Here is a 139907-nt window from a genome sequence, read left to right as displayed (position 1 = left end):
TTTTTTCTGAATTGGACCTCATCACTTTTAATTGTGGACATTTGATCTAGGGCCATGCGAATAATTCTATCGTGACTCAAAAAGAACACCATTTTTGTATCCCCTAAACATTAGGAGGTTCTTGGATGTGCCACTTTGCCACCCTCCACAAGTTTCAGGGAAATTGGTTGTAAATATATATTTGCATAATCATATGAAAAACAACCAACAATCAATGGTGATGAAAACAATAACTCTCATTTCCTGATGCTGTTGCTCTTCGTGGAGGGAATTATAGCCCACAAATGTAAAAGGGGTGCTAGCCACTGATAGTTAAGTGATTTACAAAGTGGACTACTGTGTAAGGAATGTTGGTTCGATCTCCACAGCCTACGTTGCTGCCAGATGAAAATGTCTTGAAACCATCATTTTGTATGGATCAGAAACCAGGAGGACCACCGATGACATCATCAATAGACTGAAAAGCTTCATCAAGTTCACAACATTGGAAACGCACCAAATAAGAAAACATTGGCGATTCAGCTGATGGGGAGAAAGTGGAGCTAGTTTTGGCAATTTTGTGGCCTGGCATGCCTCAGCGCATTTAGAAGTGGGATGTCTGCACTGGCGTGGGCGTCATCACGCTCGACTTAAATCCTGTCCAATCGAAACAGCTTCTTTCATTCCCTTTAAAAGCAGCGCAATAGTCTCACATGGAGACATACATATATATATGTGGAAGAGGACGCAGCGATCCGTGCACGACTGGAGCGTTTAAAATTAGCGGGTATCACAATACTGTGTTGTTGCTGCACTCTGCTGGCTGTTTTCCCTTTTCTTGCGGTCTCCTTGGCGCGTGCCGGTGGGCGGAGTCTCCTGCGTCACACCTGCTGGCAATCATCATCGGTAGGGCATTTAGACGCGGGACGCACGGAAGATGAAAAGTTATTGTTTGTTGCTTGCTTGTTACCATTGCCACATCTACCTTGTAGTGAATAATTTTTTTCTTTTCATGTCAACATTATGTCACGTCACTTTTCCTGATTATGTTGTAGTATATTTACGCTTGTGCACTTCTTGTTCAATAAAATATGTAAAACTCACTGTACTTGTTTTGAGTTGCATTGGTATACAACACGAGCATTTGTACATACAACTGAGAGCGGGTACCTTTTATTAAATAGAGAATGAGCTGGTGAAAACTGCTGGCGATTTTAATATGTCCGCAGACCTCATATCTATACCCACCGACAATTTCGAGTCTTCAATTAACCTACTGTTTAATGCATGTAGGCGGAAGCTGGAGTGCCCAGAGAAAATCCATACAACTGTGCTGCTCATGATGAAAACAAACCAAAAAAATACATATGGAATGGTATGGATCAGACGTGAGGCGCTGGCAACTGTCTACTTTTTCCATGTTTTGTGTTACCCTAAGCAAGACTCAGTGATACAATCTATCCGAGATTGGAAATGTAATGGTAATTAATACACATTTTTACATATTAATAGACTTCAATTCAGTAAGGTTTCCATGTGACTTGCATGTCAGCGTTGCAGACACCCACACATGGTTTTCTGGCATAAATATGAATTTGGTTGTTCTGAATCTTTGCTTTAGTCATGTCTCTTAAGTATATCAAATTGATGATTCAAGGTGGAGAGCCATGTCAAAAACAGTGTCAGGTACTACACCTCCTAGTATGTCGTCTCCTGGGAGATGTCAGCTTCGTTCTCTGCTCCTCAGCCTTCATTTTCATAGAGAAATAATTCCTTTGACATGCAGAACATGGATGTTATCAGGTGTGACATGTGGAACTTTATAAACTAAAGAACCAATAATAGTCACTCACACATCTCCTTGCAGAAGCATGTTGAGAATAAACAAAATGGCATCTATTTTGGAATACTGGTGTTTCACCAGTACTCCAAAAAAAAAAAAAAATTACCACATTTAGCGGGAAAACAAAGGTAGCATTGTACTTGTACGTATGTAATCTAAACATTAACACCCTTGCACTTTGAACGGTCATGTTGTGTATGCGTTTTCAGAAGCAGTTGTACATGGGTCAAGTGCCAAGGGTACAATAGCATTGTTAGTAGCACGTTCATTTTTGTAATTCTACGAGTGGGGTGGACATTACAAAGTAAAAGCTGACATTGACTGCAAACATTTTCTAAACTTGTTTGATCTCTACTGATTGATTAATTGATCACATATGTTTAATAAAACTGAATAAAAATTGGCCACAAACTCTTAGAGCAGCACCCCAAAAAAAATATTATTTGTGATAAAATAACCTATAAAACACCCATAATAAATTCATGCAGACACCTACTGTATTGCATGACTTCCCTTTAGTGGCAGTTTGGTCTTTTCCTGCAATTAATGGGCTAAAGAAGTGACTCACTCTGGCCCGTGCCTGAAAATCAATCCATAAAAAGCCCAATAGTTGTCAAAACTTGAACAGTAGTTGTACAGGAAGGATTGGAATGGAAATGGGAATTAGCATCATTTTGCGACGCTAATTATAAACCTTCAAACGACTATTCTCTAACACACAGAGCAGCATCACATCCAACAAGAGAATTAAATGTCATGTATTCATACACGGCGGCACGGTGACCGACTGGTCAGAGCGTCAGCCTCACAGTTTGCATGTTCTCCCCGTGCCTGCGTGGGTTTTCTCCGGGCACTCCGGTTTCCTCCCACATCCCAAAAACATGCATTGATTGGAGACTCTAAATTGCCCGTAGGCGTGACTGTGAGTGCGAATGGTTGTTTGTTCCTATGTGCCCTGTGATTGGCTGGCAACCAGTTCAGGGTGTACCCCGCCTCCTGCCCGATGACAGCTGGGATAGGCTCCAGCACGCCCGCGACCCGCGTGAGGAGAAGCGGCTCAGAAAATGGATGGATGGATGTATTCATACACCAAAATGTTCAACCAAATCATAAAGCACATTACTCACTTGCATTTATTGGGTGGGTCTCCATCCATCCATCCATTTTCTGAGCCGCTTCTCCTCACGCGGGTCGCGGGGGTGCTGGAGCCTATCCCAGCTGTCATCGGGCAGGAGGCGGGGTACACCCTGAACTGGTTGCCAGCCAATCGCAGGGCACATAGAAACAAACAACCATTCGCACTCACAGTCACGCCTACGGGCAATTTAGCGTCTCCAATGAATGCATGTTTTTTGGGATGTGGGAGGAAACCGGAGTGCCCGGAGAAAACCCACGCAGGCACGGGGAGAACATGCAAACTCCACACAGGCGGGGACGGGGATTGAACCCCGCACCTCAGAACTGTGAGGCTGACGCTCTAACCAGTCGGCCACCGTGCCGCCTGGGTGAGTCTCATTTTTCTTAATTACGTTCCTAGATCCTAGCTTCTCTTCAAAGGATCTTGTCTTGTGTGAAGCATATAGAAAAACAATTTATTTATTGTTGTTTTTGCTAAATTGTTTACCATTCTTACTTTGTCATAATGGGATACAGACTGTAGAAAAACATCACTACAAATGTAAAACAGTTTTCTGAATGTGCGAAACTTGAATGTAGTGGTACATTAAATGTGTTAGCATTTCTCATTTAATAATAGATGAAATAAAGATTGTAAATCATCTTGCAAACATGATAAATGGGCATTCTTGTTGGGCATTTTTTCATTTTATTCAGATTTTTTCTAAAATGTGGAAGCCTTTTTTTTTTGTAAATCAAAAAACTTTCCATTTATATCTAATGAGACTCTCGTACTTGGAAATAAAAAAAACAAAAGAGTGCTGGCACAGTCTTTTACTGCGAAGGCTTGAAAATTTTGAAAAAAAAAAACCCGGCTTGCTCGCATTCAAATCTGCAAGAGCCAGAGAGGCATACACTCTTCTAATAAGACTCTCCAGATGTATGAGGTGCTGCACTCAACCAAGGACCCACTTGAAATGTTATTTTTTTTGGTCATATTTTGATATCTGTTGCATATTGCAGTCGGCAATAAGGGCGCTTCCATATTACCTGGAAGATAATGGGCTGCATCGCAATCATAATCCAATTGACAAGCCAGGCTAACAGCCTAAACATCTGTAATTGTAATTTGCGGTGCATTCTCATTTTCAGCATGAGCTGCCTTTTCACTGAGCTCCCATCCACGGGTGGTGTTGAGAGTGTCATTAGATGATAGGAATTTTAAAGTGAAGTTGATGACATCCGTCACTCATGTTTCACACTACAGTTAAATGGATTAGTGCCACAGACAGAAAAAGACTGCATGGATGGAGATTGCGAGCGTTACATACTGTAGATGATGTGGCTCATATCGGCTATAGCATTAGACGTATGACTCTCGCATTAGTAGACTGCATGATTATGTCTTCATTATCTCCATTTCAGTTTCTCGTTTCTTCCACCACCTGCCGTAATTACATTCTTTGAAATTTGTGCTGTGAATAAAGTAATCAAATTAACCAAAATAAGTTTGATCAGATTATTGTTCAAGAGGCCCGCGCCAAAGACAGAAGGTTTGAATTTATTTCAGTTTCCAGCTCCCCGTCAGAAATCTCTGGTTGGATGAATATGCGTGCAATTTTCTTTATACGCCAGAATAATACAATCAAACTCAAAACGTGCTGTAATATTTAGGAGTGTTAACCTTGATGTTGCAAGCAAGTTACTGTGGCAGAAATCAAGAAAGTGCAGTCCCCCGCTAAATTTCATGCAAGTTGAGTCCAGTCATTACTTGGGTTAAGCAAGTAACAAGTCAAGTCATACATTCTTGTTCAGTCACAACATATAGTAGAGACTTATGTGCTGTGTTAATAATTGTTTTGCATTTTGTTACATCGTCTAATTGAAAATGATTTGTTTTATTTGACATTTATTGAACCGATCGCTTATCCTGGTTAGGGTCGCGGGGCGCTGGAGCCTATCCCAGCTGACTTCGGGCTCCAGGCGGACTACACCCTGAACTGGTCGCCAGTCAGTCGCAGGGCACATATAGACACGGACAACCATTCGCACTCACATTCACACCGTCACTGAGTGGGAACTGAACCCACTTCACCGTCAGTGACCTGATGCAACCAATTACCTTCAAAAGTCACATAAATGAGTGAATGAAGGTCAGCTGTGTGCAGTGTTGCCACAGTTACCTTGAAAAAGTAACTTAGTTACTTCACTGATTACTTGAGCTTAAAAGTAATTTAGTGACTTTACTGATTACTTGATTTTGAAAGGAACTCAATTAGAAAAAAAGTTACTCTGAAGTAGTGACTGTATTTCCAATTTTATGCCAATCCCTCGTCAGCGTGCATTGTGTTTGCGCCGCTGGCTGCTTGGGTACACGTGAGTTGATTATGTGCGGAAAACGTGCAACACGTCACGTGACGTCAGACGGCTCTGTTGATCAATATTTCGCTTTCTTTCGATATTGTAGTCAGTCGTTGTGTGCATTTTTAGTTATGGACAGTTAAGAATAAAGTGTGTTTTGTCTGTTTTATTAGTCATTACTAAAACGAAGGCTGAACATTGGTCTACACTTTTGACATGCACCGTGACTGAATCAAGTGTCCTGGTTATTGACTTGTCTCATGTTCCAAAGCACTGTAGTTTGTTAAGGAAAAATATCTGTTGCCTGAGCATCAATAGCATGTTGTGCAAAAGCATGTTAAACTTTGGTTAGCGTGAACAAAAAAGTAACTATTGGCAGCTAAAGCAAAGCAACTGTTATCTGACAAAGTTGTTGAAAAGTACAGATCAAGGTTGGGTTAAAAATTCCCCAAAAAGTTTGATGATCCTGGAAGCACAATCAAATCCATCATAGCAACATGGCTGCGATTGGCTGGCGACCAGTTCAGGGTGTGCCCCGCCTTTCGCCCACAGATAGCTGGCATAGATAAATGGATGAATGAATAATCACATGGAAATAATATGACACCACAACAAACCTGCAACGAGAGGACTGTCCTCGTGTGTGTTTGAGCTGAGCGCTAAAGAGTTGGTTGATTGATCACCTCCTTCTTGTCATGGTCTGTCCCTCCAGTTCCGTTGTTGGAGTTTGGGTGGCGCTTTGTATTAACGTTCTCCTGTGGTACACGGGCTCTCTGACCAACACGTAAGCTATGCCAGTCCTCACAACACTTCTGCCACATCCTTACGCTCACTCAGGGCGCTAGTTCCGTTTGCCTCCAGTTGAATTCTGAATACTTGCGGGTGAATGAGGGTGCGATGACGCCGCGCAAAAGGATATTTTCGGTCTTTCAGAGTAGCTGAAGGACGAGCTCGCTGCTCGGGACGAGCCCTCCTCACTCGGGGATCTCATTTCGTTTTCCATTCACCTTGACAACCAGTTACGGGAAAGAGCACGGGAGAGCGGGATTAGATGGCATCAAATTATTTCCACCGTGGGCACTGCACAGTCAGCACCTCACCCGTCTTCTGCACCTCCGACTGCCTCGGCGTCACCCCCTACTGCACCAGATGAGCCTATGCAACTCGGTAGCACAAGACTAGACCCCCAGGAACGTCAGCGCCGTTTCACCCAGCGTCTGTGTATTTATTGCAGCAAATCAGGCCACTTCATTGCCACATGCCGTTTGCGACCAAAAGGCCAGGGTCACCACACCGTGGTGAGCCAAACCACCATTTTCCCAGTATGACCCTTCCGGCTTGCATTCTCGGTTCCATTCACAACACACGCATACTTGCCCTTATAGATTCTGGTGCAGACGACAACTTCGTTCACGAAGGATTGGCACATCAGCTCCAACTCCCTCTCCAACCACGCCCTCGCCTGAATAAAGTCACAGCCCTGGATGGCCGAGTCATCTCCCCTGTCACCCGCCAAACAGTTCCATTTACCCCTGTTTATCTCTGAAAATCACCTCTTTTTGTCATCCCTTGCCGAAACACCACTAGTCTTTGGAATTCCCTGGCTCGAGAAGCATAACCCCTCCGTTGACTGGACTCACTGGACACCCCATCCTACGACACCCCAACCCCTCCCTCCAGTTCGTGGTGGAGGTTGATGCCTCAGACACTGGGGCAGGGGCCGTTCTCTCGCAGGGGGAGCCCTCTTCCCAAAAACCTAACCCCTGTGCTTTCTTTTCCCATCGCCCACTCTTCCACCACGCCACCAAGCCATCCACCTGCTCACGCCACCGCCTGCCGCACATTCCCTGTCTCGACAACCCGCCAGTAGACCTCAAGGATCCACCTCCATAACCTTTCACCACAAACCTCTCAGCCTCCGCTTACTTCTGGGTCCAGTGAAACTCGAATCGTCACATTTGTCATCCTTTCAACATCGAGGCATAGCTACAATATCTTTTTATATAAGCCACGTTTTTGCTGTACTTATCTTTCAATAACAATCAGGTTTTTAAAGGTCTCAAACCAGTCTCCGTATTACTTTATTTTCTCAAATAACCAACATGAAGCTTAGTTAATGCTTGACCAGCCATCGGTGAACTAAATTGTGAGGTTAGCGTAGCATACCTCTCTTTGTAGGTTTTATCATGATGGATGAAGTTAGATCTTATAGTTGTTGCGTCGCTTTTCTTTGGTTTGGAAACATTGCATGGTAGCATTCTCTTTTTCAGTTAATCAAACACATAAACCTTGAATCATACTGTAATACATTTCTGAGCTTCCTCCACAATGCTTGCTTCATGAGGTGATACCATGGGGTGGCGTTAAACTAAACCAAAAATATGGAGGTGTTTACTATTTTTCAGATGATCGCCATATACAGTATTTGTGTGTCTGTGCGCACGTGTGTGCGTGTGTGTTGGATCAGATTGCAGACTAATAACCTGTAACTTTTACTTTAAAATTCAACATGCTGAATTTTGGTGTCCATCTCCTGTTACACAGCATTGTAAAATATGAAAAACCACTTCTCCTGGCAATGATACTACACTTCATCAATGAGGCATCCTTTATTGTGAACACATTTTCAACACACACACATTTTAATGAAGTGGCCTCATGCGCACATTTACCACCAGACACTTGTGTCACCCAGCACACCCAGGCATCCTGGAGTGGCCTCTGTCAGCCGTGACTGACAGGATGACAAGAGTACGCTGCTTAAACTGGTGGCTCACAGCTGGGTACCTCCAAAACCACACCTGGGCTCCACCAACTGCCAGTTCTCACCAAGCCAAGTGAGGATGAAACAGGCAGATGAGCAGCACTAAGATAGTGAAGCATTGCTCAAGAGAGATCGTTTGAAGGAGGATGCCGAAAATGAATACGTGACAAACAGCTCAAGACAGTTGAAACGAAAGGGACAAATGAGAGGCGGCCACAAACATGAAGATGGAAATAGCACTCAAGTGAAAAGTTGGTTTGAAGAGGGAATTTAATCAGGAGCCACAGAGCTTCTTGATCTACGTAGATTGTTGGATTAGAGGCATTTTCCCAAAAATGTAGTCTGTAAACAGTTTTGTCTCGTTCCCTCAGATTGCTGTAAAGGAAGAGCTTCCACAAGGCAAAAAAATGATCAGTTGCTGGCGATTCCACTCTCCATGAAGCCAAGTTAGTGTTATTAGTCATCACATTCACCATTTCATTAAGGGCTGTTTACACAGGACTGTTATTAAATAAAAATGGATTAAAAACTGATGTTTCAAAGGCCTGTTGCTGTATAAACATTTGAAAGATGCATCTTTTCTCAAATGGAGAACGTGTGCACGCACACTTAATGATGTCACATTCATTTATGAATGTTTTCCTTAAGACAACGAGGTGCACATACCGGTACATTGTGACCAGCAGAGACACATATTCCCATAATTTAAAGGATCCAATTTTGTTTTTATGTTTTATCATCTTTGATGTCTTTTTATCGGGTTTGCAAGAGCACTTTGGGTCTCACCGTGAAGCAGAATTCATTGGATTGTTTGTGTCACGTGGTGAAGAAAAAGAGAGAAAGATATTTTGATATATAAGCGGGCCCCATGCAGTCACTTGAATGTAACTGGCTCGTTCATCTCTCGCACGCATTTCGGTGACAGTGACCGCGGTTCCATTCAATATGATAAATATTGTTAAGCAACACATGTATGCTTGTATATACTGTATTTGGATGGCTTGGCGGAAGCCGCACAGCAGGGTTGTGGCTCCAAACCCGGAAATGTCATTCCAGCAGTGTGTGAAACCTTATTTTACCAAAGCCATCATCCACGAAATGGGCATGAACACAGCACAATTCTGGTTCTGAAATGATTAGAAATTACTCGAAAAATAAATTGAAGCCAATTATTCCTCAAACTCGTCTGAGCTGCATTGTCGCCAGATGAGTGGCCATGTAGCAACTACAAAGCGGGCAGGTACTTGAAGATATCTGATCCGGTTGTTTTGTAAGCCATATGCCATTTATCGTCTATTGCATTCAATTGACAAACTGCATAATGTCCAACATCATCAGGGTCACAGACTCGTTTTGACCCTTGTTATGCATAAAACAGTAGGAAAGAAAATCTACTTTTGGTGGCCGGGGACTTTAATTCATTCATTCATTTCTTACTGCTTGTTCTAACCCTAACCCTGGTCCAAATACATTTAATAAGAACCAATGTGTAAAAAGTTAGTATGAGGACAAGAGAAAACATTTGCGCAAACTGACCATCAATCAACTAAAAAAAAAAAAAACAGTTGTCATTAATTCTGTGTGAGCAGAAATTTGTTGACAGGTATTGAACACAGTCACCTTGTCGAGACTAAAAGTTGGCTCCAGTGTAAGTTTTGGGTGACTTGGGTGACCATCAGCAGCTGCGTGTGCGCTGATGTGATGAGCTCTGACCCTCCGGCATGCACAGAAAACACAGGCCACAGATGCTGCGAATCTGACCACCTCACCTCACCTCATCTCAAACACACACTCTCTCTCTCCCTCACTCTCTCTCTCTCTCTCCCTGTCGTTGCCCCCCAGCTGCGAGTCGAGCCACACAGATACAGTTCACTGAAGCAAGGAGCAAACTCGCACCTGCGCTTGACCTGGCTGAGAGTACTGCACGCGCACACACACACACACACACACACACACGCGCACACACGCACACACCACATTCCCTGAAATGACCTTCATCTATTTATTTGTTCCCTTTCCATTTCTTTTTCTTTCAGCCCACTGCAACTTGTCTATCTCTCAGCAGTATATTAGAAATGCAATTCCCAGTTCTAAAAAAATGCTTCTTCTCAGGGATATGGACTTGGAAGAATACTGTATGAACTTGTGTGAAAACGTAGGGGTATATTTGGAATCAAGTTATGTACAATCTGCATCAGGGGTATTCTCTACCTTTTGCTACTTTGACAAATGAAAAACAGCTGTGAGACAATCATGTTTCGTGTGATAGGTGTATTTAATTCCTTTTAAATTTATTTTACGACTTACGAGTAAATTTCACACAGGTCACATGTATAAGTAAATGTACAATTAAATCTGCCAACAAAGATGTGCTCAAGTGTGAGCTTAGGTCACAGAAGGTTGCACATCTGTGGCTTGTCGAGATTTTTGCGACAGAGGGGAAGTGGTTAAATCTTTACTGGCTGTAAAATGACAGCTTTGTTTTGAATAACTTGACAGCACCAATCATGTCACAATGCAGTGAATATTTGCCCAACAATTTAGAAAGCATCTTTGCATATTAAGTAGCTACTCAGCTATTGACAACAGGTTGCTATCCTTTGTGTTCATCGTCGAAACTTTTCTGTCTCGTCCCGTTCAGGGTCGCAGGGAGTTGAAGCCTATCCCAGCTGACTTTGGGCAGACTACAATCTGGACTAGCGGCCAGTTAATCGCAGGACACATGTAGAGACAGACAACCGTTCACACTGTCACCGTGAGGGAACTGAACCCATGCTGCCTGCACCTAAGTCAGCTAAGTGTGCCATTACAGCATCAGTGACCAAATGGATGTCCTTCAAGCAAAATAGAGCTGTCATAGTTTACATGGAGGAAAAAAAAAAAAAAAGTGAAATTGTAAGCTTACAAAGCAACTTTGTCTTCCCAGTTTTTGATGGTAGCTGTTTTAGATCCAATTTTGGCTTGGGTTTTACGGACACATGGCCTACCTGATTCCACCCCTCTCTATACTGTATATCCGGCTATACTGAGCTTCATGGCACCAGTTATTCCCAGGTGGGTTAGGTGGGCTCCGATCCAGGCCTGACCCTGTTTAGCTTCTGAGATCTGAAAAGATCAGGCATTCTCAGAGTAGTATAGCTGCTTGTAAGTTTATAGACAGTGATAGCAATACATTTGATGGGATAATGCCATAACATATCGCTTATCAGAAATGGACAATATTGATTTCATAAAAAGCAGGAAAAAATCACGATATTGTAGGTTTTTTTGGAGGAAAAGGACATTCACTATTTCCATTTCCCTAGTGATTTGTAGTTTACTCTTTTATTTGTTGAACTGATTTGGTTTGAACATGCCTGCCTTTTTCCAATGTCTGTCAACTTATTCCAAGAAGGATTCGTGAAGCACTCCATACCTCAGGCTAAGAGTCCTGGACTGGGAGATATCAGTTTTGTCATGCATCAAAGTCTACACTCTACAGCGTCCACTCGGTTTCCACTGATGTCATCCCAATGCCTGTAAACCGGATAGAGTGGAGATTAAAGTGGCGCCAACAACCATGGTGTCCCTACATCTGCTGCTTCTTCCCTGTGTGTTTTTTTTTTACTCATTAAGGACCAAATGGTCTGGCCACTGTTGCAATCTTAGTCAGTGATGCAAAGAATACAGTCAACTGAGGCGATCCTACTGGGCACCCCCCATAGTGCGCACTTCCTGTGAGCAGCAGGCACTGAAACTGCAATCCAACACCAACATCAGTGAACCAAAAACACAATAATAAAAACACTCGTATCTGGAAAAAAACCAAAAAACATTTTGTATTAAAAAGCTCATTTAGCATTTTATCAGGAAAATATGGGGCTAAACACAGCAACAATTGAATCGATGCAGTGGAGGCCTTACTGCTCCTAGCTACTTTTTACTCTCCTCACTTCGTGGCCCCTCTCTTCCCCCGTTTAAGTCAGTTGCCTCTCACAGCAATCCACAAGGTATTTGAGGTCCGAATACTGTCAGAGGGATGTTTATATTCTGCGTGTAAACGATGAAGTGCAACGCAACCAACATATGTGAAACCTCAAGAGAGGCTTCCTGACTGGTCCACCATTGAAATACAGTAGATCATTCAAGGTTCCCATGGTAACAGATATACTTCATTATTATTGCATTATTATACACCTTATTAAAATCCAGTTTACCACCAATTCAAACCTTTATTTTTACATTGGTCTTTCAAAAGACATTCTTGCGTCTTCGATGTACTGTATTATATAAATTGTCATGGTTCCACACCACAACTAATGGTCTGCATTTTTTTTTTAGCTGCCATGCTTTTGGATGAGTGTGATTAATATTTCAACCATTTCCAGCAAATGAAAAAAATCACAGTGTTGCCAGCAGTTCAGCACTTACTTCTTAGTTTCTTTGAGGAAAATGTCTCATCCACAGTTTCCTACAAAACATTTCCATTTGTGAGACTGCAGTAGAAGCTGCATGCTAGGTAGATGCTATTTATACCATGCATTCATAAGAAAGATAGCACTTTTCTGTGAAAGGCAGGCTTCTTGTCTCAGGCAGGAAACTGCAAGGCACTTCTGCATAGTAAAATGGTTTTGATAATGGCATCGGGGGAGTCCAACTGAACTTTGGAGTGTAACGGGGGAGTAAAACAGTCGCTTGAAAAGAGATGATAAAGGAGGATGAATCTGATCATAAAACAAAACAAAACAAAAAAAACTAGCTGTTAAAAGTGTCTTCATTAGGTGTCACATGGGAGAGAGGATTGGGAAGTCTAGAGTCTTTGTTCTATATTAAATGTAGCTTTATATAGTTATCCAATTAATTATTTAAATATACCACAACAATTTGGTTTTGAACAAATAATATTTCTGAGTAACATTTTTTATTTTTTTTGTTTTTATCATCACTTGGGAATGGCAAGGGGGTGGGATCAGCTCCCCGGCCCCTCACCTCCACGGCAGCTTCTGAGTCGTTCGGTGGGCTGTCCGGTAGGGTTCTGGTGCGTCTGCGGCGAGAGGCAGATAGCAGCCGAGCCAAGTGCGCCCTGTCTGTCTTTACGTGAAACCGGTCCGTGGCACAAAAAGGTTGGGAATGCGGCTGAAAGTAGACAAGTAAGGACAGGTGTAACGAACAAGGTGAGGAGTTACAAGAGGTAACTGGGAGCGGCGTAAGTGAACATGTGTGCAGGCAGAACTTCCACATGGAAAAAAACAACCTTCTCCCTTACATCGTAGAAATTCGGTTGAGGGAAAACTAGTTTCATGTTTTTGGGTGATGATGGAAAACAGTTACCATCCATTCTCCTAATAAAAGAGGGGCAAAGTAGCTGGCTCATTAATCGACCCATCACAGTGCAATATGAACCGCTCAGTGACAATTTCATAGGAATATTTCATGGAAACAAGGAATTCAAGCAACAACCTTCCAAGATCTAGTTGACCACAAAACCTAGCTAGGTCATCCTGTCAAAATAAAAATGTATATTGCCCTACCCTAACTAGGATGACCACACACCTTACAATTTACCGCAGGGGTAACTTTTGGCCAATTCTATACAGTCTGTATAGCGACTAGAACGGATTCAATGCCTAACTCTGTTTGAACCCTGTTTAATGAATGAATGATCAAGTGTCTTAAAATTGCTCTGTCATTTTTACTCGGGTTCCTTCACCCCTGGCTATGAGGAGATGAAACGAGGATCATATCCTGCACCAGATAATAATAATAGTCACCTGAATTAATTCTGCGCTTTTTCTTATTTGATCTGACAATGACTGAAGCCTAGAGCAGAGCAAGACACACAATTAGTCATCATTAATTATGTTTGTCTCTACTATAGACTATAATCTAGCTTCTTGTCTTGTCTATTTGCATCTTATTTTCTTGCTTTAAAATCATACCGGGATCTTATATTGCAATTTGTTTATTCAATACTCCCATTTTAAAATTCTCTTCGCTAGTGGTTCTGTTGGCGCAAAATGACAACAGATTAAATGGACATTAGCAGTAACGGAATACAATGACATTCTCACCCGCTGATACAGATGGTCTAGGCCAGAATTATTTTTCTGTTTTCTAAAAGTTCTTTTTTTTCCTTCTTTCTGGTCTCTGGAGAGAGACAAGGAAGACTGAGTATTAGACTTTTTTCTCGTGCGCCAAGGACAGTTTAGACAGGTGTTGGTAATTTCGTAGACCACTGAGACACTGTGGGAGTGTTTACGGCCGACTTCATTCGCCTCCAATCAATGCGGCTCCTCTCATTCCCTTTAAATGCAGTAAAATGACAATCCCGATAGAGACATTTCTGTGCGAAAGAGGATGCGTGATTGTAGTGCTCCGCGCTGTCTCCCTGTGCCCTGATCATCCATCCATCCATCCATCCATTTTCTGAGCCGCTTCTCCTCACTAGGGTCGCGGGCGTGCTGGAGCCTATCCCAGCTGTCACAAAATCACAGTTAGACCAGCGGTCTACCTTGTGCCAAGATTTAGATGTGGTCAGAGCATGCGTAAAGCCTGTTACAAACATAATCTCAAATTTTAAGATTATTTGTTGTCTGTTACAGAAAATAAAATATCTGGCATTTAACAGTTTTGGTCGTATTGTGTGTGGTGTGCTGCGATAATCTCAACAAATAACACTGGACACATAAAGATTTTGCTCCACCACCTATCTCGAAATCTCCCGTGAGCACACGAGATCTCACAAAACCGAAGAATAGAAACACTTCCCAAAATGCACTGATGTTTCCCGAGTGTTCCCGAAGGTTGCCGGAGTTGACAGCCTTGTAAAATGGTGTTGTCCTAAAAAAAAAAAAAAAACTTGCTTTGGAAAATACTTCTGTCTGTCTTCTGTCTTTGGAATCCACTTTTATACAAAAAAACAACATTGGGTAAAAATATTTTTGCATTTATTCACAATATTTTCCTTTTGTGAGTCAGGGAGCTTCTTGATTGGCTATGTTCTGTTCCTTTCCACAATTCCCCGTGTCACGACTCGGGAGAAGTCGGCTTTCCCTACACACTTGAAGAGTTGTAGTCCTAAATATTGTACACGGGCACGGTGGCCAACTGGTTAGAGAGTCAGCCTCACAGTTCTGAGGACCGGGTTTCAATCCCCAGCCCCGCCTGTGTGGAGTTTGCATGTTCTCCCCGTGCCTGCATGGGTTTTCTCCAGGGCCTCCGGTTTCCTCCCACATCCCAAAAACATGCATTCATTGGAGACCCTAAATTGCCCGTAGGTGTGAATGTGAGTGCAAATGGTTGTTTGTTTGTATGTGCCCTGCGATTGGCTGGCAACCAGTTCAGGGTGGTTCCTGCCCGATGATAGCTGGGATAGGCTCCAGCACGCCCACGACCCTAGTGAGGAGAAGCGGCTCAGAAAATGGATGGATATTGTACACATTCATTTTTTACCTGTTTCGGACTCTAAAATCAGGACAAATCCACTCTTAACACACATCAGACCTCAGGCTAAATCTTATAAAACAAAATTGTCTGGCGCTTGATATGCTTGGTTGGGAAGGGGCAAAATCGGCACGAAAACAGGCCGATTGTCGTGAAGTGTGTCATGGGCCTAAATTTTGATTGACGTTCTGCCACCCAATTGTCATTCCACCTGGCGCATCTCCAAGGACACACTCTCACCGCACCGGAATGCCCGGCTTAGCAGAGACCGGTCTGTCAAATTCACAAACGCAGAGCGAGCCTTGCGCCTCCACGAAAATGAGAATCCGTCGGCATTTGCGCTGTGCCACAGATGTGATTTTTTTGGATGGAAATAGAATCCAGTCAAACAATCAACCCAGGAGGACAGGACGAGTAAAAAAAAAAAGAAAAAAAAAGATGACTGAAAAACTTTGTAGGGGTCTAATTTGGTGGCATTTTGATAAAGCCATGGAAACATGAAATCAGAATCACAATCCTCTTTATTGCCAAGTTTGTCAAGGAATTTGTCTCCGGCAGTTGTAGCAGCTCCAGTACAACAGTGGACAGCCATTTTGCCCAAAAATACTTTTGAGACATAAAAACATAAAAACACACTACGGAGGGTCACTTAGCAATAAAAGGTTACCGGTAATGTGGCAATGCTTATGTAATTACAGTTGTGAAAATGATGCAGGGTCCTCTAGCAATTTAATGGCAGGAGGGAATAAGCTGTTGGAATGTCTGCTTTTTTTAGTTTGCGTTGACATGCCCAAAACATGAATGTTAGGTAAATTGAAGACGAAATAAATTGTGTGAATGTGATTGACGTTGCAACTGACTGTTGCACCCTGCCTCTCGTCCAAAGTGAACTGCGATAGGGTCCAGCTCAGCCATGAACCTGCAGGGACATCCACTTTCAATCAGTCACCAACAGCCTCCACTGATTATGCATTCTGTTTGACTGACATTCTATGCGCCACAATATTTTATGGAAACTGTTGAAATGTTGTTTTTTGATCATGCAAAAACAACAACAACAACAATGCCACTGAAAATGTCCAGTGTGGAGGTGGCAAACTTGGACATGGCTGTTTTTGATATTTGTCAGCTCTATGAGTGCCCTCAGCTATGTGTACCTGCTCTCCCCACTGTGTGCTTCAGAAAGAATTAACAGAAAAGAGTAACTGGAGTAAGGACTGTGCTTAGTACAACCATCTGGTGCACAGCATCAGGTCCTGGACCGTGCTCTACCACTTGGATTGCCACTTGAAAACATATGCCTTTTTATGGGCCTGTGCGGTGCTGTCTGGTCTAAGCCAACCTGACACCTGATATTCCCGACGACACCTGTGATGTAAGGACACAGTGGAAAATTAGCTTGGACGGTGTGAATGTCCCATTTTTTCATGAGGGAAAGTGCATCATGTTTGCACACAAAAGAAGCCCTGTTGCTCAACAAAAACTCAAAACTATCCCCTTAATGTAATGCCTAGTGTAACACAATTGTGTATGCTTATTCATTGAAATGATGGGCTCTGACTGAACTGGAGGTCTCTGAGGAAAGAAGCTCTTTAAGGTCTTTCAAAGGGGAATGGCTTGACTATTTCCCTGGTGTTGAGAGCGGTAGTTAAAAAAACATGTCTGAACAATTAACTGGTGACATAACATGTCAAGTGTCTGGTTCAAAGCTGTTGATCCGTTCAAACAACTCAAACTGGGTTTACAAGACCCAGGGACTTGCAAAGTTCCAACATGACACACTAATGTCTTTAAACGGCATGTGTTGCAACATTTTAGTGCACGAGCACTCGCTGAATGATCTCACAAGCTGATTTCTCTGAGGAGAGAAGAGAGCCAATTTGTTTGCCCAGGAGGATGAACTGCAGCCCACACTGGATGTTGGCCTTTACTCTTTGATGTGAGAGAGCCAATCCAGTTGTCAGTTTCAGTCTGGGAGTCTACTGATGATGCAACAAGGATAACTATTGATGATTCATTAATCAAGCTGGTATTCCATTATGACATTACTCCATTGTAGCTCTTTGTAGCTTTGATATGCCAAAATTAGACAGTTTCTACAAGCCACTGGGAAGTCGAATCTTCAATATTATTGTTGCTTATTTTTAAAAATGACCTATGTTTTAGAATGGGATACTCTTCATTATATGATCTACACAAGATGAATTGAAGATGTTTATGTCATTTGTATTTCAAAAACCCTCAATAAATAAATAGTGTAAATAGATCTCTTTTTTTCTCTGTCTTCGGTCTAAAAAACTGTAACTGTAACTGTAACTGTAACAGTTGAAATACACAGCCAGCTGGCCGTACGTTTACCACAACGTTGTTTGAAGCAAATTATGCTCATATGTTATCCTTTGGGCTAAAAGGGGACATATGGAAAATTGACTTTTTATTTGCTCGTATGCTGATACTGTAGTTGGGTCTCTGGAGTGCCTTTGGAACTGTTGATGAGGTCTATTCGTTGTCCATCCTTAAATTATTTGGTACGGAGAGTTTGGTGGATAAATATTAAGTCATGGTTGCCCCATCGGTTGCCAATAATTACAGGCTGCCTGGCTTCCTGTGAGTTTTGAGAGTTTAGATTGCAGGAGCTCCTGGGATGGTGAGGAATCCTAATAAAGGAAAGGGACATTTGCAAATGAAAAGTTTAGTATAAAATAAGGGGCCATAAAGAAGAAAGGAATTTGAAGGTTATTTCAGGTTCGGGTGGGTAGACTCTTTTCATCCTTGAGTGAAGGCTAGTAAAATTGACAACCATAAGGATTTACTAGTTGAATATTTACTGTGTAAAAGTATATTGAATATCATGTTAGATAGAAAGACATGTACCGTTCTTGCACAGGAACAGACATTTTATTTGTTATTTAGAGTTATTCAAAGAGCTTCTATGTTTTGTTTTGAAATTTCAAAAAGTCACCTTCTACAAAACCCGGCTTGAAGGTCTCTTCTTCAATTTCTTCAAATCAAAACTTAAATATCCTAATCATCCCATCATTTATGTTTCTCCATCCACCAGCCTAAAATAGTTCTTTTTTTTTATACTCCAATCAGTTACTAGAATTGTATCTCAACAGTTTAAATCGTCTTTTTTTTCTGCTTACATACAGATCCTTTGTGAATGAGACCCAGTTGTTACATTTGCCGCCATGGTGGTGTAGTGACAGTAATAATACAAATGTACTAAACAACCCTCTGCATGCAGTCTTATGGTAAATAAAATATAGTGGATTACTTTAAGCTTTTCAAATCCTATGTTTCTGGGTAGATTTATCTGACGTAAACTAATTCCAACTCGACTTCACATGAATACTCGTCTGGGGATACTCTCAGGCACAAGGCATGTGACCAACATTAGAATGGACTTAACAAAGCCTGTGTTAAATCCCTGTGTACCTACCCACAGGCACCTTTAGACAACAACACGATTAGCTCATAAGACAAATATGCTGACTGCTTGGATAGAGGTTGACTCACATACCTGCAGAGTGAAACATGTATGTTAATAGCATCATTTATGCAGCCGCAGGCAAGTGTGATGGACTCGCGACTTCCTGCTCATTAGGGATGCATATCGTCGTATGTGCATGTTCAGTACATACTGCATGCACACCGTAGATCATTCATTTGTGAAAGTGCAACTGTGTGTGCTTAGGCAACAGCAGCACATATACCAGTATGTACAGTATAACTACACCCAGAGCAGTGACGGGTGGTACAGTATATATAGTACAGTATATACAATATATACATAAAGTACGGATAGTATGTGTATATAACATACACAAATACTATATACTATATATCATATCAAGATGCTGATTAGACAGCATGATTATTGGCCACGATAACAGGCTTTATTGTGAGGGTCTGGTTGGTCAGAAAACCAGTCAGTACCTGGTGTGACCACCATTTGCCTCACGCAGTGCAACACATCTCCTTCGCATAGAGTTGATCAGGTTGCTGATTGTGGCCTGTGGAATGTTGGTCCACTCCTCTTCAATGGCTGGATACTGGCGGGAACTGGAACACGCTGTCGTATACATCGATCCAGAGCATCCCAAACAGGCTGAATGGCTGAGTATGTTGGCCATGCAACAACTGGGATGTTTTCAGCTTCGCGGAATTGTGTACGGATCCTTGCAACATGAGGCCGTGCATTATCATGCTGCAACATGAGGTGATGGTCGTGGATGAACGGCACGACAATTGGCCTCAGGATCTCGTCACGGTATCTCTGTGCAGTGAAAATGCCATCAATAAAATGCACATGTGTTCGTTGCCCATGACATACGCCTCCCCATACCATAACCCCACCACCACGGCTCATTCAATCCACAACATTGACATCAGCAAACCGCTCACCCACACGACACCGCACACGCTGTCTGCCATTTGCCCTGAACAGTGAAAACCAGGATTCATCCATGAAGAGAACACGTCTGCAACGTGTCAGACGCCATCGAATGTGAGCTTTCGCCGACTCAAGTCGGTTACGACGACAAACTGTAGTCAGTTCAAGACCCCGATGAGGACGACGAGCATTCAGATCAGCTTCCTTGAGATGGTTTCTGACAGTTTGTGCAGAAATTCTTTGGTTGTTCAAACCCAATGTTGGAGCAGCTGTCCGGGGGGCTGCTCTCAGACGATCTTTGAGGTGAACATGCTCGATGTGGAGGTCCTGGGCTGGTGAGGTTACACGCGGTCTGGGGATGCACACACACACACACACACACACACACACACACACCCTGTCTGACCCTGTCTGACACATTTACAAGGCTATCACAGTGTTTATAATAAGCACACAAACTACACGGCAAAACAAATAAATAACACTGCAAAAAATGACAGTCAACGCAATCATCAGGCGGGGTCCTGAACGGGCTTCAAACCCTTGCCTCGGCTTCAGAATAAAGTGGCTCTCACCGCTAGTCCAAAGGCCCGCGCTGACAATTTGCTGGCCAGCGCGACTATTAAATCATTCAACTTAATAACACGTGCAACACCAAAAAAAAAAAATGTCTGTTTTACTGGCAACCAATGTTAGCAAATTTACCTTCAAAGTTGCAGAGCTACATTGAAAATTAAGGACGAACTGAATACAATAAATACATGAAATATATTTGAAGATATGTACTGAAAGCATGTGCAAAGACCGAGAACAATATAGTCCTGTATTGTGTAGATATGCATAGCTTCTAATTCTTTTTCATCATCAATGTTGGCCTGATTTTTGGGTGCTGCTATAAACCAGCCCCCTGACGAGAACAGGCTGGGACTTATTCTTTCTAGCATGTGGCCCTCCCCCATTATATAAACACCAAGCACCCCGATTGCATGCGGTGGCCATTTGGCAGAATTGCCACTTCCTCATTCATTTTACTCTGACCCATTAATACCAGTATAGCGTGCAACTGGCCATCAAACTGTACCCACAACTCCAAAATATATCTTCCCTAATGTGTAATGTGTTTTGTGTTATTTGAGCTACAGTGTCTCTGCCATCTGGCGAACTGGACGGGATTTGCTGCCCTGTGGCCCCTTGACAGCCCGAGAGTGGTTAGAGTAGCCGCCGGAGGTCTGGGACAACGGCATTAGGGCTGTCAGCCTCACAGTTTTTGGCCAAACGTCACGTAGTGAGTAGGAGGAAGGAAAAAACTCATCCAGGGGGACCAGTGCAGGTTGCGCGGCTGTGGCCGCTTATGGTGCACCCTTCGACGACCACAGAAGCGCTTTGTCCGGCTGAATTTCAAAGGAGGGAAAATTGTCCTTGCAGCGCTACTTATGGTCATTACACCAGCTCAGAGGCTGCTTCTCGTGTACAATGATAGACTTTGTCGTGTGAGAAGGCACGTCTTTGATTGACAGCTGAACGTTCCTGGGAGGCGGGGCTTTATGAGCATTCAGCAACATGCCCAAAGCATCTGCATCTGTCCCAGTTCTTGACCATTTTGAAGCCTGACTTTCATCCATCCATCCATCCATCCATCCATCCATCCATCCATTCTCTGAGCCGCTTATCCCCACAAGGGTCGCGGGAATGCTGGAGCCTATCCCAGCTATCTTCGGGCAGGAGGCAGGGTACACCCTGAACTGGTTGCCAGCCAATCGCAGGGCACACATAAACAAACAATCATTCGCACTCACATTCACACCTACGGGCAATTTAGAGTCTTCAGCCTGACTTTCATATACTTTGCGATTTTTATTTTATTCATTCAATTCATTGTCCAACTTGTTAACAAAGACTGTTTTCTGAGACGTGTCAAATTTACAAGATATGTTTTTGGGACTGTTAAGTTAAATTGTAAAACTTCAAACAAAGAAATAGTAACTCCAAGTGTCAGCGAATGAACGTTGGTTGACTTAACCGGAAGTGGACTTGTTTTTAACTGTCAGTTCTTGCTGTCCAAAACACCCCAGTTCCAGGTTTTATTTTAAAACAGTTCCACGTAAATGGCCCATCAGATGGAAAAAAAAAAAAAAAAACACTTTCCTGACCTCAGGAACCCAATAGCTTGGCCATTGCCGTCTCCCTTATTCATGAAATATACAACTGTTGACATTAAACAGTCTGACCTCAAACAATGCTTAACACTCAGGGAAGAGGAGTTGATATTTGCTATAATATTTGAGTCCTAAAAGCCTTTGTTTTTCTTCCTAAATAATTCATGATTTCATGTGGCTTTTTTTCCTTTTCTTTGCTTGGGTTTTCACAGCAGCCTATCACTGATCAGTCCTATAATATTTCTACTTCATTTAAACACCATGCTATCATTATTTTGCATAATTGTTGGAAAGAAATGAGAGAATGATATTTTTTATTACGCTGCCAGCAGAGACAGGGTCATAGTAATCATTGTAATAGAATAGTGGGTAAATGAATATGCTCAAATGGAAATCATTTACATATTTCTATCATTTATTGCTTATTTCACTATTGCTACAGAGTTTTGATGATGTCACATCAAAACTGGTAATTTCTATCATAACATACATTACTGGTCGCAGGAGAAGACAAGCATCAAAAGCAGACATTGAAGTTTGAATAAACTAGAACAGTAGAAACAAAATGTCAAAAGGGTTTTGACTCTGAATTTTGGACCCCAAAGCAGACAAACAAGGTAGAGCAATTATATAATTTATTAAGCCAACGAAGCACAATAACATAAGAAGCAAAACTATATCAGGCGTATCGGGACATATATATTTCAAAGCTTTTTACTTCGAAGGTATCGCCCTGCATTTAAACGGGCTTTACCAGCCTTCTCTGCCCATTGATGACAACCTTGATCTTGGGAAAGAGAAAGAATAAAATGACCATCATCTAGTAGGGAGAAAGTTCCAGCACGATATTTTTTCGGACTGTCGAATGCTCAGATGAAGCATCCACGAGTTACTGCATCTTTTCACAACTCTTGGCTATTCTCGTGCGCTAGTGATGGGCACGGCAGTTCTTTTGAGTGTACTGAATCATTCAGATCATTAAAAAGATTCGTTCACCGAATCGTTCAGTTTCACAAAATCATTCAAGTGCTTCCTCATTCATTTCATGAACCATCCCTGAGTTTCACATTCACTCAACACATTCAAAGGACTATGCGTTGTTGTTGTCATGTATTGTAAACTAGGAAAGGTGGGGAGATTATAAAAAAAAAAAACAACAACAACAAAAAACTTCGACGAAATGACCTTCGACCTTCCGCATCCCCTGACGTCCAACTAGGCTCTCGCCAGCCAACGTGACTTTTTTGCATTCCACCGCGGTGGACAGCATCGCTGACACCAGCACCCGCCAGTCGGGCTTACAGGTCACTCACCTTACTGTTATTGTCATCTGATTCATCGGAAGCGGCGCTGCCTGACGCTGACTGCTCATTGGTCATTCGCCAAAGATTCAGAAGTGAGTGACAGAATGCTTCAGCAGTTCCATTTCCGCTCCCAGCCGACTCGCTTGCCTGACGGCGGCGGGTGGCGGCCGAGATAAAAGAAAGAATCATTTCATGAACTGATTCAGTTCAGTTCGTTCACGGTAAAGATCCGTTCTTCTGAACGAAACATTTGCGAACGAAACAACACTATCGTGCACTGAATGAAGCCAAAGAATATCTTTCTTGATCCAGTCCTGGATCTTTTCTGACAAATCTCCTCTGAATGAAAAACAACAATGACAAAGGGTCGATGTAAATGAATATTATGATACAAAAACAAACAAACTCAAACAGGTGGATGGAGGCACATCGAAAGGAAGATGTCAGCAAAAGCAATATACGACCTGTAATCTATACTACACAAGAAAAGAAACATTTAAACAGATAAGACCTAACAGAAGAACTTTTTGTACATTCTTCAACAGACAAAAAAACAATAAACACAACCAGCCAGATACAAGAAATACAAAGAACAAGAAACGAGTGACAAGCCAAAACAACGGGAGAGATGAAGGTGGAAAGCAATGCGATAATCTTAGTCCTTCCACTTTTGCTGCGCCTATAACCCCAGCGAACTGTCATTGTCAGCAGATGCGTCGCAGGACTCAACAAGGAGACTGAAACAAAACAAAAAAGCAGAACACACTGGCAGAGAAACAGCAATAAGACACAAGACTTCAATTTCAGATAAAAGCAACAAACATTAGCAATAAAAGAAAATCACATGGGAAATTACTCATCAGAAGCATTTACATTAAATGTTATATTAAATAGATTTGAGTGTTTTGTTCCATGGTTATAATACTTAAAATATGTGATAGAAGAACATATGGAGTTGATCCCATCTTTGCAGCTTACTGTCTTTGATTGTTCTGAGCATGTCTGTGAAAAAAGATGGCCATTGTTCCAGAACAACATTTGCGAGGTGAGAGACCACTGATTTAAAGGTCCAAAATTTGGGATTTTTAAATTCAGAAATTAGCTCTTTTTTTTATTTAAAGGGGCACCAGATTCATGAGAATTTCAGTACTTAATTTACTGCAGCTACTATATGCTATATGCAGCTACTATATGCTATCAACCTAATACAGTCAACCCCACAATTTCAAGAATTAAAAATAATAAAAGATAATAACAACATAAATTTCATAACACACACACACACGGCGGTATGGTGGACGACTGGTTAGCACATCTGCCTCACAGTTCTGAGGACCGGGATTTAATTCCCGGCCTCACCTATGTGAGTTTGTATGTTCTCCCCGTGCCTGTGTCGGTTTTCTCCGCGTACTCCGGTTTCCTCCCAGATCCCAAACGGTAGGTTAATTGAACACTCTAAATTGCCCGTAGGTGTGAATGTGAGTGCGAATGGTTGTTTGTTTATATGTGCCCTGCGATTGGCTGGCGACCAGTTCAGGGTGTACCCCGCCTCCCGCCGGAAGATAGCTGGGATAGGCTCCAGCACGCCCGCAACCGAAGTGAAGATAAGCGGTACAGAAAATGGATGGCTGGATAATATATATGTAAATATATATATATATATATATATATATATATACTTCTTTTCCTTTCGGCTTGTCCCTTAAGGGGTCACCACAGCGCGCCATCCTTTTCCATGTAAGCCTATCTCCTGCATCCTCCTCTGGAACACCAACTTCCCTCATGTCTTCCTTCACGACATCCATCAACCTTCATTTTGGTCTTCCTTTAGCTCTCTTGCCTGGCAGCTCCATCCTCATCATTCTTCTACCAATATACTCACTATTTCTCCTCTGGACGTGTCCAAACCATCGAAGTCTGCTCTCTCGAACTTTGCCTCCAAGACATCGAACCTTGGCTGTGCCTCTGATGAGCTCATTTCTAATTTTATCCAACCTGGTCACTCCGAGAGCGAACCTCAACATCTTCATTTCCGCCACCTCCAGCTCTGCTTCCTGTTGTCTCTTCAGTACCACTCTCTCAAATCTGTACATGGTTGGCCTCAGCACTGTTTTATGAACTTTGCCCTTCATCCTAGCAGAGACTCTTCTGTCACATAACACACCTGGCATCTTCCTCCACCCTTTCCAACCCGCTTGGACGGACCCGTTTCTTCACATCCTGACCACACTCACCATTGCTCTGGATGGTTGACCCCAAGTATTTAAAGTCCTCCACCCTTGCTATCTCTTCTCCCTGTAGCTTCACTCTTCCCCCACCACCCCTTTCATTCATGTACATATATTCTGTCTTACTTCGGCTAATCTTCATTCCTCTGCTTTCCAGTGCATGCCTCCATCTTTCTAACTGTTCCTCCACCTGCTCCCTGCTTTCACTGCAGATCACAATGTCATCTGCAAACATCATGGTCCACAGGGATCCCAGTCTCAGGAAGGGGCTCAGGGCTGAACCCTGATGCAGTCCCATCTCCACCTTAAATTCGTCTGTCACACCTACAACACACCTCACCACTGTTCTGCTGCCCTCGTACATGTCCTGTATTATTTTAACATACTTCTCTGCCACTCCAGACATCCGCATGCAGTACCACAGTTCCTCTCTGGGTACTCTGTCATAGGCTTTCTCTAGATCTACAAAGTCACAATATACCTCCTTCTGACCTTCTCTGTACTTTTCCATCAACATCCTCAAGGCAAATAATGCATTTGTGGTACTCTTTCGAGGCATGAAACCATACTGTTGCTTGCAAATACTCACTTCTGTCCTGAGTCGAGCCTCTACTACTATTTCCATAACTTCATTGTGTGGCTCATCAACTTTATTCCTCTATAGTTCCCACAGCTCTGCACATCACCCTTGTTCTTAAAAATGGGCACCAGCACACCTTTCCTCCATTCCTCAGGCATCTTCTCACGCGCTAGAATTCTATTGAATCAGCTGGTCAAAAAACTCCCCAGCCACATTTCCGAGATGCTTCCATACCTCCACAGGAATGTCATCAGGACTGACTGCCTTTCCATTTTTCATCCTCTTTAATGCCTTTCTAACTTCCCCCTTACTAATCATTGCCACTTCCTGTTCCACCACACTTGCCTCTTCTACTCGCCCTTCTCGCTCATTTTCTTCATTCATCAACTCCTCAAAGTATTCTTTCCATCTATCCAGCACACTACTGGCAACAGTCAACATATTTCCATCTCTATCCTTAATCACCCTAACTTGCTGCACATCCTTCCCATCTCTATCCCTCTGTCTGGCCAACCTGTACAGATCCTTTTCTCCTTCTTTAGTATCCAACCTGGCATACATGTCATCATATAGCTCTTGTTTGGCCTTTGCCACCTCTACCTTTGCCCTATGTCGCATCTCAATGTATTCCTTTCGCCTCTGGTCAGTCCTCTCAGTGTCCCACTTCTTCTTAGCTAACCTTTTTCCTTGTATGATTTCCTGTACTGTGAGGTTCCACCACTAAGTCTCTTCTCTCCTTTCCTGCCAGAAGATACACCAAGTACGCTCCTGCTTGCCTCTCTGATCACCTTGGCTGCAGTGCTCCAGTCTCCTGGAAGCTCCTGTCTCACCTCTTCCCGAAAAGCTGCACAACACTTGTCCTATCTTCCTCCCCACCACCAGAGTCATCTTACACACCTCCATCCTATGCTGTCTAGCCACACTCTCCCCTACCACTACCTTACAGTCAGTAACCTCCTTCAGATTACATCGTCTGCACAATATGTAATCCACCTGTGTGCTATATATATATATATATATATATTCATTCATCTTCCGTTCCGCTTAACCTTACTAGGGTCGCGGGTGTGCTGGAGCCTATCTCAGCTATCTTCGGGCGAGAGGCGGGGTACACCCTGAACTGTTCGCCAGTCAATCGCAGAAAGAGTCTGGGGTTGTGTGAATGTAGTTTAAAAGTTGGGTTTTGTCTTTACCATTTACAGGAAACAATAGAGATTTTCAAGAAATGGGTTTTAGCAATTGTGAAAAACTGTAATAGATGAGAGAGATGAGGGTCTCCTTATGAGGGCACTGGTATCTAGAGTTGGCGATGGCAGCCTGCATGACATCACTCACTACAAGCTGAGCTTGAAAGTATAAACAAGCAACTGCAGTCCATTGGCAGGCAACACACATAGAGAAAGATAGGTTCAAAATATTTCGGCCCATCGAGTCATCGCTTGCTTCACACTGAACATAGAGTAATACTGTTGTATGAAAAATAATATGAAAAGAGAGCAAGACACATAAAGTAAACAAAACAACCTCACATGGGAAAAACACAATTGCAAACTGTAAAACTATATCGCAAATATCCATCCATCCATCCATTTTCTGAGCCGCTTCTCCTCACTAGGGTCGCGGGCGTGCTGGAGCCTATCCCAGCTGTCATCGGGCAGGAGGCGGGGTACACCCTGAACTGGTTGCCAGCCAATCGCAGGGCACATAGAAACTAACAACCATTCGCACTCACAGTCATGCCTACGGGCAATTTAGAGTCTCCAATTAATGCATGTTTTTGGGATGTGGGAGGAAACCGGAGTGCCCGGAGAAAACCCACGCAGGCACGGGGAGAACATGCAAACTCCACACAGGCGGGGACGGGGATTGAACCCCGCACCTCAGAACTGTGAGGCTGACGCTCTAACCAGTCGGCCACCGTGCCGCCTATATCGCAAATATAAACAACAAAATGTATAATTTTTCTTTTATGAAGCCAGAGTGTAGAGAACTCTCGATGCACTTCTCATGTAGCTGCAGTAAAATAATAGGCAGGGTAAAGGGTTCAGCACGCTAAGGCTAAGTCATATTAATATCATTTGTACACATCCAGAGAATTTAAATGTCCTGTAAAACGCGAGCTCAGGCCTTCACAGCCTTGAAAAGTCAATGCATGCATGAAAAAAATCTATAAAATAAGCACTACATAGAATGAATTATCTTCAATACAACACCAATCCCACACTGCAAATACAAGATATTTAATGTTCAAACTGAGAAACTTTATTGTTTTTATCAAATAATCATTAACGTGGAATTTAATGGCTGCCACACATTTAAAAAAAGCTGGGACAGGTGGCAAAAAAGACTGAGAAAGTTGAGGAATGCTCATCAAACACCTGTTTGGAACATCCCACAGATGAACAGGTTAATTGGGAACAGGTGGGTGCCATGATTTGGTATATGGGATCTTCCCTGAATTGCTCAGTCATTCACAAGCAAAGATGGGGCGAGGTTCACCTCTTTGTGAACAAGTGCATGAGAAAATAGTGCAGCAGTTTAAGGACAATGTTCCTCAACGTACAATTGCAAGGAATTTCGGGATTTCATCATCTACGGTCCATAATATCATCAAAACGTTCAGAGAATCTGGAGAAATCACTGCATGTAAGCGGCAAAGCCGAAAACCAACATTGAATGCCCGTGACCTTCGATCCCTCAGGCGGCACTGCATCAAAAACAGACATCAACGTGTAAAATGATATCACCACATGGGCTCAGGAACACTTCAGAAAACCAATGTCAGTAAATACAGTTCGGCGCTACATCCGTAAGTGCAACTTGAAACTCTACTATGCAACGCAAAAGCCATTTATCAACAACACCCAGAAACGCCGCAGGCTTCTCTGGGCCCGAGTTCATCGAAGATGGACTGATGCAAAGTGGAAAAGTGTTCTGGGGTCCGACGACTCCAAATTTCAAATTGTTTTTGGAAATTGTGGACGTCGTGTCCTCCGGGCCAAAGAGGAAAAGAACCACCCGGACTGATATGGACGCAAAGTTCAAAAGCCAGCATCTGTGATGGTATGGGGCTGTGTTAGTTCCAATGGCATGGGTAACTTACACATCTGTGAAGGCACCATTAATGCTGAAAGGTACATACAGGTTTTGGAGAAACATATGCTGCCATCCGAGCAACATGTTTTTCATGGACGCCCCTACTTATTTCAGCAAGACAATGCCAAACCACATTCTGCACGTGTTACAACAGCGTGGCTTTGTAGTAAAAGAGTGCGGGTACAAGACTGGCCTGCCTGCAGTCCAGACCTGTCTCCCATTGAAAATGTGTGGTGCATTATGAAGCGTAAAATATGACAACGGAGACCAGCTGAAGCTGTACATCAAGCAAGAATGGGAAAGAATTCATCCTACAAAGCTTCAACAATTAGTGTCCTCAGTTCCCAAACGTTTATTGAATGTTGTTCAAAGAAAAGATGATGTAACACAGTGGTAAACATGACCCTGTCCCAGCTTTTTTGGAACGTGTTGCAGCCATAAAATTTAAAGTTAATGATTATTTGCTAAAAACAATAAAGTTCATCAGTTTCAACATTCAATATCTTGTCTTTGTAGTGTATTCAATTAAATATAGGTCGAACATGATTTGCAAATCATGGTATTCTGTTTTTATTTATGTTTAACACAACGTCCCGACTCCATTGGAATTAGGGTTGTAAAGGTTACAAGGTTGGATAGTGGATACACAAACTTGCTCATACAAGTGTGTCATTTCAATTCACTGCCATTGACGGCTTTAGAAGTCAAATATCCATGTTAACTGGGAAGGCTGGCAGTGAATGAGTTAAGTAGCCACCCAGCTCTTGACCTTTACCTGACACACAGCAAAATTTGGATTTGTTGATTATTTTATTGTGTGTTATTGATTGATATATATTGTGAAAATTGCTGGTTTAAAAATGCCATTATTACACAATATATATATATATATATCCTACCATCAGGAATGTATGATGCTATTATCTTTGACATAAAAATAAGAAAAAGACAAAAAAAATCCTTGCGAAGTATAATCAAAGTGTTTCTGGTGCGTACATTATGTTTCACAGTATTTAATGATTCTGCCAGTTGCATTTCCAAAAATCATTAGTGGTATTATTTTCTTGCAGTGCTATTGAATATTAGTCGTGAGTATGCGTAACCATGTTCTCTATCAGTCCTTGAACAGTCTGTTGTCTCTCGTCACGCCACCAGCTGAGACACATATCCGCTGCCAGGATTAATTCCCAGTTTTATTACACGCTCAGTGTTTGTGTGTGTGGTGTGTGTGTCTGTGTTTATCATTAGGAGGTCTTCGTTCCAGTTGAGATCTTTGTTGTTGGGCCCAGAGGAGATCGTATGATGTGTTTGTGTGAAATTGAAGACTGAAATAATCATACAGTTTCTGTTTTGTTGTTGTTGTAGGATCAATAGTCTTATTTTAGAAGGTGTCTTATCTTAAGTCTAGTTTTGATGTTAAACGACACATATTTTGCTGTTTCTGTTTTTCCCCCCCACAATTTAAAACATTTCTTAAAATGTTTATTAACTTTTCTTGCAAAAATCAAGTAGTCTCAGGGAATGTCCGCCTCATGCAAGTGAGCCAGGCCTCATCGGGCCCCACGTAAAATAATCCTGGGCCATTGGAGAATCGAGCTTTCATTCGATTGACCACCAGTAGGCTGGATCGTGTGACCGTCACCTCACTCGACAGCGAGTGTTCGTGGTGGTGGGCTGCTGGCTTTTACCAGACTTTTGTGTGGGAAAACAAGCGAGTGCTGTTAGCTTAAAAAAAAAAGCTTTCATTGAAAAATGACCTCTTGTTACTTATTATTTTCGGTTTGTGAACAGTCTTGGTATGGACGAACGAAAGGATCTATCGCTCTGCTCCGCATGACGATCATTGACTCTGTGCATAACGCTTGACTTTAAGGTGAAAACTAGTTCTCCGCGGCGTTAGGCGGAAATCTGGTCAAGGCGGAAGCTCTGCCTCAACATCCTCAATCATTCAAGGACATATCTAATAGCATTTGTGATTGACATGGTAAAAAAAAAAAAACGTCCGGAAATCATTTTATTTTCATCAAAAAATGATATTTATAGTATGTATGTTATTGAACTGTAGTGTCTCTTTAATTTAAAAAAAAACACTGGTTAATGTTAGCGTCATCATGTCAAAATAGCTTTCTATGGACGCATTCGCTCAGTGTTCAGCCACATTATGAATGAAGGCTGAAGGAGGTGTGCTATTGTCGCAAAACTTTTTTTTAAAACAAGTAATCAAATGGCTAAACGGTCAGAATGCCACCCAAGAAAAAAAAAGAGAAACTGGTGACGATGGTGTTAGGACGCACTTTTCATAGAGGAGCAGAGAGGTCTGTGCATTGTTTGACTGTGCGTCACACAATGCAACTAAGGTAGGCACCGTATCTTAGTTGTATTTTTTTGTTTTTTCTCTTTATTAGACTGACAAAAATGAGAAAGTGCTTGCTGGTGATAGCGTGAGCGAGTCAATAATAATGAAAAAAAAAAATTCAAAAGAAATGTGCAGCAAATTGCCCGAAAGATCAATTTATCTTTTAAATGACAATGTAACGTCCAACTTTCTAATTGTTTTTCTGAGCATGAAAAGAAAAGTTCCTTAATCTGTTTATTGTGCCACAATCAACCAATGAATAAGGAAAGAAACAGACAAAAAGAAAACCCCCTGAATAAGAATTTCTCCGTTATTATGGAAAAAGGGTCTCCTTCATTGAGTAGCTATAATCCTCCTTCTCTTTCCCCACCTTAGCAATAAACTGTTATCATTAGGATTTTGTGTTTTATTTCTTTATAATAGTGTATTATCACTTATTTCTATATTGTAGTATATTTATTTTTCACCACACACTGATCACAAAAGTTATTTAATTTTGGGGTTGGAACGGATTAATTGCATTTCCATTCATTTCAGTGGGAAAAATTATCTCGCTTTCAGAACGATTTGGGTTACAAATGGGGTCACGGAACGAATTAAGTTCATAGCCTGAAGTTCCACTGTATTTAGAAATACAATAACAAATATTTTATGACTTCATTTTTATTTAATTTCTTGGTGATTAGTGGGGCATCACCCAAGCACCCTCTATTGGCCATCTGCCAAAACTTATGAAGGCAGAAACATTTGGGTTTGAGGATATGATGATATGATACATTGGGCTTGTAAAGGTTTCCAGTGCCACTGTAATTGCCACTGATGTCGAATACTTCTCAAATAACGTATTAAGGCAAAACACCATAAACACAAAATCATTGTGTGAGTATTTGCAATAAAAAAAATTATAAAAATAAAAATACTGGGCAGCAGTAGCACATACCTGGGAATTGCTGGCATCCTGACTACTTAAAGGTCAGAGGACAAAGATGTTCAAAATTTTCTTGATAACTCTATAACCACTTTACAAACCACGTCAGCCATTTCAAATTGATTATATAGCAGACATACAGCAATTAAAACGATAAATATGATGCAGAATCTGCCTTCTGCTTTTTGCATCCAGCGCCTGTACAGGAACATTAGCCAAAAATCCTGTTCGTTTGGCGTTGTGTTCTAGTTCCATGCTGTTGTTCCCATCCTTGTATATTTGTTGTCGTATGATTTAGCGAGCGGCACGGTGGACGACTGGTTAGAGCGTCTGCCTCACAGTTCTGGCAGTTCTGAGGACCAGGGTTCAATCCCAGCACGCATTTCAAACTCTGTGCTGATCACTTCGAATCGCCGTGTTTTGAGAAAGACTTAGCAGAAAGCATTGGATACAGAAGCAGAGGCTCAAACTAGCTGCAGTGCCAAGTATTTTTCCTACGGCCATCGGGACCTCAACCGCCAGCAACAGAACTAAATCTCGCAGCCGCCACGGTGCAGCAGCGAAGCGATGCAGATAATACTGAGGATTTCCTTGTATATACCTACGACTCTATTATGGTTATTATGCACTGGGAAGCAGTACAAAAAATAAAAATAAAATACCCACACACTAGTTTTCTGTACTGATGTCTGTACTTTTGCCTATATGACAAGCCAACAGACACGGCAAAGACTTTGTGTTATAACGCTACTCGAGCGAGGGGCCTACAATATCTAGGAATACTGCATACTATGTAAAAGCTTGTGCCGTGTCACTGAAACATATATAAATAATTAATACGTATCGTCCTGCTACAAAATATTGGCACTCCTGGGGTGCCATTATTTCTACCCATGGCTGTATAAAAAGACATGCTTTCGACATGCCGTCACATCGACCCAATGGCCACTCTTTTTCTGTTGTACAGCTTCTACTCGTAGTCGTCACTGTCAGGTTTCCGACCTCCCGATCGGCTCAAACATGTACGGTTTAACGATGTCAAGTTCACTTGGGTGCTCCTGTATGTTGAAATCTTCCTCCTCCTCCTCATACTCCAAAACGTTGCTCGCCATTGCGTCTAGTGTGTAGCGCGCTGTGTTTGGCAATTGTAACGTTACTTCTGGTAGCCCTTGCAGTGGATAGAGTAACCACACCCCGGTGTCTTGAGCTTCGGGTATGTTCGGGGAGTGCTCAATATGCGTAATAAAAACCTAATTTTGAGCTAAACTATAGTTGACAACTTGCTCGAAGTTACATCCATGTATAACATAGCATATAAACATTGCAAATATGAATTTTTAATTTACCCCATAAAATCTTTGTCATCTGACCTTTAAATTCCCATTTGTGGGAATGTGCTTTTTTTCATTTGTCACTTGTTTTAATGCTGTAGATTTGATTGTTTTTATGCTCCAATGTTTTTTAATGTACTGTGCCTGTTTTTGCCTTGCTGTAAACTGAATTTTAGAAATCTGGCAATAAAGACTAATATAAGGAGAGCTTATGGTTGTATTAAAATCAAAGTATGCACAATCAGACATATACAACAAGAAGAGATTACTTGAGTCTGAGTAATTGTGGTCTTTCCACTTTTGACCATATGTCGATGCTTCACAATGATTACTTTTCAAAAGGAGCATTTTATTCGCTTTGACTCACTCTGACATGCTCTTCTCTTTCCCACTGAACTTAATCTGCAGTTATTCTAGCAAATAACAGGAGAAACATTAATCAATTCCAAGGTTTATTTGAGAGAACCCTATGTCCTGCTGCTTGCTTATAGAAGGTAACTTTATCCTTCTGTTTACATTTTCTCTTCTTTTCAGACGAGTGAATTGCTGCTCCGTATTGATTCTATCTTTGCAGCTTCCACAGTTACCCATCAACCAAGCGATGACATCATGTGGAAGACCCCAACTTGTCATCTTAATATCTACTGATTGTTTGCAAAATAACCCTTCCTCTCTTATTCTTCAGTTTGGTAAATACATGGAGTGACTTTCTCAAAGAATATTGCTTTAGCAAAAGTCAAAAGAACTCACTCGTTCTGCTGGCTGGCCTTCAATATCTACTGTACACACTTTTTTCCTGCTATGAGGATCTCTTGTAAGGTAGAATGACTTGACATGACATGCTGCATTCTACATTTGCAGTTTAGGATTTGCTGTAAAGACACAGCCACAGACCGTACTTGAGTATTAGCATTTACATTTTAGGACTATACTTATTCTTAGTTGTTGAGATAATCTAAGAGTTGTGTTAACTGTTACTGTCTACATGCCTCTGCACCACGGTCAGAAAAATGCAGAGGACATGCAAATGATTGTTTCAGGCTGAAGTTAATTGTCTGTAAACATGATTTATCCTGAGAGTACAGGCAGCAAGCTGACACAGGACCTGACTGGGGTTGGTGGCTTTTTTATTTCTTGATTGATTGATTTATTTTGGGAGGCTTATTAAGGGGCACATTTTCTTTTAAGTTTCCAGAAAAGAAATTTACCCAAGGTTTTTTTTTTTTTTAAGTATACAAAGTTAGACTCTTTCCATGCTAATCACTGAGAATGAATAAGAATTAACAGAAAATCTGGGCTAATTTATACAGAAACAATGTTTTATCCTAAGCAGACATGCATAAAGACTAATACAAAGTTATCCTTACAAACATACTCCTATAGATCATTGATATTGCTCTAAATCTACTGTCTCAGTTGCATTCATATTTTTACTAGCAGTTAATTCACATCGTTTAACAATTATAGTAATAAGTGAATTGTAATTGTATCTTATTGACAGACGTAATTGATAGACTATGTAATTAACAAAATGATGGCGGCCCTTGCATCCAACACGGCCATTCCTCCAGATTCACAGTCAGTATGGTTACAACTGATGTGTCTGCAGAAAGAGAAAAAAAAAACGGGGGTGATTCATCCTCTTTAAAGCCCCCGGCTTATGCGTAAGGTCGTGTCCCTCTCCTCCGCTCTAAACAGAGCTGAGTGTTAAGGTTGAGTAAACTAATAGACTCTTTTGAAATCAGGGTGAGCCTTAGCTTTTGGTTCAATCACCAGGATATAAAATGTTACCAGTGTCCTCTCATGGAGCTAACGAGAGGCAGGCCACAACCCTTGACCTCCGCATTCAAAAGGTCGCCACGCTCATGTGAAATTAAGGGCTATTAAGAGAAAAGTTCCTACTAATGAGGACCCCTGTTTGGAGGTCTGTGGAGAACACGGCCAGTGGAATGTGGACTCCTCGTGTGCGCCGGGGGGGAAGTTAGCACAGCTTTGCTCTCATGACACGAGATAAGGTGACAGTGCATTACATCTGTACGATTTCACAAGCATGGAGGGGGAGAGAGTTCATGTGGTATAATTTGACAAACTACACGCAGCAGTTGGCCGTGTGACAAACAATTCTAATTTATTTTACTATTTTCTTTTTTTTTTTTTATGAATTCAACCACTTTTAGGGACTTTTGTTTATTTTAACACTTTTTGGATACTTCGTTTAGTACACCTGCAAAACTGGCATCCAGTACAAGAGTTGTACTCAAGATATTCCATTTACAAAGACAATAAAGCAAAATGTTGCCTATTTTGTGCTTTTGTTGCAGTGGACCAGCGTGGCGGTCAATGTCGAGAGTTCCCGAATTTGAATCTCAGTACAGGCTCTCCTGTGTGGCTTTTGCACGTTGCCCCCATGCTTGCATGGGTTTTCGCCAGATACCCAGACTTCATCCCACATTCCAAAAACATGCATGTTAGGTTAAGTGAAAACTCTCAATTGTCTATAGGTGTGAATGTGAATAGTTGTTTGTCTGTATGTACCCATCAACAGAAAAGTTGGGAAAGTTAATTTTCTACCTTCAAAGTTTGCTTCACCATTCCAAAAATGAACTAGCTCAGTTCATAGTTCATAATTAAAAATTTTGAACTAAGTTCACCATATCAAAAATGAACTAGTTCATAGTTCTTTTTTTCCAATATGTTACTGACAGGTCTGACAGGTTGACTGGTTTGCACATCTGCCTCACAGTTCTGAGAACCCGGGTTCAAATCCGGTCTCGCCTGTGTGGAGTTGGCATGTTCTCCCCGTGCCTGCGTAGGTTTTCTCCAGGTACTCAGGTTTCCTCCCACATCCCAAAAACATGCATGGTAGGTTAATTGAAGACTCTAAATTGGCCGTAGGTGTGAAGATAAGGGCTATGGAAAATGAATGAATGAATGAATGCATGTTTCTTGCTTTAGTAATAATGGTATTCATGATTGTTGCTGACAGGCTATTACCCTCAAAATACTGGTATTTAATTTCCCCATTGTTGCCACCCATTCAGTCCATACTTGTAGCCAGCTGCAGCTTTCACCCTACAATCTCAAAAACATGAGGAAAAACTTTTTGCTCGACTAGTCTTTTTTTATATATATAAATGAAGGACTTTTTGTCACGATTGGATAGAGGCTGGCAAGGCTGGACCCAAGAGCAGGCGGAGGCAGAAACGTTGTGATGAACAGTTTATTGAAAGGGCAATGGGATTGGTCCTTGAGGTGTGCGGGTGGGTGGTGGAAGCAGGGACATGCGGCAGGGGGTGACCAGAACAGGCGGCGGGATTTGACGGCGTGGCGGCAGGAATCCACTTGACGAGGAGCACAGGGAGGAAAAACACTGAGGACAAGGAGAAACACGGGGGTCAGAGCGATGGCAAGGAATTAGGTCGCTTACTTGAGACAGGTGAGCCACGGTACCACTGGAAAGCTGCAACACTCTGGCAAGGTTTTCTGCGATCAGGCAGGTTTAAATGCAGGTGGTAACGAGGGCTGATTGCTGATAGGTGCGCGGCCGAGGAAGGTGCTGGAAAGAGAGAGGGGGAGGGGAGAGAGAGGGCGTAAAGCGCCACCCAGTCTCCAACAATAGAACTGCAGGGCAACTCATGATACTTTTGTCCTTAGTGTGCAAATAAAAACATGCAACACAGTATGACAGGAATGATGGTGAGAGGACACTGGTAACTATATTGACAAAATATTTCTTATCTAGTCTTAAATTACAAAACAAAATCAATTCCATATTATGACAGTGTGATTGTACAGTGTTTTATCTAAAGCATTCGGATACATATAATAATTTTCCTAACAAAAAGCAGATTCTCTTTCATTTACAGAGTGTCCCTGAATCCACCTCACACACGTAAACATTGATAAATGGCAGCCGCACTGAATCGGTTGACAAATGCAAGCGTTTATTCCCCGTCATAGAGACAGGTTGGAACAGACAGTTCATCTAAGAGAGAGGTTTAGTCCTGGAGGTCCCTAACAAAACCTGGCACTCTTAAATGAAAATGAACGTTCGTTTGAAAACCATTCAGAGACACCAGAATGAGCGCGTTCTCAATAATGTTCATCAGGCAGAAATGAATTAAGTTTAGTTCCCGTTCGCCCAAAATATTAACTAGTTCATGAACTTTCGTTCATTGACTGTGGTCGGGTACAACACTGCCCATCAAATGGCTGGCGACCAGTCCAGGGTGTACACTGTCCTCGCACATATTCAGCTGCTGTTAGCTTCCTGATCACCTGCAACCCAAATGAATATAAGCAGTATAAAAAATTCATGGATGGATTGATAGTTTGTAGTGTTAGTGAACTACACTGCATCATGCTGTTATGTTTTACATTTTAGTTGCAATCTCATCAAATTCAAATGTGCAAGGATATCATACGTTCAGACCAAACTACATACCATACATACCAATAATAATAAAAAAGGCTCGTTTATATGTTATGTATGCGTGTGTATTTTGTCATCAATGCAACAGTGGACAGCGCTGTTTCCGACAATGTGTGCTTTTGATCTAATTCGTTCCATCTGCATGTGGCCACTGTTTTGCCTTGATGTGAACTAACAAGATTCCGTGTATCACCAAGAATACTTGACTCCAAATTCGTATGCTATGATATCACATGCCTCATGTATCGAATCTGTAATATTTGCTTCCCTGAGCTCCAGATACAAAGTGATATTGACCTTGAGTCTTGTTTTTTTTTTTTTTTTGCAAACTCACCCTGCACATAAAGAGGTAATGGTTGTTAAAGTGACTGACAGTCTGTTTCCATCATGTGTCTTTTTATTAAGTCAGAAATAACGGTGATATTTGTCTTGGGATATTCTGACAGCTTACATAAAAGCACATATAACTCAATCAAAATAAAACGGGGGTACAATATTGCCTATTTACATATGACCCATAAAATCATTCAGGCTAAACTTTCATTAACGTCAGTCCAAATTAGTCCCGCCTTTATGTCTTTGAAAGTAACAAACACTACCAGTTTATTCCGCGTACAAAAACACGACAGTATACCAGCAATTTATGACTTGATTTTATTTCCTTCCACACGACCAACTACAAACTACTACAATTGTAGATTGTATCAGTCACACTGTGTCTCTTAAAATAGAGGAAATAAAGGAGTAGACTGACACAGCTGGCGTAGCCTTCAAGGAGACGAGTAAGCAAGGAAGCAAGGAAGCAATGCGAGAGTGAAACCCATAAAGATGAATACGTCTCTAAAAGTCTATATAGTCACTCAAAATCTCAGCATACAACATTGTCATAGTTGATTTATGAGTTCATTTACTACCTTTAGGAATATAATATGAATTTAAAATGACCTGTAAATTTTACAAAATATAAAGTATAAATGTATTTTTTTTAATTTAATTGATTGGATTTTCCAAAATGTTATGAAACAATTTTGATCAATCATGAGTGAAATATATTTACCCAGACCTGCAAATTTGGCAAAAATTGTTTGCTGTTCAAATTATTCATTGGCTCAGTATTAAAAACGACATAGCTGCTAGACAATGGAGTCTCTACACAGTGAAAGGCATGACAAGATAAATAATTGTATTTATTTTAAGTCTGGCTTTTATCTTGTTTAGGAATAGAATGTTTTCCCTGGAACTGATTATTTATATTTTCATTGCGTTCATCCATACGACGAATATTTTCGAAATCCCAAGAAATTGAAAGGTCAACAACATCCCGGAATGGTTTGGGTAGAACCTTAGGAATAACTTTATGGACCATTGGATAAAGTTAACAACATGTTGTCCCTATTCAAAGCAAACAGACAGCTGTGATTTATGTTCATAGTCACTTCAGGTCTATTGACTGATGGCGGCAAGGCATAAAGGCTCTCATCCTTCAACCACCAGACAAGTCAACATTTACACTGCCCAATTTTTACTTTTGTCCAGTTCTTAGAGAAGAGGGCAAAATGCTTTAGTTATTGTTTTAACCATTCTGGGGTCAAAGGAGTTCCAGACCTTTGCATGCCCTTCTTCCAAGGGAACATGTTTGATCAACAAATTAAAACATTATATGATAGTTAAGTATTGCTTTTCCAATATTTATTTCCATATTAAATTCACATTGCTGATAAACGCACAATCTGCACGAAAGCAAGAAGAAATTACAGCTTCTCATCCTACATGAATAATAATATTATGTTCAAATGAGCTTAGGTGTGGTTTTTATAACAACAGGGATGTGTGGATGCTCACTAAAAATTCTTACACAACTCGTCATCCATAACAATAATAAAAAAAAAACTGGCTTAAACAGTATGTGAAAAAATTTGTAGGAAGTTACAAATAAAAGGGAATTTGACAGTTGGCTGTACACTATCTGCTGCGATTGCCTCATAATGGATAGACAGGCATTAGAGTAAACAGTTGAGGGCGTGAGTTGTGTAGAGGGGCCGGTCAGACAGGCTGATTTATGGCCTGTGTGATAAATCACCTCCTATTTTTGGGAGGAGGCCACCATTGGATCCTCCAGTCTGAGGAACATCTGTGGATTCAGCTGTGACCTTCATGACCTGCAGGCAGGGCTGCCTGTTGAATACTCTTCCTCCCACGTCATTCATCTCCTAGCTATCCTTCTTTGGCATCTATCTCTTGCTGTTCAATCTCGTATTCCTTAAGTTGTCGTTCTCTCACATTTCCTTCTCATTGAGCTTTTATTTTCTCTCCTCTTTCTCTCTCAAATTTCACCCAAACTTTTTTTTTTTTCTACTGGCTCTCTGCGCCCTATCTTCTTGCAGCACTCAATCTTATCTCTCTGGTCATTCTTTTTCCTATTATTCCTTTTCCTGTCACCTTCCCTCTCATCTTCCTCTTAAGCTCTCACATCCTTTCCATACTTCTCTTCAGCATAATAAGACACTGAAGATCAATGCCCTTCATAAAATTATATTTGGATGTCAATAGAGCTGTGCAAGGACAATGGTTTTGGGTAAAGTCAAACTCCCAACACACAATGTACTGTTTTTTTGTTTTGTTTGCTGTTTAAAGTAGCCCATGTTGTCTACATTAATGAAAATATAATCTGTCCAAGGGGAGTGTGTCAGTGAATTACTGGCATTCCTATTTTGTTGCACCACCCACAACATACAGTATATTTGGTCTGCAGGTTGTTGCTGCAGAGATCACACCTTGCTAACAGTACTGGACATTTTATGAAAAATATATCTTGGTTTTATGCATTACTGTGTACATTAGTTCTTACAAAACTGTATTTAATTTAGGGAAATAAATAAATAAATGTAAATGTAAATAATATACATTTTGTGTAATAATGGCATTTTTAAAACAGTAATTTGCACAATATATATCAATCAATAACACACAAAATAATGCACAAATCCAAATTTTGCTGTGTGTCAGGTAAATACCAAGGCTGCTTAACTCATTCACTGACAGCCTTCCCAGTTAACATGGATATTTGACTTCTAAAGCCGTCAATGGCAGTGAATTGAAATGACACACTTGTATGAGGAAGTTTGTGTATCCACGATACAAACTTGTAACCTTGATGTACCGCAGACATTTTATTTAAGATGATTCATTCTATGTATTGCATATTTGATCAATTTTGTTCTTGGATGCGTTGACGTTTCAAGGCTGTGAAGGCCTCAACTCGCGTTTTACAGGACATTTAAAGTCTCTGGATGTGAAGAAATTATATTAATATGACTTAGCCTTAGTCTGCTGAACACTTTACCCTGCCTATTAATTTACTGCAGTTACATGAGAAGTGCATCGAGAGTTCTCTGCACTCTGGTTTCATAAAAAGCTCTTTTACATCATCTGAAAGAAAAATTATAGATTTTGTTGTTTATATTTGCGATAGAGTTTTAGTGTTTGTATTTGCGTTTTCCCCATGTGAACTTGTTTTATTGTTTTGTTTACTTTCTTTATCTTGATCTCTTTTCATATTATTTTTCATACAACAGTATTACTGTATGTTCAGTGTGATGCAAGAGATGACTAGATGGGACGGAAAATTTTGAACCTATCTATTTTTTCTGTGTCGCTTGCTATTGGACTGCAGTTGCTTGTTTATACTTTCACGCTCAGCTTGTAGTGAGTAACGTCATGCAGGCTGCCATCGCCAAATCTAGATATCAGCGCCCTCATACTGGTCAAAGGAGAACCTCATCCCTCTCATCTATTACAATTTTTCACAATTGCTAAGACCCATTTCTTGAAGCTCTCCATTGTTTCCTGTAAATGGTAAAGACAAAACCCGACTTTTAAACTATATTCACACAACCTGCGACTCTTCCTGCAAAACCAAGCTATTGGCTGAAAACAGAGCCTGAGTCAATCAAAACGAAAAACCACACTGAAGAGTCGTTACACACAACATGGAAAAAAAGGAAAGCAGAATTATCAGATCATAAAGCTGGAGAAATCTTTATTGTTCACAATAGAAAATAATTTTTTCAAAACAAAATGAAACTCCTGTTCAGCACTCGTAGTAAAAAAATAAAAACATCAAAACGTACCAGGCATACAAGTATAATGGCAAATAAATGTATTGAAACACCTTTTGTGTAAAGCACTTTAGAGAGTCATACTGTAAACGTATGTAATGAAAAAAGCCATTACCTGTTCACGACTCTGAATGTTCAGACTATGGTGGACACAGTGAATCTGTTTAGGTTGGGCTGCACTCGTTGCATTCCCGCTTCTCTCATTGTCAAACCGAGGACAAGAACACGGTCTACGAAGGTTGTCCGTATTTCATCGAAAATGTGTATTTGCGCTTTGTCTCATATCTCTTCTCTCCTCTTCCTCTTCAACCACCTCTTCCTCTGCCTCTGACTCTCTGATTGTGTCTTTCCATAGTGAAACTTCAACAACCAGTGCTCAATGAACTGGGTTATATTGGTTTCACTTTTGCTACCTGCGCTACAACACAAGTGCATCAGACTGCAAAATATCTTTGCAAGTTCTGTTGAAGTGGAAATGTGCTTAGGTTTTTACCAAAAGGGTGAGCAATTCAATAAGTGGGTTCACTGAGCATTTGGTTCAGACAATGGGCTAGGGTTTTGTGTTTTAGCAACTGATAAATACCAATATCCAATTGCACTGACTTTACTTGTAGTGTTGTGAAACCCTCAAGGTAATGTTGCACTTAATATTTGTTTCCACTGCTAATCATGTTTGCATTCTGCATTACCAGCCTATGTAAAGTTTTTCTTTAAAAAAAAAAAATAAATCCAATATTATGCATTGTCCACACTTCTGAATGTCTAACATTACAGCCGTAATAACTCTTTACAATAGATATCCAGTATATTTGCGTGTCATGCTTGATATTTACAGTATCTGATAGCATGTCACTAGGTACATGTGCAGTTATGATGTGGAGCCAAGGGCAAGAACCCCCTCCTAACTCTGTTTGTATGTTTGTGTGTCGCCAGACCTTGTCATTGGATTACAGGTCACACTAATCTAATCATCCAGCTGTGAGCTCAGTGAGAAGGCATTTATGAAATGGACTATAGCCGAGGTGAACACAGACCTCAGTCTGTCACCATGTTACCATTTGCTCAATGACAAGCTGTGTCTGGCCCGACTCTGATAGCCCGCGGCCACGTCCCAGACTGATTGCAGAAGGATGGAGCGATCTTCGCTTCGGTTTAGACAACTTGCCAGCACCTGTTGGATTGGTGTCTATAAACATGTTGTTGTGTCTGCCCGTTTCTTCACTAAGAAATACAGCTCTATTTGTCACCTAGAGGGTGTCCAAATGTGATGGAGGACAGAAATGACTCAAAGATAAAGTTGTTATCAGTGTGACTAAAAGGAATGGATGGTGTAAATGACTCCTTGCCTCCCCTCCTTGAAATCATTCTGACATGAACTGTGGCTACCCTTAGATGAACTGGGATGTTCCAAACAGTTTATCATTTTGTGAAGTTTGGTGGCTAAAAGCAGATTTTCTCAGGCTCAATCTGTTGAGCGGCTTGAGGTAAAAAAAAATCAATACTTTTCATTTTTAACACAGAAGTGATATTGACTGCTTGAAACAGCTTCTCGAGTGGGAACAGGCACTTTGTGTCACGGTAAGAAGCTTATTGTTTTAATCATCTTGAGCTTTGCTTGTTATTTATAAATCATCTTGACGGGAAGAAGGTTAAGGAAATATGACAACATAAAATAACATAACTAGCTACGTTTACATGCACAGCAATAACAAGTATTGATCTTATTCCATAAATTAGATGATATTTGGAATCTGGTGTGTACATGGCTTGTTATCGTCAAAGTTGAGGCTCATTTGTTTATAAGCTAATTTAAAAAGAATATATGTTGACCAAAGTGCTTAATATTAAAGAATTTGAAAAAAGAGGGAATTTAACCATAAAAGCGGTAACACAGAAAGCCAATCCGGATGTTTGTAAGGTCCTAATATGTTAAGGACCAGGCAGTTCCAACATTTGGTAGCAGTGACTACATTTACAAACATGTATTAATCAGTTTACTGACGTAGGTCATTCTCTCCACTTTTTTCACCCTTACAGGAAAAGTCCTAGTTTCCATGCATTGGGTTTGATTTTGATCTTCGATCTGGCCAAATTGTCACTAATGGTGTAGTGGTACACTCGCCTGACTTCGGTGCAAGAAGCGTGGGTTCAGTTCCCACTCAGTGAGGGTGTGAATGTGAGTGCGACTGACTGGCGACCAGTTCAGGATGTAGTCCGCCTTTCGCCCGAAGTCAGCTGGGATAGGCTCCAGCGCCCCGTGACCTTAACCAGGATAACCGGTGTTGAAAATGGATGGAATTGGCCAAATCATGTTTGCCTCTGCCAAACTTGGGGAGTAACAGAATACATGTAAAAGGATTATGTAATTAGGATAATATAAAAAAGGTAACTTTATTCCATTGCAGTTACATCCATCCATCCATTTTCTGAGCCGCTTCTCCTCACTAGGGTCACGGGCGTGCTGGAGCCTATCCCAGCTATCATCGGGCAGGAGGCGGGGTACACCCTGAACTGGTTCCCAGCCAATCGCAGTGCACATACAAACAAACAACATTCGCACTCACATTCACACCTACAGGCAATTTAGAGTCCCCAATTAATGCATGTTTTTGGGATGTGGGAGGAAACCGGAGTGCCCGGAGAAAACCCACACAGGCACGGGGAGAACATGCAAACTCCACACAGGCGGGGCCGGGGATTGAACCCCGGTCCTCAGAACTGTGAGGCTGACGCTCTAACCAGGGGGGGGGGGAATAAATTATAATACGATTACAGGTACATTTGTTTAAAATTGGGTTTATTTTGCTGGATTACAATTTCACAGTGGGGAGAGACCAGATGTTAATGCGATGTTCTCGGCCTCTTTCAAGGTAACAAGCTGAGCAACCTTGTCCGAGTTAGCTGCACAACAGGTGGATAAATAGTCAAAATATATCTCAATGGGCCACTGTGACTCCACTTGCACAGTTGTATCCGCAATGTTGTGAGTAAACTGGGTCATCATTACTCCCATTTGAGTCGCAGGAGCTTTGCTTAGCTTTAGTTATGTTGACGAGGTAAGAAGTTGCTCGTTGTGGAGGAAGTGAGGTTGGAACTGTCTGTGCTGGGCTTCACGACACGAAGGGAATGGAGTAAGTGGTGACTGTTTGGACGGGTTTCATGAACACCACGCTAAAACAAAAGAAGAACAAACACAGATGATGATAGCATGCAGTTTATTGATGATATTAAAATGTAGCTACTATGTTTACATGTATCCAATAATAAGACAAATGTTGCATTTCTGAAGTGTCTTTGACATGACAAACCCAGAGAAAGAAAAGCAAATGTGGACCTGACCCACTGTTTGGCTCCAAGGAGCAAACAGACACATGGCACTATGGCTGGTGAGCTAAGCAGAGCATTTAACAGCTTGAGAGCCATATCCCCGAGGTCAGCATAAGGCTAACACACAGATGAAAAGGCGTGACTATTAGACAAATGTTTCAAATGCGAGTCACTGATGGTGTAATGGTACATTTGCCTGATTTCTGTGAAGGCAGCATGGGTTCATCCCACTCAGTGACGGTGTGAATGTGAATGTGAATACGAATGGTTGTCCATGTCTACATGTGCACTGCTCTGGGTGTAGTCTGCCTTTTGCCTGAAGCCAGCTGGCATAGGATCCAGCACCCTAAAGCGGTATTGAGAATGGATGGATGGATGTTTCAAATGCGCTAACAGACACACAATCCATCTTGAACTGGTTCCAAACTGAAGGCTCTAAATAAATACTTTGCATCAAAAAGAAGTCCACATCATCTTAAAAAGGGGATTTTTGGTTATGATCTGTGCCCTGCAGTTCCTTTTTTTGGAGCTTGGGTGGTGCTCTGTGCCCTGTTTTTCTCTCTCTTTCTGTCTCTCTGTCTCGCTCTCTCTCTCTCTCTCTCTCTCTTTCTGTCTCCCCCAGCAATGACCACCTCCTCCACGAACCTATTCCCAATCAGCAGTCATCATTACTCGTATTTAAGCCTGCCTGACCCAGTGATCCAGCGCCAGAGTATTCGTATCCGTGGCTTCGTATTCTTTTAAGTTCAGGATTCTAGCGGGTGAATGTAGGTGGGATGACGCAGCATTAATGGGGATTTTGTTCCAAGGTCTGTCAGAGCAGCTCAAGGACCAGCTCGCAGCCAGGGACGACCCACCTTACTTGAGGAATTAATCTCTTTAGCAATCCAGCTGTGCAATCGTCAGCGAGAAAGAGCTAGAGAGAAAGGGATTACAGGATACAGTATAGCACCTTCCACAGGCACAGCGACTCCAGCCATTCCGCTGCCTCCCGAACCCCCTGCCGCCTGCTCACCCCCCCACTGGACTGGACGAACCCATGCAACTTGGCAAGATTCGTTTCGACCCCCTGGAACGCTTCAATCAACGGCTATGTATTTATTGTGGACAGTCAGGTCACTTCATCACCAACTACCCAATAAAGATCAACAGACAGAGCTCCCCACATCCCGAGAGCGCCATGTTAAGCCAAACCAACATATCTCCTAGCTTTGTGTATCCTTGGTCCCGATTGCAATACCCCAGTCACCGCCCTCATCGACTCCGGCACAGACGACAGCTTTATTCATGTGGGCTTGGCATGTCAGCTCCAGCTATCCCTCGAACCCCTCCCGTCCTCTAAAAAGGTTACGGCCCTGGATGGGTGACTCATCTCCCCTGTTACCCACCAGACTGCACCGCTCACCCTACTTATCTCAGGAAATCACCATGAAATCCTCCAGCTGTTTGACATTCCTTCCCCGGAGATTCCATTAGTCCTTGGTATCCCTTGGCTCAAAAAACACAAACCCGCCATAGATTGGACCCACCTGTCAATCACTGGTTGGAGTCACTTTTGTCTCTCCCACTGTCTTCTTTTGGCCATCCCAACCTCCAGAAAACCTCAGTCACCAGTTACTCCGATCGATCTCTCCCGGGTCCCAGAAGAATATCATGACCTCTTCCCTCTTTTCAGGAAGGATCTCGCCATCTCTCTTCCCCCCATACTGCCCCTTTGACTACGTCATTGACCTCCTGCCGGGAGACCTTCTCCCCTCCAGCCACCTCTTTAACCTTTCCCATCCCGAAAAAGAGGTTATGGAAAATTATATCCGCGACTCCCTTGTCACCGAACTCATCCGCCCCTCTTCTTCGCCCCTGGGGTTCTTTTCGTTGAAAAGAAAGATACCACTCTCCGCCCCTGCATTGATTTCTGAGGCCTCAATGATATCACTGTTAAGAATAACGCTCCACTTCATTTCTTTCATTGACCATTCCTTTGAGCCCCTCTGCGACGCCCAGATATTTACCAAGTTGGACCTGCACAACCCTTACCATCTCATCCACATTAAAAAGGGGGACAAATGGAAAACTGCCTTCAATACCCCCTCGGACACTTCGAATATCTTGTCATGCCCTTCGGGCTAACCAACGCCCCTGCAGTATTTCCAACCTTCATCAACAATGTCCTCCGTGATATACTGACCCGGTTCGTCTTTGTCTATCGACACAATATCCTTATCTTATCCCGTTCTCCCGAAGAACACCACCAACATGTCCGCCAAGTCCTTCAGCATCTCCTTGAGGACCGCTTTTTTTGTGAAACCTGAGAAATGTGAATTCCGCCTTTCCTCTGTACACTTCCTGGGGTACATCATAGCCAAAGGACAATTACAAACGGACCCAGCAAAAACTCGAGCAGTTGTTGACTGGCCCATTCCCTCCACCCGCAAAGACCTGCAACATTTTCTGGGTTTTGAAAACTTATACCTTCGATTTATCCGGGATTAGAGCAAAGTGGCCGTTCCTCTCACCTCTGATAGCTCCCCATTCCAGTGGACCCCTGCTGCATCCCAAGCCTTCGAGCACCTGAAGGAACTATTCATCAGTGCCCCATCCTAAGACCCCCCGACCCATCCCTCCAGTTCAGGGACACCTGACACTGGTGCTGGGGCCGTCCTCTCCCAGAAGGACCCTCAAATCCCAAAAACTACATCCCTGTGCCTTCTTTTCCCGTCGCCTTTCTCCATCTGAACGGAATTATAACGTTGGAAATCGTGAGCTGATGTCCATCGTTTGGGCTCGGGAGGAATGGAGGCACTGGCTGGAGGGGAGTGTTTCTCCTTTTATCATATGGACCAACCACAAGAATCTCGCCTATCTCCGTTCCGCCAAGCATCTTAACCTGAGAAATAGGTTAACTGTGATGATCTGTGCCCTGGAGTTCCTTTTTTGGAGCTTGGGTGGCGCTTTGTGCCCTGCTTTCCTCTCTCTCTCTCTCTCTCTCTCTCTCTATCTCTATAACCAGCAATGACCACCTCCTCCACGAACCTGTTCCCAATCAGCACTCATCATTGCCCATATTTAAGCCTGCCTGACCGAGGGATCCGGCGCCAGAGTATTAGCACTCATTCATGGTACACAGGCTGACTCTCAAGACTACTCTTTGTGTTTGTAAGTTGATTATCTGGCTATCCGCACTTGTACCTATGTTCTTCTCCGCTTCCAGTATTCCTTCGTGTCTCCCGCTTCATTGCCCTCTTCAACCACGTCGTCAAGCCTGACAGTTCCTTGCTACTTTGGACCACCCTCACGCATTGGAAATACTAACCTGGAGCTACTTCTTAATAAACCATTCTCCCCTACTCCCTCCGCCTCAGTCTGCCTTTGGGTCCTGCATTTTCTGTACCGCTTATCCTCACTAGGGTCGCGGGCGTGCTGGAGGCTATCCCAGCTATCGTTGGGCAAGAGGCGGGGTTCACCACGAACTGGTCGACAGTCAGTCGCAGGGCACATAAATACAAACATACATTCGCACTCACATTCACACATACCAGCAATTTAGAGTCTTCAATCAACCTACCATACATGTTTGTGGGTTGTGGGAGAAAACTCACACAGGCACGGGGAGAACATGCAAGCTCCACACAGGCGGGGCCGGGATTTGAACTCAGATTTGTGAGGTAGATGTGCTAACCAGTCGGTCACCGTTCCACCAGTTCCAAACTAATACATTGAAATTCAAATGATACCATTCAGATTCAGTTTTGGTTCAAACAAAACAATAGAAAATTCAAATTATGTTATTCAAATTCCCTTTTTCAATGCAGTTATTCATGTTTAGCAATTCAAATTCAAATATAAATGATTCTAATTCGACGGAATGGTGAACGACTGGTTAGAGCGTCTGCCTCACAGTTCTGAGGACCGGCCCCGCCTGTGAGGAGTTTGCATGTTCTCCCCGTGCCTGCGTGGGTTTACTCCGGGCACTCCGGTTTCCTCCCACATCCCAAAAACATTATGGTAGGTTAATTGAAGTCTCTAAATTGCCCGTAGGTGGGAATGTGAGTGCGAATGGTTGTCTGTTTATGTGTGCCCTGCGATTGTGCTGGCAACCAGTTCAGGTGTACCCCGCCTCCTGCCCGAAGATAGCTGGGATAGGCTCCAGCACTCCCGCGACCCTTGTGAGAATAAGCGGCTTGGAAAATGGATGGATGGATGAATCTAATTGAGTTTCTGGTGGTACATATTTCAGCCCATACAAAGACAATTCGCATTCAAGAGATAGGGTATTTTTGTTAATGCTTATTGTCATAACCCTTGGTCGCCATCCTTTTACAGTAAAACATACAGCTCTGTACTTAACTGTGATTTTTAATCAGATCATTTAAATCTCTGCATGTTCCCACTACAGTATGTCACATTTTCAAGTAATTTAAGCAAGTGAAGATATTGACGATTCATCGTAGCTGAAAAGCTTGAATGAGATTAGCACAGAATTGAAAAGGGAATTATTTTCATTTTCCAGGGAATTGGTGCTAGGGCTGAACTCGTTCATTTTTGGAATGGCGAACTGAACTTTGATACAAGTTAGTATGGAATATGAACATTCCCAAAACTGATCCTGTATTATTTCACATTGCAAGGTTTAAAAAAATAAAAATAAAAAATCGCAGTGTCATTTTTTTCCAATATCAGTGCACTTGTTATTGTTATTCAACGAAGCAAGTAAATCATGCATCGTCAGTTCTTGAACTTTATCTTAGCCATCTGCTATTGGTGGAACATCACGTGACCAAAACTAGAAAACAGTTTAGTGGACTTCCAGTGTATGCTGCGATAATGAGCATAACTATGGACTCGTGACATGATGTTGCGAGTCCAACTCTCTTTTTTGGCTGGTGTCTTCAGACAAAATATACATATATATATATATATATATATATATATATATATATTAAACATTGGATATGGTTAATTTTGGTAGTGAGTGAACACATCTTGTGTAAAACTAAAGACATTGTAGACGGTGAAAGTTCCTCCGGGTGCTTTGTCCTGCTCTCCTGCTAAAGGGTACCGCCACTTAGTGCTTTGACCTGTTTTGCCAAATGCGGAAGTTGGTTGCACATATACTACGTACTCTATTAACATTATCTATTATTAATGATGTGATTATTTTATGACTGCTACAACCTTTAGAAATGTAAAGAGTTTCTTTTGACTAATTTCAGGAAAGAATGAGTCCCTGAGACTTGGCTGTGCTACACTGCTGGGCTGGCACAGACAATTGTGATCCATCATTACTAACCACAGCTACTGTATAGCCAATCAGTTAAGCATTACACTTCACTGCAGGCTGTCTGCTAATTAGGAGAAGCTCATTTGTGCTGTTTTGAGTTGTGTACTAAGGCATTAATTCCCAACCAGAGTACTGCGGCACACTAGTGCGCTGTGAGAAATCACCAGAAATGCTGTTGAAAGTTATCTAATTTGTCTGAAAATTATTGTTTTAATTGCAAAAATATCTTTGTTCATCTATCTTCTGATAGATTCCGACCTGACTTTCAACAGTCATATCAAATCAAATACTCAAACTGCCTTCTACCATGCTTTTTAGAGCATTTCCAGTTTTAAATGATATTTCTTGCACTGTATGCTGTTTTTTGTTTTGTTCTAAATGTTTATAAGCTGTTTTTTTTCTGTTTTTAAATGCTTTTAATCATGTATAGCACATTGAGTTACCTTGTTTATGAAATGCGCTATATGAATAAATTTGATTTGCTTTGCTTTGCTTATTTATACAATGGATGTATAGTGACAGACAGCACAATTAAATAGTATTCTATTAGTTGGCAGAAGGTACAATAAACTTGTTTAACCACCTGTTCCCATATATCCAGCACAATAAAGCATGGCTTCAATTAAATAATCTCAAATTTCAAATTGAGTATGTAAATTTGGGAGTAAATTGAGACAAGAACATCTTTATTTCAGTATTCGTACATTTTGTGCCCTTTTTTTGGTGGCGTGCCATGAGATTTTTGTCATGTGAAATGGATGCCTTTGGCTCAAAAACGGTTGGGAAACACTGTACTAAGGTATACAAGTTTAACATGTCAATACAGAATGGAGGAGCTATTTGTTTAAATTTTTAGATGCAGTGTAACAAGGATATGTTTAGACATGGTTTTATATCAAAGCTTATGCTGGAGAAAACTGAGGATGGGAAAAAAAAGGTCTAACTGGACGTTGAGAGTTTGACAACGATATATATTTTTGTCTTACCACAACAGCAACTTAATAAGCATTGTATTTTACTTACATACAGTTAGTGGGAAATTTCAATACACCTCTTCGCAGATAATACTGTACAAAACAGAAATACAATGACGCTTGTCAAGAGTACCACTACACTGTAGTTGTACATTTGAATGATGTCAGTGCAGGCAGCGTGGGTTCTGTCCCACTCAGTGAATGTGTGAATGAGACTGTGAAGATTATCTGTCTCAAAATGTGCCACCTTTTCGCCCCAAATTATCTTGGATTAGCTCCAGTTCGTAACCCTGAACAGGAAAGCGGTCCAGAAAATGAATAGAAATACGCCAGTGAAGGCTAATGGCAGCTTTTAGTGGATCGTCAAAGTGCTATTATCACAACAATACTGATGTCTGTTAACATTTGTGATCACCAGGTGAGATACATTAGGTAAACATATGCACTTGCATTGCTAACCATTCATGCATTACACTGGGGAACACAATTTTTGTTGAGTTCGGTCTGACAGCTGTTTTTAAACAATACTTGGGTGCAGAATCCAAAACCGATCTCAGATTTTGGCATGAGTGCAATGTTTATTTAACACGATTTTGTTTTACAAAGGATGTTGCACAAATCCTCTTGATTCCTACTATGCTAGCTTTCTGTTTGCAGATATTGATAGTACTGACCTATTGGGAGCTACACACACCTCTCACCACACTGTCTCAATTGTGACTGCACAAACAAGTTGCCACGTAGCTGTAGATGAGTCCAATCGTAATCAGCGGGCAAGTCTTACGACAGCTAATCAGTGGAATTTTGCTTATCTGGAGGGTAAACTGTGGAGAAAAAACGTGCTAGAAAAAAAAACTGACTGCAATTTTGGAACCAGCGTGCCAATTTTAGTTTTAATCAGCATACAATTTTAACTCAACAGATTTTATTTTATTTTTCCAAATTGTTCCCCGGTGTTATTCATGTATCAGGCATGCATGAATAATTCCTCATTGGTTATGCTTCATGTAACATGACCAACAGGTGAGTGACAGGTAAAACATGCGCTTGTCCTGCCAACTATTAATACATTTTATGTAGACTATATCAATAGTACATTATTGGCTAGAATGTAAAATATCCTAATCCTCAAAACAATACAGCACATTTTGTTCTATCCCTTGAAACCCAAAAAATAAATCAAAAAAATTCCAAATCCCATTTAAATATATTTTTTTAATTAATCAATTTGTTTGGATAGAGCTTTATGAAATTTCATATTTACAATTATAACATAATTGTAAATATGAAAATTTCATAAAGCTCTATCCAAAGTTATATTACCTTGCTTAAAGTGGTCAAAAATCCAGTTTGAAATTCCTCAGGTGCCATTTCAATAAATTGAATGCTCATGAGGTGTGAAAAATGTTAAATGTTAAGTTATACTTCAAAACATGATACTTTTATTCAAACATCCCACTAACAGTTCATCGTTTGCACCATATTTCCAACCATCAATACATAAACAAGTCCTTATTTGTGTTACAAGTGAGCTGACCAATGGAGAATTTAGTTTGCAATTAACCGATCATGGCATGCAAGTTTTTGGAATGTCAAGGCTGATACGGCTTGTTCGACTGACACCCTCCTCATTCTGTCTCTGGAGCGGTCAGCCACAGCTGTGATTGTGGGTCACCCAGGCTCAGTTCTACAGGAATTCTAGGCCACACAGATCCACCATTGGGGGTTGAGAAAGGTCATAGAACCCTTGTGCAAGTTTGAAGTTCATTTTCGGGTACGGGAAACACAAAGATCTCTATTTTCCTGACTGCCGGAAATCCAGCCATGCACTTGGTGTAACTCTGAGATGAGGCGGTTTAGACCCGATGTTGGCAATTTCGTGAACCAACGTACCCCAGTGCATTTAAAAGAGGGACGTCTGCGCTGGCGTGGGCGTCGACACACACTTCAATCATGTCAAATCGAAATAGCTCCTCTCGTTCCCTTTTAATGCTGTGCGTGAGTGGCGCAGCTGATTCGAAGCACACAAAGTACATTTGTAAGGAATTGCAAGCGCACCTAAATAGGTGGATGATGCCCCCCTCAAGAGCTGCTTTTAAAAACAAAATACTGATACTAATAATAATGGATTCATTTAATTAATTTCTACTATGATAAGAGGGTCTGATGCCCGCTGTTAAAATAAGTCTGTCATCCAGCACGTCCGCGGTCCTCGCGTGTCCCTCTGCCTGCATGTGCCCTGGTCATATTCACCAAAATCACGTTAGATCACCTGCACCAAAACTTAGAAGGGCAGAACCTCGCTGCGCCGAAACATCCACCTTGGTGCAGACCGGTCTACCAAATTGGCAAGCATGCGCAGCAACCCTTGCGCTTGCACGAAAATCAGGAGAGGCCAGTTTTTGCCCTGCGATGCAGTTACGCAAACCACGAAAATAGAGCCTAGTGTCAATATGAGGTAGTTTTGTCACCCAAAGAGGGCACTTGGGCTTCCTGGCTGCTATCAGGGTCAATGAAATCAAACAGGGAAGGGTTTGTGGGAATGCTGGTCAACAATGGGGCAACAGCCTCAACCCCGAGGGCAGCGCCATTGATTGAATGATTGGTAGGCATCACAACCAAAACCAATTTCAAGCCAACTTTTGAGTGCTTCAGATAAGAGTGGGAATTGAAACAGGAATTTTGTCATTATCATTTCAATTATTGATTCTACTGACTGATTTGTGGATTTTTAAGATTTTTTTTTTGCTGTGATCAGCACTTTTTTTCTGTGCTGCTGCTGTTTAACCACCACAAAACACACCAAATAGTTGTTGTACAGTTTGACTACTGTCATTTTTGATAGACCTTTCACCTTTCATCCATCATCCATCCATCCATTTTTTTATACTGCATATCCTGTTGAGGGTTGCATGGATCATTGAAATCCCTGACTATAATGCAAATGTGTCCCCCAAATGCAATACCCAAAGGTATGACATTGGCACATTCTTATTAGACACATACTTTTGTTTGTTTGTATAGCCATGTGTTTTTTTTAACTTAGTGTTTTCTTCCTGCTTCTTGGATGGTTGTAGAAGACCTTACAAAACCTGAGACGGTGCCATGGCTGGGTCTCTTGATAGCACAATGAATCAAACTGTTGTCATGTGCTGTGCCCTGCAGTTCCCTTTTTGGAGCTTGGGTGGCCCTTTGTGCCTCGCCACTCCCTCCCTCTCTCTCCCCCCAGCAATCAGCACCACCTCGGCCGCGCACCTGTTATCAATCAGCACTCATCACTGCCTGCATATAAGCCTGCCAGATTCAGGAATCCAGCGCCAGAGTATTAACGCTCGTTCGTGGTACGCGGGCCGACTCTCATGATTCCTTCTCGTGTGTTTTCATATTCATTACTTGGCTACCCACAATTATCCTAATCCTCTTGTGTCCTTCTCCGTCCCCAGTGCTTCCTACGTGTCTGCTGCTTCACTGCCCGCTTCAACCACGGCGTCAAGCTCTTCCACCTGCCTACGCTTCCGCTACCTGCACCTTCCCTGTTCCGACGGACCACCACTACTCCTCGGATATCCTACCCCCTGAGCAATTACCTAATAAACCATTCATAGCTACTTCATCGGCCTCCGCCTGCTTTTGGGTCCAGTTCTACGTCATACGATTACCAATCGTGACAACTTTTTGGATATGTTTCTGTAGTGACACCATTAAATTCAATGAATTCTTTCTTGGCTATGTGCCACCCCTCCACAACATTCACTGAAGTCATAGGGTTGGTGGCAAACTGTTGCGAGACGTTTTTCTGAAGCTCGTAGATTTCAAAAGCCTATTATTATTATTATTATTATTGTTAATATTATTATTATTGTTGTGATTTTTTTTATTATTAATAATAAGATTATAGTGATTTAAAATGTCAGCTACTGAAACGGAATTTGTCTATAAGATTGTCACTAAAATACTATGTGGCACCCTTTGTTTCGTGTAATCTCTAGTAGAAATTAGTTGTGAGGTTGAGTAATACTGCAACATAAAAAAAATCACAACAAAACCTCTCGCGTTTCTGCTTCAGCCTCAGTCATAACTTTTCTAAGTTTACGCATTCGATGGTCATAGTAAGTAAATGAGTTTCAGCTTTATAGGGTTTGTGCTGAGAAAGGTATATACTTCGATTATGTTTAAAATGAGTAATAGTGCAGCGAGAGTATTACTGCCCTTTAAAAAGCTAGAATGTTTTGTTCCATAATTTGTATGAATGCTAAACTCTCATCAACATACTATGAGACACTTTGACACAGGATCTTGGTCTCCGGGCCACCCTGGTTTAACAGGTTGATGTGACAACAGGGTCAGAAGAGCCAGAAATTGCTCCAATTGGACACAGACATATTCTACATGCCAACGATGAAAATGTACAAATCTGGTGGAAACAGCCCCCGAACGAATGCATAGTTAACATTCCAGTGTCAGCAGCCCTCAGTGGTAATGGCTGTAAGCATGGCAGGCTCTGAGGGTCATGGACACGACTTGCCTACAAACAGCCGCACATTGCTATGAAAACATGGATGGAACTAAGAAAGGGTCACGTGAGATGTGTGTGCATGTGTGTTTGTATATGTGTGTGCCTGTCTACATGAGTTGACACACACTCTATGGCTTTTGTGTGCATGTGTGGGTTTGTGTGTTTGTGTTTGCAGGAGGTCGTATATACAAAAAGAGTTCAACCAGGTGCCACACACAGACCCACAAGTGCAGATTGGACAAGAATACCTCAGACCTCCCACGTCTTTGGGTCTCACCCATCCTGCCATCCTTCATCCCGACCCCCGAACTCACTATTCCTATTGATCTATCATTTATATCGCCGTCCTCTGAACAGAGCGTCATGTGACACCACCAAATTTCACACTGCTGTTGTAGACATGAGTTGACTGAGAGAGACGGAGGGATAAACTGTTCCCACGTGAGCAAGATACACATTTACTTTTCCATGAGGAGTTGGCAGTAGCAGCACAAGCAGTTGGAAAATGGGAAACCCATTACAGAGGAGAAAGTGTCAGGAAGTCAACAGGACTCAGAGAAAAAGAGACAGAAAGGGAAATGCATGACTCATCAGACTATATCAGACATGCGGCCCAAAAGAAAACTTTGATTTGTTTCTCCCTGGAAACCTTTTAAAACCTTCCAGTCAACAAAAAGTCAACTGATCTATCTTCACTTCAAGCTGGTTACCAACACAGATGTCTCTATGGAAGGCAAAAAAGGCAGCGATATTTTATCTCGTTCTTTTATTTATTTGTAAAATTTATTACAGTGCTCACTGCATATGCAGTATGCTCCCAGGGTCACATATACCCAGTTAATATACTGACTCCAAAGTTTGTACCTGCAAAGTTTGAATGGGACTAGCATAGGATTCATTTGTGGGGTTTGTTTTTCTTGTTAAAGGAAAGCTCCAAATAATTATACATCTTAAACTTGGTCACTGTTTTTACCATTTGAGTGTTGCTCTGTTCTGTTTTATAACGTTGGGCTGAACATGACAAGTCCTGAAAAGAAAAAAATGATTTCCTGACTTGTCTTAGGAAAGAAGCAATGTCTGTGTCTTGGCTGTGCTGAACTGCTGAGCTGGCATTCAACAAAATTAATAATGTATTTTACATGAAACAATTTTTAAAAAGCATCCCATTATAGAAATCCATTTTTGGGCAGCCAAGCATTCATATTAGGTAAATTAAGACTTCCACTTGTCTATTTGAACCATGCCAGACTTGGACGCACCCCCTCCCTCTCTTGTCCACTGCTGGCCCGCACTCACGCTGCTTTACAAAGTTTCCTAACTGTGGATTATTTCTATGCGCTGTTTTCATTTTTTCTCGCATCATTCTCCCCATGTCTCACACATCACAGGCATCTTTGTTTTTTTGCTCTAAATTAGCCCCAAAGTATGACTCCAAAGAAACGGAAAACTGCTAAGGACAGTTTTATTAGGATACCTAATAGGATTGTTGAAAACAAATAAAATAAGGAAGTAATAGCTAAACATGAGAATGGCGTTCATGTTTGGGATCTCGCTGCAAGGTTTGGCTTGACAAAATCTCCCATCCATACTAGTTACTGCAGTTCTTTGCTAGCAAACACACTGTGTTATTTCTCCAAAATAAAACATGCTTTTGCTTATTTCTATATTGCACTGTATTCATTTTTAACTACACACTGATAAGAAGCTAAACACGGTTTTGTTTTGGGGCTGGAACAAATTCATTCTTGTTCGGTTCATTTGAATGGTTGTTTCCGTTTACAAACTGAGTCTTGGGTGGTATTAACTTTGTGAACCAAGGTTCCACTGTATACCTCCTTCAGTGTCCAAATGGATTACTGATAGATTTACATATATACTGCAAATGCATCGTTTAAATAAATCCCAAGTAACTTCTTGTCGGCATGTTTAGAATTGTCATAGCCACTCTTACCACATTTCCGTTGTACAGCCGGGTCCACTACCTCTGTCCTGCATGCTTCCCCTGCTGTCCTTCTTCTGTCCTGTCCATTCCTGTCCTATATTGTCCTGTCCTTCCTTCACAGGGTGTAGCACTACCGCACCATACAACACTTGGATATAATGTGTCATTGTATTAGACATATAATGATTTTCTTTCCTCATCTTTCTTACAGCTAATGTCCTGTCTTTGGTTGTGCTCTCTTCCTATATTATTAAATTATCTTTTCACTATCTCTCCCTTTGTTGATTTTCTGTCACTCCCCTTTAAAACGTTGTTCTGTCCAATGGAAATTTTCAATAAAAATCCATCAGAATACAAAGAAGCACAGTGGCAGCTTAAAAACTCCGATGTGGCACAGTAAAACTGTTCCGGCATAAAGGGATACAGATCCTCCTTTCTGCTTGACCTGACAGCCAGACAGGACAAAAAAAAAAAAGAGAAAAAAAGAAAGAAAAAAGAAAGAAAAACTAAATATAGCAGCTTCACACTCAACCTCATCTAAAATGTGAAACTCTGCAATCATATTGTTGTAGCTACTTTTGTTGATGACCTACCAATTGTTATTGCAAACCGTGAACTTTACTTTTCATGATGGCTTTCAGTTGGCATACTGTATATAAATGCCAACCTCAATTAATGAGTGAAAAAAATACAGATGCTTGACTTATTTATTTCTCAAAACCTTTCATGTATTCATTTTCATTTGGAAATGTATTTACTCTAAGACAAAGCCTTCACCATAGTGAAAGGTACAATTTGTAGCCAATCCTACCAAGCAAGCGGTGCATCAAAATTGCATGCTGCGTTGTCATTTTTAACAGTACCTGTACAGTGCACTTACTTAGTAATGTAGAATATTTCATACCAAAGGACTTCTGCAATTTAAGCTATGACAGTCAACACTGAATGAACTTGGGTTGAGAAAATAAAATAAAATAGGACTATATGTGTAATTCTGAGTTCAAGATTGAAATGATAAAAATACATTGCGCTTAACAACGCAGAATGTGTAAATACACTCTACTTATGAGCAAATAATGGAAGGTAACTGAGGCCCCTGAGAGGTTAGTGTCACAATATAAATGGTTTATAACAGATTGCATTAGAAAAAAAAAATTCAAAAGAAACACTGAAGTTGAATCTTTCACTGCCTCACGGCTGCCCGCTCTCCTCAACATCATGTCATATGTATTTCATCTGGAGAACTCATTGCTTACCCCTATCATAAGGCCATGAGAAACATTGGCATGCACTGCTGCGATTTGTCCTGGCAGACCCACTGACCCTAATTTATAACGACTCCATTGTCTTGGGGAAAACAGACGTGTATCAGGCATAAATGAAGTAGGACAGCCACTTTAGCAGGGGAGATGAGGTGATTATTGCTCATGCGGTAGTGTGCCATATCGAGCCAGATGATCAGCCTCATGTTCACACACCACACACACTCCCACACAAAAGAGTCACGCATGCAGGCTCATCAAGTCTCAGGTCTGCACGCTCGTGTGTACTCCATTTATGCGTTTACGTGACACGCGCACGTCTGCAAGCACACGCACGCTGGCCGACAACCAAACAAACGCAGTGTGTAGAGTTTGATTTACTGTAAACAAAGCCTACAGAGATGATCACTTTTGTTTTGTCTCTGAGATTGAAATTATTCCATTATATTTGGGGTCAGCTGTTCATATTTTGAGGTGATCTAATAAACTTTTGTGTTTATAGCCTTTCTGAAAAATACCCACCCTATAAAACCTGGATGTTTATTAGACTAGAAAATAATTTAATACAAACCGGTCAGTAACAGTTGGTCCTTCTACTGCTAATGTTTTTTGTAGCCGGCCACAAGAGGAGCTAAAAATGTGGAGCTGGACTTAGCTTTATAGCTATACTAGCTTCTTATGGGTATGCTTTCTACATGAGTTTTGAGAGGTCATTGGGCAGTGGTCACTGATGTTGGATACTAGGGAACAATTTTCAAAAAATAATAATCTGTTAAATTAGATTTTTATGCTGATTAAAAGTAAAATTCGCATGCGGATTCCAAAATTGCAGTCAGTTTTGTTTCTAGCATGTAGTTTTTTTTTCTCCACAGTTTACCCTCCAGATAAGCAAAATTCCACGGGTTAGCTGTAGTAAGACTTGCCAGCTGATTGCTATTGTACTCATCTGCAGCTACGTGGCAACTTGTTTGCGCAGTCACAATTGAGACAGTGCGCTGAGAGGTGTGTGTAGCTCCCTAGAGGTCAGTACTATCAATATCTGCAAACAGAAAGCTAGCATAGTAGGAATTAAGAGCTTTTGTGCTGGCTTTTCTCTTAACCTTGTAACCATGGGCATACCGCTGTAAATTCTATTTCGTTTTAAGCTTTTTTTTTTTTTTTAGTTTTCAAAGCTTGTAAATATTCCATCTTAGTGTTTTTGTTTTGTTTTGTTCTCACTTTGTTCAAAAACCTGACGTGATCGAGAAAAACTGAGATCAGTTTTGGATTCCGCACCCAAAAATTTGATAGAAACTCCTGTCAGACCTACCTCAACCAAAAATGTGTTCCCCAGTGTGCGCCTGGCTCACAAGCTCTGTTTGAGTGTTAATAAATCAAAGATTGCGATTGTATCTTTATAAATGAAAACAAAGCCTGCAAACAAAATTCCCAATATGTAATTGGCAGCTGGCTGATCTTTAACTTTGCAGCTGAGTGATAAGTAAGACAGCCCTGACCTACAGTACAATCACTGGCTGGCTACACAATTAATTGTTTTGCTTGACACTTTCAGAGAAGCAATTGTGTCTCACAATATTATTACTGTGGCTGTTATTGTATGTACGTAATGGTTTTCAACTACGCTTACTCGTAATGAGAGCTGTCTCTAATGCCACCATACTGTATTAGAAACCCCTCTAAGCACGATGCAGTATACACCACTGCAAAATACATTCACAAAAACACATGTATTGTTAAATAATACCTCTGTAATGCTCTCAGCCAAAACTGAGAATTACATTTAAAGATCGAATTAATGTTAAAGTTCTTGTGTTGGATATCATTCAATGTGCTGTATGTGTCTGTAAAGTGGCTGCTGAGTGTTTAGGATCTATCACATCCCCTTCAATTTTACTTCATATGCCGGAACTTGCCCATAAATATGAAATCTCACACATTTTCATACGGTAATCTATTTTGGTTCATGCGTTCAGTCAGCCCACTGCTTCTGAATGCTACAACTGTGACACCGGAGGTCAACTAGATAGAAGTGTTTTATTAAGGGTCATTATTTGGAATAAATCATGTGGGAGAGAAATTGGCTCCTCTGGCGACCGGCCGTCAGTGGTACTGTTGAGGATGACATTAGCGATCCAGCTGAGTGGAGTGTCTGGTTTTCATCCATCCATCCTTCCATCCGTCCATTTGCACCTTTTACAGTGCTGAGTCTGGTTTAAAAAATAAAAAATACAAAAAAATACATCCCGGTTTCCAAACCTCACAAAATGAAATTGATATATTTCACAATGTCATGTCTTTTACGAAACGTAACTTAGTATCACATTCAGCAAACGATTAATCAAATGTAATGAGTATCTCTTTTTAGTGAGGAAAGTGCATTCAAGGCAACTTGTGGATTCTGTCACATGATGTTGTTTCCATGGTCACCACTGCGCGGCGCAGTGAGTCACGGAGCAAAATAGGCGCGCTGCAATGACGTTCCACAAATGTGAAACCGACGGGAATATTGAATGCACCACCAGCAAGGAAAATAAATAGAAAGGGAGCGCAAGGGAATAACCCCAAAATAATACATGAAATCATTCATTTGTTGTAGATTATAAATGATATGCGCTTGCTTGAGTCGTACAGTGTGGAAAACAAATTGCACACATGAAGAAAAAAAGAAAAAAGTAGCTGGATGTCAGATTGAACATTCCAACAAAAGTGAACATCTTATAAAATGTCAGCGTGGAACCTGTGAGTGAAAGAAAACGACCCCCCCCCCCCCCCAAAAAAAAAAAAAAGCAAACAGAAAGGGGAGCTTTGAAAACAAAAACTCAACTTTACCTTCTTGTTGTGCTAAAATGAGGCTGTCAAAAGAGACTCATGTTTACGATATGATCAGTCGGGGAAAGTGAGATGCACCCCCGCGACGAAGGATGTTGTTCTTGTAAGGGAGACCGCCGTCATTCAAAATCCAAACGCGCACGCTTGAAACTGTACACTGCAAAAAAAAAAAAAAAAAAAAAAGCTTGAGAACATACATGTGCAACTTAATGGCGCGTGCATTTTCTGCGCCTATGGGCTGTTTGTCTTTAAAAAACCGCATTATTTCCTTTAGGAAAGCTCACATTCGAAATTGGAGACCCTAAGTGAGGAATATTGGTAGGGTAACAACCACGAGGATGTGGAGAGGGGGGGGGGGGGGGAGAGAGAGAGAGAGAGAGAGAGAGAGAGAGAGAGAGAGAGAGGAGAAGGTGGGGGGTTGGTCGGGGGGAGCATGGCTGCAAGATCCAACGCGCACACTTGGTCTGCTTCCTTCGCCGCTTGCGTCTCGCCCGCTCAGACCGACCGAGTGTTTGCGCACGATCGCGGGGGCTCGTTTCCATTTTCGCTTTTCTTGGCCCGGCGATCCGCGCCGCTGAGGAGATTCCAGCGACAATGGCCACATAAGGACGACATTTGCACTCTTGATCTGTGCCCGACTGGAGCTTTTATCGCGATATCCTGCGCTCACAAGCTCGTCCTCCTCTCGAGGAATTTCGCTGCGCAACTTGGACAAACCGAGTTGAGTTCCGAGAAATGGACTTTCTTTAACTTTTCCCGAAGAATTACACAGCAAAGTACTTTTTTTTTTTTTTTTTTGGGGAGCGAGATTTACGCAAGGGCTCGTTTAAGAGGTGAACGGACTTTCAACAACCACCAGACTTCATCGGACTTCAATTAATCCAGGACGGTGGTCGCTTTGGGTTGATTGCAAACATGCCGCAGGTGGCGATGATGTTCTTTCTCGTCCTTGTCGTCGGGGCGTGCGTGTACGCTCAGGATCCTGCTTCCAAGGTGGTGTCCGACCGCTACGCCGTCTTCTGGAACCGCACCAACCCCAAGTAAGTGCCCCTCGGTCGGCTTTCGTGGCACAGAGCCCGCAAGATGGCAGAGTGAAACATTGGCAAACCCCTTGCAGCAACACTAAACAATGTTAGTATCGTCACTTAACACGAACACGTCTTCATCAACTCCATAAGCTTGAAATTGTGATTCTGCTGCTTTTCATACTATGACTCGTGCGCTTGAAAAGCGCGCCTTTGCGCACCATTACACGGTTCGAAATTTGCTTTGCGCCAATTCCACATTTGAAAATCAAACGGAGCAAGTGAGCGGATGAGATGAGAAATAATGCCGAGGCTCATCACCTCTGCTGTCTTTGGTATCGAAAAGTCAGGTCCATCTATCCATCTATCTCTCTATGAGTATGTGTAACTTCCCTTCTGTTGAGCTCTTCTTTTATTCCCTCTGAAAAGTGCCCTCTATATAAATGCCTAATTGTCTCGAAATATAATGTCCATATTTGCTGAGGGACAAGACGCAGGTTTGGTGAGATTGGACGTCAAAAGTGCTTCCGACCGAGGCAGCCGATTGCAGAGTTTGCGTTTTTGCCCATACAGTGACAGGATGTTAGTGATACAAATGCAAATGTGGTGGTAACATCAAAGGTTCAACGGCAGATGAGATCTGCGGCTGATAACAGCTTTCAGTTCCACTCGCTGGCTCTTGTCCTTTCTCTTGGCCTTCAAACTGATCCCAAGTCTGGTTTCTTGGCTGCCATACACCCCCAACACACCGTCTTTACCCCCTTCACCCGGCCCACGCTGGGGCAAACAATAAGGGGGCACGCAGGGGTATTTTAGCAGCGGCCAAAGACACAGCATGATGCCGGGTGTTGTGAGAGCTCCACACATGCTGAGGTCACACACTTGGTAGGAACTAGGTTAGGTCCAGGTTAAGCAGCGCAAAGGGAACTGGTTGTCAGGGTCAAAACCGCGGCAGTACCGCCAGCTACGGGGGGGGGGGGGGGGGGGGGGGACGGTTTCGGCACGGCATCCCGCCTGGGCTTTGTCTGGATAGAAAGGCAGCTAAATAAATGAGTAACTCTAAATGACTGTGTCCCTTTCTCATTCATGACTTTCGTCACAATCTGACCTGAGCTGCATAATGTAAGCAAGGGCCATTGTAAAAGCCGGGTTCCCTTCTGACCTTCAGTATTCCGCATATGCTTGTGTGGCCCGTAACCCCGCTGCTTAATGTAACCACAGCCGCCGTCAGAGCTCCGAGAACCTGCTGCGTCGGAGTCCCAACTTCTCCGTGAGCTTTCTTGCCCCCTCCTTCTGCTCTCTCGGCTGCGTGTTTGACCAAAGTGAGCAGCAATGGCATCCAGAGCAGCAGTCAATACTCAGCCATTCATGAAATTCCCAACAGGAGCTCTGGAATTGAAATGCAAAGCGAGTCGTGAAATATGGAAATACAACGGGGTTTTTTTTTTTTTTTTTTTTTTAGTTTACATTGTTTCAAAGGGAGCGACAAAGAAGCCTTATTGTAAATTTGGATAAACGCGCGTCTCTGTTTGCGACGCTTTGCTGTGTGGCAAACATCTTTCGCTGCGCCGATGCATGTTGCTGATAAGAGCAAGACTCAGCGTGCTAGAAGAGGGATTTACAACCCGGGGATGATTCAGCCTTGCCCGGTGTTTGAAAAGCTTCCACAATGACAGCAGAGCCTATAAAAGTGAATGGAGTTTGACAAAACTCTCAGTATCTGGGAGTCTTTCTGGGAAGAAACTCACGTGACTCCTCATGTTTTTTGATTCCAAATGTACCGAATGTAGACTTAGTAGACTTCGCTGAGCAGTTTCTCCTGTACAAAAAGATGATTAGGAATTGTTTCACATTGTTTGTTCCCCTCAGAGTCGATCTGCCACTCAAGGGATGCTCCGTGTACTGCATGTTGCGCTTCTATTGTAGTTGCTATGCAGATTTGCAAAATCTGGGGATGGTGTTCGTGTGGAAATTTTAGAAATGTGGAATGTCACTAAAAGCTCTCCCAAAAGACGTGTAAATAGGCACCAACTACGAGGATTGCGTACATCCCATTTAAACTACCGCACATACAGTACATATGTTGTCGGTGCTAAAACGGAAATGTCAAATTTCCTTCATTTTGAAATCATCGACATTCATTTGGTCGTGTTTTGTTCTTGAGATTGCCAGGTCATGTAAACTGCAGTGCAGTGGATTCGAGCTACAGTACGCTCTTGCAGTTATCGTCTTAAGCCACTGACAATTTCGGGAGGAAAATGAACAAAAACGGCGACGTACTAGCTTTGCGCATTGAAATTTCGTGTGTTTCACTCTAGCCTATACCACATTAATTTGCATGGTCAGTAAGCAAGTCAGGTAAAAAAAAAAAAAAAAAAGAAGCCTACCGGTTATTGTCGTTATTTGAAGCACCCTTTCTAAAAAAAAACAAAAAAAAAACCACAGTCTTTGCTGACCAATGCCAATGCTACAGAGATTCAAGATTTCGAGATGACGAAAGCGGTCTTAAAATCTTCTTTCAAATCCCCAAAATATCTTCACAGACAAAAAGATCTCCTTCGTCTCTCACAACGCCAGCATTTTTGTAAGCACGCCCTTCGAGATCCGTACGAGCGGAAGAATCTCAGCTCACCTTTGATATTTGACCTACAAAGCACATTCCGCCTGCGTTTATGATTCTTTCATTTGGTACAAGTTTGAAACATTATATTAATGGCGCCCCATAAGAAATTGGTACAAAGACATAAATATCTCAATCAAAGCAATGGAAATTAAAAAGTGTCGCATTTTGTGGCGGCAACGCTCATGTGAGAAAAATGAGCCGCAGATGTTCCTTGTCTCGGCTTTGCCAAACGACGGAAGAAATTGTGTGAGTGGGATATTTACTGCTGCTCTGACAAGGAGCTATTAGTGAATTCCCCGCTCACCCGCTATTTAGCCGCTTCATTAAAACCCACTCGGGTCCATATGGTCCGCACGCAGGCGCTGATGTGGCCTTAGGTGTTTATTTGTTGCTGATAGGTGGGATCAACATGAGTATTCGGTGCCGGGTCCTGTTCCTAATCTCTCAAGCTGTTTGTGTCTCCGACGCCATGGAAACCGATACCGGTCCTCATCAAAGAAGCTCATTGGGTGGGACTAACAAGCTGACAGCTGGGGCGAGAAGGTATCCCGGCATTCTGTCACCCCAGGGGTTTCCCTTAATCCGTGACAATTGTCATCCAAAGCTTTCTGCAGCAGATGCAAACGAGTTCCTCATCATGTCATCATAGAATCTTTTCGCTGGCCTGCTTCATGTCTGATCAGTGCGTTTCTTGACCTAGACGACCTCTGATCATGCACTGTTTATTCCCGCTGTCACTCTCAGTGCGGACTTGAGGTTTGTGTTTGTTTGTGTTGGAGTTAATACCCCGACAATGTGAATAGCTCAATATGACACTTGTCCACTTTTCCTCTCCATCGCGCAATGACCTCCGCTATTTGCTTTCCTTCTGCTGCTCTCTTTTTAATCTTCACTTAAAAGAACAATACTCCACTTTTCACTGGGTGACAGAGTGATATTGTGCTAGTTTCCCAGCGGTATTGTGAGTTGGCCCGTTTGCATTGTTTCAAGTGTTTACCCTCGCTTTCCCCCTCTCAGCCCTTTCCCAGCTCCCTGCCGCTTGGTTCCGCTTGGATTAAAAACGGACACAAAAAGCCAACCATGTCCAAATATTGACTGGGTCTCAGGACCGAATCTCTCCGAGCACTAGCGCAGTCTGTTTGAAAGACTGCCTTTGTTGTCTCAGCAGCCCATTTCACTGTGCAAGGCTGACAGACGGGGAAGGAGGAGACTGGAGTCGAGCGTAAATGTGTTATCTGAGGTAGGGAAAGGGAATTATAACAACGGGGACAACACAGTCATGGGGCCGAGAGGAGCTTCCTTGGTAGAAGCCAGAGGCTATACGACAGGCCTGAGAGTCACAGGGTGTGGTCAGAACCAGTGTGTCCACTGAGAGGAAGTGTCAATCTCGCGAGGAGGATCAAAGAGATCTCAATGAATGTGATTTCCTGCCCAGGAGGTTTAGAAAGTATCAATAAGTGCAGGTCAAAAGGATAAAGGGTTTTTTTTCTTTTCCTTTCCATCTGGGCTTTATCTTCCATTTTATTAACTTAGCGCAGTAGCATTAATACCCCACGCTGGGCTCCAGTCTTTTAGGCTCCCGGAGTAAAGAGTATCACATCTCACGCAAGGAAGGATTTCAGCTAATGGGCTTCATTGCAATGGATTGCAATGAATCAAACGCATGCTCAGTTTCTATCATGTATATCAAGATGTTTCTTGTATCATTGCAGTCCAGAGATCAATTGGTTTACATGTAACAGAGCACAGAGTCCATAATATTCCCATGTCAAAACACCCGCTGTCCCGATTTACAACGTTGAGCATTGCCGTCATTGGTTTGTATCAACCCGTTACTGCACAAACACATATTTGTATCATCTTCCACAACTTGGAATAGTTACCCCGTTGCATCCTATAGATGTACTTCAAGAGAATGAATCTCCAGATGAGCGAGACTGCGGATTTCTGTTGTATTCGTCATGTCTGATTTGGAACTCCTTGCAGAGCGGGTATCAACGGTCCTGCGGAGATGCCGTCATTCCTCATGCTCTCGATGACCCCGCCTGCAGAGAGGGGCGACCCCGGCCCTCTTTTTTTACGCTCTGACTAATAAGGCCAAGCCCTCAGGCGGCTCGGCTTTGATTGACAGCAGCTAGTGACGAGCGGTTACTATTAAGTGTGGCAAGAGTACCGGTTTACAACAACAGGACTTTGTTGTATCTTTTACAACACCTTTTACAGGTACAACTGTATAGCAACTCGAAAAAACAAACAACTTTTAAGACATATTAGCTTTCTTTTCTTCCTTTTTATTATCAGGACTTATGCAATTAGAATTTTTAAGAAATCTCTGCTCGTTTTTTGCATGACCCATTGATAAGTTTGCAATTTTACAGTCATACAAATCATTGCAAACTCTACAATCTTAAGAAAAAAAAAAAAAAATTCAAGTCCCATCAACAATTAGTTGGGCCTATCAATGAAATGTGACATCACAGTAGGTAGAGGCAAATGTGTGAAATTGCTTGACCTTTTCTGATGTGTGAATGCTCCAGTTAAGGTCTGCTGAGCTTTCAGCGCACGTGCAGGCAAAGAAGGCAAATTCGCGCGTCGGTCTGCTGCGAAATCTGATGTTCAATGGAGCCTCTGGACTTTCATTTGCACACTGTTCCTCTATTTATCCGTAATACAGTTTTGTTAGGAATGCTGTGAGAAATGCAACATATTTTGGGTTCAGTAAGTGTAAATATTTCTCATTTGATTGTAACTGGGCCGATCAGCAATGTAAGCGTCCATTATCTTGAAACGGAGAGAATAAGAAAACTTGAAAACAAAATATTTTGAACATTTCTTTCTTGGAGCTTGCTGGGATGACTTTAAAAAAAAGAGAAAAAAAGTAGTCCTTCATTAGTTGCTTGATTGTTCATTGCTTTGCTTGTACTACATAAAAAAGAAAAGAAAAGAAAAACAGAACTACAGTTTTACTCAGGCAACGTCCAAAACTTTTTAGATCTGCACTTGGATTTTTAAAGGATCATGTGTTCTTCCTAAATTAAGGAACAGTAAGAGAAATAATGAAATGTAAGGTACTTAAATTGACTTAAGAAATCTAACTAAGTCTAGGATCAACACCTTATATCCATCCATCCATTTCCACATCCGCAACACAAATGTTTTTTTTTTTTTTTTTTTTAATCAATTATTCTTTCTACGATGATACATCCATTCACAAAGTTGTCTTAAAATAATTGCTCTGGGAAAAAAAAAGGAAAAGACTCAAAATGTATATATTTTTTCTCTGGAAGAATTGTTATGCTACCCAAAAGCTCTCATAAGTCCCCCTCTGTGTTGTGATAAGATATTGTGTGACTTTAGCTTTGTTCTGTTTGATATGCGCCCCAGTCAATGGATTAGCGGGAGACTCTTCAAGCCTAATCTCAGTTTCACTCCGCCGCACAGAGATTCACGTTTCTGCTGTTCGAATCTCGGCGAGGCTTTTTGTGTGTGCTGTTTAAATGTGAGTGGTGAAATGGCATCCCCTGTGTCTTTGTAGGCACCGGTGAGGGTATTAGCAAAGAGGCTCTAAGGGGCTTAAGAGGTCAGCCCTCCTTTTGTGCGGAGACACAAAACACTTCCTGTGGGACCCTTCACCCCTCTGTGTTCCTCCTTCAGAAAGCCAGGTCCTGCCTGACCATTCACATTAATCAGTCTTACCTCCTAATGACTGCAGGAAAGCTCCTAAAAACTGCTTGCAAGAAGCTCCTAAAGAGCCACTAAGCTGCTAACAGTTTGCACAAGCCTGCTGCACTTTGCAGGGGAGCGAGCGCACGGTATGGCAGATTGCGTCGAGGCTGCCGGGACCTCTCGCCCTCGCTTTATGTTCTTTAAGTTGCGAAACATTAGTTCAGAGCAATTCTGAAATCTTAAAAGGGGTGCGGTTCGCCAACGACAATGTCATACTTCAAAAACATGTTGTGTGCTAGGTTTTTTTTGTAGAATCAATGTGTCGTGATCGAACCTACAGTATGCATTTTTTTTTGTACAAAACAAAACAAACGATCTTACAACTGGAATGCGCTGTTCTGCATATATGAAACCTCTCTCTCTATATATAGTTTAATTTCTCCGTGTGACACAATATAATTCTACACCTGTAAACTACAACCACAATAATAAACAAATGCTTCAATTTAATGAAATTCATGCCTCCCAGGGTCCAAATCGAAAGTCACAATGGGAATAGTTTCCATTCGGTGGTTTATTTCAAACTCATGGTTCATAATAGATCACAGCATAAACGACGTCTAATCATTTTTTAGAGCAGACTTTTACTACATCTGGATTACAAACACAGGGCTAGGTCATTTTTATTTTTGTACATTTCTGTTGGGTTATTGCATTTTAGTAGTCTGACATGGGGAAAAAAAAAAAAAATCCTCAGAGGGAAAGACACAGTCGTTGTGGTTAAACACCTTTAAGGCTTTCGTGTGTCTCTTGCCAAGTTTGACTGAATCAATCACAGAGCATCGAGACAATCTCAAGCACAGGTGTCAAACAGGTGACCCGGGGGCCAGATCCGTCCCGCTACATCATTTTATCTGGCCCGCGAAAGCAAAACAAAATTGCTCATTGTGTTCTGGCGTAATAACATGAAGATATTTGCAAGCATTTTTTTGTTTGTTACCAATCCCCCTTTGAAAAGAAACGTAATAGTTGATAAACATGTTTTTATAGGCTTCTGATTTTAAAACCGGTTATTCATCAACGTGTTGCGTATAGTGCATGTAATTATATGATGTCATCTTTCATTTCTATGGGTTCACAGTCGTAGCGGCCCTCAGAGGAAAAACCATAACTACGATGTGGCCCGTGACAACAATGAGTTTGACAACCCGGGTCTAAAGCATCATGTCCGATGGTAGGATTTCAACCGTAGTGTCGAGCCTTAACATCACCAAAGTAAATTGACTTTTCTTTAGAGGTACTGTATATGAGTGCTGATTGACAAAGTTTGACTCTTAACTGTATAATCGAACACAAAATGCACACGTCATTTGTCATTGTCAGCTGATGATGAACTTGGTCTGACTTTTGTGGACCTTTCGTGTGACTCTTGGGCCCATTGAACGTTTTCTGCTCACTTGGTGCTTTGCGACTTGTGAAATATTAAATAAGATGTTTTGTGATCTCACGATAGCACTCGGACTAACCTTCACACGCAACCAGCAGAAATCCAGGTCAGGACCGCCATGACTTTAATCGAGGCCTCGTCATTACGGCGCCTTTTTCTTTTTTTTTTTTTTTCCTTCCCCAAATACTTTTCCGGTCTATTACTTTGATTGTGGGGATTAAATAGTATTTTTATGGTCAACCAAATGAAGTCGAGGTTAATTTGCTGAACTTTCAGACTGTCTAGATCGCTTTCCATGACGACACGTCTGACTTCCCCTCTTTGCCTTTTTCTCCACACTGCGTGGCGGCGCGCCCAGCCGCGCCCGCCATTTTCCAAAGTCGACTCCATTTTGTCTCAAAGAATAGAAAGTAGGTTACGAATCTCGGGGAAATCACGTGAGCCGTTTCAGCTCTGACACTCAACCACGCCATCAAAGAGAGGACTCTTTAAGCTACGTAGGAACTTATTTAAGTATAGTTGAAGTTTCAAATTTTTGGAAAAGTGATTTTATTTTATTTAATTTCATCTAGCAGTTGACATTTTTATTTTAACACTTTGTATTACTCATTGATTTATGTTCCCCCTAGATCTGGTTTCATGGTTTCTTCTCACAGATTTCCTTTTGAATTCCTTAAGTAAACACTTTTTCCAAAATGTTTTCTTCCAGAAATATCCAACAGTTTTTATTGTTGTTATTCTTAAGATTCTACAGCCCATCAAACCGACTTTAGCAACTTCACTTATACAATAAATATAACATTATTATATATTATACAAGCTCATGTAAATGTTAGTTCTATAATCATAAATAGTTAAGGTACATATATATATAGATAGATATATAACCTGTATACGTTCTATTTACACTAATGATTTTCTACGTAAAACAGAATATACTTCATATTTCATACATTACATTAAAAGTCAGAACTGTATCAGATGTGAATGACTGTATAGCCTTCATAAGCAACGAACCTTTGACCTGAGAATTGTAACTATGATGCGATATGAAATGATGTAGTGATGGAGTCTACCTAAAGTTGCTTGGAGTTTTCAACTAACCTGGTTTGATTTTGGCAAATGTTCACACACACCAGCCATGAAATCCACAGTTTTATCTTACAAGCAACAGCTACCAGAAAATTGAAACTGCTTAGCTTTAAAGTAATCTTATGCCATAAATATTCTCCTTGGGGGGGGGGGAAAGAATGTCGGCTTGCTTTTGTCCAACTAGCTCAATGACAATTGCATAAGCTCTGTTTGTTTATGCGCACAGTGTTGTGTCAGTACTTGGTGTACCTATAGTATTTGAGTTGGTACCTTGGTGCTCATATCAGTGGTCAGGGCAGCAGCACAGCGGCAGCGCGTTGGCCAACGCTGCGAGCGCTCACATCCATGATCCCCTTTTATGTCTTAGCTCCATCAGGGCCACGAGTTATTCTTGTGCATAATTGATGGAGGAGTTAGAATAGCAGAAGTAATGCGATGAGAGGGTGCAGCCGAGCGGAGCGAGGGATCGCGTGCGTGGGGCTGCAAACATTGCAGGGGACGAGAGGAGGGCATCTGGCGGAACGGGTCCCAGCGCTGAGTCGACACAGAATATGTCATCGCGCTAGCCAACCACAGCGGTCCGCTCTCCACCAATCAGAGGGCTCTACTCCAGCGGAGTACTACGGCCTCGGTCAGGAGACCCGTTCATTCTCAGATATATTGTTGGCTTTCTCTGCTACATTCGCCAGTAAAGCCTCAAAATCATTCAGCTTTTATTCAAGACTTTCCACAGAAAAGCCCCAATGTCAGGACTGACCTTAGGGCGGTTTTTGGCTCTCTTTTTTTTTTTTTTTTTTTCTTTTTCTCCATCTTAGTGAATTCTTCAGAAGCCTTTTCAGTGTGAGTGGTGACAGGGCAGACATCACAGCTTCCACAAAGAGAAGCTAATAGTTCAACAAGTCCGTATTGTCTGTTGAACAAAAAGACAATGTCACAGAGAACTAACCTGATGCCAGCCGAGCAGACAGGTTTCAGTTTCTGCTCATTTTACATGAAACTATTGTTTTACAAAATGTAACGTAGGAATGTAACCATCTGTGAGTGATACTGAATTCCCAATTTGGTAGTCTTAATTTGAGTAAAATAGGCGAGTAAGCAGGCTTTTTAGTGACACGTGTCAAATTACTATCAGTAACAAGAACAGAGAACTCATTTTAGACTAATCGCTTACCAGTATTGGTGTTAGGTCTAAATACAAAATCAAAAAACAAAAAAATCTAAAATAAATTAAGTACTGAAAACATTTCTAATTCAGATAGTGGAAGAAGGTAGCGAACTATTAACTATCGTGGAATAAAATAAAAGCAATTACTAGAAGAATTTTCCTTTTTTTAGGGAAGACTTATTGTTCATATTCTTATTTTAATGAAATGATACATACGTAATTAAACAAGTTTAAAACCAAAAGAAAAGAGCAAGGTGTACTGTTTAATACAAATTAATAGTAACTAGCTTTGCATATATAGAATATTGTACGTTAGAATATTAGAAATCAAATAGGGGTACAGTAGTCATTTCAGATTTTTCCGAAAATTTAAGAAACTACTGTTAAGTGAAATAAACTCAGCTCGCATTATTTCTCCCAGCTGATAAATGAGGGGAAAATGACGATAATGTGAAATATAAGGATATCACAATAGTTCACAATTTACTACAATGCTATTGTAGTAAATATCATGATAATTACACAAATAGTAAAAAAAAACAACAGCACTAAACTATTGAAGAGTGTAGCAGTTGTTCAAATTTGAAATGTCCAACTTTTTGAGTTGATGAACGTTTAATCACCATTCTCTACTGTTGAGACATGTAACTTGTTCATGAAGTGTTTGTTTTGTTTAGTTGTTTCTTATTCGATGTCGTGTGTGTAAAATATACTTTCATATTAAATATTTTGTCATTTCGTTGCCCTTCTTCGCTGGTCAGTGTAGTAATAAAAAAAAACAAAAAAAACCCAACAACAACAACTGTGAAGCAGTGCTTACTTGAAAAAGCATTTGTGTAGACAGTAGCTGGTGTCTGAAGTTGGTTGAGAAAAGCCGACTTTGTCCAATGGACCACTTAGAGGTCACTGGACCTTGACTCAGCCTATTAAGGTCATAAAAGCAAACTCATAAAGATGTTTTATTTGTTTCCTGCGCATGCGGGCTGCTTAGGTTTCCATCAGTAGTCTTTATAGCTCACTGCTCATATTTCTGTCTCTGATCTTGCAACAGAGGACGAAAAGGTTTAGTGGACTCAGTAAATCATTTTTGTCTGCCTTTTGCATCAATTCAGATTTTTCTTTCAAAAAAGGAGACGTACAAATGTATATTCTTCATAGAACATACTTAAGAGTTAAAAATGTATGATATTAAAATAGTATTATTTTCATGAATACAATTGTATATATGCTTCTTTAATTGTTTTGTAACGTCTTAGTGTTTCATTATAAATTCTATTGGCTGTACCTTCGTCATAAAATAAGCAATTCAAACTTTTCTTTAAAATGACATTTATACTATATTATTTTTCATTTCGGCATACATATTTTGATGGTAAACAAGGCATTTAAAGCGATCAATTGAGGCCATCTATTTAAAATTGCCATTCAAATATAGTAGTCAACATTTATGCCAGTAATGGTGTTTCACTGCAGTTAAACATGAAGTAAAAATCATTTCGGAATCTGTATATCATTATGTAAATTGTTTCATTATTTTCCAATGAATGGTGAAATCATTTTGTGCATCAAATATGTTGATCGAGTTTAACTATTTTTTACCTGTTTGCCAATGTAATTTCGTCACACGTTGTTTTTATACTTGGAATCTTCATGCAAATTAATCCGATTTTTTGGGGGGGGGAACTGTTATTGAATTTAACGCTAACACTCTTGTCGTAGGCAAAAATGTCATCTGAACGCTTGGACCAGTCTTTGATAGCATTTTGTGTCACCTGCATCTGATTCTAGTTCTGTCATTTTCCCTCAGTTTCATAAATTGAAATGTTCAGTTGTAGGTTTGACTAAAGGGGGGAAAATTGATCGACTATAAAGATACGTGTGGTCGTATGGCTGCCCCTCACGTTCTCAAGTGAGGTCGAGACATACGATACACCGTGGCGGTGGGGGCGCTCCAAGAAAACACAGCAGCTAAGACGTCACACACGTTTACCATACGCCGAGCCACTCCTGTATGGAGGCAGGCCGTCTCGAATGTTTGCCCAGCAACCCAACACTGTATCGTGGGAGACAGTGCTAAGGTGCAGCATTGCCGTTTGACACAGATACCACTAGAAAATGTATTTAGAATTTCAAAAAGGTGTTATTAGCATTTTTCAGACAACAGTTTAGTTTGTCAAATAGCAAAGCATTTTTAAAATTACCGAGTTGATCGTAACTGTCATTTATTGGATTTGTTAATGGGTTTGAATGACAAAAGCAGCCGCACATTCACCAGAGGAAAGTTTCTCAAATGTACTTCATCATCGTGTAAAGTCTTTGCCATCTGGCACCCAAAATATTTATATAAAAATTAAAAAAAATCAAAAGTTACAGACCCTGAATTCTGCTTTAAAAATGGATCAATATGCAAATAACTTCCTCTCACTTAAGTGTGGGGGTCGATCGTCTTCTCAGAAAGTCACCAATCAGAATTTAGCTTGCAACCCTAAAAGAGCCAATGAGCCATGAAGCAGCTGCGCTGTCATTGGCCCGCTGAGGACGGATCACCAAAACTATGCCAGATACACCAACGTAGAAATAGCCCCACAATTCCTATTGCCCGACTTTTTTTAAAATGTGTTATTTGTTTGATCTGTGTGTGCGTCCTGCCAAGGATGAAGGTTACAAGGTTACTTTTGATTTCAATGTCTCGTGGTATTCCCTGAGCACTCATGATTTCTGCCTATGTCAGATCTCTCTCTCTCTCACGCACACACACACACACACACACACACACATTCACACACACGCATGTGCACACGTGCACGCACACATTTTCTCAGGAGGAAGATGAAAAAAAAAAACGGAAAAAGAATCCAATCTACTGTATTCATTGTAATATTTAAACACAACACAACAAAAACAACTGACTTTTTTACATTTGACTTTTTCCATAATCATATTGTTTTTATATGCATTGTTGTCTGAAAAGTTGTTCTCATTGAAAGCCAATATTTTGATCCGTTTCCCTTTTTTTGTATATTTGTGAGGATAAAGACTGTTTGGTGTAGTTTATCCTAATTAATTCATGAGGTCTTGGCCAATGATAAAAATGAGGTATTATCTGTATCTGTGTAAAGTGTAAAAGCTTTCAGTTAGTCAGTTTCGGTTAATTTCCTCTGCTTTGATCATTGTCACACTGCTGTAACAGCCAATCAAAGTGATGATGATTTCAATTCTTTGATTTCAAGTCACACTAACTGTATATTTAAAGCATATCGTTTCATCATAAAGCCCTTTGAGCCTCTCCCATCAATCTCAGAAACGTGGCGCAAAGATGAAGTGGCTTCAATATGTCAATCACATACTCTACGTCGTGCATACATCTTTATTTACAGCCTCATTCCGCATTTCCATCCATTCCAGGAATTCTATTGTGTAGGATTTTCAAACAAGATGCATTTTTATTTCAACTATTCGATTCAATTCTACATGTAAAGACCAAGACGTGCAAGGTTACTGGCGTACCCACAAAGCCGATCAGGGGGTATCGTCGTATATTTTATGGTCACAACTCAATGTCATGAAACCAACATGAATCCCGCAAACGACGACAGTTGCGGTCTGAAACAAAGAAAGCAAGTACAATTTGAGGAGCGTCCTATGCGATGTGCATGCACGCCGCTCTCCTTGCCTGCCATCGAGATGCCGACTCCTTCTGCGCCGCCATGAGATAGGACAATGTGAATGAGGCTGCTCCTTCTGAGAATTCAGTGCACTGAAAGAAACCAAAAAAACACAAGTCAAACCTTCTTAAGTCATCTGACTCTCTGCCAATTTTCACTCGTCCATGTGTGCTACATACCAAGCACTAACCGTTTACTATATGGTTTAAACTGCTGCTTGATGACACAAAGGGATCAGTTCCTCTGCAGAATTTGAACATTCGCGTGACAATGATTTGGATCTTTTAAATGAACTGGCTGGATCGGTGGACTGTTTAAGCTTATGCTGTGTCCTTTTAATTATTTCTTCCTTCATTTGTCTGTAAAGAACAAAGTTGTTTAAGGCTGTGTATCCCACACAGGGCAGTAACGTGTGTGCGCTATTTGGGTGCTGACACACTGAACGTGCCGGTGTTGCAGACTGGGGAGACAGTGTGACACAAACGTAGCGTACGTGCCTGCACACGGAGGAAAACCCACGTGGACTTGTGAGCAGGGTGTCATGTGTTGATCCTGTAAGTCGGCTGTTTGATCATAAATTGTGATTAATCAGCCATGAGACGGTTTGAATTAGGTGCGGCGTTTCATGTCAGAGTAAGCGTCTGGCCAGTCCAAAATGCTTTCTAGTTTAGCCGAACAGATGATGACAGAGGAGTGTGGCGGCGGCCTGTACCTGGAATGCAGCAGGGTTTAGTCTGGCGTTTCTTCAGAACAATATGTCTGCCCCTCTGATTAATGTGTGCGGCAGACTGAGGAAAAAGGTTTCATTTGAATATCTATTGCTATTAAGCATGGATGAGCTAGAAAGGGACACAGTTTTCCCTTGAATGGAATTGCTTCCGTGTATTGATTTTTTTTCCGTTCCGTTTGAAAAATCTATTTGACTGCTATGAGTATTTGATTTATTGGCAGTTGTTATCCATCATAAGGTCATCATTGTTTCTAAGAAAACCCCAAAATGTAAATGTCTATTTTCCAAACTTTTCGTGCCAAAATGTCTTTCCCGTTAGCGGTCCGAAATGAAGTTTCACGATTTTCGGAAGATGTCAATTTAATTATGGGATAGATAGGCTTTTTCTCCTATTGCTTAATATGCCTTGCATCTTAGTGCCTACAGAGTTCCTTTTTTTTGTGTGGTTCTCAAAGCTGTCTTTACCGTTAGAGAGCCTCATTATGTTGCAAGGATGAGGCAGCCATTTTGCATTTACGCAATAGCAGACAGTAAAAGAAATATATATATATTTTGTACTGTTATGCAAGAAATGTATTTCAATGGGCAACCACAATTGTCTCTGTCAAAAAGGATTGCATTTACTATGAATGCCTAAAATTATAAATCATCACTAACTTTTTGAAAATAGGACTTTACGCATGGCAGTTTCACCATTGGAGACATTTACCCATATATAACCAAGGCGGTATTTGACAACAAAAAAACAAAACAAAAAAGCTAAATTAGATTTTTTTTTCTTTCCCGTTATTGATCTAGTTATATGAAAATGACTCATTTTAAGAAATGCATTTGAATTTTGTCATCAATTGCTATGTTTTCACAGAGAAATAAAAGAAAATGTCCACAAATGATTCAATGTTACCAAAAGGGATAAATATGTACCTTTATCCATATCTGCGAAAGGTCTAGGTCAAGGTTCAAGAATCACTTGAAAAATGTTTGTCTCATCCTAAAATGAGGAGCGATAAGTTACTGTATACTTTACCATCTATACCATCCTTTTTTTTTGTACTCAGTATTATTGGACAATAATATTATATCCATTCAAATGTTCACGGTTATTGTCAAATTTGTCTTGGATGCAGCATCTGCTTGCAGAATCGAACTTGCAGCTGTTCGTTCAAGTGTAGCTATTTCACAGGCCACAAGCTTCTCCTGCTCAAATACTACCAGATGAGCAATGGAAATATATATATATTAATTATTAGGCAAAGAGTCAAACAGGCGTTTCCATATTTGTCAGTTATGCAGCATGAATGCTACGGTCACAAGGCTGAGTTTGTTTCACGTTTTTCAATGATCATTTGGACCCACAAAATCCAAGAACGCTTGGTCAGAGAGTGTGGTTATAAAGAGCTGAAACCCACATTCCTGAAAGGGTCCAGTTAAGTTCGCCTGATCTGGCTTCCATTTGTGCTCTGGAGTGCATAGTCTGGATGCTGGTAGCCATGTGACCAACGTAAATAGTGTGACACCATACCAATATGACACGGTGCAAACATTTAATGACTTCAGAACATGTGATATAGCATTTTATAACAAGGGACAGACGTCGAAGAGAAGAAAAACGTTTTACAAAAAATATACATACGGATACGGATCTGTTATTTGGGTACCATTCACTTTTCACTTTACAGTGACTTGCACTGGAAAACAATTGTAAAGTGAACACGTGAATATCCTGGGCTGAAACGGAGATTACATCATAGGGTTGAACCGTGAGTGCGCTAGAAATGTAATACGTACATGGAATTACCCGTGGGAAAAACAAACAAACAAACTGGTAATTCCAACTACAAAGGACATATGCATTACGTTTCTTCTATTGTTTTGATGCTATAGTTTTATTTCAAAAACAAAATAAATATTATAACAGATTCAAATGTGAGAACTTGTTAAAAAAAAAAAAGATGGTTTTCATTTGTAAACTACACAAGGAGAATACATTTTTATAAAAGTGTAAGCAAAATGAATTAAAAAACTTGGGCTTACGGCAAATATGTTGGTAATAGGTGCACAGTGTAGCACCAGATTTCTGCTCAATTTCATCACAATCATGAGCTGTCTTCATCCGCCTTGTACTTGATGAACAACCCCTGTCAACCAACTACCCTACTAGTGAAGAGTCATAGTCACAGTCAGTATGGATATTTTGGGTGGACTTTACGAACCTTTGCTTTTATTTTCTATTGCTACAACAATATACAAAACTTAAGCCCGAAATGAATTCACCTCTGAGTTGATCGTTTACGCTGTACCGCTGATTTGAGTGAGAAATATTCTGAACTAACATTTCATGTGAGTGCAAATGGTGGAAAATAAGGCAGACTCACCCGACATGGCATGTCCAGCGCATGCCGTGCCCTCCCCACCAATGTTTCGTCTACCGCCCTTTTGTTCCGCTCCAGAATGGAGTTGACGCGTGTGAATCCAAACGCTCGAGAATTCATTATTTGTCGCTGTTCTCGCGGGGGTGAGTGAAAAATCATTCCTTTGTGCCTCGGAAGAAACAAACCTTCCTCTGACCTCTTGGTTTGCGTAGTGCAATGTCAAAGGCCCTGAGGTTTGCAAGGGCGTAGCCACTCCCACTCTGTTGTCTCCAACCGAGGTCCCGCCATCTCACAGAGGGAGCGAATAGAAAAAAACAACCTTATTGTAAACACATTTTTGGCTTCCACCTTTTATACCACACTAATTGGACATTGGCTCGTACGATGGTGTTTTCTTTTCTCCATGCCCACATTATACATGTTCTGTACACCTCCGAACACATATTGTCCAATTAGGCCTCCTTTTAATGGCACTTTCAACATTCCTTGTGCATGGTTTTTCCACATCCTCTCTTCTGGTTGTCACATCTGTCCTCAAACACATGTTAGAATTCAGCTTCTTATGATCTAAAGGCTAACCCATGACATAATGACCCAAATGAACCTTTTGGGTCTTCTGATTAGAATGCCATGTACTGTACGGCGTGTAGTTCTGCTGCGGTGTGTGTTTCATCCCATCGCAGCCGCCACCGCATGCCTATCAAAGGCGACATTGTTGTTATTAAGGAATGCTATTTTTATTTTTTTTTTTTTTTTTTTATTATTGGAAAATAAATGGTGCAGTGCATGTATTAAAGTGGCTGTTTGGATTGGGAGTAGTGAGTCTACTACTGGGCCCGCCATCGCAAAAGAATCAAACAGAAATTTTTATGAGGCACTAGAAATAAAAATCACAAAATGCAGAAGCATAGATGTCCTATTTCAGGATTTTGTCTTCCATTTCTAGGAAGTTTTTGTTTTGATATATCAATTATTTTGTCTGTTGTTGTCTCAGTCATAGAGATGCATTTTGTTTTAATTAAATATAATGACGCTCAACAATGGAGCGCAGTGTCTCGGCAGAGATTGAGCTGTGTGTGCAACAGCTGCCGAACTTTACGGTACAAATGTCCCCTTTCGGCATGGATGCACAGTAAGCCAGACTCTTAACACTTGCTTTAATGGAGTTTAGATAGCAAAAAAAAATAAAAATCCTCCAACCTGTGTGATATACAATAGGCCACTTTAACCCCTCGGGCCTCGAACCGCTCGACCGAGTCCATGTTGTCACGAGGCTGATTTTGGATCTCCATCACGCTCCCTTCATCTTTCTATCATGTCCCACTTAGTCTGTAGCATTGATATGGCACATTTCAGCAGAACCTTCATGGGAAATGGTCGCTTCTTCATTGGAGGAAGAACTGTTAATGGATTAAGTGGCTGCTGTTTCCCACCCGAGGGCCAAGCCTCTAGCGTACCCCAGTTTATTCAAGTTAAAGCGCAACACTGCACCCACCCCCTTCATCTGAATGCTGGCTTATAGGCATGGCCAGCGTAGCTCCGATTTATACCCTGGTCCTCTGCCATGAACTTGGCTTTCCTGCCCCTCTTCACCCCATTCATGTCAGCAGGCCCTGGCATTCTTCTTGAGCTTTTTAAGTGTGTTCACTTTGGATGGTGATGAAAGGAGTAGGGGGAACATGGGATCCTAAATCACTTAATGAGGGGAGACAGGCAACGCTTTTGTCCAGCTTGTTCTTTAGTTGCGTCCAGCCAAAGGCCTCTAACGGGCTCTGACACCTCGCTCTGCTGCAGACCTAAGTGTGCGTGCGTGTGTTTGTGTGTGTGTGTGTGTGAAATTGTGCTGGTAAATCGCCAGCATCCCTTCAGCTGTCAGCTTTTGCGTCCATCCAATTTTTGCTTTGCATCTCAACATTTATTCGCATTTCCTAACTACATCAGCTTATTTGTTTGGTCTCCGGGCAGTAGGAAGCATATTTGTGCGTGGTGAGGGTTAAGTGGGAGGCGGTAAGAAGCTGCACAATGTATAAAGAAGGATGGCGTCGCTCCCTGCGGGTGTTTGGCCTTGGCCTGCAGATAGCATTTGAGCATGTGCTGACTGAGCTGGGGAATGAGGGCAAAACCCAAAGGGGCAGTCCAAAAAAAAAAAATGCCATTGTTTTGTCTTACCACATTCTTAAAACACATAACAAACAGGTTATATAAATAACTTCACTAAAAAATGCAAAAAGAGTGTAATTGAATCATCATTGACAACCTTTTCTAAATAAAAAAACATCTTCAAATTGATTCATTTGACTCATATCATCAATTATATGAGATATTTATACTTTTATTTCAACAATAGAAATACTATAGTATTGAATTATATTTACAGGAACATACTGCACAGGGCACATATAAACAAACAATCATTCACACTCACGTTCGCACCAATGGGCAATTTAGTCTTCAATTAACCTACCATGCATGTTTTTGGAATGCGGGAGTACACACAGGCGAGGCCAGATTTGAACCCGGGTCATCAGAACTGTGAGGCAGATGTGCTAACCAGTAGTTCACTGTGCTACCAAATATATAAATAGAATTATTTAGATTTAAAATCATCTATATAAATCTATAAAATCAAATCAAGAGAAAAAGCAAATGACAATGACACCAAATTCCCACAGAAATAATATTAATAAATATTTTTTCTTCACAGATAATAAGAAGAAAATATCCCTTTTGTCAAAATACCTATGTAAACATGATGCTCAATGAAAAATATTTATTAATATTAATACATATTTTTTCTTCACAGATAATAAGAAAAAAATATCCCTTTTGTCAAAATACCTATGTAAACATGATGCTCAATGAATTACGATTTCAAATGTTCAGCAACTTAACATAATAAAAGCAACCAGCAAGGCAAGTGAAATTCAGCAAAATATACGTGGCTTTGAATTTTCCAACATGTCGCTAAAGCACTGCTTTGGCAAAAATACAGTACAAATGGACAGCACTTCTTTGGCAGTGTTCAACTCCATGGTTGCCTTCAAACGATTTCCTGTCCTGGTAAACAATGTGAAACTGGCCTGCTGTTTTCTTTTGTCTGTTTTTTCGCAGGAGTTATCACTTTTTTGATAAATTGTCCCTAAAGCGGTTTGAAAAGTCGTTACATTTCGCAACCAAATCACTAATCAGCAACTAACTGCTTTCGTAACCTAGTTTCTCACTGTTTGTAACCATGTCGGCGGCACGGTGTTCGACTGGTTAGAGCGTCTGCCTCACAGTTCTAAGGACCAGGGTTCAATCCGCCTGTGTGGAGTTTGCATGTTCTCCCCGTGCCTGCGTGGGTTTTCTCCGGGCACTCCGGTTTCCTCCCACATCCCCAAAACATGCATGCTAGGTTAATTGAAGACTCTAAATCGCCCGTAGGTGTGAATGTGAGTACGAACGGTTGTTTGTTTTTATGTGCCCTGTGATTGGCTGGCGACCAGTTCAGGGTGCACCCCGCCTCCTCCCCGATGATAGCTGGGATAGGCTCCAGCACTCCCGTGACCCTGGTGAGGAGAGGCGGCTCAGAAAATGGATGGATGCATGTCACCATGTCATTCGTCTAAGCAGTGAATGACAGCGCAATATGCTTTGAACTACGGAAGCTGGCAAAAAAACATTTGATTTCATCAACAAAATCGGTTACCCTTCTGCAATATACAGTCAACATGGTGTGACGACTACGGAAAACAATGGCATATTTGGCACTGCAAGTTAGATTGGTCAGTGGACAAGCAAAATGTGTGCAGCAATTATTCTCCAAAATGTGTTGGGATAAACGTACACTTTGCCGCAGAAACATTAAGGGCGAACACCGGTTGTGACTACTACCCACGCATGTTATGTTTTAAGGGACGATTGTTTTCATTCTTCACACAGGAACGATACAACAGTTGTTTTCCAGAACTTCAGCTTTGAAACATCTTTTCAAATAATAGTTTTCCATGGCGCCATTGGCTTGAAAGGCATCAGGCAGGCTGAGGCAGTCAGAGGTTGGCTTTGTAGTGCAAGGCCTCCCCCATCATGACACATTTCTCACCCTTGGCTTCCTCCATCGTCACATGAACGACTTGCACTTCCTCACCTCTTCGTCACCTGCTGCTCCACACTTCCCCAGCCGTGAGGTGACCTGTTCCCCTTCTGAAGTCCCAGCTGTTGCTACTTAAGTCCATTCACCTGAGTCTGTTCTCCGTCGCGCACTGACTGCTCTGACCACTCTCCCCCTCCCTCGTCCCTCCCCCGTTTGCCAATGACATCCCTGCCTTAGGTGCACATTAGCAGAAGGATGGCTGTGTGGATTTGACACTTGCACTGCTCCCTCTCTCCGTTTCTCTGTCACATACTGAACACGCGCACATGCAGACTGGCGAATGTTCAGTTACACGACCTCCTGTCATGTTTTTTGCTTGTCCACCAAATACGTTTTATGCATGCCTTTTCAACAAACTTGGGCCTGGTGTGGGGTCCCTGGCACCACACTGGCCCCGCATGAACCACTAACATATCAGCTGTGAACAGTTGTTGCACAGAGCTGTAATGTGTGAATGCATCTGCATGTGTGTGGGCACTGCTGCCGCACCCTTTAAAGCCAAGATTTATATGGCGCTCTCAATTTAGCTTCGCTGCTACCTCTTGGCTGTGTGATCTCGCTGTTCTTTTCATCTGGCCAAAGTCCGGCTCCTTTCACTGTGCTCTAAAACAAGAAGAATGCCATGAAGTTCCCATGGTAAATCACATTCCCATTAACATTTCACGCATCCCTTTGAATGCAAACCTACAGCAGCACTGCATTAAAAATCTATTTAGGACGGCCACCAATGTCATCATATGTGCAAGAAAGGTCTAGCTGCATATAAAGCAGTCCAAACATTTGGCAAAAGCGGATGGAAGAAATCAAATTCAAATGCTGAAAGAAAACATATTATGGAAAATGGACTTATTAATTGCTCGTATACGAATAGTCGTGTGAGCTTCCTATCGGGTATTTGAAAGAGGGGGTGTCCGTTCCATGTGTCCCGTACAAGGAACCACACACTAATTGACAAGTGTAATTTGCCATGATGAAGGCATCCACCAGTAAAAATACAATTGGATGCTTTTAATGTCTTTATGGTCACTTCCTTTTTTTTGTCACACTTTGGGCTAATAGTAGCAGCAGTTGTAGCTCTCTCTCTATCTATCTAGTTATCCGTCTATCTGTCTGTCTGTCTGTCTGTCTAGCTAGATAACTAGCTAGATAGCTATACATGTTATTAGATGCCGAGTATCTATTTTATAACTGTGGGGGAAAAAAAAGAACAATTAAAGTGACATTTGCACCTTATTAGTAGACAGTAAATAGAGTAGTAGTAAAAATCACAATTTCATATTTAAGTGCAGCCCTTTCTTCAGGCTGCTCAAGTCACTCTGTTAAAGGCAGAATTGCTTCAGAAACAGCCGAAACCAATTGTAACTGTGAAACTGCCTTTAGAAAATATTGGTTGTTGTGTTTTGCTTTTTGTGGTTTTTTTTTTCTTTGTATTTTTATTTTATTTTATTATTTATTTGAAAGAATCTCACCCCCTCCAAGAGATGACTGACGCTCTCAGCGGTTGAGGAAATACTGTAAAGCATAGGAATGTTTTAAAGCACAAAAACATCCCGTCATGTGAATCTTGGGAGAGAGATATTTTTTCCTGTGGACACGTTTATTTCGTTAAAACCCCTTAATATAACATCAGTGAGTGCAGACTTGATGGCTATTAATTCTAACTATGTGGTGCTATTTACAGGGGTCATACAGCTCATTAGAAAAGTATATTCAATGTTTATGTCATACCATACGACAGTCCAAGCGAAGTGTCAAGATGACATGAGAATCCCCAGGTCAGTACCAGACGATTATTCCATTGGTATTAGAAATGACGTCTAGTTTCCTTAAGCTTTCAAATTCATCGTCATCATCTTTGCGTGCCTTTTCCCTTGGAGCACATGCGTACATTAAGTACAGAATTATTTGGCTGCCATACATATGGATTCACACTTGACCAAACTACACTACAAATAGACATTGTGTACTTTGTTTCACACTTTGTGTGGACATTAAATGGGCAACTCGATAGCGTACGAGACCATGAGAAACCTCTGACATGAAAGCGGTCGTCTGCACACCAAAGAAAATTCTGCTGACACCTAATCACATAGAAAAAGAGAGAGGGGTGAAGAAAAATCTGTCCGAGCTCACAGCAACGCTGCGGGTTATCTTGAAGGAGCGTAACCTTTGTGACATTGATAGGATTTTACTCAAAAGACAGTGTTTTTCTTGTGGGCACCAGCACATACAACTTGACCAACTTTCTTTCAGTACTTTTCTTTTGGCTTTGTGGATACAGAGGTGATGGATGTCACATTGCCTTCTCTCTCTGTTCTACCAGACTTGCCTTAATGGACCTTTTGAAGAGACGAGTAAAATTGATGGTAAATACGAAATATAAAACTGAAAAGATAAAAAAAAAAAAAAAAAAAAAAAAAAGGTCTGTGGGCTTCTCTTTTGCATTTCCCACAACCGCACAGCGCCTTATCAACACCTCATATTTTACACGCAGTAAAACCTCCCGTGAAAATGTGGTTCTTTTTCATTCCTGTTGCTGAACAGCGGCCATAGAGCGCTGGAGGTCAGAGTTGGGCCATAAAGGCAACAACTGAAACCAGTCACTTCTCTTCGCTCACACTTTTTCCTCATCAATGCTTTGCTTTCTGCTCTTCTGACAGAGTTTCCCCATGTAAAGCCAAACATGTGATTCCCTCTAACCACTGCGTTTTAGCGTCTTATAGAGTTAGTCTCGTCAGTGGGCTAAAGCAGCAGGGGAGGCAGACGAGAGACGATTCTGTTTATTTTATTGGCTAACTATGCAAAGTGTCTGTTTTGGGGTTGGCTCATCAAGGTCTGCTTGAGGAGGTGTTCAAATCAAGGGACTATAAAGGCCAAGCCTTGGGTTCTCTAATGCTCTCTATGTGGGCTCATTTCTTATCACTGACAGATTATGGAAAGGAAAGATGTAAAGACAAATCATAAAAATACACAGTAGAACATTTAAAGTCACATGGTTTGCCGATCAAACAATGTGGAGTCTGGCCTAATTTTCCCCTGAAAAAGAAAATCCAGAGTCCAAACCACCATCATCCATATCATGTTTGAAACACAGCTACTGTAAGTTTTTGCTGCCTGACAATAGTGCATTTCTAGTACCAAACTAATTGTAGCTACAGTGAAGTTGGAAACGGAGCTCAAGGCTGAAGTTCATTGTTCACATCAAGTATTAATACAGTAATCTCTGGTGAATAAGTACTCTGCCGCAAGAAACGTAAAAGTATGTCTACTAGAAGACCGCCAAAATGTTTATAATTGCCTGTATTAATACTTTAAACCAGGGGTGTCACCCTCATTTTTGTCGAGGGCCACAACGTTGGTACAGTTTCTTTCAGGGGGCCATTTTGATTGTGAAACCATATAAATGTTTCATGGCCAGATCACAGTATTATATATATATATACATGTAATAATATACATGTATAAATTATGTGTTATTTTGTTATTATATATTTATATATATAAAATCGCTAAATAATGGATAACCAATTTTAAAATTAAAAGTCAAGGATAATAGCCACCATGCCGTCTATTTGATTTCATATTTTATTAAATTATTGATTGGTGTCTTTTGTGTGAATGTTTTTTACTTGTTCGACTCTGTAGCATATATTTCGAGTAACTTCTGTATCAATGACTCATGTGTAACCACTGTATTGATGTCCAATGTGCTGTATTCATCGATTATTTGTACTGTTGATTATATGTGGAGCCCAGGAAGATTAGCAAACTGCTACAGCACAAGCTAATGGTGGTGTCGGCAGCAGCTGCTGCTTGAGACAGTCGTTGATATTTTCACCAAAATACCTTTGCCTACAACATCAAAGGTAGTCAATATCCAAAGTAATTCAACATATGATCACCAGCACTTGCTAAAATTGCGATCATCCAGTGATTTTGAGTTTGTAAACAACAAACAATGGCGGGGTGCGCCCGAGCCATCTCGATTCCGGGTCGCACTGAGAGCAAGCGCATCCTAAGATTGACTTCATAGAAAAGAATAATAATAATCGTGAATCACGTCCATATCGTTTTCTATATTGTCCGAGCACTATAAATCTGTGACTTTCAATGCCAAAAACGCATTTTGCAGTCAGATTTGAGCTGTAACAACCATGAGGAACGTTTTCATCTTTGTCAAAACTTGGAATAAACACTAATGTAACATAGATAAGGTTAATAAAAACTCACCCCATAAGAATCTGAAAAGTATTTGTCTAAATGTCATTGCCTCTGATCAAATAAGAGGTCCGTCGGCATTGTGGTTGTTGTCGTTCGCCAGTCACTTTGACTATTACTTTTTGCAGTCAGATTTGCGCAAACGCAAACACGAGTTCTTCGGCCATGCGTCTTCATTCAACCGAAAACAAGCAGAGCTTTTAAAATGAGCAGTAACAGTAACTAGAACTTAAAATGCACGAGCGGATGCATTAGTAGCCAGGTGTCTCCTTTGAAACTCGTACCTGACGCCCCAACGCTGACTACTGGATAGTTCATACAAATAAGAAAACGGTGCTGATGAAATGATGTGCACATGTTTGGCTTATGCCGTTGTGCGGGCCAATGTCACGCTGACTTCAATTTGATCCCGCGGGCGACTTACTCGTAATTACAACCCAGGCTAATCTTACCTCCTCCCTGACATCTAAATCTTGTCTCTTAGTCCAGATGTATCACTTCAACATAGTTCGTTGACTACTTTCCTATTAGATATGGCTTTGGCACCATCTTGTGGCGTCTTAGGGCCTTTCCGAAACACAAGCAAGTTGGTTCCATTTGAAAGAAACAAATAGGCAAATCCGAGTGAACTGTGAATATGTGGGGGATTACTGTAGTCCCTGCTGACTATATCTTCTTTTTGTTTTAATGCAATTAAACCTTATGACCTAACTGATATGAAGCTCTACACCTCAGAGAGGATCTGTTTTGACTTGGATGCTGAGTCATGCTCCAATGTGTCGCTATGCACCTGATCTAATCTTACGTCTATCATTGTTCCCAGACCAAATCTACGCTGCTGCTGCAGTGTGTGTGTGTGTGTGTTTGTGCAATTGCGCGTTTGGGTGTGTGTGTTTGAGTGACAGTTTGACTTCTAAATTTGATGGCATAGGGGCTAATCTTACTTTAGTGACAATCTGTAATACACCACACGAGCCTGCGGAGTTACATGAGTGCTTGTATGTGAGTGTAGTGGTTATCGATGTGATCAGCTCCTAGTGGTTTGTCAGTGGAAAAACAATACAAAAAAAATACATATTTATAGAAATTGCAGGTCAATTCTGAGAGAGATTGTTGTGGAGCCAGAATACAAAACAAAGCAATGATGAATAAATACAACCCCTATTCCAATGAAGTTGGGACGTTGTGTTAAACATAAATAAAAACAGAATACAATGATTTGCAAATCATGTTTGTCATATTTAATTGAATACACTACAAAGACAAGATATTTAATGTTAAAACTGATCAACTTTATTGTTTTTAGTAAATAATCATTAAGCTAGAATTTTATGGCTGCAACACGTTCCAACAAAGCTGGGCCAGGTGGCAAAAAAGACTGAGAAAGTTGAGGAATGCTCATCAAACACCTGTTTTGAACATGCCACAGGTGAACAGGCTAATTGGGAACAGGTGGGTGCCATGATTGGGTATAAAAGAAGCTTCCCTCAATTGCTCAGTCATTCACAAGCAAAGATGGGGCGAGGTTCACCTCTTTGTGAACAAGTTCGTGCAAAAATAGTCGAACAGTTTAAGGACAATGTTCCACAATGTACAATTGCAAGGAATTTAGGGATTTCATAATCTACGGTCCATAATATCATCAAACAGAGAATCTGGAGAAATCACTACATGTAAACGGCAAGGCCGAAAACCAAAATTGAATGCCCGTGACCTTCGATCCCTCAGGCGGCACTGCATCAAAAACAGACATCCATGTGTAAAGGATGTCACCACATGGGCTCAGGAACACTTCAGAAAACCAATGTCAGTAAATACAGTTCGGGGCTACATCCGGAAGTGCAACTTGAAACTCTACTATGCAAAGCAGAAGCCATTTATCAACAACACCCAGAAACGCCGCCGGCTTCTCTGGGCCCGAGCTCATCTAAGATGGACTGATGCAACGTGGAAAAGTGTTCTGTGGTCCGACGAGTCCACATTTGAAATTGTTTTTGGAAATGGTGGCCGTCGTGTCCTCTGGGCCAAAGAGGAAAAGAACCATCCAGACTGTTATGGACGCAAAGTTCAAAAGCCAGCATCTGTGATGGTATGGGGCTGTGTTAGTGCCAATGGCATGGGTAACATATCTGTGACCATTAATGCTGAAATGTACATAGAGGTTTTGGAGAAACATGCTGCCATCCAAGCGACGTCTTTTTCATGGACGCCCCTGCTTATTTCAGCAAGACAATGCCAAACCACATTTTGCACGTGTTACAACAGCGTGGCTTCGTAGTAAAAGAGTGCGGGTACTTGACTGGCCTGCCTGCAGTCCAGACCTGTCTCCCATTGAAAATGTGTGGCGCATTATGAAGCATAAAATACGACAACGGAGACCCCGGACTGTTGAACAGCTGAAGCTGTACATCAAGCAAGAATGGGAAAGAATTCCACCTACAAAGCTTCAACAATTAGTGTCCTCAGTTCCCAAACGTTTATTGAATGTTGTTCATAGAAAAGGTGATGTAACACAGTGGTAAACATGACCCTGTCCCAGCTTTTTGGGAATGTGCTGCAGCCATAAAATTCTAAGTTAATGATTATTTGCTAAAAACAATCAATTTGATCAGTTTGAACATTAAATATCTTGTCTTGGTAGTGTATTCAATTAAATATAGGTCGAATATGATTCGCAAATCATTATATACTGTTTTTATTTATGTTTAAGACAACGTCCCAACTTCATTGGGATTGGGGTTGTATAATGCCACTTTACTACATCACACCATATAAATCCCCAGTTACTATGCATACTGTATATCTTGTTTTGAACTAAAGCAATGATTTAATTACCTCTTCACTCCCTTTTCTCTTCATCTCTTTTTTAAAATGTATTTTCCACAGAGTCCAATAATAATGATTCATCTTTATGGAATGAGCTGCACATTATTGTTTTCTTTTTATTGTTATTATTAATCAGTTTAGAAATGCCAATGCTATCACTAACTAAACATTTGGCATTTCATGTAGCAGATAAGCATTAACATGAAGGCAGGACTCTCACTGCATTCTGACGATAATGGGAAAATGAACATCTAGGAAATACTGTTTCCTGCTCATTATGTTTTGTGCCTTGATGTTTGCAGAGGTTGCCTGGTCTTCACCTCCTGACCCTCTATTCTTTAGCCTTCCACAAAAGCTTCAGACTTTGCTCGTATGATTGTCACCAACAACCCCCGTACCACCTCCCCTTCCCCACCCTCTCCCTGCAACCGCCCCATTGCCATTGTCTAAATGTCACCCTGCAAACAAAACGCTCGTTCATATAGAGCCAGAACAAAACACAGCATCCTCCATTCACACTGCGACTGTCACACACTTGAACAAACAGTGCAAACTTCTAAAAAAAAAAAAAAAAAAGAGGGAGACAGAGAGAAGAAAAAACAGCTTGTCCGATTTCTTTTTTTATCATCGGGGGGCAAGAACTTCTCACCCCGGATCAAAGAGGGTATCATAGCCAACGTGGCAGTGATCCCGAACATCCTATGAGTATGTGTTATGCCGAGTGATTTGCGAATGGAGGCCGAGAAAAGGCCCATTGTGGCCTGGCCAGTGTGGCTAATTAGCGTGTACACAGCTATGCCAGTTGTCCTGTGATCTCTCCTTGTCCAATTGTTTGTGGGGCTCTATTGTAAGGCGACTATGAATACTGCGTAAAGTATGTGTGCTATGGGCGAGACCTTGATGAATGAGCGTGTTATTAGTGACACACATCTTGGTTCCTGTCTGTGATGTTGTGGTCTTGTCTCACAAACTGATCTCGGATGCTCTTGATTTACAGCAGTGAGGTCCCACGGCACCAGGATCGGGTGACATACTGTAGATGCTTGCTGTGCTGCAGGAGTCAAGTTCCATCTAGCCATTTACTTCATGCCTTTTAATAACTTACATGTATGCCCTTATCAACACTTTGTCGGGACAGCTTTTATCGTGCAGCTGAGTTGTTGGGTTTTGTTAAAGGCACATGAGCTATTTGCCACCGTTAAACCGTGCATCTGTTGCTGGGATATCAATTGTACTTGCTGGTGTGATTTCATTCATTTCAGAATTAATAAATTAATTGGTCCTTAATCTCCTTTTAAAGTCATTCATTTTAGGTTTCTTGTCATAATGTTTGCATAATTTCTGGAACACTGTGCATATACTGGCCACTTCCGAAACAAAAAAAACAAAAAAAACAAGAAAGAAAGAGAAAGAATGAAAGCTCTGAATTACTTTGACTCAAATATAATATTTGCTGTTTGAACATTAGCAATGAATAGGTATATTTATATATATTTGCTCGATGGTGTCTCCTACACCTGTGTACATGCATTACTTTTAAGCCACTGTGTTCAATATATATCCACAGTAAACTGTTATGAGATGACGTTAGGCATAGAGCTAAAGAATGAAATGAATGAATGGATGTGCTAACCACTTTTTCTCCATGTCACTTAGTCAACATTCAGTCATGAAAAAAACAAAAACATTGCCTGATCATTTTAGTCTACAAAATTTGTGTCAGCGCTGTACACGACTCTCAACTGAAATAACACATTAGTGCTAACACAACACTAGGGTTGTCCTGTCTGATCCAGCAGTTTAATAGTCTTATGTCACCATTTTGTTTTGCCGCTTATCCTCACTAGGGTCGCGGGCTGCTGGAGCCTATCCCATATTCAAAGTTATTGCATACTACTTTGCTCTCTTTATAGCGTACACATAGACTGTTAGTACTAATCCACAGCGCAATTAGTCCCTATAAAGCGAAACAAACTTGACAGAGAAGTACTGTTAACAACACTCTAACATCATGAAAAATCAAGCCATTTTCTCTGCTCTCAAATGCTGTATCCCTTGCAAAAACATGTTCGCTTAAACCTTTCATTGGCTGGAATACTGTATATCCCACCGGGTCGTCGGGGGGCTTTCCACGCTGTGAAGAGAGGCACCAGCTACCTGCTAGCTGGGAAACTGACAGTCTTACAGGACTCCTCTTGGCCGGCGGACGGGTCGAGGGCTCTTCCGCAGCGCCATTTCCTCGCTTGGAAATGTAAGTAACGTCATCAAGCTGTTCTGTAAATCGTGACATCCAGGGACGAAGCATATTCTGGGGACAGGCATAGCTAGTTAGCTAACTGCATGGTGTAGTGGTAGAAATGATATAGTGGCGCAGGGTGGACTCATGCCTGTCACCCAGCTGGGTTCTTCCATTTTAGACACACCCAAAAAAAAAAAGAACTAAAATGGTGAAAAACAGTTTAACGCTATGTACAAATCATGCGAGTGACTTGCTCTGGCACCCCCTGATGGTAAAGGCTGAAAGTTGAAACAACAACAACTCCACAGTCCACAATTCAGTACTGAGTAGTTGTCAATCTTCTCACGTTTACAGCGATTATCTTTAAACAAGTATAGTCTAGCTAGGAACAAATCTCTGAATCCACTTTACTGGTTCTTGAATGTTCACAGTGCGAAAATAATGAATCTCGACGACAAAAGATTCCCCCCAAAATCTTGGGAAGATCTTTCAACAGGTGCTGTTTGAACAAAACACAGCGAGTTGAAACTGTTCAAAGATTAACTTTGACTACACCGAATGTTATCACCACCGCCAGGCCAGTTTGCGCAGATGAAAGAGCTGACGGAATGGGCTTTGCGCTGAAAGAGCGACAAGAAAATAACCTGAATCACTGTTGTGGAATCACAAGGAATGGAAATATTAAAGGTCCCCTTCCAACAGTTTTTATTATTTGATTTTTAGAATCGTTGATGTCCTTTCATCGGTTTTGGTTTGAAATGCCCAAAATGTCATTTTTCAAGCGATTCATTCTTTTCCGCCTGGCATTTGAGACAATCGGAATTATCAATATTATGCAACATGTAAATAAAAATTGCTCAGATGGGATCGCTCATCTTCCCCAATTTAAATGTGGAAAAAAGCTGGGCTCTGATTGGTCCATATCACTGCCTCTGCCAGCGTAGAAGCGGCCAAGCATTCATAGCGATGTCGCGTCCTTCAATGCAATGTTCAGATTCGCGTCTTTTGCAAAAATGTTTGATCGCTGGGTTATTTATACACACTGAGCATTGGATTGTTGGCCCAATTATAGGAAATGTCATCTGAAAGGGGACATGGGTGAAAATTAAAAGAGGGGGATATTTGGAGGTAATGCTTGTCATCTGCTCACATTGATTGCTATTGAAACTGCCACGGTGATAATCGCTGGCGAAAAGGACCGCAAGCTTTAATATTTCTCCCACTGTTACATCATAAATTATGACTAAGTATTATTCGACAACATGTGTATACTTTATAGACAGCATTTTGTTTATGAGACTTGCTCGCCCAAAACCTGGAAACGCCGTGTTGCCGTTCAGCCGAGTTGAGTGGGACAAACCGCAAGGTTTTTCAATTAATATTACATATATATAATATATATTAATTTTTGTTAAAATTACGTCACAATGTCAGTGATTTCAAATCCACCCGTTTGGCATGCCTTGTGCCGTTCATGGACTTTTGCATTCAACCGACAAACCGCGTAGATGTCAAATAAACCATGTTACAGACACTTTTTGAGCTATGTTATGCATAAAACAGTAGACAAAATGTGATTCTCATGGAAGGCGAGCATTGAAGTCATTATTTTTCTGAAAATCCAAAAGAAAGTGCATATTGCATTGCAAATAATGTATGATTTGAAAAACTAGTCATTTTGCAGTAGACGGTAACAGTCATAATGTCGGTAGATACAGTTCTTTTGTAAAGAGTTTGGTCACTTTGGGCTGGTTTTGACCTACACTGGTTCCATGGAAAATGAGCATGTTATAGACAAAGCTGCAGGAAGATAAACTCAAGTGTGTTATCTGTCTTTTTGATGATTTGCTGTAGGTGTCATATTATGTGTGTTCCCTGCTTTATCAGCACACGTAATGGGGGACAGACTTTATCAGGGTGTCGCTGCTTTCCATTCCCCCAGCACACACAGATAGATGTTCTGATATAGATAAGGCACGTGCAGCAGATGAGAGGAGATGCGCCAAAACAGTTCAATACGGCCTCCTGTCACACAGTAGGCTGGTGTGCGGTGAACCATCCAGAGACCCATCCAGACAAGTGCTATTGACCGAGCAGAACACTGGTCAATATCAGATATTTGTTTGAGTTGGTGCATTGTGCTCACCGAGACAAAACTGCCATCTGTGGTCACTATTCGGAGCTTCACTCTCATTGCATCACTGTAAATATGCTCAAAGCGGATGAGTTTATAGAACTTAATTGTCTAATACAATGGGGTAAATATGTAAGACTGCTAAGTACTGTAGTATTCATGGATTTTGCACTTGTTATAAAATGTGGCGTTTTTGAGCATTCATGTTGTGTATTTCATTTCAAGACTTAAACGCACCACAAACATGCTGGATTTCAGCTGTACACTATAATTTTGTAATATAATTTATACACGCTGTCAGTCTCAAAAATGGTGATTCATGTGAATTTTAGCCTTCCTTCCTTTTTACACGGAAGCTCGTAAAATGCTCTTTAGCCACAGTAACCGACCAAGATTGCTGGATGAACAACCTGGAAAAGAGTTGTGATTGATGAGAGTGTAAATAAAAACACTGGCTTTTCCTTATGTATGGAGATTTATTTCTCACCTTGACATGTTTTTGGATCTAGCTTCTGATATATACTGTTGAGGGGAAAGGTGTTGCCAGAGTACATGTTGTTGATGTCATGAAGGTTGATTCATTTGCATGACTTCTTTTATAAGAAATGGATCCTCGGTTAGTTTGTTCTCGTCTGTCAGGATGAACTCCTATCTGAGATCCATCTCTCTGGTTGGAGGTTTTGAGGTCCCAGAGTTTGTTCAAGTCCTGTATTTCTTCTAAATCCTCTGGTTTTGTTTCTTTTCAGAGTACGTTTCTACTATCTACACTCGCATTGCTCACCTGTTTGGAAAGCACGTAGCCCCCCCCCCCACCTACACAGACTTCAGTAACATGCTTATTAACTACACTCCATTCATTTATTTCCACTCTCTGTGATAATGCCTACTGAAAGCAAAAAAAATAATAATAATAAAAAAATGCTGTGTAAAGAAACAAATGTGGTTGTCTTCCGATCCAATAACTCCCTAGCTCAGCACTTTTTGCTCACAACATTAGCTGTCTGCCTTCAAAAAGGGAGATCCCCCTTTGTCACTGGCTCTTGATCAATGTGAGCTTACTGGGACCTGACTCAGGGAAGTCCGTCATGAAGTGTCTGGAATTATACCAAATTGATTTTTTTCGCAGTGCTGACTGCTAGAGGTCAGAGAGAGGGATGCAGATTTCAATAGCCAAAGCTACATGGTGTAAATAATCTTTCTCCGTTTAGCTAATGGCTGTGCTGTCACAAAAGTCCTTTTATGGAGGAAGAGTTATTGCCCCATTTTCTTCTTGCTGAAGTTGTTTGTGTGTTTTTGGTCCTGGAATGCTGTGGAAGCTGCAGCTTGGCTGAGATTTGTCTGATGGTTCACAGTTTAGATTGTATTTGTTTTTTGTTTTTTTTATACCGGTTGATATGTCAATGGAAGACCCTCTGATGAATCAATGCCCAAAAATAGTTTTCTTTTTTTCCACGTTGCTGTTCTTGTTGATATGTGTCATGTATAGAACATTAAAAAGCCTCATTTTACCATTTATAACATGAGTATACACTCTAGTCTCTGTTTCCTTTTGTAGTTCTGCAGAAATGCAGTGACAGTGACATCCAGGTTTCATTTAAAAAAAAAAAAAAATTCACATTTGGGTTATTTGATAGAACAACATAAGACAACTTTAATAACTTAAATGGTATTTATGTCGGTGGCACGGTAGGTGACTGGTTAGAGCGTCTGCCTCACAGTTCTGAGGACCGGGGTTCAATCCCCGGCCCCGCCTGTGTGGCCCCCCCATGTTCTCCCAGTGCCTGCGTGGGTTTTCTCCGGGCACTCCGGTTTCTTCCCACATCCCAAAAACATGAATGGTAGGTTAATTGACAACTCTAAACTGCCCGTAGGTGTGAATGTGAGTGCGAACGGTTGTTTGTTTGTATGTCCCCTGCGATTGGCTGGCAACCAGTTCAGGGTGTACCCCGCCTCCTGCCCGATGACAGCTGGGATAGGCTCCAGCACGCCCGCGACCCGCGTGAGGAGAAGCGGCTCAAAAGATGGATGGATGGTATTTATGTCATGTTATTTTTTCAACACAAGAACCTACAAAATAAACATTCTTGATAAAACAAAAGTGTGTATATAGATACACTGGCAATGTTTTGTCCCTGTTCTGTAGCTGATTCAATAATCCAGAATATTAGAACTCAGTTATATATTTTTTAATAAGGGTAAATATGCTTCTGATTATTAAAGCAGAATTTTAGCTTTTTAAGTTTTTGTATATCATTCAATACCACAGGAGTACCTAATGTTGTGGTTTTTAAATGGATGTACCATTTAATAGACGTGCTGAATGCTTACATACATACGTTTGTCATTAAATTCAAGTAAAATGAAAGAATTTGCTTCATAAACAGGCAGGTGGACTATACTACCGTAGTAGAGGTTGTGCATGAGCTGTTCTTCGATATGGCTCACATCAAATGCACAGCAATCCCCTGCTGTCTGAGACAGTAGTACATGCGGTCCAAGAGTCAAGAGACATCTGTGCCACATTCCTCTCTCATTCATAAGAGTCTAGAGAAACCAGCTACTCCCCCAAACACTATTCATTCGCAGTGCTGGGATCCGTTAGGTTGTATGTGGAGTAAGTCACACTGTGTATTGATTAATTAGAGTACACATTCATCTTGGGCTCATCAAATCGCCACACAGGCACCACGACCAATCCAAATAGGTATGCCAGCAGGCTGCATGGTCATTAGTAGGAAACAGACAGTGAGAAAAGATGGAAGAAAAAGGGAAACCTGACCTCCTGGGAGGCATTTCCTGTCTCTGTAGCTGTGTTTGACATTAAGAGGAACATAAAACTCCGGCTAAGATGAGCTAATAACTTTGGACTCTGCCCTAGAATTAACGGTGACTTGTAGAAAATAGATCAGTTGACGTATCACTTGAGGTCTCCACAGAGAGCGAGACTCATTAAATTCCTCAGGTAATGTGACATTGCAGGGGCACACAGCTTAAGACGGTGTGAATGCACAAACCTCACGAGCGCATCTGGTACAATTGTCTTTTAACAAAAACCTACTACAGTGATCCCTCGTTTTTCGCAGTTTATGGGGACCAGAATCCCCCGCGAAAGGTGAAAAACCGCCAAGTAGGATTTGCGTCTTTCTGCAATATGGCTGCTGATATGGCTTTGTTTTTCATTTTTATTTTTTGATGAAAATGTGTGTTTTTTTATGAATATTTTGAAAAAACCCGCAAAGCACTGAAACCGCAAAACGTGAAGCGCGAAGTGGCGAGGGAACACTGTACTGTATTTAATTTGCTTCACTTTTCTCTGCAGGATCTAACCTTCTAGGAGTTGGACCTGATTGCCATTTACACCCCTGAGTCACTTGATACATCTAATTAGATGTATAAGCCACTTTAAACATGCAGGTGTAAAAAAAAAAGTTGATCAATATGTTCTCACCTTTTGTTCAAGAAGGTGTCACAGACAGCATAATTGATGCCCTCCGCATATACTGTCGCTTTAACCTCAAAATCAGTGTAAATATACAAATGTGTTAAGTGTAAAAATAGATATTTTTGTTTAACCAAAGTGTGGGATGGGAGGGGCAACAATGGAGCATATGGTGAGCACTTGTGCTCCGCATTTGAGAGTTTCTGGGTTAGATTTTGACTCGGGCCTATTTGGAGGTTGGGGGCTTCCGGCTTCCTCCCACATTCAAAAACATGTATGTTGGATTGAGTGAAGACTCTAAAAATTGGAAAACGTGGAGGTGAGGGATGTAAAAAATAAATACAAATAATAGTAATAATAATAAAATGCCAACTCGGTTTACCATACTCGACTTGCCTGCTACTGCTTGAGTTGTTTGTAACAGTACTGGCTTTAGTAGTTGTGTAAACCAGCCGTCAATGAACATCAGTCAGAACTACATTTGTTAACAAACAACAGCAGTGAAGATGAACTCGGGTCTCCTGTATTGACGTCTCACATGTGGCTCTAGGCACAGGGAAGACATTTTAATTGAGACTAAACGCAGCAAAATGCTGCAGCATCTAGTGTAAAGTACTAAACGGTCAAGAGCCAATAGACATGCACAGGGTAAGCTAACTTTAGAATGTATTTTTATTTTAGGGATATCCCGATCCCTGTTTGTGTACCACGTCCAAAATGTCTATTTATACCAATACCCAAGAAGAAAAAAAGAGAGCACATCCAATCTTAATTGGTTTTATTCAAAAGGTCTCCGAACATAATACCTTTTTATATGGCTAAAAATCTTGTCCAGCAGTGGTTCAAACCAGTAAACAGTGTGTGTGTGTGTGTATGTATATATATATATATATATATATATATATATATATATATATATATTCATCCATCCATCCATCCATCCATTTTCTGAGCCGCTTCTCCTCACCAGGGTCGCGGGCGTGCTGGAGCCTATCCCAGCTGTCATCGGGCAGGAGGCGGGATACACCCTGAACTGGTTGTCAGCCAATCGCAGTGTATATATATATATAGTATAGTATAGTGTTCCCTCGCCACTTCGCGCTTCAGGTTTTGCGGCTTCAGTACTTCGCGGGTTTTTCCAAAATAGTCATAAAAAAAATTAAAAAAATAAAAAAGAAATACAGCCATATCGGCAGCCATATTGCGGAAAGACGCGTTGTTTCATGTTGATGCGCGCGAGAGAAGGTTTCCCTGCCTGCCAAGCAAAGAGATGAGTTGACTCAGAGGCTTTGTGCATGCCTGTACTGTACGGGCATTCATACATGTGATTGGTTCCCGGCACGACATCGACCAATGAGAGCACGAGTGGATTTATCCCGTGAGCTGATTGGCTGCGCAGCCTCACCCAGCATCTTCCCTTGTTGTGTCTCGCCAGTCTCGTCCGCGCTGTTGTGTTCGCAATAACTTTTTTTGTTGAAGCGATCATTTTTTGTATTAGTTAAGCAAGCACTTACAATGCCGCCGAAGCGCTGTGCCCCTGCGAAAGCTTCCTCCGGGGCGCCCAAGAGGAAGAAGAAGATGATGACCATCAGCGAAAAAGTGAAACTTTTAGATTTGATCAAAGAGGGCAGAAGTTATGCATCTGTGGCACGCCATTATGGCGTGAATGAATCTGCAGTGCGGTACATCAAGAAAGAGGAAGCAAACTTCCGCAAAACTGCTTCAATAATCTTCAATAAGGAGATGGTAACTCCGCGTAATAACAGAATTGTGAAAATGGAAGCTGCATTGGCATTGTGGATTGCTGATTGCAGGGAAAAGACACTTATATGACACTAATATGATCAGGACAAAGGCCAAAGCTCTACGACCAAATCTTGCCCGATGACGACAATGAAGAGGCTGAAGAAGGTGCTGATGAATCTTAATTACTGTATAAGGTTATATCATTAAAGATTTAAGTAAATACGTGTAGTGTTGTAATCTTTGCCTCAAATATGTAAAGTATAAATACTGTTTACATATTTTAAACATTCTGGTACCCACATTCCTAGGGGGGGGTGGCAAATCCTACTTTCGCAGGGGGTTCTGGTCTCCATTAACCGTGAAAAACGAGGGAACACTGTGTATATATATATATATATATATATATATATATATTTTATTTTTTATTATTATTATTATTTTTTTTGCATATCTGTGGTGCAGCACAAAATGATGACGCAAACAAATTACATCTAAATATCCTGTCTTAAATAAGCAAACTAAAATCCATCCGTCCATCCATTTTCTGTACCGCTTATCCTCATTGGGGTCACGGGCATGCTGAAGCCTATTCCAGCTATCTTTCGGGCGGGAGGCGGGGTATGCCCTGAACTGGAAGCCAGCCAATCGGAGGGCACGTACAAACAAACAACCATTCACACTCACATTCACACCTATCGGCAATGTAGAGTTTTCAATGAACCTACAATGCATGTTTTGGGGATGTGGGAGGAAACCGGAGTGCCCAGAGAAAACCCACCCAGGCACGGGGAGAACACGCCAACTCCACACAGGCGGGGTCGAGATTTGAACCCGCATCCTCAGAACTGTGAGTCAGCAACCAGTCGTTCGCCGTGCCGCCCAAACAATCTAAAAAATAAAATATCAGGAATTACACTTAGTGCACTAACAAAATAAAGAACTTAAATAGTCAATGAATGAATTTTACAAAATGCAAGACTGTAAATGGAAATCTAGAGTGCTTGACTTCACTTCAAACGACACCGACATTGTAACAGCGATTTCGGTAATGTAGTTCTCTTACTGTGTGATTTTGGATCACGTGATCAGATTTGGTGATCGGATCGGGACGACTCAAGTTTCTTTTTGTCATTCCTAGCCATTCATCCTCAATTGTTAGAATGACGCTATTAGAAATATGCAGTGGTGTCACCGTGGCACACTTGGAACCCTCAAGTGATCAGGTACAGGAAATAAAACCACATAAGTACCTGGTAGTACAGTACCTGCGTTTGACAGCGAAAACAGTTCTAGTGAGTAGAGCCATGGTGAGACATCGAGGTCTTACCTTGCAGTGGAAAAGGGCGTATATAGTCATCAAACAGCTGGTTGGGGAATGACAATGTTTGATTTACATTCGGTATTATGTTTTGGCAGTGTAGAATAGATTTAATTTGAGTTCCTTTTGGATTAACATTCAATATGCACAAGTGACTGGATCTGATGCTAATTAGCGTACAGTAAGTAATTGGAGACTCAGACATAGCAATTATTTATTTCCCTCAGTGAAGAAATGCCTTTGTATTTGTTCTGTCTTATTTATTGTAGAAAGCTGTCATGAGAGCAGCTTTATCTTGCACACAGTACGTGCACCACACAGTTGATCCTGCATTTGTGTGAATAGAAATGTAACTTCACTTTGTTTGATTTGATGTGTACTGTATTCTGCAGTGGGTGATGTGACGTCATCCCTATCGGGGGGGAAAAAGAAATTTACCATCTATCTGTCTCTTAGACAATCATTTATTCTGCCTGATGCAAAATTATGCTGATAGTTAATAAATTAGAAGAAAAACGTTACTTTACCAGTGTACCTCTCCCAGGAAAATGTAATATTGCTATCGCTTCTGGAAATCAATCTGTAGTATAGAAAAACTAACAAATTAAGTGGACTAGTAACAGATCAGTGTGCAATACTTTAATTTGTTTGTGTGTGTGGAGACAATTTATTTAGGAAGTACAATAAATCCCCAGCAGGCAGGGCCGAGTCGTACAATGTGGCGATGTGTCAGGACTCACTCATCTGTGTTTGAGGAAGGGATTATGAGGGATGAGAGACATACAGCCGCACAGGACATGAAGAAGGGGAGAACCCGAAAGAGAGAGAGTCCATTTTCTATCAACAGACATGGTCTCCGCCTGTCTCTTTTCCTCCTTTGTTCTCCTGCAAGATTTAGCCAGCTTTTATCCTAAGTGCTTCTCCATACTGTACATGCATACATCTTCATGAGGGGAACCCCCAAGTCCCTCCTCACCTGCCCGAACATATGCATAACAGCGGGTTGCACTCTGGTTGTCCATTTTATTTTTCTTAAAATGTTACATGCAGAATTAAAATACAGACTTTGACTTTTTGTACATTCATACACAGTGAACCTCTGCATAATTCACAATTCGGCATTTGCAAATTCACCGATTCAAGGATTTTCCTCAGTTCTTCGCCGAAAACTTGCCTTTAGTTATTTTCAGTATTGTGGCAATTCAATTTCAAGTTTCAATCTAACTCAACAGAATTTTTTTTTTCAAATTGTTCCGCAGTGTGTTGCCCACAAACACACCAACAAAAACATCAAACTAGTTTTCCGCTCAACCTAACTCCCACGGCAGAAGACAGAAAGTTGATTTGTTTCTGGGCGGAAGTTCCGCCTTCACACACACTCAGTTGCTTAGCTCCCAGCCCGCGACTCGCTCGTCCAATCACAAATCTAACAACAGCGGCGTTCGATTTGTGATTGACAGTCAGCCGGAGCGGATGGATAAGATGGCTTCACGCATGTGTGTTGCACCTGCACACGATAGTTTTGCCAAACTAGGACTAAACGCGCCCTCAAAACCAGTGGAATCCATAACAACGGCTCAGCGGAAAATCGCTACGCCGATCTACGACCGCCAATTGGTGTTGTCACTTGCGTGAATCCAGTGGTTTCGGGTCAGGAAACACAGAAGCGCTAACTGCTACATCTGCCCAGCGGCCTAAGAAGCAACAAAGTTTCTGAGCAGCAGAGGCCGCCCCGAGGAGCGTCGGGGCATTTGATCTAACTCTTGGATTGACGTGTACATACAAGTACTGTAAATTGTGTATTTGCATGCTTAGCTCTAAGCTGTTTAATTCACGAATTACTTTATTTTTCAGGGTACAGCAATGTTTGTAAGCTTTTGAATTGCTATTGAAGTGTTTTGGATCATAGTTGTCGGTACATTTATAGTCTAAACTATTCATACATGCAATTATAATAACTTTAAGTAGAGCGGAAATTTGTAAAATCGTCATCGGGCTCTGTCCCATATGAATTGCGTGGGGCCACTGTAGATGTACATTTTGAACACCCAGATGTGTGTAAGCAGAGCCTAAAAATCTAATTATTTCATCTTCATCCTATGAATATGGTCGTAGTAGATCGTAAGCGATACTAAGTGTAGTGCTGAGGCTTACTTTTACGTCCAAGTGACCAACGCATAAATATAAACGTGTGAAAGATTCCATTGTTTTTGGTCCCCAGAGGTGGGCAGAGTAGCCAAATGTTGTACTCAAGTAAGAGTAAAAGTATTAAACGGCATGTCGAAATTAATTTAAATTAATTAATTTAAAGTACAGTTTATGGAAAATGTTACTTGAGAAAATGTCACGGAGTAAATGTAATACTTTACTACCCACCTCTGTCGGTCCCTACCGATCTGTTTCTCTATCGCTCTTGTCACTCCAATTTCAAAACTCACTTCATCCTGTCAGGCCCAAATCAGGGGACCTGATGAGAAACAAATGGGTTTTGTCTGATACACACTCTGCGTTTATCAGGCCTCAATAGCAGTCTTCACCTAACACAGTTCCCCTGGCCTTAACCACCTTTATCGGCCAATCGTACTCCTCTCCTCTTCTACCTGCCATTTTATCTGAGGAATGTGGGAATGAAGGGGAAACGGGGGAGGATGTTGGTGCTGACAGGCAGGCACTCCAAGTCAACACCTTCACATGGGCCCATGCGGATTAGAGCCCAATTTTAGGCCCTAAGAGCCCCCCCTCCATGACTCCCATCATTCCTCACCATCCCTTTCAGTATCTTGAACTAGCCTCCGTTCTTTGCTTGTGGGAGTGCAGTGCAACTTATCTCAACTGTCACACTAAAAAAATGTTAAAAAATTGAATAAATTACAAAAAAAAACTGCCTGGCATTTCGGTGATTTTCAACTGAATGGAAACTGAAGTTGGCATTTTTGGCCTAAATTATGGCTGGTTCAGCATGTTTCGAGGAAGCCAAAAGTCCTTATACATATAATGTATTGGAAAAGATCTGCTTTAAAAAAAATAATAATAAAATAAAACATTTCTGCAATATGCGGCACGGTGGCCGACTGGTTAGAGCGTCAGCCTCACAGTTCTGAGGACCCGGGTTCAATCCCCGGCCCCGCCTGTGTGGAGTTTGCATGTTCTCCCCGTGCCTGCGTGGGTTTTCTCCGGGCACTCCGGTTTCCTCCCACATCCCAAAAACATGCATTCATTGGAGACTCTAAATTGCCCGTAGGCATGACTGTGAGTGCGAATGGTTGTTTGTTTCTCTGTGCCCTGCGATTGGCTGGCAACCAGTTCAGGGTGTACCCCGCCTCCTGATAGCTGGGATAGGCTCCAGCACGCCCGCGACCCGCGTGAGGAGAAGCGGCTCAGAAAATGGATGGATGGATTTCTGCAATATTTACTTACAGTATTTCTCTGCGGCAAAATTGGAAATTTGGCATCAAATGGGCTACATGAGTACAAGAAGTATTTAAATGTTAGAAAATTAAGAAATTACATTGGATAAGATGAACATGTGCAAGGCAGGCGTGGATTTCTTTTTAGAATCCACTTGTGCTCTTCAAACCTGCATAGCCAGCTCGAAGAAATCCCTTTAGCAATTAAGCGCAGACCTGAAAGTATCTCAATTCCTTTACCTCAATTTCAAGTGTGTGTTCCCTGTATTATCATCTGCTCCATTTTTGGGGGGTAATGTAATGTTGCAGGGATTGTAATCCTGTTCTACTCTTCTTGCCAAAATCAACAAAATCAATGTCTCCTTGGCATACTGAAGCCATAGTGGTAAAATCTGGCTTTACACGATAACATCTTTATTCTTCAAAAGTTTTTGAAATACTGTAATCTCAAACTTTCGTATCAGTAGCACCAAAGATTTCTTGTCTACATCCCTACTGACACAATCAAGCCATCCATTTTATATACCTCTTATCCTCGTTAGGGCCGCAGGTGAAGTGGTGCGTATTCCAGCTGAGTTTGAGCAAAAGTTTGGGTACACCCTGGACTGGTCGCCAGCCAATTGTAACCAACAACCTGTCACCTTCACAATCATGCCTAAGAACAGTTTAGAGTCTTCAATGAACCCACCGTGCCGTTTTGGTGGGAGGAAGCTGGAGTACTTAGACAAAACCCTGCAAGCACGTGGAGATCATGCAAACTCCACACAGGAAGGATGCGAATCCCACAGAACCACAGAACTGTGAGGCGGATGTGCTAACCACTCCGGCACCCTTCCACCGCCACACTATCTTAATTCTTCAAATCAATAATGATCTCAAGTCACACTTTCAGCTTGTTCCTTACTCTTGGGTTCATGTCAGTGTTAGCGCAACCATTCTGTGCTTAGAGACCACTTGGGCCCATTTAAAAACCCATCCATGGGATTACTATCCAATTGTGCTGTGTTCGCTGTCAGCGCCACCCACTTAGCATGTGCCTATCAGCCGTTGCTGACTCAGAATCTATGACTTGTCATTTTACTGAACCGGACCCACTAAGTGCTTGGCCACCTTGATGCTTTGTTCCATTTATGGTGTGGGCTTGAGTGGTTCAGTCGTGACGAGAGGCCCGGGGGGCTGAGCTGGCAATGCCCAAGAAGGTTTTAGAGAGCAAGCTAGTGAGTGATTGAATGCAGCCCCCCCCCCTTGAAGTTTATGGCACAGTCAAAGAATTATGTCAAATATGTGATGGTGTAAATTCTGATGAAGGAAAGACATTTGGTTTGTGACTGGCGAGCTTTCTTCCTGTGTCCGTATTTAACTTTGCCCTTACACTATGTGCATGCCGTTGTGTCGATACGTCTGTGCAGTGCTAATGAGAAGCAGAACAGTGTGTGAGTATGCACACTCTCGCCAGTGTCACATGGTTGCTGCGAAGAGATAGCAAAGAAGTGAATATTTATTCCAAAGTGACAGAATTTGTCTTCATGAAGACAAATATAGGATGAGATGGAAACATAAACAAAAAATGTCATGAATGGAGCTCTCTGAAAAGATTCATTTGCAGTTAGTAAGATGTATTTCTTTGGCTTCTGTAATTCTCCATATCCCCAATCTTCTGATCTCAGTCCCATTTTAGGATAATGAAATGCTGGAATGCAACTCTAACGAGGGCGGCTTTCATAAAAAGTCAATTAATCACCAGGAAACTCTGAATAGGCAGTAATTTGTCTTAATGGTCCTGCAGCAGGGACTTTCTGAAAACAGTTTATACAAAACATATGTGACAAACAAGGCCTCGTAGATAAACTGACTAATTATGTAAGTGCTCAAAAAATGTCAAAATTAGGATTTTGTGCTCCACTGACAGCATTAGTATTGTGAGATGACGCAAACATTTGATTTCCCTTAATGTTCTATTTTCTGTTCTCCTGAGTGACATGAAACAGCTGGCGTGTGACCCATCAGTGAGGTCTTAGCTCACTTCCTTTGCTGTTTGGGCCAGCTGGGCTCAGTAAAGCGTTTGAACACAAATGACTACGTGTATGTATTTTGTCACAAGTTGAAGTTAAAGAACACAGAAGAATAAGAAAACTGGGCCTCAAAATAGTCTCAGTTTTCGCGTGGGTTTTCTCTCGTTAGGCCTGAATGTGAACTAGCAACCCTTTTTTTTTTCAATGTCTTTGTGTCTCAAACGTGTTCTCTGTCAATTGACTGTCTGTTGTCGTACTAGAGCGGCTCCAACTACCGCAGACAAATTCCTTGTGTGTTTTAGACATACTTGGCAAAATAAAGATGATTCTGATTCTGATGTTCCCAGTGAGTGACTGTCAACCGTCACTAAAGCAAATGCCTGCATGAATATTATTTGCCGAGAAATTCCATTACCGTTATATTTGGTGGCATTATTTTCACTCGTTTGAAGCATTAAAATATGTAATACACCAAGCCACACAATTGAATTGAAGACATTCCAGACATGCTAATGTGGGATGTTGAATTTGAAACATAACCAACCTACTTTTGTTCTTGTGAGACAAATCTGGAGTCTGGCTGCAGCGGCCACTTGCCTCCCATCTGCACGCTGCTACTCGGGCTCTTGTCACCTGACACCGGCTGCATGCTAACGGGGCCTGTGAGAGGCTCTTCAGGCTGGCAAGCTTACACATGTACACACACACACACACACACAGGACCCTGTGCTTCTTGGTGACAAGTGTAGCGGGACGAGAGCCAGAAAGCACACAAGAATGTAATTTCACTGTACAGGTCATAAGAATTAATCTTCGTAGTTTATTGAGGGCAATTCTTTTTTTTTTTTATTATTATTTGCATCTGGCATCTGAATCTTGACTAGGCTGGTGAATTTAAAAAAAGTAATTAACTTTGTAACACCACTGAACTGTGTAGATTGATAGATTATTCATCCTGTGAGGGGAACTACTGTAAATCATCACAGTAACTATAACGTATATTCACACATACACTTCGTATTAACAATATAGAAACAACCAACAAAGTTCAGCATCTACAAAGCGCAGCATTGAGGAGGAATTCAAAGAAATTTCAATGTCATCTACACAAGGGGGGGAAATTGGATATAAAGATGTTGCATGTTCATATGTGGTCAGTAATAAATAGTCTATTTGTGATACTGTCATTGGTAATTGTAGTAATTGCTCCAAATAGTGCAAAGGTGGAAGTATAATATTATTGACAGTGTTATATAGTGATATAATAATGAATTATAATACACCTAATATGTACAGTGTATGAAAATATTGATATGCATATGTATGCATAATAGCTTTATTGCAGACTGAAACGTAAATTATAGACAATGAGTACTGTACTTTGCTGTACCGAACGTATTCATGTCCTGTCTGCGTCTGACTTTTATAATCATCTTAAACTTCTTTGTTGAACATACAGTATTTGCACCTGCAACAAAGCATGAAGTAATCCAAACTGAGTATTAATATTTGCAGTTGTGTGACCTAATCCCCCCCTTAATAACACCATCACATCGCAAAATCGTGCACAAAACAACGCTTCATAACTCAGTGTGGCATTAAGGAAGAGACAGAGGCATTTTGCTGGAGTTTGCATGTTCTTCCCGTGGCTGTGTGGGTTTTCTCCAGGCACTCCGGTTTCCTCCCACATCCCAAAAACATGTGTGGTACGTTGATTGAAGACTCTGAATTGAATCTGAGTGCGAATGGTTGTTTGTTTCTATGTGCCCTGCGATTGGCTGGCGACCGCTTCAGGGTGTACTCCGCCTCTCGCCCGAAGATAGCTGTGATAGGCGGAGTACACCCTGAACTGGTCGCCAGTCAGTCGCAGGGCACATAGAAACAAACAGTCATTCGCATTCACATTCACACCTATGGGCAATTTAGAGTCTTCAATAAACCTACCCTGCATGTTTTTGGAGGAAACCGGAGTACCCAGAGAAAACCTGCGCAGGCGTGGGGAGAATATGCAAACTCCACACAGGAGAGACTGGATTTGAACGCGCCATTGTTATAGTTTATATATATTATATATTATCATTTAATTAAGTTGTAATTGTAGATCAGTGCTTTTGATTGTATTTAGACCAGCAGAGAAGGACCCCACTGTACACCACTGAATGCTTGTTGCGACAATGTAGACTGCTTGCTATTTTGGGGTAAAAATATTGGTCTGAGTGAGAGTGTGTGTGTGTGAGTGTGTGTGTGCGTGTGCGTGTGTGTCTTGACTTGAACATAATCATATGAGGGATACTAGGGATTTGAGTTTTTACCTGGTGTGAGAAAAGGCGATCTAATCATTCTGGAGGCGAGTGATGGATGCACCCTCAGGTCCGGGCATGTCACACACATCAAGCCACAAAAGCAAACCAGCACAATGTTTAACAAATGTGTTTTCTCCTATCTCCAGCCACTTGAATACACACTCAAGTCCACACCCATAGCGTACACATAGAGTGGTCAGCAAAGCCACCTGTGTGTATGGTGGGATCCGAGCATACCTGACTTTACCTGACTGATGATGGCTTTGACTGGCAAGGTAGCAGCAAGGCTTTGTTGAGGTGGATTAGCTGCCTGCAGCGCCGCACTCGGGTTACATTCAGGGTTTTCGACTCAGCAAGCGCCGGATGATAGAGAAACGCAGCACTTTGTGACCTGTAGGTGTTCAACTGAGGCCTCTTCTCAAGTGAGATCACCTGACTCCGTCACATGATGTCTTCAGCCTAACCCAAACATAGACCGGTTTCCCACATGAATATCTATGACCATATAAAAAACTCTAATCTATCAATATACTTATTATTTCTTCAATGAAATGTTTTGGTGACATTGATGTCCAGTTAATTTAACCCAGAAAGCAAATGGGGGGGGAAAAAAAGCATGGAATCTGTCCAAATGTTTTCATCAATGTGATTACTGTCTAATGGCTCCGAGTCTGCTGCTGAAAGCCTCTGTGTCTGTGTAATTGGCTGTTGTTCACAGGGTAAACGCTATCTGAGAAGTGTTGATCCTCTGAAGTGTTTTTGTGTGTGTTTTAGCACGGTGAGTGCTGAGTGCAGTGTGCACATCGTGTATTTGACCGTGCATGTGTGTACTGAGTGATCCACGTCCCACGTCCCTTTTAAACTACGGCCTTATATCTTTTGTGTATTTTATGCACACACTGTAGCAAAGCAAAGCAAATTTATTTATATAGCGCATTTCATACACAAGGTAACTCAATGTGCTTTACATGATTAAAAGCATTTACAAAGAAACAAAGAAAAAAAACAGCTTATAAACATTTAAAACAAAGAGAACAAAAAATAAAAGCGCAGTAGACACTTTTCACCAGCGTGGATATATACATATAGTAGTATACTGTCATTTGAATGCTAGAACTCGACAATTGTGAACAGTGATTTTTTTTTTCCCCCCTCTGTATCTCAGTAAAAACATCCTGCAAATTATATAAGAAGGGCAGTCGAAAAATAATGAGATCGACTTAATTTAACCTACCAAGATTTTTCTTTTTCTTTTTTTTTCAGAAATGTTCACGGTTTGTAGTTGACTTGTTTGAAGGTTTATTCAAAAAATAAATGTTTAGTTTGAGCCTGTCCTCTTCCTGTCAGCCATTTTGGAAATGACATCGTTGTTTGATGCCTGTCAGAAGTAGAGAGTTATTATTGAATGTCTTGCTTTGGAAGCTGAACCACCACTAAACATTTTCAAAAGGTTGCAAAATGTGCATGGGGAAGCTGCAATAGGCTACAGCAAAGTCAAAAAGTGGGCATCCAGGTCCAAAGGCAAAGTACAAGAGCCTCCTCTGAGTGACAAGCTCCATAACAAGAAAAGGAGCTCGTGAAGTCGTCAGTTTCTTTGGCTGGACAACAATAAGTGCAGCCGACTGAATTTTACGACGCTGGAATACATGCACTTGTTCATCAATGGAAAGTCTGTGTTGAGAACAAGAGAGATTATATTGAAATCACCTCTTTTTGGCCTTTATTTCTATGCGTATATTCCCTTTGTATTGCAATAAATGAAGCTAGAGTAAAATTGGGGTGATGACTTTTTGACTGCCCCTCGAACAATACAAAAAAACTACTTAAAAATTGAGGACGCTGGATTTAGAATTGTATGCACACTAAACACACTTTTCCCATTTTGATGAGCAGTTTGTCACACTGTTATATTAGGACTGAAGCCCACTCACTGGGTCAGGGCCAAAATTCACAAGTCCTGCCTCAAAGTGGGCAGTGGTGATAGCTTGCAGACGGTAGGCAGCCCGTGACATCTCTCCACTTGACTCTCTGTGGTAGTGGGATTTGCTTCTCAGTGCAGAGAGGCTGAATCGTGTCTTTATTTAACTGCCTCTACAGTCGGTACATACTGGCATTTATAACCCTAATTTCCCACGCTTTTGTCGTGAAAAATAATAAGCAAATATCTGTATACCAATTATAAAACACCCAGTTCGAAATACCACTATGTTGTCATGAAAATTAAAGTCCCAGCTGTCCAATAGTGTATTAGGCTGCACTTTCTTGGTCAAATGGCTTGACTCATTAGTACTAATTGTTGCACATATCAAACTTGTGGCTCTTTTGATAACCGGATGCCCCACCCCCTACTCCCACCTCGTTGGGTTCGAATGCAATGAGAGGAAGGATGTACATTAAGGAACACAGTACTTAAAGTCATGAAAAATAATGATAGCTGATGATTGTCAGTAGCCACAGTCCAAACCAGTGCTTAAGTCCATTATGTGAGGACTCAGTGAGAGTGCCCATTTCTTTTTACAGCCTTTCTAATGATTATGGATGAAAAAAGTATTCCACACATTCCACTGCTCTTTCCAAAAGGTGATAATGGTGGTCAAATGCCATTGCGAACAGGAGAGTGTGGGTAGTGGTGGTAGTTAATGTGGACATAGAAAGAGAAAAGGGCTGTGTCCAGCATTATGAAGGGTTAAAACAGCTGACCCTGATTGAAAATAGAGCAATTGGAGAGTTGAAGGTAGTGTCGGTGCAATAAAGTGAGCAGAGATGAAGGGTCAAGATGACAGATCCACCCTGCTTCTCTCTTTTTGCCTCCCTTGGGGCAGTAGATGAGAGATGAGAAAGTCATTCACAGCTACGCTGTATATTTTTCTTAACCTGACCTCCAATTCCTCCAGCTCTTCCGAGGGGATCCCGAGGCGTTCCCAGGCAAGCCGAGAGACGTAGTCTCTGCAGCGTGTCCTGGGTCGTCCCCGGGGTCTCCTCCTGGTGGGACGTGACCGGAACACCTCACCATCCAGGCATCCGAAACAGATGCCCAAGCCACCTCATCTGGCTCCTCTCAATGCGAATGAGCAGCGGCTGTACTCTGAGCCCCTCCCGGTGACCGAGCTTCTCACCCTATCTCTAAGGGCCGCTTCGGCCGCTTGTATCAGGGATCGTGTTCTTTCGGTCACGACCCACAGCTCGTGTCCATAGGTGAGGGTAGGAACGTAGATCGACCAGTAAATTGAGAGCTTCGCCTTTTGGCGACGGACCGATACAAAGTCCGCATCACTCCAGACGCTGCACGGATCTGCCTGTCAATCTCCTGTTCCATTCTTCCCTCACTCGTGAACAAGAGCCCAAGATACTTGAACTCCTCCACCTGGGGCAGGATCTCATCCCCGACCTGGAGAGGGCACTCCACCCTTTTCCGACTGAGAAGCATGGTCTCAGATTTGGAAGTGCTAATTTTCATCCCAGCTGCTTCACACTCGGCTGCGAACCGCTCCAGTGAGAGTTGGAGATCACGCCTTGATGAAACCAACAGAACCACATCATCTGCAAAAAGCAGAGATGCAATACTGAGGCCACAAAACCGGACCCCCTCTACGCTTCGGCTGCACCTTGAAATTCTGTCCATAAAAGGAAGTCTGGAGAAATCAAAGAAGTGGACTAAAACCAAATATTTGCAAGTCTTAAATCAAGGCTAAACAGAGGGCATACTCCATGAGAAAAGGTAATTTAAATGTAAAGAGACGTAGAATACGTACAAATACAGGCTATACTGTTTTACAGTATACAGTAAGAATTTATTGTATGGACAATGCTTGCACCAAATTTTCTCTCTTCTCTTGTATTGTACCTTCAGGATTTGACCCATAATACTATTTCCTTTCCTTTTCCTCACCTTTTCTAAGGGTAGTTATTTGTACAAATAGTAAAGGAAAATATTAAAAAGTACCGCTATATGCCTGGGAATGTTCTCATTCATTTAGGTCATTTCATTCTCAGGACATTGAATCGATCACAACTGGACTGTTTTGTTTATCTTATGGTGTGTTCACACGTGATTTCATATAAAGTCAATGCAAATGCGCAAATAATCACAAATTCGTGCCAGGCAACGCGAAAAACGCAATTCGAATGAACATGTGCCTCTTCGCCTCAAATTTCTGCGATACTGTCTCGCGACAGCCAATCGGTGTCGAGAATATACTGCATCACGCACAATGTCCTGACGCCGTTGAGCGCAACAATGGAGGATAAAATTATCATCGCCGTTTGTGGCCACCCGGAAGTTTTGATAACTCCTATCAATACCGTACGAAAAAAGAGCAGGCCTGGAGAATGGTGTTCAAGGAAGTTGGCGTATCTGGTGAGTATATTTATGTTACATGTTTTCAGCTGTCTGTTGTACTTTACTGTGAGCCGTTATACGTGTGGCGCAAATGAAGCAAATTCACATTCCGTGTGTACACAACACCCGTCATCAAACTCACGCGTGTAACCCAAGGCGAATGTTTGCTTTGCGTGCAGTGTGAATGCACCATTAGAAGACAAGGCTAGGTTAGGACGGCACTAGCCTGAAATTTTCATTCCAAAACGACAGTCGTCAAGATGCCTTGTGAGAGGCCACTCTCCAAATTCCACATCAGATTTCAGGCGAGTGCTGTCCTTCCTAGCCTTGTTGGATGAACTGATGAAACGTCTTGTGATGGTGAACGGCGGCTCGTCTTCTAAGACAAGCAGAGGAGTCCACTTGTACAGTATATAGTAATTGTAAGTCAGCAAAAAATAAAATAAAATATATCCATAAACATTTTGACTGAGAAGCCCACATATACACTGACAAGGGGTATTCAAAGGAGGGCTTTAGATGAGACTTGGGAGGTTAAGCAATTTGTGTGTCTTTATACTTTCCAATTATAGGACTGGCATGCCTTTTGTAAATGTTTTCATATGTCTGTTAAAGCTTGATGATGACGTACCCACGATCTCTCTTTTATACCCGCTTGTTTATACTCAAACACTGATGGTGCCGCCACTCAATGTCAGAGAGAGATCGGAGGGTCAGAGCAGGTGTGCTGTGTAGTGGACAGCAGACTAGTATCACCTCTCCAATAACAATTACATCAAGTGGTGTGTTAAACGAGGCGGCACACGCTTCAGCAGCTGAGTTTAATCACTGCAGTCGGTTTCCCTAAAACGGGCCAATAATGATAGGCAGAATCGACTGAACGAATATGCTTCATTTAACCCAGGCTCGCAGTGTACAAGAGTGGGAAAAAAGCCAAAATAAGGACATTTGCTGACTAAGACAATATCGGAAAAAGAGATAAACTATGTCTCCTCGCATGTGTTTCTGAGAGATGGAAAGGGGCCTGAAATGAGGCGATCTATCAACAGTGGTTCCATCGCTTCTTTATGGCCTTCTCCATCACACATCCACTTGTAAATCCTTTCTCAAACTAGCATGCATCTGCTGACATGGTTCCTTTCTTGTCATCTCCAAACTTTTTCAACCAAAGGAGGACAGTCATCATAATGAGAAATAGGTTGATAGCTGATCCAGGGTCATTTGTGCACTTCAGAGATATCCATCATGAAACGTGGCACAGGAGGCGCACAAAGCATTTCTTGGATGTGAGTTTCGTTAAATATTTGAAATGTGCATTGCTGAATGTTAGTGGCCAACAGCTGGTGATATTACTTTTGGCCAGTCTTCCCTGTCAGAGCCAGATTTCTGTTGCTCTCTGTGGTCCCTCTGCTCGCAATAATACAAATTGGTTATGCAAAGTGCAGTAAGATGTGGGTGTGCAGGATTTGTCTGTCTTTTTTTCATAAATTGTATCTAGAAGTGGATTTTTTATTATTTAGTAACTAGTGCTTTAGGCTGACAGAGCCAACTTACAATTTCCCACTTAGACACACGTGCATAAAAAAGAAACCCAAAAAGTTAAAATGATTTCAATTGGTAGCACACAGACAGTTCATATGTTAGAAAGATTTAAAACTTTAGGACTGAAAAGTATTTGATTTTTCTTTACAGTGGAACCTCGATATAACAGACTAATAGGGGCAGGGGGTTGTCTGTTACAGCCGATTGGCCGTTACATTGAAGCACTTTTTGTGGCCATATATACCCATATTACTGTACAGTACAAAATTATTGTTTTTGTACGTTTATCGTGAAACACTCAGTATGGTACAAAGCTATTGTAAATAAATATAAAAAAGGTTTTCAAATGTATCCCAACTTACCACGCTAGTGTACTTGATGTAGGCATTGCTGATGTACTCATAGGCGAGTCAAGGCGGGTTGCTTTCATAAACCGCGAGGAATTCACTTAATGCCTTAAAGAACTTAAATGCGCGAAGCCTACAGTGAAAACAGTGAAAAGGTGGACCAATGAAGCAAAGGTAGAACTTCAAAGTTGTTTAGACTGCACCGACTGGAGTGTCTTTGAAAATTCAGCTGGCAGCCTGGATGAATATACGGACACTGTCACATCCTATATTAGTTTTTGGGAAGATGTGTGTGTACCAACAAAGTCATTTCGCACATTCAATAACAACAAGCCGTGGTTCACTGCCAAACTTAAGCAACTTCGCCAAGCTAAGGAGGACGCATATCAAAGCGGGGACAGGGCCCTGTATAATCGAGCTAAAAACCAGCTGACGAAAGAAATTAACATTGCAAAGAGGAACTGTGCAGCAAAATTGGAAAAACAGTTTAGCGCTAACGACTCTCAATCAGTCTGGCATGCATTTCAATCGCTGACCAATTACAAGCAACGATCCCCCCAAGCTGAGAATAATAACACACTAGCCAACGATTTGAATACCTTCGACTGCAGATTTGAAAAGGACACTTTCACACCCCACACCACCCAGCCGTACCACCGACCACAATCACGCCTCCGACTTCTGCGTTGACCATCCACCAAACAGGATGTGAGACGCAGCTTCAAACAACAAAAGATTAACAAAGCGACAGGCCCAGACCATGTGTCCCCATCCTGCCTCAAAGTCTGCGCGGACCAGCTCGCTCCAGTCTTCACACAGATCTTTAATAGATTTCTGGAACTGTGCGAAATACCATCCTGTTTCAAACGCTCCACCATCATTCCAGTCCCCAAGAAACCTACAATCTCGGGTCTAAATGACTACAGGCCTGTCGCATTGACATCTGTGGCTGGAGCTGTGGTGCGGCCGACACAACCTGGAGCTGAACACGCTCAAGACTGTAGAGATGATCGTGGACTTCAGGAGGACTCCTTCGCCACAGCTGCCCCTCACGCTGTCCAACTGCCTTGTGTCAACTGTCACTCAGTCTCTCAGGACCTAAAGTGGCCGATCAACATCAACTCCGTCCTCCAAAAGGCCCAGCAGAGGATATACTTCCTGCGGCTTCTGAGAAAGCACGGCCTGCCACAGGAGCTGCTGAGGCAGTTCTATACAGCGGTCATCGAATCAGTCCTGTGTTCTTCCATCACAGTCTGGTTTTGTGCTGTTCCAAAAAAGGACAAACTCCGACTGCAACGGACAATCAAAACTGCTGAAAAGATTGTCTGGACCCCTCTATCCACCCTTGAGGACTTGCACGCTGCCAGAACTAAGACAAGAGCGTGCAAAATCCTCTCAGACCCTCCACATCCCGGTCACCAGCTCTTCCAGCTCCTTCCCTCAGGTAGGCGCTACCGATCAATGCAAACTAGAACTAGCAGACATTCCAACAGCTTCTTCCCTCTTGCAATCAACTTCTTAAACACCTAACCTACAACTCCATTGCAACATGCTGCCAAATTTTTTTGTCTTGAGTTTGTTGTCACATTTTGTCAACGCCGGTTTAAATGACAACACTGGAAACTATTTTTGGACACATTGTTCAGTCCCAATGGTCCGTTTTATCCAATATCCGTTATATCAGGGTCAGTTATATCTAGTTCCCACTGTATTTGGAGCAAATAATACAACCCATCAAGTGGGTAAGATTTCATTTTTTGTCTGCTAAAAACTAGAATCACGAGCTAAATTAATGAAGCATCTTAGTTATTGGTTTGGGTGGTCTTTGCTATTTATAATTTATCACAAATTGTCCCCCCTACTTACAGATTCATAACAAGCAAACCCCTGTAGGTCCTCTTGCCTTTATGTTGGAGTATACATAGGTACATTATTACATATTATGGCATGCCTCTCAGGCACCTTTATGTTCGGTAACAGTATGAATTCATTTTGTATGCATTGAAATTTGCCCACAAACAGCCAGGAAGTTCCACTATAACTATAAATGACTGCTTTGCACATTGGGGAATATGTGAGTGAGGAACCGCCAGCAGCCTTGAACTGGAATGCCTCAGTGGGTGTGAATATAAAATACACCCTGTTACGGTAGAGCTTGTGAAACCCATCCCAGGACTTTCAAAATCTCTCATGTACAAATCTGAGCCGGGTCTCAACGTTTAGCGGTATGTGTAGATCAGAGATGGACTCTGATTTGCTGACTGATGGACAAAACTTTGACAGACACCCTGTGTCAAGGGAGCAGGCTGTGTGGCGTTATGGGCCCCGGCAGGGGCAGATTGAGTGGACCAGGTGGTGTTTCAGCTCGATACTGGCATGCGGGCACTTCTATGTTTAGCCCTTACATGATGTTACATTTGCTGTTTTTTTGAGCCTGCTGTGGGAGTTGTAAGGGAAGGAGCCGTGGCTACTAAGTGGTCAATGGATATTTTTAGAGAGGAATGCCTACTATAATGACATTATTGCCCTCATATTTTTTTGTGTAATTAGCTTGACCCCTGGTCTGTTTAAACACCCTCAGGAGTGTGATCGAGAGGAAGCAGGTATATGGTTAAATTTTCAGCGGTCCCTTGTTCATAAAGGGTAAAGGTCCAAAGGAGGTATGCTAGCGTGTATCCAGAACCTTTTGAGTGAGTTTTAGTTGAAACTCAAGGAGCGTCTCTTTGGCCTCCTCTGCGCACGTTGCTCTTATGGTTATTTTCTACCAGTTGGATGAACCTACTGATGCCCTTACCTGCCTCAGCTAGCCAAGACACTCTGAGCATGCATCTATTAGCAGACTCCCTGTAGAACACCCCAGCTGTGCTGCCATGCTGCAAGGTGAGATGTGGTTTTAAAATGTATTCACATCCTCATATAGTCTGATTCTTTTACATTATGCGACACTGGGGTTTTATTTGAAAACTAAGCTGCCATGAATGGATGCACACAGACGGACACACTCACAGATAAACACACACGAACAGGGGCCAACACGAAGCCTAAATCATATGTGCACTTTCCCACTCCCTTCTTCCAGAGCTCTTAAATTTTCTCACATCATTTTGGCTTCTTGTCTTTCACATTCCTCTCACTCTTCAATGGCTGATTTGCCACTCTGCTGCTCTCTTTTTCTCTCTCTCTCTCTCTCTCTCTCTCTCGCTCTCTCGCTCTTGCTCTCCAAGCAAATCACATGTTGTTTTCTCGTTCCCCCTATCTCTAGTCCAAATTTCCAGCACAACACTCTTTCAAAGGCTTTTAATTACTTTTTTTGTTTTAGGATCTCCCCATAAAGCACATATTACTCAACCAAGACAGCTCTGCCACACTTTGAACTGTGTGAGGCCTCACTCGTGGATAAGTGCTGGTGTTATGTGTGTGAGAGCATGTGTGTGTGTGGAACCTCTGGTGTGTGTGTGTGTGTGTGGCAGCTTTGCAGACTTGTCATGGGCGGGTGATTGACTCCAGACGTTGTGGGTTCCTCTCTTTGCCACCGTCCCCTCCTCCCATGGCTGAAGGTTTAGAATGTGTGGGGAACAGCAGCATGAGGGCCGGCCAGAGCTCCCTGGGGTGCAGTAAAGTGATAGGGGAGGCCGCGGAGCTTGGATCGCCCCTGGGGAGGAAGGTCAGGGGTCTGAGTCTGCACCATGGTGATCAGGGCCATGCTCGTCAAACACACTTCAGGTGTGAACCAGTGTGTGTTTGTGTCTTTGTGAGTGTGTGAGCATGTGACTGTGTGTATATGTCTAAATGTAGTCCTTGTTTTGCAGTTTGAAAATAAACTACTGCACTTGAATATCAGTCCATACATCCATCCATTTTCTGGACCGCTTATCCATACTAGGGTCGCAAGTGAGATGGAGCCTATCCAATAAAATATATGTAAAACTGGACTCAATGATTCAATTAAAATCTATTGCATATAAAGATTTAATATTTTTTTACCGAAATATTTTTTTCAAAACACACAGTAAATGCAAATGTTTTGAACTTAAAAGTAAAATACAACTGAAATATACTCAGGCAGCGATTATTTTCCATACCACTAGAGGGTACTTGAACCACACTGAGAATTACTGTTGTAATCCATCCATCCATCCATTTTCTACCGCTTATTCGAGGTCGGGTCGCGGGGGCAGTAGCTTTAGCAGACTTCGCTCTCCCCAGCCACTTCATCCAGCTCTTCCAGGGGATCCCGGGGCGTTCACAGGCCAGCCGAGAGACGTAGTATCGCCAGCGTGTCCTGGGTTGTCCCCGGGGTCTCCTCCCGGTGGGATGTGCCCGGAACACTTCGCCAGGGAGGCGTCCGGGTGGCATCCGAATCAGATGCCCCAGCCACCTCATCTGGCTCCTCTCGATGTGGAGGAATAGAGGCTCTACTCTGAGATCCTCCCGGATGACAGAGATTCTCACCCTATCGCTAAGGGTGAGGCCGGACACCCTGCGGAGGAAACTCATTTTCGGCCGCTTCTATCCTGGATCTCGTTCTTTCGGTCACAACCCACAACTCGTGATCGAAAGAACAAGATCCATAGGTGAGGGTAGGAACATAGATCGATCGGTAAATTGACCACAACAGACCGATACAAAGTCCGCATCACTGCAGACGCTGCACTGATCCGCCGGTCGATCTCTCGTGCCATTCTTCCGTGCCGTTCAAGTTCATACTTGAACTCCTCCACTTGGGCACTCCGCCGCAAAATCTGTCCATAAAAGTTATGAACAGAATCGGTGACAACCTTTCTCAGCCTCGGCGGAGTCCAACCCTCACCGGAAACGAGTCCGACTTACTGCCGGCAATGCGGACCAAACTCTGACACCGGTCGTACAGGGACCGAGCAGCCTGTAGCAGCGGGTTCGGTACCCCATACTCCCGAAGCACCCCCCCACGCTGTTGTAATGTGCTATAAAATAGCACAATAACTGATCAATAAAGATAACCTGTACTTTGTCTTTTGTTGACTACAAAAGCATAATAGGGCTAGATATAAATAGTATGTAAATATTGAACTTCCTTCTTATCATACTCCATTTTGTTCATAAAATAAGAACTTTATTCTTGTAGCATTAAACATTTTTTTTTCCCAAAAAATAATTTGTGATAACCACCTTTTTTATCATTTAAGATCAGCCCTACACTAATCGTATGCTTTCATCATGACTAATGCCATACATCTAATATGACAAACAACTTCATCCTGAAGCTTCTAAAAATAACACATCATGGCATTTAACCAGGAAAAGAAATTACCATGGAATTAATGTGGAAGTGAATGTGTTTTGCACTTCACCTTCCATTCTTCAGCAGCTGTGATGGACGGTGGTGAGGTCAGTCCATCACCTGGGTTCAGACACTGACTGACCAAAGTCTGGCTCTCAACCTGAATAATGGACTGTCACTAACCCTTGACCTAAGCTTTGCAGTCCACGGTGTCAGATCAATATCAGCATGCTGAGCAGCAGCGTGGGACGCTCGCTCTTAGAGGTCATTTTCTGTGTGCTCTAAAGGAACGTCCACACTATCATACAACACATTCATAACTATAATGTGGCTTTCAGCATTCACAAGCACATTTGCAAACAGCAGGTGATGATGGGACATTTTTAATGGGGTTATTTTAACAGGACCTTCTCTCTGCCTCCTGTAGTTATGTTGGCATTAGGGTGCATGTTCTTATGTGTCCGGGCTCATGGGTGCTTGCATGTATCGGCTTTCAAGTATGACTACTATGTGTTGGCCAAAAGCAGCAGCTTCCTTTGATCAGAACTTTGTATCCTGTAAATTGGTGTCATGGCAACCGCAGCAAGCATCATTGATACAGGACAGGGTTTATGATTCCGGCTTTTACACACTTGTGGTCAACTGAATGACAGTGCCGTGTTGTGTGAGTGTGTGTGTGTGTGTTTGAGTGGGTGCGTGCGTGTGCATGTGTGTGTTGACTGACACTAACCCCATGCTTTTATTATGGCTTTGACCTCATTGACATCAAAATAATGTTGTCAGTAATTAACACCGGGCAAATATCTCTCCCCTTTTTTATTACTTGAAAATTCCCTTGTCTTTTAAATGCCAGTGTCATTTTTTTTTTATGCAGGGTAACACTTATTTATTCATTCTTAAAATCATTAATTCATAATTTTCGCAATGGTGAGTTATACACTATACTAATGGGATTTTTAATGGTCACAAGAAAAGTAAGTATTTTGCACTGTTTTGTTCCTTAAAAGTGAGGGTAACCTTTTTTGATATTTGCATGTCACGTTTTATGATGTCGCTTAGGATATGTAATCTATGATTAACAAATGATTTTGCATAATGTATGCACACGCGTTGTGCATACAATCACTTTAATGCAGAATATAGAATGTTGCATACAGATAGAGATCTTGTAAATACTGTACACAAAGCTTTAGATAGCACATAACACACTGCGGCTCCAGCTGTATTGGAAGACTCGTGGTTTGCACAGTGAGGACCACCAGCTTCCATAAACAGACAGCACTTGTACAGTCCTCCTTTCTGTGTTTCCTCTCGCTCTCTCGCTGTGGCTTCTGTTGTATTTTTTTAGGTATCTTAGGTGCCTTCCCACGAGCAGCAATGTGTTTTCAATCTGAGACCAATTATTCATCTCCCTTGGCTTTGTTCCCAGCAGAGAGAGAAGAAAAAAAAAAAACAGAGGACTGTCTATACTTTACAGGCTACATTTTCCCATCTTACTGCTGTCAACTCCGCATCAGACTGAGTCCCTTGACAGGGACATTATGTGTTTAAAAACTGTGCGTGTAAGTGTGCATGTGTGCACATTAGCAAAAGCCCACAAACAGATGTGTGTATGTAATTAGCTAACTTAGTAATAATGACTTGAATTTCCTTGCGGCAATGCTACATACGATGGGACATGTGTAGAGAGAGAGAGAGAGAGAGAGAGGTTGATGGCGACTCCCAACCCTGTGGGCAGATTGCCTGACCTCGTTCAGTGACATCATGTCACAACCTTTGCCTTTTCCCCCTATTTGCACAGAGTACCCCCTAGTGGGAAAGCCAGGAAGCTCACAGTTGGATGCTAAAAGTCAAAAGTAAAGACAAGTAAGATTGTGGAGGAGTGAATGCCAACCAGTGCACAGTTTGTGTGTGTGCATGTGTGAGAGTGAGTGTGTTCAGACAGAAGTTTCATGTGTTTGTACTGGCCAAAAGTATCTCTTTACCTATTAGAATAATTATGGGAAGCTTCCCCTCAACTCTAGTCGTGAGGAAAACAACATGAGTTATAGTTCTTCTCCTCCTCTCCATTTTTCCTAGTCCCTTTTTCCCTATCTCTGGATCAAATCCGTGCTTTACAGCACATTAAATACATGATAAATAAAATAGAAATGTTTCCCTTCATATGCTTCCCTCCATTTCTTTTTATTGGTTATCTGTTCCTTGAGTTCTCTGTCTCTCGTAATTTATTTTCATCACTCCCTCTGCAGTCTTTTTCCTTCTCTCTTTTTTATCGCTTTCTATCGCCCTCTCCAAATGCACACAAACCAAACACTGTGTTCATTTCCGTCAATACGGGCTCTGCCATACCTTGAAGGTGCCAGGCCAACACAACAGATGGGGATCAAGAAAGCACACAAGGTGGGGAGTTGACTGAAAAGGGGATTATCCATAGTTATGTGCCTTGCTAAGGGCTCCAGTTACAGATTCATTGATAAGCCCCCTTTTACTGGCTGAGTCATTCAACCAATGCAGAATCATTAATCCCCACGACAAATGGATTTAGGATTATAGGATCTTTTATTTACAGAGGGGTCATTGTGATACAAGAGTGCTGAACGGTGTAGTTGTTTTTAAAGTTAAGGTTTGATTGTTTGTTTTCCACCCCTCCGAAGAAAAAACACCACCACCTGCCGCCTAAAAAAAAAAAAAAGGAAATCCCCTTTGTTGAAATTGCCTGTGAATGCTTAATGTCACCAAATTGCCACAAACAACCAAACCATTGAGAATCACTGAGAAATGAAAGTTGTTTTGAAGTTTATGTTGAGTTGATGGTTTAAAAGGAATCCTCAAAACATTGTCAACCTGTTTTTCAAAGTTTAGTATTTGTATGGAGTACTCAAGTCTTCAGCCTCAGCAAATATAAACCCCTGTGTGTAATCAAAGATACTGAGGTGCCAAGTCATCCAAGAAATACCACACCAATACCAATTAAAAATATGGGAAAAACTTTACCTTGTGACATAATCTGTGCAAATGGACAGATTCAGTGCATGTGTGACTTTAATCACTCTGCCTTCCCATTCTCATATTGTCTCAGATGTGTTTACATTTGAGTTAATTGAAAGCTTGGTGTGTGTCATACTGTCTAACTAACAGCAGAACACTTTTACATCTGTTCTGATGACTTGGGAGGAAAACTGTCTCGAGAAGACACAGTGGGGGGGTGCCAGATGCTCTTAGGGCAAAGATTGTCAACATCAAAACAGACATCAGTAGACGAAAAGCTGCGATCTGCTTCCTCCTTAATTGAAACCAAAGGACAGTAAAAGCTCAAAACGTTGTCTCTTTAAATACATCTTGAATCAGGATGTGCTTTTGTACCCTTGCAATATTTTGATATTTTGTTTCTGTTATGCAAACGTGTCTTCGTACGTTCATCTGGCCAACATCTGTTGCAACCTACATGATCACTCTTTCCGTACTACGTTTCCGCACTACGTTTCCGTACGTATCTCTCGTAATATTACCCACCTATTGTGCATATTGTTACTCCAAACATCCTCTATGCCCAGCAGCCCTAGAAAACGTTTATGAAGTTCAGTAATTTAACATTCAATTTGAAGACAAGAAGTATCAGTGAATATTCAGAATCTATAGTCAACTTGAAATTTGTCAAACTCTCACACCCCAAGTTGGGAACCCAGTTTTGAAGTTATAGCAGCTCAAGACAACCTGGTGACAGTAGGCTAGATTTGTATCATAATACAAAGATTAGGCATGTTCAAAAGCATATTTGCAGTGTAAAGACATTTTTGGACCCACAGCTTTAGACAAATTGTGCAGTGCTTCCCGCAGCTCAGGTCAGTGGTTGTGTTGGCCCCAGACCTCCTCCCATTATGGTGGATTTTGCTATTGATGGCATCATTTGATGGAAATAAATGTCTGTACAACCCTTCCTGGGAAAGCATTTTTGGAGTGCTTTTTCAAAATCTAAACATAAATCATTCCTGATTTTCATTTTATTGCCCGATCTTGCTTGTTTCTGTTCCCTGATTACCTTCTTGATATCTTTCCCGTTGTCTCTCGAGGTATTTGTATGATATGTTTGTGTGTGTATTGTTTTCATCTTTGAGCTTTCGGCCTCACTGTAAAATTCTAGTCAAGTTTAATGCGACATATATTTATATTTTTGTTTCCAAAGCATCACCAATGGCTAAAGACACAAATCCTAAAATATTGGACTCAGAACAACCTATTTCCATGTTTGACTGCAAGAGGCAACAATGGCCCTTGACTGTTTGACTTCTCATTTGGTGGTGATAACTGCATTTGTATGCGGGGGAAGTCTGAATTGTTCACTAGAGACTGCTTTGTAGAAGCTCATTGAAGCCAGGAATAAATCCTGTCCCCTCTCCAGAAACTATCTGGGTGTGAGTACTAAGAGGTTGATCGTCATTTTCAAAAACTTGTTTCAATCTTTCTCGTTGATTAGTTGGAAGTTCTTCTGGGATGTCACTAACCTCAGTATTTGAGTTTGGGTTAGGTTTGATAGACAGCTCCTGACACTAGCAAAGTTGAAGCTGACATATGGGTTGAGTAAAGACAGAAAGACAAAGCAAGACCATCCACTGCTTCTGGCTAAGGTCATGATACCGTGGAGCCGCTTGACCCCCGCAAGTCATAATATCAGCAAGCTGTGCTGAAACTAAGGCTATGGGAGGGCATGTTGTGTTTGCCTGGAGCCAAAATCTTCGAGATAATCGGGGTTCTCTGAAGAAAACAAGTTATTTGGTTGCATATTTGACCAGACTAAAATCAGAGAGCGAGAGAGAGAAAAGAGATTGGAGAGATTAGAATTTAGATGATAATCCCACAAAACACACATCCGCTCACCTGTGGCCTCTGCAAATTCAATAGGTTGGCCACAAATCCTGCAGCATACCGTATGTACAATTTGCGTAGTGACAACATGATATCCCGAACACTACCATGCGCATCCTACACACGTCTCATGTAGCCCGGACATGTCAGCCGCAACGTCCGCTGAAACAGCTGTGCATCAAACCTTTTCTTTTCCAGTCTCACCTGGCCACAGATCAGCTACTGCTTCTCCAATAGAATCCACATGGAGCAGGACTTTAGCCAACTAATTCCGGTCTTACCAAGCTAAACAAACCTGTTGAGTTGTTTAGCAACTGCATCAGCTCATCCTGCTGGATGCTTGAACATAGACGCAATTCTGTCCCCCCTCTTCATGACTCGTGTCAGTGAACAGAGGAGGAGTATTCAAGACATCTGTAGGTATGTCAGTGATACTGATCCAAGGCCCATTAGCAGCTATAGTGACACAACCAGCCGCTATGGTCTTAATCGTTGCCCGCTAAAAGCCTCAGATATGCAACCTTATATGGCGCCTTTGGGAATATATGTTTCCAATCATTCTCGTCTCAAATGAATACCTGTTTTATCCCTGCTGAGCTTTTTCTCCCTATTTCTTTTCCTCACGGTTTACAGTAGGCAAAATCGGGGGGGCATAGCATTAAGCCTTAACACATGCCTCATTTTTCCAAAACTCTACATTCCAGAATGGTATACGTATAAGGCAAATGCTAACCAGACAATTAGCCCTGTATGGGGCCTTAATTTCTGCACCAGCACAAGTCATCATTGTTTAGCACTAACATTGATGCATGGCTTCCGACTGATGAAGGCGTATCACAAGAGGATTTTTGCCAGGGCGCTGGCGTGTTACATTGGGATTCAGTGGAGAGTGTTTGGTTGATTGAGTCTGATATGTTGAGATTCTGTAAACACTACATAGATGTAGTCTGGGCAGCAGCATGTACTTTAAATGCACTTTTTTTTTCTATAAAATCCTCGTCATGAAGTTTGGAAGCGACTGCGACCATGACCATGAGTCTCAAAAGGCTGATTTTGGGCAAAATAAAAGCAGGGCACTATGGTTAACTTCATGACCTAATGATTAGAAGAAACATGACCTATGTGAAATGAACACAGAATTCTCCCAGTATTTCCCTAATCATATGTTAGCATTATTGTTCACATGAATAACTTAATTTCGTCAGAATACATAATTCTTTGTCTTATCTATGTTTCCCAGTTTGTCGGAAGAGTTTGAGGAAGGTCATTTTTCAAACTCAGCATGTGCCCCAGTGGATAAAACAAGTTTTTCAAAGGAATGACTAAACTAGTTTGGGGCGGAGAAATCTGACACAGAGAACCCTGACCACAACCCAATCAAACACTTTTGGGATGAAATATTGTGAGCCATGCCCTTTGTCAATCCCAACATCAGAAGGCTCCGTGAAATTGGACAAACATTACCACAGACGCTTTCCAAATTCTTGTCAAAAATCTTCTGGATGTTAATCCATTTCAAATATTCATGTCCACTTTCATGAAATAATGGTCTTGGTTTGCACCTAGCAAAAGCTAAAATACAAGCGAGACACACTGGCACAGGACATCTGCTTTTTACCGTACGTGTTAGACACAACTTAAAATACCTTCCTTACATCCCTTCTCACACCAGTTACCTGCCTGGCCGTGTCGACGATCACTGAGCGTGTTCAGTAATTGTTTTCCGCCGGGGCTAGCAGCCGAGCCTGTCTGCGTCCCCCTTCTGCTCAGTCTTGAAACAGAAGGGTTCGAAGTGATCTTTGCAGATGACCTTGTGCTTTCCAAAATTGAATTTGTCCACAATTCCAATATTTTTGGCGAATAATTAGACTACAATTGTGATTTAAGTAAAAAACTGCTGATACGGAAAATATGCACAATTCAAATATAACAGACAGTTTTGAAATCTTAGGGTTAGTTCCCCTTCAAGACTCTGCTACTTTCTAGTCTCCAACAGACTTGAGAGAACATTGAGAATAAATCATCATGCAAGGATTTAGCGGGTAAAATCCAACAATCCCAGAACGTCTTCTCCAAATGCAAGAAAACCTGGAGATTTGACGCTTTGTTGTTGTCTACCGACCCTTGTAGATATACAAATATTTAGCTGTTTTCTCTCTTTTCTTCAGGTTCTACCGGGGTGATTACCACATTGACGTCTGCATAAATGACTACCTTGACGTCTACTGTCCGCATTACATCAGCCCCGTGTCGGACGAGCGGGCCGAGCGCTATGTGCTTTACATGGTGAACTACGATGGCTACAGCTCATGTGACCACACCGCCAAGGGCTTCAAGCGCTGGGAGTGCAACAGGCCTTTGTCATCAAATGGACCACTGAAGTTTTCCGAAAAGTTCCAGCTCTTTACACCCTTCTCATTAGGCTTTGAGTTCCGTCCTGGCAGAGAGTACTACTACATCTGTGAGTATGGGGATTACAGTACTCATTTGTATCATTGACAGAAGTCACCCAAAAAGAATGGCTTTGTTCCATTAAGTCTGTGATTACCATGTTATAATATGAGTTAACATCATTAGTTATTTTATTCTGGTTTCTTTTTTGAGATTATTTATACAGTGGAACATCTAAGGGCAAACACAATTAATTCCAGGACACTGGTTGACCGATTTATGAAGGCCATAGAAATAATTTGTTCCAGGGCCACATTCTTAGCATAACAGCTGTACAAAATAAATTACATTGAAAATAATAAAAAGAGAAAAACAGCCTCTTAACCTTAATGATATGGGCCAATTGTGATGAGTCTTTATAGTCTTTTCTTAACACCGGTTAATGAGGCAGATCTTTTTGTTTATGTGTCGTAACAACAAAGCAACACACACCCAATGTTAATCCTGTGATGCTCGCAGAACACACACAGCGGTGATTTGAATTCACTAATACGTCAAATTAATTAGTTACATTCCGAATAATACAGCATTAGTGTTCGACTTTCCCCATATTTGGAAAGTGTTAGCTTTTTAGTAATGTGTACAATGTTTGAGAGCATACACAAGAACTAGCAACAATACAAAAAAACAAAAAAAAAACGAAATGGAACTGTTTTGTTCTGGTTCCTTTCCGTAAGAGTCAACCCAAAAGACAAATTCACAAGGAGAAAAATACTTGGACTGTTTCGGTTTTGGAGTGAAGTGTCTTTGGTTACTGACTGGTTGAGCTCAACTTTCTCTTTTCTCCCTGTGAGAAGACTCAGGAAAACAAGCAGCTGGAAACTTATGTTTTCATAAGTGATGTCACTGCCCTGCAGGGGCAGAACAGAGGGACTAAACCAGATACAGTGGCTCTTGATGGTAGATTTGAGGTGTTTTGATAATGCTTAAGTCCAAGGCAAGTACAAGGAACCAATAATAAGTTGCTTGGCAATCCACAACAGACGTTTATTGTTAAGTTTGAGATAGACTTCATTGAAAAGAGATGTAGACTGGAATTGGAATATTCATGTAGAAACTACTATGTTTTGTTTCGCACAAATCCGTTAAAATTATCAGTCTCAAATTTAAGTCTGTAATACTTTTGCAGGATTTGGTTTGCGATGTATTACTTGACAAGATGTTTTTATTGGCTCTCAGTATTTGATGGCCACTGAACCTGAAGGTACTTGTATGAATGGGACTACATTGTTGATTGATGATCCCAAAGCCAGTGTGCTTTATGGTAGACCACCATGTTGATAAGTGTATTTCGGTTTATAATCGTTTGACTCTGGTTGTTTGTAAACTCATGGCTCATCCATCTCAGAAGTAGAGAGTCAGTCTTGTAATGATGCTGTAGTCTTATGGTGCGGCTGTTATTTTTCGTTATTCCACATTTGTTTTTGACAAAGCATGTACAGTGGGTTATGTTAAACGGCATGAAAGTGAAAATACCCACGAGCCATAGCTTACTGCTGCTGTTGACAGGAAGATCATCAGATGTGCTGTGCTGTACATAATGGGAAGGAAAATAATGTGGTACAGCTGTTGAATATCTCACTGATGCAGACTCAGATAGCAACCTTAGACTGCACGTTTGTATTATGCTGCGCTTATGCTAATTGTATTCGCATTAAAGTATGTTTTAGCAGCTGCTGCTATTAGTCCCATTGCAGACTGTGTCTTATTGGAACAAAGCATAACAATAGCCGATAGCTCATTGAAGCATTGTGCGTCAACTTCGGATTGGGATTCTGTATGTGACAAAGTGAGGTGGGGTTCATGTCTGCCTGCCTTAGTGAGACAGATACTCCTTTATCCTCCTCCACAGTGATTGTCACTGGCCCCAGGCAGGAGGGAAGCGGAGGCGGGGTCACGTCAAATAGATGACACCTGCTGTTGGCTATTGGCCGTCTGGCAGACAGGCATACACCCGAATAAAGGCCAAGCAGTATTGCCGACTGGTCCAGCAAGGCCAAAGGTTACAAAGATGCCTATGAAGTCATTGCTGCTGGCTTCTCAAGGCCTCGGAGGGCGGCGTGTTTTTCTTAGAGAGCTGTAGCAGAGCAGGGGAAGCCTGATCCTAATCTCACAGGATAGAAATCCAATTTTCAGAGGAGACAGTTGAGAGTCTGGCTCTCCCCGTGTGAGAGAGATGACTGACTCCCCGTAAAGCCCCCAACGCTTCAAACGCCCAGGCTCAGCGCTTGTGTACCCTCAGCACAGATCTACATCGATAATGACGTGGGCTTGGATAGCACAAGCGTCTTCCCCTTTAACTTCTCACAGAGAAGCAAGGACAAAAGGCCCCGACATAAACCAATCCTCACACATCTGATCCCACAGTGTTTATATCGGGGTCTGGCTAATTCACCTTACAAAGAGGCCTTACACGGATTTTGCACAGTCTCACTGCTGTGCTCTGTTGGTATCAAACCTGAAATAATAGCTATTGTGAGACTGCTGCCACGTCCACACAAACTGTATTTGTGTGTGCATTAGGACCTTTTGTCCAAAGACAAACACATTTTTAGGTCTCCGCAGGTAGTTTTTGGAAAGCTCCAGATAGGAAGACTTTCCACGGTTTGCATGTAGATAGATGTATTTGTTGTTGCCGTTGTTGTTTTCTTTTCATTTGACGTCACAACTTTTATATTGTGCTGACAGGTATATCTGTGTTTAAATATGCTCATAGGTTTCTTAAATTAATCCTTGAATGAAGGATTTTAGCACGTGTATGCATACGTGTGGAGCTTGTCTCTGACTGCATACAATAACAAAGGTGACAGAAAAACTTCAGATTTAGATTTTATGTGAGCCTTCATTTTCCTTTAGTCAGTTTTGTTGTACCTTGCTCGCTTCAATTTTCTGATGCTAAAATGGCCATACTGTTCTTTTGACAGCCCATGAATATTTTTTATTTTTATTTTTACCACAGCGTATGAGGAAAAAAAAAAAAACAAGTTTAAAGTAAATTGTAAGAGTTTGCACACAATTCAATCATGCGACTGACCATGTAATACTGGTCTGAGTGGGAAGTAGAAGTAGAATTATAGGTAGAGCTGAAGTTTCAGTGAGTGGTGGTGGAGCTCAGCCGTGTCGCTCGAGGATAGAAAAGCCAGACTGTGACCTCAGTGGCAGACATGAGCAAAGCAAAGGAGACACTAGTGTAATTGCTGGTGTGTTGCAGTCTGTGAAGGGATGATTGTCTTAGCTGAGAAAGAGGCAGAGGATCTGAACAGAGGACACTGGGATGAAATGTGAGTGAGAAAAAACAACCCAAAAAAGCATAAACTTCAGTGGAAACTTTGTTAAGAACACGGAAAAGGTTCTGTTTGTTCTTGCACGACAAATGTAAATGTGGGCGCTGACAATAATTGACCTCCCAAACTAATTCTGCAATTTCTGAAGCCCCCGTCACACGACACCTTACGGTGCGTAATTGCACTCTCAGTCACGCTTGTTGAAAGGTAACAAGAGGAGCTGTGTGCTTGTCAATCTTTCTGCAGAGGTTTATTTCCTCTCATTTCTAAAATGGTTTGGCGCTTTTTAGCATTCAAAACCATAACAGCAGCCTCCATTTTTGTTGATGCAAGTTCACACCGTTTGCAGAACATACAAGTCACAATGCCATTTCCATTTCCTTTTTTGTGGGTGTCCTCTGCAACATTTGTAATGGTTGGGGGCGTTCTTAGCCTGTTTGCCGATTAAACAGCTATAACTTGACAGTTTAATCAAGAAATAAAAACGTGCTTCATTATTTTTTCCCTTTTTTTCATAAATGTCAAGCGCTTCTACATACTTATCCACTTATCTTATCTTATCCACTACAGAAACTTATTGGTGGTCTACTGAATTAGCACTGTGTATATTTGGTACTGATACATTTAGCCCTTTTGACCTTTATTAAGTGAAGAGAGACATGTTTCATAATAGTCCAAGAAATGTAGAATAAGTTCTCGTCAACCGAGTCAGACCACACTGCAGAGATCATTGTAGCACACTTCAGAGACAGAAAGTGAGACTAGTTGAGAGGTAAGTTATTGGATATCCGTTAACACAGACAGGCAGGCGCAGCGTGAGTGACATTTTTTCTCTCACGTTTGTATCCTCCCTTTGCTACTTGACATCCAATATTCCACTCATGGCGAGGTTTACGACGACTTTTTATTTCCTCTCACGGCCATACACCAGCCGATATTGCTCCTTTTGAAATAAGAACCTCAGTTCCAGGTTAACAGTGGAAACACTGATTCAGCACTGGGTCAGAATCTGTCACATATAGCTTTTAGATGAGTGACGATGAATTAGTGTCAGGACAGGACATTTTTAATTCATAAAGTGTGTCATTTTGGCCATTTGTTAACGCACTAACAGGGTTTCGAAATATTTTGAAAATCAATCTCAGCATACCCAAGTGTCTTCAGTCAAATTCTGAACCTACATATACTGTATGGTAACGAACGGTATTCAAAATGCACTTTTGGATAAGAGCCGGCTGTTCAAAGTAATGTTACCAACTGCTGGTCTAACGCTTATTTACAGCATTTTTGCAGGTTCATGTGAACCGGGACAATTCTTTTGGCTCTCATCTGTACAAAAAAAAACAAAAAACGCACACCCACACACACACACACACGATGATTGTCGTGTAAATGTACCCTATAAGCAGATTGAGTCACCAGGAAATTACCGAGGTCAGACGTTCAATGCTCATGAGAAGCCAGAGAGAGAGGAGATTGTGAGATGAAGATAGTGCTAAACGACACATCCAACTATTCCAGACAATAGCGAAAGCACACGTGGAAGGCAGGTCGGTGTTCTTGTAGTGTGTGAATGACTTTAATAAGCAAAGAAACTCCAAAGTTTATGGAAACGCATTAACTACTGTTATAGATTTTGAAGGTGAACATATCAGAAATGAGGAATGGAAATGTGGAGATGACATTGAGTTGCTTTCGGCGAATGTATATGGAGTCTAAACGCTTTTACACCAGGATGAGGGAGGCAAGTTCTCAAAAGGAGATAAAGCTCCTCTGGGGTAGACTATTTTAAAAGAGATAAAGTTGAATTCCTCCTCTGAAAACACAGTCGACCTTGTCAACTTGTTCGTTTCTTGTAGCTAAACTTCAAGAAGCTTGTAGTCGTCAGTTAATGAAGGAAAAAAATTGTGCACATTTTGGAAAAGCACAAACCAGTATGATGAGTATGCCAATTAGATAAGACTATCTTTATTTTATTAATACCAGGGCAGCATATAATCCACAACTAAAAATGATCTGTATATATATATATTTTTATTTTTATTTTATTTTTATTTTATTTTTTTGGGTAGTAGTTTGTAGTAAAGCAGCACTGAATTTGGGTTTCTAATATTTTGGTTTGGTAGTTATTGTCTTTATTGTGTCGTGACTGACACAGTCAAAATTTTGGAATACAAAAATGGATTGCCGTAACTATGTGCTGCAAAATTGTTTCAAAATACAAATTGTTGTTTAGTTTGAAATGGATCGGAAAAAAGAAAAAAAACTAGAATATTATTTGTACTTCATAGTGGCTGATTTTTCCACAGCTTCCCTCACTGACGCCAAAGGAAGAAGGAGCTGCCTTCGACTCAAAGTCTTTGTTAGGCCACAAAGTAAGTCGAACATTGTTGGTACCGTTCTGCCCAAAACTGTAGATGAGTGACGTCGGATTTCAATAATCACACGTCTGCTTCTCTCGTCTTTGTGTTTCCAGACAATTGCGTGCGAAACTCTGGGAGCGTACAGGAAGGGGTCGACTTTGACGAAAACAGTCACAACAGTCTAGAGCCCAGAGGTTGGTGGGATTTTACAGCAATGAGCGTGTGTGCGTGCGTGCGTGCGTGCGTGCGTGTGTGTGCAATTAGGTAGGTAGTTATTTTTCATGAAATCTTGGGTTAAGACAGAGAATATTAACGTCACAATTCATTCCGATTTTTCAAAATAATATATTATAGTTATATTAACACAAAAGGTTGACATAATAATACGAATGGTTTATATAAAATACAACATGTATTTTACATTTATAATGTGATTACGGGCTCGAGGAAGACCAAAGAGAAGGTTGATGGATGTCGTGAGGGAAGACGTGAGGGCAGTTGGTGTTCGAGAGGAGGATGCAGGAGAAGGAGGCTTCCATGGACAAGGATGACGCGCCGTGGCGACCCCTCACGGGACAAGCCCAAAGGAAAAGAAGAAGAAGAAGAATACCCTAACACGAACACTAATGTTTTACAATTCACAATTTCAAAAGTTTATTTTTTATTTTGTTTTCCCAACTTACACCTTCTTTGCTTTCCTGTCTTAATGCCCTCTGCACAATAGTGTGTTTAGTCTGAACACTAGTTATATGTAACTGCAGCATAAACACATTTGTTTGATTTGTTTTAAATGTTGTCATTTTAATCATGTGTACAATGCAAAGTATGCTTAATATAGTAATTTTTTATTTTACCACCCCCCGAAAAAAAAATTACAAACAAAATCTAAACTTATGCAGTAATTTACAGTAACTGTTTATATACACAATATTACCCCCCAAAACTAAAACCTAATCAAAATGAATGTAGTAAGCACTTTATGTTAATCTTCATGACTGTGTTCATTACAGTTGGTGCTGTTCCAACCTTGTCTCTCAAAAAAATTAGCACAGAAAATTAAGGAAAACTATAACTCTCTGGATCTATTTAATGCTAACACAAGCACTGAACTTTTTTTTTTTTTTTTTTTTTTTTTTTTCTCTAAACCATAAAAACGATACAACGTAGGGAACTGGAGCTACTATTTCTCCAGTGGCAGTGACTATCTGTTGTCTTTTATCCTGACAAGCTGTCTGACACTCATAAATTCCCACTCTGACTGCAGCCATTACCACATTCTTTTAAAATGTATTCTGCTTGTACTACTTGCTATCACAATTGACTATTATACTTTCTAGTTCTGAGTATTTGAATAAGTCCCATATAAAGGCTTCATGGTTGGCTATTTTTCTAGGGGGATGAAAATGACTGAATGTAAACTGTGTGAAGCAATTGCTGTCTTCTCAGTGTAGTATTTCGTGGTTTTAAAATTTAAAGACCCCAGACTTGCCAAATCTTTATTTTATTGGGCCCGCAGAGATTTTTTTGGGTTGGAGTGGATGAGTGCTTTACCTCTGGATACTATTATTGCTAGTTCTAATATAAAGACACACTTGTAGTCTGTTTAGCTTTAGAAGCTTATTATTAAAGTAACCTATTTCCAGACATATTAGATCATTTACCTATGCATTATTCACAATTATTGTCATCTTTTTCCCCTCAGATGACATCAGTCACGAGTCACCGGAGCCTTCTCGAAGGGACGTAAACTCTGCTGCCGGGTGTTGCAATTCCGTGCTCCTGCTTAGCTCCGCCCTCCTACTCCTGGCTGCTTTCTTGTCTTTATAGCGCTCATTCTGAGGGAACTCTCAGGAATTGACTGTCCTGATTGGACCACAGGCTACCATATCCTGCAAACCCCCCCCCCCCCCCCCCCCACCTCCCCATGGAGCACTTTTTTGTTACATAAAAAAAAAAAAAAAATACATTAAAAAAAAAAGACAAACATGAAAAACACTGACAATCTCTCTCAGTGAAAAAGGAAGGGACCATGAAAGTCTTCATTTCGCCAACTTGTGTGATTGACCTTATGGCAAGTGCCGATGGCCCATGGTGAAAGAGGCAGAATCTCTTATTCACCACCCAGATATTAGAAATGGATTTGTGTTGACGCAAACACACACGCACACACACCTACACACTCGTATATCAGTGTTCACGTTCTTTTAGGAAGTGCTGCAGGATCACTTAAAGTTTCCAGGCCTTGTCACATCACATAAGACCCCGATAAGTTACATGACTTGGTCTCATAATTAGGAGCTCGCATGGGTCAGAAGAAAGGACAATTTTGCTGGCATGGGGGGGGTAGGGAAATCCTCTCACAATATAACCTTCCTCAGGTGATAAAGGAATTGGATGATTTGTTGAGAGACTGTGGAGTAGCTTTGGCGAAAATATATTGAGAACATTTAAAGAAGCACTCATTTTTAGTGTCTGAATTGAAGCGTTTTAGTGGTGTTTTTTTTGTTTGTTTGTTTGTTTTGTTTTTAATGGATCACATACTTCAAATGTCGCAGCCAACACGGGTGTAGAGTAGTATTTGAATGACGTGCAAGGTATGTTTTGTTGTTTGTTTGTTTGTTTGTTTTTGTCCTGGCAACGTGTTTTATTTATTGTGATTCTTTGTGCTTTGATTTCTGGTGTGGTCAGCCTGTAGCTTTGGTAAAACAGCAATAAAAACACATTAGCACAATAATTCATCAGGTTAAACACAATAACATACATTTAATTTGAAAACAAAAATAATACAAAAATACTGAATATAGTTTATGTCTGTTTTAATCTAAATGTTTTAATGTTTTTTAACAAAGTCCAGGAAGGAAGAAAAAAAGTCTGATGTGCTATCAGGGTGTAGAAATAGTGGAATATGTGTTCAAATCTGTTATTAATGAATGTCACAATTGTAGGTTTCCTCTTGCATTATATCTTTTTGTGAATCACAGTCATTACACAATTATTGTATATAGTGACAAATGTCCTGAAGAGTTCAGGGATGTTTCCATACCTTAACTGAAGTATATAAATAGCAACAGTGAGTTTAGTCTTCCTCAGAATAAGCAGCACAGATTTTGCCAGATGATCATGACGCAGGCTTGTAGTGCACTACAGTAGGGACAACAGTACAGTATATCAATCGAATATTGGACTTATTCCTCTATGTCCTCCGAATCCAAATAATTCATCTTACCATGACATATGGCCATTCATTAACTTTGTGGGAGCAGTCTGGGGGCAATGTGACTCTCTGTTCCAGCATGACTGTGCACCAGTGCCCAAAGCAAGGGACGTACAGTAGAAAGATGATTGGATTAGTTTAAGGATGAACTAAAACAGATTATGCGCCAGAATCTACACGTGTCCCAAAGTTGTCCACAAGGTGTAATATATAAAGCTCCTGTGGCCAAAATACACTGCACTGGTGTACCTGCTGATTGCTGCTATGAAAAATCAACCACATAGAGAGATAAGATAAGAGGCAGAATTGTGTTCTCTCACTCACGGTAAACTGAAACGAGAGGAGAGCAAAACATGATGAGCTCAATATTATTTCTCTGTTGTGGACACATACTATTTTCGCACATAGGCACACATCATTTTCCTACAAGATAAAAATCAAACAGCTGTAGTACCTACTGTATGTCTGCTTTGATTTACTCAAGTATCTGTGTCCGTAAAGAATAGAGATATTCTGTAGATACATACAAATAATATAATAAAAATAAGAGTGGCAGTAATTTCATATAGTGTCAGAGTCAGTCAGAGTTTTTTTTATAGTTACAAAAATCTTAATGGGAGTGAGTTTGTAACTGTACATACAAACAAAGTCAGAACAATATCAGAATGAAGTTTTGATTTTCTAGTCTGGTCATTCACTTTCATGTGAATAATCTTGTTCTCTCTAAAGAGCATATTTACTGCAAATTTAGTGCTGCAAATGCTGCTCAATGTGGGTGCTAAAACACATTCATAGGTTACATGCATGTTCAACTTTAATGTTTTGTAACACTGCATTCACTAACTTATTTGCATTGCATGATCTCAAATTCACTTAACTAGCTCCCGCTCTTTGTCTTTCGTGGATGTTTTTTGTTGTTGTTGGGTTTTTTTTCTCGTGTGTGTTCACATCCCTGCAGCTTTGTGCAGATAACAAAAGATGGATTTATTTGTTTCATTATACTTCCTGACATCTACCACCATCCTCGGTACATCAGAGTTTAGCCAGTATTAGTCTCCTCACTCTAACATGTTCACCTCCGGCCATATCACCATGAGAAAAACAACCAGTTTCCTGGATACCGTGTATCCAACAACGAATCTATTGTAACATACAGTGTTAGATACTTTGTTCACACCCCTGTTGACGGGTGATCAGTAAGAAAATAATGTTTGACATTAGAAAACTCTTTCATTTTATGTGTATTTTATATGAAACATAGAAACATTACACCCCTGGGATGTGAATTTGTGCAAATGTGGAGCTTGTTGAACATGCAGTGGTCATCCTACACTCGTGAATCATGGAAAGGGCCTTAATGAAGACCAGCTGGATCTTTAAGAGCTACAAAATCTCCTCGGTTTTGAAAAAAGACTGCAGTTCATGCAGGTGTTGGATTAAAGTATAGCTCGGTGGTCCTTTGTTAATCATCAACTCGAGCTGTATGAAAGCTCGCTGTGACAATGTTTCAGGAGGTGCATTTAACTTCTTTTGCTGATGTTTTCTATGTTCTGAACAAATAGTGTTGCTAGGAGGGTTCGTCCAAAGGGTTCTGTTTCTATTTCACCTGAATTTGTTTCCATGTAACCTGCAGTTTCAGATTTGCAGAATCGGCCTTGATGTGCTTTTGTCTGGGAAAATATTTAGGTTACCTTTGCAAAAACTGTTTCCCAAACTCCGTATTTGTTTTAACATTGTAGTGAGTGTACCCTTTGCCCCTCCTGATCTCCTCTAATGTTTCAGTTTCCCTGCTCGGTCTCTCGCTAGGTTTTTCTACGGAAAGGGCGTTTATTTGTAAATACACATGTTGGAGCAGCTATAACTAATGAAAACAATCATGGAAAAAAAGATGTAATAAATATTTCTTTGTCATTGTAAGTATGTTGTGTGATTTGTATCATTAATGACGATGCATTAATCTTGGTTAACCGTTGTCTTGGTTGTCGTGAAGCCTGATCACACAGACTGAATTCACAAGAAGTGGGGGGCAGCTGTTTCTGTCGGATCTGAAGGTAATATGCAGACTGAAATAACAAAAATAAGCTTCGATTAATCTTGCAGGATGTGGAGCGCTTCTGGGAGGTTCACCAGGAAAGCCTTTCATTGCC

General features: G+C 41.4%; 1 protein-coding gene and 1 long non-coding RNA gene across 3 annotated transcripts; one reads left to right on the top strand and one right to left on the bottom strand.

Moving 5' to 3' along the window:
- Window positions 1–61616: 61616 nt before the first annotated feature.
- On the bottom strand, window positions 61617–63131 carry LOC133465075 (uncharacterized). 2 transcript variants are annotated; one of them, XR_009784538.1, is made up of 3 exons: window positions 62996–63131; window positions 62539–62695; window positions 61617–61916 (listed from the first exon to the last, which is right to left on the bottom strand). It is a non-coding gene; the product is annotated as an uncharacterized LOC133465075 (long non-coding RNA). The 2 variants fall into 2 exon arrangements; XR_009784539.1 differs by lacking the exon at window positions 62996–63131 and adding an exon at window positions 62823–62923.
- LOC133465074 (ephrin-A5b-like) lies at window positions 62933–139677 on the top strand. The gene is made up of 5 exons (XM_061747492.1): window positions 62933–63578; window positions 128617–128909; window positions 134493–134558; window positions 134660–134740; window positions 136249–139677. The coding sequence occupies exons 1-5, from the start codon at window positions 63454–63456 to the stop codon at window positions 136371–136373; spliced, it is 690 nt and encodes a 229-aa protein (XP_061603476.1). The 5' UTR covers window positions 62933–63453; the 3' UTR covers window positions 136374–139677.
- The last annotated feature ends 230 nt before the right edge of the window (window positions 139678–139907 follow it).

Source organism: Phyllopteryx taeniolatus, chromosome 15, assembly GCF_024500385.1.
Source record: "Phyllopteryx taeniolatus isolate TA_2022b chromosome 15, UOR_Ptae_1.2, whole genome shotgun sequence".
Classification (NCBI taxonomy): Eukaryota; Metazoa; Chordata; class Actinopteri; order Syngnathiformes; family Syngnathidae; genus Phyllopteryx; species Phyllopteryx taeniolatus.
Note: the sequence above shows the minus strand (reverse complement) of the source record. Positions and strands in the feature narration are given on the sequence as shown.

Bases quoted from the DNA above. Each gene is read 5' to 3' on its own strand.
- LOC133465074 (XM_061747492.1), top strand. From the start codon at position 63,454: ATGCCGCAGGTGGCGATGATGTTCTTTCTCGTCCTTGTCGTCGGGGCG. The intron at 134,559-134,659 runs GTAAGTCGAACA...TTGTGTTTCCAG, and splicing joins AGTCTTTGTTAGGCCACAAA to ACAATTGCGTGCGAAACTCT. The intron at 134,741-136,248 runs GTTGGTGGGATT...TTTTCCCCTCAG, and splicing joins CAACAGTCTAGAGCCCAGAG to ATGACATCAGTCACGAGTCA.